Genomic DNA, 144,179 nt, shown 5'->3' with positions numbered 1-144,179 from the left:
AGCAGTATAAGAGGCCTAAAGGAATGGTGCAATCCTGGGAAGAAAAGAACTTTATTGGACAAAGATCAACACTTATCTATGCCAAACCATACTTTTTCAAAATACAGTTAGATAAGAACAGAAAATAAAACTACTATTGGAGTCAGTTAACTTTCAAATGTGTTCTTCACGTCCACTATCAGAAAATCTTCAACAGATACTTTCTACCATCTGGGAAGAGAATTATACCCATAAATCTTGGCCCAGTGAAGCTTTTTATTCTTCCCTTTTCTGAAAAATATGGCTTTCTTCTGCTCACACTACAAACACAATTTTAACTCTTTTATGATATTTATTTTAAAAGTTCAATAGAATGTGGCAACTTAAAAGACAGCAAGATGGTCATAAAGGCAACTATTGATACAAGTATATTAAAATAAAGATTATTTCCAAGGACAAAATTGGATTTCCTCTCAAGGAGACCCAGTCTCTGAAATCTAAGGAGATTGAGAAGTGGTCAGTTGGGTTTCATCCTGCTTTGTGTTTGAGCTCACATTATTGGACATGGACACCTGGGTTCAATTTCAATTTTTGATCTCGTGCCTTTTGGGGTTTCTTTTATTAATTGAGAGAGAGAAACTCGGGGACAGGGTTTCTCTAAAGGAATAAGTGCAGCAAATGGAGGGACAGATGATCTCAGATTGCCAGAGCCTCATAACCTTCCTTCATCCGGACAGTAATCAGTTGCCATCCTTTTTTTTTTTTTACTCATCTCTAGTAGTGGATAGTGTAATTAATGAATTTCATGCAATTTTTAAAAATTACTCTAGCCATTTTATGTGCATATGTAGGTATACAGTTTTTCAGTTAAACAGTTACATATAATTATATCCAAAATCATCACCCTAGTGGATGGCTACCACACTAATTTCAATAACGTAAGTATTACTCAAAAGTGTTTGTTATTCTTTGAGGACAAACTTTATTATCTACTTGAAAATCACACAATTAGCCATATATGTATCTAGTTCAGTCCAATATATTGCTTTCAAACATGATTTTAGGCATGTATAAAATTTAATCCATATGCAAATATCCCCAGTTGTTCCAAATCGTCTATTATGGCTATGTTTCTCCCCCTCCCTTCTTGCCTTTCATGCTATCTATGTTACTGAACCAGGATCCTATCAAGGTTAATACATTCTACTTGTGTTTTAGGTTCTTTAATCACTTTTGATAGATTAAATAACAGTCTCCCCACCCCCCCTTTTTTTGGCTAACACTTACATTTATAAAGAATCCAGATCGTTGGAAGAATAGGTCAGAGGAGATGTTTCCTACCTTTCATGGGATAATAACACGAGCCTTAAAAGATCTTAGAAGGTCAACATGGCCAACCATTATTAATGCCAAATTTGATTACTTGGTTAAAGTAACAACAACCAGCTCTACGTTAAGATAAACTCCCTCCTTTGCAAATAGTAAGTAATTCATTCTTTGGCACAATGTGTAAATACTGGTTCCCAACTAAATTTCACTTAGTGGTTTAAATCTACATATTTGTCACTTGCCTGAACCAGTTACTACACTGGAGTTTCCTCAATAGTGAGAGTCCACTTCTATCATTTCTAGATATGTTAACTAGCATTTATCTAAAAGAAGGCAGCTTTTGCTTCCCCTCCTCCAAGTTTTGAATATCACCTTAGACTCAGGTTTTTACTCAAATGTTACCATTAATTATACTCATTTTTCACTATGAGGCTAAATTGTCACAAATTTGATAAACACATGCTTAAGCAAGTTCTTGTGTCCTGTTGACAGATTTTCATTAGTCTTTGAGTACTTCCTTAATTTTTAGCATAAGCAGAGGTCCCAACTCACATTGTACTTCCCTGATGATCTGTGTGGTAGTTTTACAACATATCCACAAATTCTACCCACCAAAAGGTAAACTTGAGCTTCCTTCCACCTGAATGTGGGCTGGTCTTAATGACACACTTCTAAAGACAGAATGAAACAGAATGATGCTCGCAAGACTCGGTCATAAAAGAAGACTTTTATGGCTTTCTCTTTTTTGAGACATATTCCTTGGGAGCCCTGAGCTAACATGTAAGAATTCTAGTTATCCTGAAGCCACCAAGGTGCAGAGACTACATGGAGATAAAAATAGGAATGAGAATCCTCAGCCATTCTCTCCTCCAGGTATTTGGGTATTCCTAGCATCACTTGCCAGACACGCAAGGGAGCCCTCAAGTGATTCTAGCTTCCAGGCTAGAGCTTCCCCAGCCAACAGAATGCATCAGAGGTAACTGCCCCTGCTGAGTTGTGCCTAAATTGCAGATTCATGAGCAATATTGATGTCGTTGTTTTATAAGCCACTAAGTTTTGGTGTAGTTTACTGCACAGCAGTAGATAACTAGAGCAACCTGAAATCAGTCAAATTTTCAAGGAGCTCTATTTCTCTTTTAGTGGAAAACAGTATTAGAAATAAGATTTGCATGTGGATTCTCTCATTGCTACTAGGTACTTTTGCTTTCAAGCTTTTTCAGTGGACAGAAGAAGGGAAAATATATTTGAAAACTTATGATTTGTATTTATATTTCTAATTAAGTTTACCACTGAAAAGAGTTTTAACTACTTTTATGTCATTATAACACGAAATTTTTCCCCTAAAAATCTTGGTTCATAATAACACTAATATATTTATTTATTTATTTGCTTTGTCCCATAATATAGGCTACTACTCAAAGTTCTATTACCATTAATAAAATATTGCTATTGACATTACTCCTAATAATAAACCTAGTGAATGAATGTAAGATTTCTATGCAATTCTTTTTGTTTCCTTTGTTTTTAGAATATTCCCCATGAGTGATGTACAATCATGGTACTGGGTTCAAAAAAATCAATTAAATTCAGTCTTTTCTGTCAGTGGCCATGTTATCTATTTGATATAAATTTAGGTTCATTAGTTATACTTTGGTTCAATTGTAGGATTTGCTTTCCTTCTTGTTTATTTTTAAATATATAAACATGGGATACCTGCGTGGTTCAGTCAGTTAAGCATCCAATTACATCTCAGGTCATGATCTCATGATTCATGAGTTTGAGCCCCACATTGGATCTGCACTGAATGTGTAGAGCCTGCCTGGGATTTTCTCTCTCCCCTCCTCCATGTTCATCTCACCCCCTCCCCCCGCAAATAAACTTTAATAAATAAATAAACTTTGCAAGGTTTAAAAGCCAAAACTAACTTAAAACGGTAAGCTCAACTTATGACCAACCCTTCTATTTTCCATATACCTTGAAGGTCTCACTTATCTATCCTATAAATACATCCTCCTATTTTTTCTTTCCTATAGAGAAAATAGAATCTCACTATTTTCACTTAGTAAAATAATTTAGAATTAATTTTAAATCACGTCCTGGAACTGTTTATCAATCATCGTATTCAATCATTTTTATTTACAGTCATTTATGCAACCAGTCCTTCTGATGGACATTTATCAATCCCTTGTATTATAAAAATTCTATAATTAGTAACTCTGTGCATGTTTTTGTCGTGTTTGTGATTGTTGCTTTGTCTCCTTTTGTGGAAGTGTATCTACAGGGTCAACTTCAAGAAGCAGGATTTAAGGATCAGCTCAACACATAAAGTATTAACATACCTAAATGGAGAAATAGATGGCAATACAGTAACAGTATGAGATTTTAAAACCTGCACTTTGACCAATGTATAACTACCCAGACAGAAAATAATAAAGAAAAACTTGGCCCTAAGTAACAAGTTAGACCAGATGGAGTTAAAAGAAATATACAGAACATTCCATACAAAAGCAACAGAATATGCATTCATCTGAAGTGCATACAGAACATTTTCCAGGATAAATCATATGTTAGGCCATGAAATAAATCTTAAAAAATTTAAAAATATTGAAATCATAGCAAGCATCTTTTCTGACCACAAATGTTATGAAACTAGAAATCAATTACAAGAAGAAAACTGGAAAATTCAGAAATATGTAGAAATTAGCAACAACCTACTGACCAACTCATGGGTCAAAGAAGAAATTAAAAGAAAAAAAATACCATGAGACAAATGTAAATGAAAATACAAGGTACTGAAACATAAGATACAGCAAAAACAATTCTAAGAAGGATATTCATAGTAATAAATCCCTACTCTCCACCAGCAATCAAAAAAATCTCAAATACCCTGAATTTGCACATCAGGAAATTAGAAATAGAAGAATAAATAAAACCCAAAGTTAATAGAAGAAAAGAAATACGATCAGAATAAAAATAGAGATTTAAGGGGCGCCTGGGTGGCGCAGTCGGTTAAGCGTCCGACTTCAGCCAGGTCACGATCTCGCAGTCCGTGAGTTCGAGCCCCGCGTCAGGCTCTGGGCTGATGGCTCAGAGCCTGGAGCCTGTTTCCGATTCTGTGTCTCCCTCTCTCTCTGCCCCTCCCCCGTTCATGCTCTGTCTCTCTCTGTCCCAAAAATAAATAAACGTTGAAAAAAAAATTAAAAAAAAAATAGAGATTTAAAAACAAGAAAAAAGATTAGTAAAACTAAAATATGGATTTTTGAAACTAAAATGAACAAACTTTTAGGTAGACTCAACAAAAAAACAAAAAAAGAAAAAGAAAGAAAAAGAGAGGTGCCTGGGTGGTTCAATCAGTTAAGTGCCTGACTCTTGATTTTTTCTCAGGTAATGATCTCATGGTTTGTGGGACTGAGCCTGTGTCAGGCTCTGTGCTGACAGTGCAGAGCCTGCTTGGGATTCATTCATTCATTCATTCATTCACTCATTCATTCATTTATTTTCTTTCTTCCTTCCTTCCTTCCTTCCTCTCTCTCTCTCTCTCTCTCTCTCCCCCTCCCTTGCTCTCTCTCTCTCAAAATAAATAAACTTAAAAAAGGAAAAGAAAAGATAAAAAGAGGACTCTAAATCAGAAATGGAAGACGGACATTAAACTTATACCACAGAAATACAAAAGATCATAACAGGCTACTATGAACAATTATATGCCAAACTTGAAATCCTAGGAGAAATCCCAGACACATAATCTACCAAGACTGAGTCTTGAAGAAATAAAAAATATGAACAAATTATTAGTAACAAGATTTAATTAGTAATTTAAAAAATTTCCAACAAACAAAAATCCAGGATCAGAGAGCTTCACTGGCAAATTCTATCAAAAATAGGAATTAATACTAATCCTTCTCAAACAGTCTCATACTGTACTGGAGGAGGAAAAGGAGGAGGTGGAGGAGAAGAAACATTTCCAAACTCATTTTATCAATCATTATTCTGATACCAAAACGAAACAATGCCACAACAACAACAAAATATACAGGCCGATATCCCTGATTAACTCATGTAAAAATTACCAAAAAATTTTAGCAAACCACATTCAACAATACAAAGAATAATGCACCATGATCAGGTGGAATTCATTCCAGTGATGCAATGATGGTTCAATATACCCAAAATCAATGTGATACACCACATCAACAAAATGGATAAAAAGCCCATGATCATTTCAATAGATGAAGCAGAAGTATTTAACAAAATTTAACATTCATTTCTGATTAAAAAAAAAAAAACACAATTCAACCAAGTGAGTATAGAGGTAATGTACTTCAACATAATAAAGGCCTTATATGAGAAACCTGCAGCTAACACCATATTCAATGGTGAAAAGCTGAAAGATTTTCCTCCAATATCAGGAACAAGACAAGGATACCCACCATTGTCACTTTTATTCAACATAGTACTATAAGTCTTAGCCAGAGCAATTAGTCAAGAAAAAAAAAGGCATCTAAATTAAAGAGGAACAAGTACATCTGCTACTATTTTCAGATGATATATTTATTAAAAAACCCTGAAACCTCCACCAAAAATTTATTAAACAAATTTAATAAAATTGCAAAATAAAGGGGCACCTGGATGGCTAAGCTGATTGAGCATCCAACCTCAGTTCAGGTCATGATCTCACAGTTTGTGAGTTTGAGCCCCATGTTGGCGTCTGTGCTGACAGTTCACAGCCTAGAGCCTGCTTCATATTCTGTGTCTCCCCCCCTCTCTCTCTGCCCCTGCTCTGCTTGTGCTGTCTCTCAAAAATAAATAAACATTAAAAAAATTTAATTGCAAAATACAAAATCAATATACAAAAATCAGTTGCTTTTCTACACACTAAGAACAAACTATCATTGAGAAATGAAGAAAACAAGGCCATCTATTGTATCAAAAGAAGAAATAGCTAGGAATAAATTTAGCCAAGTAGGCTAACCATGAAAACAATAAAACCTCAGTAAAAAAAAGTTAAAAAGAATACAAATAAAATGGAAAGATATCTCATGCTAATAAATAAGAATTAATTTTGTTTAAATGTCCACAGTACCCAAAACAATCTACAGATTCAATGTAATCCCTATTAAAATTCCAGTTCATTTTTCACAGACAGAACAACCAACCCTAAAATTTGTATGGAACCACAAAAGAGCCCAATCACCAAAGCAATGATGAGAAAGAACAAAATCTGGAGAGCATGTTTCCTGATTTCAAACTATATTACAAAGCCACGGTAATTGAAACAGTATAGTACTGACATAAAAATACATACATCTATGGAGCAAAATAGCCCAAAAATAAATCTGAACATATGTGATCATAATGCCAGGGGAAGATGGCGGCATGGGAGGACGCTGGACTCTCCGCGTCCTGCTGACCCCTTAGATTCCACCCATATCTGCCTAAATAACCCAGAAAACCACCAGAAGACTAGCAGAACAGACTCTCTGGAACCAAGCATAGACGAGAGGCCCACGGAAGAAGGTAGGAAGGGCGGAGAGGCAGTGCGCGCTACTCGGACTGGTGGGAGGGAGCTGGGGTGGTGGAGGGGCAGCCCGCCCGGCAAGGCAGAATCCCCGAGTCTGACTCGCAAAAGCAGAGGGGCCAGACCGCGTGAGTTCTGACAGCCAGCGGGACTTAACATCTGGAATGTTAAAAGTCAGCAGCTCTGCTCGAAGAGCAGGAGGGTGAGAGGACACTGGGAGGGAGAGTTGTTGAGCCCCGGAAGACAGAGCTCAGATTGGAGGGCAACAAAAGCGCTGGCCAGCATCATCTCCCTCTCCCATCCCCCAGCTGAAATTCCAAAGGGAACCAGTTCCCATCACCTAACTTGCTTGCACCAGGCAAACACCCAACCCTGTGCTTCTGTGGATCCATCCCTCTGATGGGTCTGCCTCCCTCCCGGTGCTGCAGGGCCTCTCCCACAGGGGACCACCTACAGCAAAGAGAGCTAAGCCTGCCCCTCCTGCCCCTGTGCACCTTGCAGATCCACCCTGGCTAATATGCCAGATCCCATCAAAGAAGCACCACAAGTCTGGCAGTGTGCAAATAGCCCAGATAGGGGCCACACCACTCCACAGTGAGTCCTGCCCCTGGGATAGGGGAAGATAAGGTACACACCAGTCTGAATGCGGCCCCAGCGGTGGGCTGGAGACAGACATCAGGTCTGACTGCGGCCCCGCCCACCAACACAAGTTATTCCAGACAGTACAGGGGAAGTGCCCTGCAGTTGGGAGCCACCTCAGGGAATACCCAAAATGATGAAACAGAAGAATTCTCCTCAAAAGAAACTCCAGGAATTAGAGACAGCTAACAAATCAAAAACGATTTAAGCAAGATAACGGAACAAGAATTTAGAATAGTAGTCATAAAATCAATCGCTAGGCTTGGAAAAAGTATACAGGACAGCAGAGAATCTATTGGTACAGAGATCAAGGGACTAAGAAATAGTCATGAGGAGCTAAAAAATGTTATAAATGAGGTGCAAAATAAATTGGAGGTGACCACAGCTCAGATTGAAGAGGCAGAGGAGAGAATAGGTGAATTAGAAGATAAAATTATGGAAAAAGAAGAAGTTGAGAAAAAGAGAGATTAAAAAATCCAGGAGTATGAGGGAAGAATTAGAGAACTAAGTGATGCAAACAAATGGAACAATGTCCGTATAATAGGAATTCCAGAAGAGGAAGAGAGAGAGAAAGGGGCCGAAGGTGTACTTGGACAAATCATAGCTGAGAACTTCCCTGATCTGGGGAAGGAAAAAGGCATTGAAATCCAAGAGGCACAGAGAACTCCCTTCAGATGAAACTTGAATTGATCTTCTGCAAGACATATCATAGTGAAACTGGCAAAATACAGGGATAAAGAGAAAATTCTGAAAGTAGCTAGGGATAAACAGGCTCTAACCTACAAAGGCAGACCCATAAGACTAGTGGCAGACCTATCTTCTGTCGTTTTCACAGACGACATGGTACTCTATATGGAAAACCCAAAAGTTTCCACCAAAAAACTGCTAGAACCAATCCATGAATTCAGCAAAGTTGAAGGATATAAAATCAATGCACAGAAATCAGTTGTATTCTTATACACCAACAATGAAGCAACAGAGAGAGAAATTAAGGAATCAATCCCATTTATAATTGCACCAAAAACTATATAATACCTAGGAATAAATCTAACCAAAGAGGTGAAATATCTATACACTGAAAAGTATAGAAAACTTGTGAAAGAAATTGAAGATGACTCAAAAAAAAGGGAAAATATTCCATGCTCTTGGAAAGGAAGAACAAGTATTGTTAAAATGTCAATACTAGATCACTGGAACAGAATAGAGAACCCATAAATGGACCCACAAATGTACGGCCAGCTAATCTTTGACAAAGCAGGAAAGACAATGGAAGAAAGACAGTCTTTTCAGCAAGTGGTGCTGGGAAAAGTGGACAGCAACATGAAGAATGAACCTGGACCACTTTCTTACACCATACACAAAAATAAACTCAAAATGGATGAAAGACCTCAATGTAAGACAGGAAGCCATCACAATCCTTGAGTAGAAAGCAGGCAAAAACCTCTTTGACCTCGGCCACAGCAACTTCTTACCATGTCTCTGGAGGCAAGGGAAACAAAAACAAAAATGAACTACTGGGACCTCATCAAAATAAAAAACTTCTGCACAGTGAAGGAAACAATCAGCAAAACTAAAAGGCAACTGACTGAATGGGAGGAGATATTTGCAAATGACATATCAGATAAAGGGTTAGTATCCAAAATCTATAAAGAACTTAATCAAACTCAACACCCAAAAAGCAAATAATCCAGTGAAGAAATGGGCACAAGAGACAAATAGACACTTCTCCAAAGAAGACATCCAGATGGCCAACCGATACATGAAAAAATGCTCCACATCACTCATCATCCGGGAAATACAAATCAAAACCACAATGAGATATCATCTCACACCTATCAGAATGGCTAACATTAACAACTCAGGCAACAATAGATGTTGGCGAGGATGCAGAGAAAGAGGATCTTTTTTGCACTTCTGTTGGGAATGCAAGCTGGTGCAGCCACTCTGGAAAACAGAATGGTCGTTCCTCAAAATTAAAAATAGAACTACTCTATGACCCAGCAATTACACTACTAGGTATTTACCCAAGGGATACAGGTATACTATTTTGAAGGGGCATATGCACCCAATGTTTATAGCAGCACTATCGACAATAGCCCAACTATGGAAAGAGCCCAAATGTCCATTGATGGATGAATGGATAAAAAAGATGTGGTATATACATACAATGGAGTATTACTCAGCAATCAAAAGAATGAAATCTTTCCATTTGCAACTATGTGGATGGAACTAGAGGGTATTATACTCAGTGATATTAGTCAGTAAAAGACAACATAATATGAATTCACTCATATGAAGACTTTAAGATACAAAACAGATGAACATACGGGAAGGGAAGCAAAAATAATATAAAAGCAGGGAGGGGGACAAAACATAGGAGACTCTTAAATATGGAGAACAGGGGGTTACTGGAGGGGGTTGTGGAAGGGGGGATGGGCTAAATGGGTAAGGGGCATTAAGGAATCTATTCCTGAAATCATTGTTTTTGCACTATATGCCAACTTGGATGTAAATTATAAACAAACGGAAGGAAGGAAGGAAGGAAGGAAGGAAGGAAGGAAGGAAGGAAGGAAGGAAGGAAGGAAACCAACTCAAAATGGACTGAAGATGAACTAAGATCTGAAACCATAGAACTCCAAGAAGAAAACAGGCAGTAAGCTCCTTGATATCAAACTTGGCAGTGATTTTTTTTTCTTTTTTGACTTACCACCAAAGGAAAGGCAAGAAATATGAAAATAAATGAGACAACATCAAACTTTTAAAAAGCTTCTGCACAAATATCATGAACAAAATGGAAAGTCAACCTACCAAATCAGAGAAAACATTTGCAAATCACATATCTGACAAGGTTTGATACCTAAAATATATAAAGAACTCATACAACTCAAAAGCAAAAACCAATCTGATTAAAAAATAGGCAGAGGATATGAATAAACATTTTTCCAATGAAGATACACAGATGGCCAACAAGCACATGAAAAGTCATTCAATGTCACTAATTATTAGGGAAATGTAAATCAAAATCATTGCAAAAGATCACCCCATACCTGTTAGAAGGGCTTTTATCAAAAGGACACAAAATAACAAGTGTTTATAAGGATATAGAGAAAAGGAAATCCTCTTGTGAGGCTGATGAGAATGTAAACTGATGCAGTCACTATGGAAAATAGTATGGAGATTCCTCAAAAATAAAAATAGAATTACCATGTAATCTAGCAATTTCACTTCTGGGTATTTATCTAAAGGAAACAAAAACACTAACTCAAAAAAAATGTTTGCAACTCCATGTTCATTGAAGCATTGCTTACAATAGCCAAGACATGAAAGCAACATAAGTGTCCACTGATGGATAAGGAAATTGTAACACACACACACACACACACACACACACACACACACACAGAGGATTAGGCCATAAAAAAGGAACTCTTGTCACTTGTGACAACATGAATGGGCCATGAAAACATGATCTCAATTATATATGAAATAAAAACTAAACAAAACTGAGCTAAAAGGGAGAGAACAAATTGTTGGTTGCCAGAGGTGGGAGTGAAGGATGAACAAAATGGGTGAAGGGGATCAACAGGTACAAACTTCTAGGTATAAAATAAGTAAGTTATGGCATGTAATATACAGCATATAATATATAGCACATGGGATGTAATATACAGTGACTATAATTCTGTATTGAGTTTTCGAAGTTGCTAAAAGTAGATCTTGAATAAGGATAGATATTCAAACTGATTAATCATTTTTGAAGCCAAAATACCATTTTCATCAATCATTTGGACAAATATAAAAAGTATAAGAATATACAGTGTTACTGAACTTATGAGGACTCTGGTAGTCTCACAGATTTTGGGGGGAAGTATTAATTGCCATAAACTTCTGTTAAATTCATATCTGACTTATAAACTGTGGGAATTTCTGATTGGATTTCTTATATAGTACCATATGTATTCAAATATAAACATATCAAGTTTTTATTACTGTATTTTTCTAGTTGCAAAAGATTCAATATAACCGCCCATCAGTTAAATGAAGTAGGTTATATGCAGTGAAATACTTGATAGCCATTACTGAATAGGAAGTTCATCCCAATGTACTGATAATGGAAAGACTGTTAAGACTTTAAAATGATAAAGGTGCAGAATTGTGCAGTCTTCTCTCATTTTGTTAAAATAAGGCAAATGCTTGCATATGCATGTGAAGTTTCTGGGAGTTTCTACAAGACAATTTCAACTCTGAAGAAGGGACTAAAGGTCTGAGTTGAGAGAGACATTTACTTTTCACTATGCAGTGGTTTTGTTGTGTTTTTTTTTTTTTTTTTTGGCCATATGAAAATATTACCTTGAGATTTTAAAAGAAAATACGAGAGACAGAGAAAGAAGTGATTGGATTTAAAACAAAAAACAGCTTTTAGGACAGGCATGTGGTCATCCATGGTGGCTGTGCTGAAGGGAGAGCTGTGCTGTTTGCAATGCTGAAGTTATGTGTGTTAAAATTGGATGATATATCCTCAACACCTGAAATTCAGGAACTCTACTGACCTCTGACTCTAGGAATTGTTCCCATGAGAAATGAAAATTTGCTGAGAGGGTGACAAGTAGAGCTTACATTTGGTTTTACTTGATAGAAAAATCGGATATTTTGAGGCAAGCTTCCGAATGGATCATGACACAATTCGAGGTGCAAGAGCACTGTTTATAAACTAGAAGCTGCTTTGAAGCTGAGGGTTTCTTTTGTAGACTGGGAAGCCTGCTTAGGTGGGATTCCACTAGCTATAGGTTCACTTGCAAAAGCTTTCTGCCAAGTGCAAAATCCACACAATAAGCAGTTTTCAAACTACATCCCTGGAGACCAAGCTTGTTAAAATTGTTCTTCCCTAAACAAATGTGTATTTGAAAAATGGGAAAATACTTATTTCACAGTTATCCTTTGGCCCTAGGGACAATTCAAAGAGTCTCCTGTTGAACTAGGACCAACCTGAGGGACATATTAGCTGATGTTGGCAGGGGTCAGTCCTAGGGGTCAGTCCTAGGCCCAGTGCTGCTTAATGATGTCTTGTCCTCCACCAAAGGACAGGCTCATCAAGAGTACAGGTGGCATCGAGCAGTCAGGAAGGAAGCAGCATTCTGGACACAAGAAAAGAATTCAAATTATATTAGTAAATTGGAAGCAAAGAAGAAAAGCAAACAGAAGGAAGGGGAAAAAATGAGACGTACTTAAGATATTGAGAAGGAAATAGCCAAAATGTAGGGAAATAACTGCTTATAACTAAACCTGGGAGTCAGTGTAAGTAACAGGCCCTTGGTCAGTGTTTAGCCAGAAAACCCATGCTGTCAACCACAGACAATGGAAGAAAAGGATTCTTTTATACCAAGAGCTAGTCCGGCATCATTTTGAGATCTCTTTTCATTTCTGGGTTCTAGTATCTGCCTGGAAGGACATTAAACAAATCAGATATGGTGTTATGGCTGACAAATAGGACCTAAATGGAACTACAGAAGCAGCAAATATCATGTATGAAGATTTCTAAGAAGCATTATGTGAGTGACTTCAAGAAGCATGCCTTGACCTCATAGCAGCTGAAAAGTTTACAAAAAAGGTTCATGTCACAGCACCACTATGTTTTAATGGTGATGAAGTAACATTCTCTTTTAATTCAAAAACCCCTGGGAGCCTGTTAAGAAGATAACTGCCTCTGTGCTATAGACTTCCATGGAGCTCTGTACTTGTTATTCGTAATACTTACTGAAATTGTAAATAAATAATTCTTTCTACAAATATTTGCATACCTACCGAGTGCCAAGCACTATTCCAGGCACTAAGTATTTATAATTCCTCTAAATTATATTCTCTAGCCAGTTTTTTGTAGAATTCATCTCTTCCTTAAAGTAATAAATCTTATACAGCTAGTAAAAACCCAGCTGACACTCTCAATTTTGCCTGGAGATCTCTTTGTGCAAGCCCAAAACATCATTAGTTACATTTTCCATCTTCCAAGCTACCCCAGGAGACTGCTTTCCCAAGTATTTCACAATTACATAGAATGGCTCCAATTTTTCCAGTTTCCTCCAGCATTGACGTTTTTTCCCCAGCCTTTGGCCCATTTTCAGAGATGAAGTCAATGATATATTGTAATTTTTAACACCTCACTCTTGGCATCAAGTCCTACAGAATTTATGTTTGTCACCAACAAGTCATAGAACCATCAACTGCAAAACATAGTAGTTTAAAACAGTAAGCAAATGCTCATGAACCTGTAGGTCAGTTGGACCAGTCCTCTGGCCATAACTGAACTCATTCGTGTCTCAGATGCAGGTTGGCTATGCAGCTCTGTTGACCTAGAATGGACTCAGTTTAGGTAACTAGAGTGACTTGACACTCTGCCACATGCCTTTCATTCTCCAGAAATACAACCCAGGTTTGTACTTAAAGCAATCATAGACAAGCAACAGAGCAAGTAGAAATGAACTACCCTTCTCTGCTTACCTCATATTCATTAAAGCAAATCACACAGCTGAACTCACTGTCAAAATGAAGGGACCTCTTCACCACCACTAGGTAAGAACAGCTACAAAGTCACATGTAAAGGGCATGGATACAGGGAGAGATAAATAATTGGAGCTATTAGCTCAATAAATCTACCAAGAGACTATAACCATAATTCATATAAAAAATTAGGTCTTGGTGACAGTGGGAGTGGTAAAAAAAAATCAAAATCCGGTTCTTTATGGAGGTTGAGAGGATAAAATATTCTGGCTGACCAGATGCACATGAGAGAAAAAGCAACAATGATGCTGACAAAAGTTTAGCTTGATGATGTGGGACAACAGACTTGGTATTAATTGAGGTAGAAAGACTGAACAATAAAATAGGTGTGAAAAAGACTATTAGGATCTTCATTTTGGACATTGTCCAAGTTAAAAGTAACGGCAAAACACACCACCTCGAGTAGCTTATTAACAACAACCACATTGATATCGATATTGCTCACAAATCTGTGGTTTGGGAAAGGTTCAAGAGCAATTGCTCATCTCTGCCCCATTCGGCATTAGCTACAAAGGCTTGAAGGCAAGAAACTGGAACCATCTGAAGGCTTGCTCTCTCATGTGTCTGGCAATTGACACTCGGAAGACTCAAACAGCTGGCACCTAGAAAACCTAGGGATCCTCAGGCATCTCTATCTTTGTGACCTCATCATATGGTCTCTATGATATGGTGGCTTCAGGATAGCCAGACTTCCTACATGTCAACTCAGGACTCCCAAGGTAAGAGTTTTAAGAAAGGAAGGCAAGGAAGACACTTATTAATCTTATTAGTTTTTCTAAATGAGTCTCAGATGTCATACAGTGTCAGTTCCACAGTACTATATTCATTACAAGTGAGTCACTCTCAAGGTCAGTTCACTTTTAAAGAAAAGGGTCTTAGATTCTCCCTCATGGGAAGGAATTGTCAAGTATTTGTGGACATCTTTTTCAAGCCCCACAAGCATGATAAGCAATGTGTTCATTAGACTTCCAAGTACAGATGACAAGGAGAAGCCCATATTTACCAACCTGGAATTCGGAGTAGAAATCCAAGCCAGTAATGCAAATTTAAGAGCCAAAGAAAAGATTCATACACCAAGTCATAGGACACTCCAAACTTAAAGGCTGGAGAGATGAGACAGAAGCAGCAAACAAGGTAAGAATGAATGGTTAAAAAGAAAAAAATCTGTGGAGAAAAAAACAGAAGTATGATTTTTCAATAATTATTTTCCACACAAAACGTAAGCTATGTAAGCTATATAATGGCAGCAACTATTATCTTTCTCCTTGTGAATTTCTAGCACAATGCCTGTAGAAACTCAAAAATAAAGTTATTGGATAAATAGATGTTAAACTATAGAAGATTCGAGGTTGGGGCTCAGTGCCTGGGAGGATGGGAAGGAGTTTATGGTGAGATGTCTAATTCTTGGAATATACATAAAGCAGGTGGAAATGCACTTCTGGACTCCTCCTATAGTAAGTCTGAGTCAACTGGTATATCACAGAAATGGAATGTGACATATCAGAAGAGGATTAATCCTCCAAAGAAGGAAGGCAATAGAGAAATCAATGATGTAATCTTGAGGAGCACAATTTCTTACATTACCCCCCCCCCATATGCCAAGCTCTCAACGATGTGGTCCTTGTTTAACTTTCCAGCCTCATCTCATATCTTCCTTCCCTCTTAATTTCTATGCTCTAGCCACAATAAATACTTCTTTTCCAAAATGACATTGTTTATCTGTGGCATCACAGGAATATTTTTCTTCACTATTTCACAAGATTTGCCACATTTCAGGTATGTTTGGCCAATGGTCTCATCTGTCCCTGCTATCTGATCCAGGATCAGGAGCAAAATGACAGTAAAGGAGAATGAAGTTGAGTCTAGCATATCAAGGCCAACTTGTTAAAAGGCCAGATGGGGATAGAAAATAGGAAGAGAACATATACTGAATGAGTGTAGCATGCACTATATATGTTATATTACTTAATCCTCACAATCCTGTAAATGTGGTATCAACTCTATTTTACAGAAACCATAAGGTAAATTTTTTCTAGGTCACATGGCTAGTGGTTGGATCCAATACTCTGAAGCAATGAATGTAATAGGTATGGGAACTCAGGCATGGGAAGCTTAGGAAACTCAGCTATTGGAAAACTGGAGTTCAAAAGCAGAGATTATTTATCAAAATCGTGGGTCCAATCTTTGAGATCTCAGAGGACAAGCTAGAATCACAAGGGGAAGTAGCTGGGAAAGGAAATCTGTTCAGGCACTATAAATTTGAGCAAATGAAATCATAGTTGGCATTTCTAATAGAATTATAGTATCTGCATGAGTCCTTTTAAACAGAATCTAGAGATAGTATTTGCATTTCATATATTTGTAATAATTAGCCATTTTGAAAGGTAGCATTGGTAGAGATATTTACAGAACTGCACATATATTTATAGTTACCTATACAATCATAGGTGAGCAGAACACTTCACTGTTCAATTAATGACTATTTAAATAATAGCCTGAATCACTGGATCAACTCTTGTTGAGATAATGTAGCTTTGCAAAATAACAGCAGGAGCAGAGAAAAATGCTCTTGGAAACCATGCTATAATGTATAATAGCGGGAAATTTTGTCCACAATAATGTGACCTCAGGTTAATACACATAAGCACAGGAGGTCTTCTCTTTTCTTGCAGTAGAGGGCTTCAGTAATCAAAAGTACTTGTTGAGAATTATTATGTATCAGGTACGATGGGGGATACAAAGATGAAAAGAAATAGTCTTTGTCCTCCAAGAGCTTACAACTACAAAACATAACTGGCAGTCCCAGGTAACAAACTCACATGTAAAAGAAGTGTAAAACACATGGTAATTACCTTAACTCACCCTTCCATAAAAGAAAGAAATCACTATGGGTTGGAGGTAGTTTGAGAAGGAGTCCCACAGACTGGGAAGACACAAATGAGCCAAATTCCAGAGGAAAAAGGGCCATCATGGGTTCAGGGTGAGGTAGGTGGCCAAGTGTAACTCAAAGGGAGAATTCATACTGTATATCAAAAGAAGTTGAGAATTGAATGGAAAATTTGGCCTAGCTTTAGAGTCTGAATTCAATCCACTGAAGAAATTTATACAGAGATAGGACACAGTAAAACATTTGATGAAGTGTTTTTTGGTAAAATATGCAAAATGATTTGGTCCTTCTAGTATTTTCTTTTCTCCCTTCCCATATAGAAAAATAATGTAACTTCAGTATATGTTTCAATGAAATGACCTATTGTCATTTTCTGTATAAGATTCTTTCCTTCAGTAACTCTTCAAGATCCAAAAAATATATATTTACTAAGTTAGCCTTTTTGCCACATTATAGAATTCCCATCCTCCATATTCAGTTCTAATTTTATATCAAATTCATTTATGTATAATCAAACTGGTACATCCACTGGTCTTATATTTTATTATCTGAAAAATGATATCAATCCCTTGGAAAAATGGATTTTACCCCCAAAGTCATTTTACAACTTCAGGAACTAGCCATCCATTTATCCTGGGTGAGAACCCACGAATACTGAATTCCTTCTACAGCAGATACATGTTGAACTTGGATGTAAGAGCAGGGAGTAGAGATCAAGTAATCAAAGACTAACAAAAGACTAACAAAGACTAATATGGGGCAATTTGTAGATAATAGCAAATATTACTAATGCCACCATAAGCACAAAACTCAGGATCAACTAGCCAAATGATTCAAACATTTCTTTCCTGTGTTGGGAGAGCCTAGGATGGTACTAGATTACTCATTCATGAAAAGCTCCTGTTCTGAAACAGCCATAAGTACAGGAAAAGGGAGTAGAAATAGCTGGGGCACTTTTCTAACAATTTGGTCAACAACACATTATTTCAGGTTTCAAAAATCTTGTCAAGTATGTGGGTCTGAGTCTGAGAAGAAAGTGGAATAACCAGGAGGACCACAAGGTGAAGGTCAGAGCAGAATGCAGTAAACATCAGTGTCTTTGGACACAGAGGATATTGAGACCTAAAGGCTATTTGATGTCATGCTACGATGTTCTTTGTCTTTCTAATACCAGAAATTAAAAAAAAAAAAAAACCTAGCTGTAGACATCTGAAGGAAATAAAAGAGTTACCAAAAAAACACAAAATACAGGACTTTTTTTTAAGCAGTAGGTAATTTGGTTTTATGGTCCCAAACCATGATGATTTGTTTAAATTCGTTCTGACTAAAAGAGAGCAGAAACCAAAAAACAGTACTCATTAGTTGCCATCTCAGAATTGTTTCAGGCCTCAGATTAATAATTCTTTCAGCCTTCACCCAGGACCCTTTTACCTTAATTCTTTTATAATCACAACCACCAACACATCTTCCATATGCAAGACACTGTGTGAAGCACTTTACATTAGATTGTTTAATATTTATAATATTGTTAATAAACTATTAAGACTTCAAGATAAAAAGCTTCTGCACCATGAAGGAAAAAATCAACACAACTAAAAGGCAGACTATAGAATGGGAGAAGATATTTGCAAATGACATACCTGATGATAAAAGGGTTAGTGTCCAAAATCTATAACGAACTTATCAAACTCAACATCCAAAAAACAAATAATCCAGTTAATTAGGAAAAAAGGAAAGAACCCAAATAAATAAAATCACAAATGCAAGAGGAGAGATCACAATCAACACTTTAGAAATACAAAAAATAGTAAGAATATTATAAGCAATTATATGCCAACAAATTGGGCAATCTGGAAGAAATGGATAAATACCTAGGAACGTATAAACTACTAAAACTGAAACAAGAAGTAGAAAATTTGAACAGATCCACAACCACTAAAGAAATTGAGTCATTAATCAAAAATCTCCAACAAACAAGAGTCCAGGGCCAGATGGCTTCCCAGGGGAATTATACAAAACATTTATTTATTTTTTTTTAAGTTTACTTATTTATTTTGAGAGATATAGAGCACAAGCAAAGGAGGACCAGAAAGAAGAAGAGACAGAATCCCAAGCAGGTTCTGTACCATCAGTGCAGAGCCCAATGTAGGGCTCAAACGCACAAAGCCTGAGATCACAACCTGGACAAAATGGAAAGTCAGACACTTAATTGACTGTACCATCCAGGCACCAATTCTACCAAATATTGAAAGAAGAGTTAATACCTATTCTTTTGAAGCCATTTCAAAAAATCAAAATGGAAAAAAAGCTTCCAAAATCATTCTATCAGGCAAGCATTACCTTGATTCCAAAACCAAAGACCCCACTAAAAGGGAGAATTACAGACCAATTGCCCTAAATAACATGGATTCAAAAATTCTCAGTAAGAGGAGTGCCTGGGTGGCTCAGTCAGTTAAGTGTCCTACTTTGGCTCAGGTCATGATCTCACGGGCTGTGAGATCAAGCCCCACATTAGGATCTGTGCTGAAAACTCAGAGCCTTGAGCCTGTTTCAGATTCCATGCCTCCCTCTCTTTCTACCTCTCCCCCACTCATGCTCTCTCTTAAAATAAATAAACTTTTTTTTAATTCTCAACAAGATATGAGCAAATTAAACCCAAGGATACATTAAAAGAATTATTCAACACAATCAAGTGGGATTTATTCCTGGGATGCAAGTAAATCACAAATCAATCAACATGATACGCCACATTAAAAAAAGAAAGGATAAGAAGCACACAAGCCTCTTAATAGATGAATAACAAGAATTTGACAAAATACAGCATCCATTCTTAATAAAAACCCTCAAGACAGTAGGGATAGAAGGAACATACCTCAACATCATAAAGGCCATATACAAAATACCTCAATATCATCCTCAGCTAATAACATCCTCAATGGGGAAAAACTGAGAGCTATCCCCCTAAGGTCAGGAACATTACAGGGATGTCCACTCTTATCACTGTTATTCAACACAGTACTGGAAGTTCTAGTCTCAGTAATCAGGCAACAAAAAGAAATAAAAGGCATCTAAATCTGCAAGGAAGAAGTCAAACTTCCACTCTTTGTAGACGACATGATACTCTATGTGGAAAACTAGTAAGACTCCACCAAAATCTGCTAGAATTGATACATGAATTCAACAAAATTGCAGAATCAATATACAGAAATCAGTTGCATTTCTATACATCAATCATAAGTCAGCAGAAAGAGAAATCAAGGAATTGATCCCACTTACAATTGCACTAAAATCCATAAAATACCTAGGATAAATCTAACCAAAGAAGTAAAAGATCTATATGCTGAAAACTGTAGAAATCTTATGAAAGAAACTGAAGAAGACACAAAGTGGAAAAACATTCCATGCTCATGGAATTGGCATGATTGGATTATAAGAAAATATTGTTAAAAGGACTATACTGCCTAAAGCAATCTACACATTCAATGCAATTCTTATCAAAATAACACCAGAATTCTTCAGGGAGTTAGAACAAACAAGTGTGAAATTTGTATGGAGCCTGAAAAGACCCTTAAAAGCCAAAGTAATGTTGAAAAAGAAAACCAAAGCTACAGGCATCACTTCCAGACTTGAAGCTGTATTCCAAAGTTGTAATCATCAAGACAGTATGGTATTAGCACAGAAACAAACACAAAGATCAATGGAACAGAATAGAGAACCCAGAAATGCATCCACAAATTTATGGACAACTAATCTTTGACAAAACAGGAAAGAATATCCAATGGAAAAAAAGACAGTCTCTTCACCAAATGGTATAGAGAAAACTGGACAGTGACATGCAGAAGAATGAACCTGGACCACTTTTTTACACCATGCACAAAAATAAATTCAAAATGGGTAAAAGACCTAAATGTAACACAGAAAACCATCAAAATCCTAGAGAAGAAAATGGGCAACAATCTCTGTGATCTTGGCCACAGCAACTTCTTATGAGACATATCTCCAGAGGCAAGGGAAACAAAAGCAAAAATGAGCTATTGGGACCTCATCAAGATAAAAAGCTTCTGCACAGCAAAGGAAATAATCAGCAGAACTAAAAGTCAACTGGAAGAATAAGAGAAGATATTTGCAAATGACACATCAGATAAAGGGTTAGGATCCAAAATCTATAAAGAACTTACCAAACTCAACACCCCCAAAAAAGAAAAATAATAATCCAGTGAAGAAATAGGCAGAAGACATGAATAGACACTTTTCCAAAAAAAAAAAAAAAAACACATCCAGATGGCTAATAGACATAAGAAAAGATGTTCAACATTGCTCATCATCAGGGAAATACAAATCTTAATCACAATGAACTACCACCTCCCACTTGTCAGAATGGCTAACGTTAACAACTCACGAAACAACAGATGTTGGTGAGGATGTGGAGAAAAGAGAACACTCATGCACTATTGATGGGAATGCAACCTGGTGCAGCCACTCTGGAATACAGTGTGGAGGTTCCTCAAAAAATAAAAAGTAGAATTACCCTACGACCTAGCAACAGCATTACTAGGAATTTATCCAAAGGATACAGGTGTGCTGATTCGCAGGGGCATATGGACCCCAATGTTTATGGCCACACTATCAACAGCCACATTACAGCAAGAGCCTAAATGTCCATTGACTGATGAATGGGTAAAGAAGATGTGGTGTGTGTGTATGCACACACACACACACACACACACACACACACACACACACAATGGAATGCTATGTGGCAATGAAAAAGAATGAAATCAACTAGAATTCAGATCAAAAATTGAAAAGAAAAAAGTTATATTTTCACAGTATCACAATTATTGTTATGCTCATTCTATAGATAATGCTTAGAGAGGTAAAGCTAGTTATTCCTAAAGGCATATGTGGTGACATCCCAAGTGTTTATTTCAAAAGTAAGACTGGCTGTTAGAATTATCCAAGGAGTTGATTAAGCTGAAGATTCTTTGGCTTTACACAGATTCTATATGTTAGAGATTATCAACTTTGTCTGAAAAATCTACTTGTTTAAAAAAAATTATTTTCCAGAAAATTAAGATGTAAAGGATTCAGAGACTAAGTTACTTGCACAGTTGGTAAGTCACAAAGTCAGAGGTTGAGTGCAAGTCTCTCTTCCTTGATAGTCTATATTCTGTCTTATATAGTTCTGTTTTTCCTGCTCTATCTAGTACATTCTTCAGCCACTCCCATGGACCACTTGGACTTTAGATATAATACCTTACCTCCACTCTGAGCCTGTCATCCTCACTTTTATAATCAGACCTCAGGAGAGGTTGTTAGTGTTCACTGAAGGCATATTTGTAGTCTACTGATTGAGAGGCCATGATCCTCAAAGTGACTGTGTGACTCTGTGCAGATGATCATAGGTTATGTAAAACTAAGATGTCTCAATTTACTCCTTTAAATAACCACCAACAAAACCATAAGAGAAGAGGAAATTCTATTAGTGAAACATGTTCTTAAGAATAAAGAAAACATCTGAAATGGATATAAGTTTGGGGCTCACGATGCTTCTCTTTCTGCTAACATGTTGGATAAGGATGTACTGATAACCAGGGAGAAACAAGAACCAGGACAAGAGACTGAAAGACACAGGGCAATCTAGCCACATTATGTAGGTGAATCTTCTACACTGGAAAGCCTCTTAAAGATGGTGTCATGAAGCTCTGTTAACTCAACGGGCACAATCGTATTCCTTCATCAGAATATACTGCCTGGCCTATAGCACTTAAGAAGAGAAAAACCATCTGTAACCAAAAGTATCCACAGACTACCAGAGAAGTCAATAAAATATCAGGTGTATCTTTGAGGAATACTATTCTTCTACGGATCCACAGTCTTTATTCTGTCATTCAGAGATTAAGTAAACAGAGTAATTATCTGGGTATCTGCTTTTCTTCACTGAGAAACAGAAGAAGCAGCCTTTTATTCGTATAATGTTCATCAAAGAACTGGGGAAGACATGTTTTCCAAATTTGCCATTGGCAAGGACATTGACTTTGAGCGAGACTTTCCAAAGAATATTAACAAAGGAGGACACAGCGAGGCCCAAAGGAGAACACAGGAGAGATGGTATTAAAAAGCAGTTTGGTTAGAAATATGGATGTGGAAACCAGAGGACTCAAGAGAGAAGATGGTATCATCAGGTCTAGGACAACAGGCAGATAGAGTTGAATTGTGCAAAGGACAAGAAGGCTTGAAAGAGATGTGATTTTCTGAAACCACTGTTATCTTTTTCATCCAACAACCACAAATCCTTCGTCTTTAATTTTCTCCCTCATTCACATGTCTTTTGGTATCCCTTCTTCTATTTCCAAAGAATACTGGATGGCATGTTCTATTGTGAATTTTCGTAAATACATTGTAATGTGAAGTTTTAAAATTGTACAGTGATTAAGAAAAAAGCCCTTGTTAAAAGGACTTTCTTTTCCTTACTCTTCTACCGTCAATTTCAAGTAGAAATAAATTGTCTACATAGCAAGCCTATTTCTCCAAATGCTGTATGAAATTACACAGCTAAAAATACATCCCATCTTTTTTAAGCATGTCAAGTAGTTACAATATGTCAGGTTGTTACTTTGAAAATGATTGTGATATCAAAAATGAAAGATGAGGATTTCAGGTAGGAAAGAGGCAGTGATAGCCAAGGGAGATTTTATCTATAAAAGATATTATCTCCATGTTAATAGCCTCCAGAGAGAAAAAGAAGGGAGCCTATGGGCAAAAACATTAACTTGATATGGAAAAGAATCTGATCTGAACTCAAAGGCTTTACAACATTTTAGATGTCAAATCAACATCTCTTTAACCCTGTAAAGGTAAAGCTGGAGCATAAAGGGTTAATTCAACCACTTCAAGGGGCAAACACCCCTAGAAGAGCCTTTCTAATAGGCAAAGAGAAAAGAGAGTCAATATAAATTGGGAAAACATAATGGTGTATTTCTAGAAGAATATACTCAGAGAAATGAAACTTAAGGTACAGAACATGCCAACAGTTCAAACTAACAAGTTCTGTCAGCTTCTTTCCTCCCAAACGGGAAAAATAAAGGGACCACAGTAAACAGAAAGTAGAAATGCTTACAAGTCAGAATATACTATCTTTCAAGATTTAAAAGAGACATTCTCCTTGGGGGAAGAGAATTGTTCCTCTAAATACAAACTAAAGATTTTCAAGGGAAATAATCCACTAAGTTTATTCTTTTCTTTCCCTGATTCTGGCATGTTCGAGGCAAACTACTTCAGCTGTTGTTGTGGGTTTTTTTAATTCTGAGAAACAAAGAAATAAACAGAGATGTAAAAACTCTAAATGAGGCATTTTAGATTCAAACATGTCAGCCAATAGCTTACATAGGAGTCAAGATGGACTACAAAGGAGAAATTTATTAGTTCAAGAAGGGACAGCTCTGAAATCCACTATAATTTGTTGTTAATTTCTGTTCCAGGGTGGCCTGAAACAATTCACACAACTATATATCCTTATCTCCCAGACTGCAAAAGAGGAATAATTTTCTCAACCCCAACCTTATAACCATATAATAAGACTTAATAAGATAATGATTCTTAAGGGATTTCAATAACCTGAAAGAGAGAAGCAATAAAACATATCTTATTATCATCAACATATGCATTTTAGAATAATTATTTTAATGGCTCAATTTTCTCTCATAATAATGAGGACTACAATCTTGGCTAATTTAACTGAGGAGTGTCTTTCATGCTTGAGTTACTATACATGAGAATCAAATAAAAGCCTGCCTTCCTTCCTTTCCTTTTCTCCTTCCCTCCTTCCATTGTTGCTGCTGCTTTCATTAAGTATTTCATCCATGGGGAAAGGGCATTCTTGCCTCCTGTAACTCTCCACTTGCTAAAATAACTTTATATTAAACTTTCTCACGTCTCAGGGTCTCAGGTTTCAGCCCTTTAGAGATACCTCCATTGATTCTTAGTACTCCAGAAGGATGATGTGATGCTGCCTCTTTTCTCATCTTGTTTCCATGTACTATCTATGCTGATGAACACATATTCAGAAAAGCATCTGTGGAGTGTATTTTTATTTGGCTTGGCTTTGAAGAAAGGAAAGAACACAGTGGAGTAAGTCAGAGGAGCTGGCTGTGCCAGCGAAAGAGCCAGAACTCTGAAGTGCTGAAAATGATAATAATTTTCAGAAAGGGTGAAAAATGATACCAAATGTTTTGTAATATTCAGGTGACAAATGATTACCAACACAGAAAGGAAGTCAATACAAACTTTCGGCATCTATTTATTTCCTTGCAGTAACGTAGACGAAACTGAAATTATAGAAACAACTAGACCTCAAAGAAATGGGATGGTTAGAGTCCAGGTGTTTTGTGGGGAAAATGCTTTCCCCAGGGTTTGAGGAAACTCAAGGATTAGCAGACATTCTGGGTATTCTTGGACTTTTAGTTCAATATTTATTGGACTTCTCTTATGTGCTACAATTTGCAAAGTGCTAGGACTCTAAAGAACAATAGAATACACTCCTTTCCTGTGCCAGTCACTGGATGTGACTCTGTGTGGAATCCTTTTTAAAGATGGCATGTGTATTAAATGAACAAATGATCACTAGGTGATTTTACAAATCAAGGAACTATGTTAAACAGTTTCAAGGTACAAAGAAATATGTGTCACAGACTAGGAGTCTGGAGTTCTCTCTTGTCCAGCAAGAGAGTGGATGCAGAATTGAATATGAGAGAGGCTACTGTCCAGGAGGAGACAAGAGCCCCAAACAGGGGTTTCAGCTCTGTATTTATTGATCTCTCAAGATATTACCCACGTGGTGAACACAAAGAAAACAAGATCTTATACATGTGAACGTGGAGAAAACAATTAGACAGTAATCATTAACTTGCATAAGAAGCAAAGGGTCTGGGGGGGGGGGGGCAGGTGGAGTTTGTGATCAAAGTACAATAGTATATTGGCATCAGATGGAAAGTACTCATGATCCCATTACAATATCTCGATAGCTCCTATTACAATATCTCTGGCATTTTTCACCCCGTGGTGGTGGCTTTCCACCCTAAGCTCTTTTTCTAACCCATTTATGTAAGTAGAACCTGTTTCCCCACAAATATGAACCTTTTTGTTTGAATACAAAGCATGCAGTCAAATAATTACTACATGCTAGAGTAGAAGGTAAGTGCTAGGTCACAGATTAATAATAATACAGCAATAATTATTATTCACAAATAGTCCAGAAAATAAATGGTTTCCAGCTAAGTAGATCCATGAATGCCTCATAAAGAAATAATAGATTGTTGGGTCTCCATGTGATTGTTGGATCATAGGTGCATGGATTACAAAGAGAAATGTTTGACAAAGATATATATGAGAATGTATGCAGAATTCAACAATATCATATGGGCTACTTGGATTGGCATATGGGGTTTATCAAGGTATCAAAGGAAAACTTTGAAAAATGATGACTTTATTTTAGACAAGAAATTTCAACTCAACCTAATAGAAAGAAATGGAACCCCAAGTCATAAGTGGGTACTTCTCACCTCTTGTGTCTCTCCTTAGATGGCACCACCTTTGGTCCTAATTATTCCCTATTATTCTACTCTGTTTTGTCTTTCATACCCCCACTAAATTAAAATTATTAACTTTTTATTTTTTTACTTTGCATTGCCTGCCTCTTTCTTATACTAAAAGCTATGAGAATAGAGACAATGCTGCTTTTGTTTATCATTCCATAACAAGCACATAACATAGTGCCTGAAAGCATATCGGAGACACTTAATATATATTCCCTGAATACATACTGAAGAAAAAAAATCCCTGAACGAGATCTTGCCATTTGAAACATGAATGGACCTAGAATGTCTTATGCCAAGTGAAATACTGTATGATCTCACATGTATGTGCAATCTAAAAAAAAATGAACAGAAAAACAAAAACAGACTCATAAATACAGAGAATAGGTGGTTGACAGAGGGGAGCTAAGTCGAGGGATGGGTGAAATAGGTGAAGGAGGTTAAGAGTTATTTACAGTTATAAAATAAGTAAATAATGGGGATGTAAAGTACAGAAGAGAGAATGTAGTCCATAATATTGTAATAACTTTGTATGGTGACAGATGGTACACTCTGTGAGCACCGCACTGGGAGCACTGCATCATGTACAGAATTGTCAAATCACTGTGTTGCACACCTAAAATTAATACAACATGGAATGTCAACTATAATTCAGTTAAGAAGAATTTCTCCAAAGTGGCATTTTACTAACTTCTTCATGGCTATAAGGTAGACTGGATGAGAGAGAAGAGCCTGAGGTCAGGCAGGCACGAAAGTAGATACACAAAGTATCAAGTGATGAGAGCCATAATCAGGAAAGGAAGTGGGAAAGAATCTGACTGATGGATTTAGGATAGAAAGGGTCAATAAAACTAGATTTGGGCAGCCAAGAAAATGAGAGAATACAAAATATCTCAAGCTTCAGATTTAAGGAGTTAGACAGAGGCTTCACTTGGGGGAAATGAGAAAAGCCAGAAAGGGGAATGATATGGAGGGTAAACGAGTGAGCGTGGCTTAAAACACGCTGAGTTTAAAATGCTAAGTGGATACATACATACAAGTGGATATGCAAGCAGTTGTAAACTCCAGGCTGGGGCTGTGTAATGAGCAAGGCTAGGGATATAGATTTGTGGTCACTTGACCAGAGAGATTTTGTAACCTAATAAATGACATGTCCAAGAGTGACATAAAGAAAATGGAACAGACGGTAATAGCCAGAATCGTAAGGAACGTCCAAGTTGAGAGACTGGAAGGAAGAAAAAAAATGAATTAGAATACATAAGGCCCTGGATCAATCATGTACAGTTTATAACAACCTATAATGAGAAATGCTTCAAATATCCCACCCTCTGGACTGCTGCTTCCTCTTTGTTCCCACTCACATTTTAGCAGTTCTCAACCGCCAAGTTCAAACATGTATACCAAAGTAGTTGACCCAAAAGGCAATTCATGGTGCTTAGCCCCTCCATAATCATCACTGGACTTCCCAAGCCATTCCCTGACAAGCATACAATCTAAATAGAACCTCGTACTTGTTATGCAAATACAACTTCCAAAAAAAAAAAAAAATCCCCTGGGTGCCAACCTTCCCACCCAATGGTGGCTCCTGGCCTACTAAAGGAAAACCATGTAGCTGCCCACTGGAGCACACAGAGGTGCAGACTTATCTAAGCAGGCCCAAGGGGCTGTATGAAGAAGGAACAATCCCTCTCTGGTAATGATCTGTGCATTTTACAGTTGACAGAGGTAAAATGGCCTTATTGACCATTTTCCCTCAGAGACTCCTAGGATCAACTTGCCTAAGTATGTACGTGTCGTTCAATTTAACCCCTGTTAGTTATATATAGTCTCTCTTGGACCAGGGGTTAGGAGACAGGTCATTTGTGGTCCATTCTTACTACATTCCAAGATGAGTCAGTTCTCTTTGCCCCTAACTTCCTCCATTTAGAGAGAAAAAGGAGCTCTTAGGATGGAGGCTTAAAAAGTGGCTTAGACTGGAAGGTGGGACAATTTTCACGGGGGGAACTAATGGTAGTGGTAGATGGAATTCATCAGGCTGTGGTCCTCCCTGAAGGCAAGCAAAGAAACAATGAGATTCCTACAGGTTCCTTCTCATATGATGGCTCCTCATGAAGGATGATAAATCCTTAGAAAGCCCTCTTAGTAATTAGTAAGTTAATAAATCAAATTGAGTATTAATCAATACATAAAGCCATAGCATTGACCTCATATTTGAAACAAGGAGAGCTTAAGCAGCAAATCTTTTACAGTATTCTGAAGCTCTGTTCCAAACTACAATAGTTCACAGTCTTGTCAGGCTACAATCAATTAGTTCATAGATTTAACTGGTATGATTCCCAGGATAACACAATGTCAGTCTGTAATCAGGGAGTTTCAATAGCTAATCAGAGGTTATAATTTAAGAAAATCAGGGTAAGGCCTGCTTTTGACAAGGAATGGTATTTTACTTTTAAATTTTATAGAGGTGATAAAAATAATTTAGAGAACTTTTAAGTACTTCTTTCAAAAGGAGCTCAAAGCACTTAAGCAAAATCAACGCATTATTCCTAAGAATACTTACAGAGGAAGTAGAGGAGAAAGCAATTATTAGGTTGTATAGTTTATAGATTCAACAGAGGAAATGTTATATGCAGAGTTCCTTTTTAACAAAAAAAAAACAGCACATTTTATTCAAGCTCATGCAAGCACTCTGGAAACAATCATTAAGCAACAAAGCCCACACTGGGAATACAACCATCAAGCCAGGGGTCAAGATATTCAGCTGAGACCTAACTGGCAATGGTGCCATGAATAAGTCACCTTATCTTTCTGTACAATGAGGGATTGTTCTGGAAGGAGTTTCTCAGCCTTGTCATTATTCATATTTTGAGCTGGGTAATTCTTTGTAGTGGAGAGCTTCCCAATGCATTAGAGGATGTTCAGTAGCATCACTGGCTTCCATCCACTAGATGCTATTAACAACCCTGCATCCAGTTATAACAACCAAAACTATCTCCAGGTTTCCAGACATTGCCAAATGTCCCATGAGGACAGAAGGGTAAGTAATGGCGCTGGTAAACAACCACTGTTTTAAAAGACCCCAAATTCCCACCTGTTCTACCATCTTATCTTTTTTTTTTTTCTCAGATGGCCAGAGTACACAATAGGAGGGTATGATCCTAGGAGCAATCCTATGACCTTCAGTGGAACTCACTAGACCACCACAAGGCTGTGCTTGGCCAGAACCAACACAAAGATACATGGCACCTTTCACTGTAGTTGTTTTAGATCCTCTTGCTCAAACCTTGTTACAAATATCTGGAGTCAGACACGCTACCTTTGCACCATGAGGTCCCTTAACAGAGACCATGGGGGAGGGAAAGGGAGGAAAAAAAAAGTTACAGAGAGGAAAGGAGGCAAACCATAAGAGACCCTTAAATACTGAAAATAAACTGAGGGTTGATGCGGTGGGGGGTAGGGGGAGAGAGGGGAAAGTAGGTGATGGGCATTGAGGAGGGTACCTGTTGGGAGGAGCACTGGGCCTTGTATGGAAACCAATTTGACAATACGTTATATTTAATATAAAAAAATATCTCTTTCTTTTCTTGGTTTTATTGGTATGGCCCACTGGAACCCAACAACTGACTTGGCTTCCAAAAGTTTGGATCTCAGGTTGGAATGCAGCTTTCATTCATTCTCTGACTCCTCATTCTGAGTCCCTCTGAGCAACTATCTTCCAAAGAGCTTTGGGTCCAAGGAATCGTCTGTCTCATCCCAACAGCAATTTACCGTTTCTGGAAAATTTTAGGTCAGTAAATATGTATATTAAAAATAAAAGAAAGTTTTCAATACTTTGTTTCCATTTTGTTGGTGGTTTCCTCAAGAAAAAGGAAAGAGGGGCGCCTGGGTGGCGCAGTCGGTTAAGCGTCCGACTTCAGCCAGGTCATGATCTCGCGGTCCGGGAGTTCGAGCCCCGCGTCAGGCCCTGGGCTGATGGCTCGGAGCCTGGAGCCTGTTTCCGATTCTGTGTCTCCCTCTCTCTCTGCCCCTCCCCCGTTCATGCTCTGTCTCTCTCTGTCCCAAAAATAAATAAAAAACGTTGAAAAAAAAATTAAAAAAAAAAAAAAGAAAAAGGAAAGAGGAAATGTGGGGAACAATGGGAATTTGGAAAAAAATAGAAACATAGGACTTCAAAAGGTATTATTACTTATTGAATAAATCATTTCTTCATTTAATTTCTGAACTAAGCCTTGTACTAGGCACTAGTTTGGAAAAAAATAGAAACATAGGACTTCAAAAGGTATTATTACTTATTAAATAAATCATTTCTTCATTTAATTTCTGAACTAAGCCTTGTACTAGGCACTAGTTTAATAACAAAAAGCTACCCAAATGAACTAAAATCAGCAATTTGAAAAGTATTTGTACATAAGTGTTTACAGAAGCATTATTCACAATAGCCAAAAAGTGGAAATAACCCAAATGTCTACTGATCAAAGAATCAATGAACAACATGTCATATATCCATACAATGGAGCATTCAGCCTTAAAAAAATGAAATGTTAATGCATGCTATAACTTGGATAAAGCTTAAGGACATTATGCTAAGTGAAATAAAGCCAGGCACAGAAGAACGAATACTGTATGATTCCATAGGAGACCCTAAAATAGGCAAATTCAGAGAGACAGAAGTGGCATAGAAGTTACCAGGAGTTGGGGGGAAGGCAAGAATGAGGAATCATTTTCCAATGGGCATAGAATTTCGATTTGGGATGATAAAGTTCTGGACATGGATGGTGGTGATGGTTGCATAATACTGTAAATATATTTAATGCCACAAAATTTTATGCTTAAAAATGGTGAAAATAATTTTTATGTTATATGGTTTGTTTTATGTTTAAAAAAAGACAAAGACAAAATTTGAAAAAGATACATAAGACAGTTTTTGCCCCAAAACTGTGCATAAACAGAGATTGTCATATATACAATTATACAAGGCTGGGAGAAGTATGATAAACCGTTTGGAGTCAACAAAGGAGGGAGAGAATCTTTTTCATAATACTTTAGGGCTAAGAAGAGATAAAACACAGCAGACTAAATAGCTTCTACACAGCAAAGGAAACCATAATCCAAAGGCAAGCTACTAAATGGGAGAAAATATCTACAAATCACATATCTTACAAGGGGTTAATATCTAAAATTTATGAAGAACACATACAACTCAATAGCAAAAAAAAAAAAAAAATAGGCAAAGACATTTTTTCCAAAGACAACATATAGATGGCCAACAGGGTACACGAAAAGTTGGTCAACATTACTGATAAGGAAATGCAAATTAACACCACAAAGAGACATCATCCCATACCTGTTGGAATGGCTATTCTCAAAAAAGACAAGAAATAACAAGTATGGGTGAGGATGTGGAGAAAAGGGAATCCTTGTGCACTGTCTGCGGGAATGTGAACTGGTACAGACACTCTGGAAAACAATATGGAGTTTCCTCAAAAAATTAAAAATATAACATATGATCCAGCAATTCCACTTCTGGGCACTGATCTGAAGAAAATAAAAAACACTAACTGGAAAGGATATATGCAACCCCACATTCACTGTGGCATTATTTACAAGAGCCAAGCTAAGAAACAACCTAAATTTCCATTGATGGATGAATGGATAAAGATGCGGTATATATACACTGGAATACTATTCAGCCATCAAAAATGAGATTTTTCCCATTTAAGAGAACACAGATGGACCCTGCCTGCATTATGCTAACTGAAACAAGTCAGACAGAATAAATGTCTTATGATCTCATCAATATGTGGAATTTAAAAACAGCAACAAAAAACAAGTTCAGAGATACTGGTGGTTGTCAGAAGCAGGAAGCAAGGGGTGGAGAAATAAATGAAGAGAGTCAAATGATAAAAACTACCAGGTATAAAATAATTAAATCATGGGGATGTATGGTGACTATAGTTAATAATAGTGTTGTACGCTTGAAAGTTGCTAGATTTTTTTTAAATATGAAATTTATTGTCAAATTGGTTTCCATACAACACCCAGCACTCATCCCAAAAGCTGCCCTCCTCAATACCATCACCCACCCTCCCCTCCCTCCCACCCCCCATCAACCCTCAGTTTGTTCTCAGTTTTAAGTATATGAAATTTATTGTCAAATTGGCTTCCATACAACACCCAGTGCTCATCCCAAAAGGTGCCCTCCTCAATACCCATCACCCACCCTCCCCTCCCTCCCACCCCCCATCAACCCTCAGTTTATTCTCAGTTTTTAAGAGTTTCTTATGCTTTGGCTCTCTCCCACTCTAACCTCCTTTTTTTTTTTTCCTTCCCCTCCCCCATGGACTTCTGTTAAGTCTCTCAGGATCCACCTAAGAGTGAAAACATATGGTATCTAGGTATGACTTATTTCACTTAGCATAACACTCTCCAGGTATGACTTATTTCACTTAGCATAACACTCTCCAGTTCCATCCACGTCGCTACAAAAGGCCAGATTTCATTCTTTCTCATTGCCACGTAGTATTCCATTGTGTATATAAACCACAATTTCTTTATCCATTCATCAGTTGATGGACATTTAGGCTCTTTCCATAATTTGGCTATTGTTGAAAGTGCTGCTATAAACATTGGGGTACAAGCTCCCCTATGCATCAGCACTCTTGTATCCCTTGGGTAAATTCCTAGCAGTGCTATTGCTGGGTCATACAGTGTGAAAGTTGCTAGATCTTAAAAGTCTTTATCACAAGAAACAAACGTGCAGCTATGTATGGTGATGGATGTTAACTAGAGTTACTGTGATCACTTCACAACATACACAAGTAGTGAATCATTACGTTCACCTGAAACTAAAATGTTATGCCAATTAACCTCAATTTATAAACGTCTCAGATTTCAGACAGCTCATACTGCATATTATATCATAGCACCAGAAGGAGGGTTTAGGGGAGCATATCACAATCAAACAGAACATGAATATACATGTGAAATAAGAACTACAGATAAATTAAATCAGTTCAATTAAATATGTATATCTATATCTAACTATTTTTATGTTGGATAAAATCATTTCCTAATTGGCACACTGGTTTAGGTGTGACCAAGGCTGACCCTTGGAAGTTAAACAGAGAACCTGAGAGTCCAAAAGGATAGTAGCTGTAATGAATCCCTGAACGAAGTATGAAAAACTCAGGCAGTGCAGGCAAGGTTGTGGAAAAGTGGTACATGAGAACAAATGCGCGTAAGTCCCATACAGGCAAGGCAATGTCACATGGTCATGGTTGGTGCACCACAGGCACACAAGAATGTGCTCAATGAACTCATTCTGCCAAATTCAGCCTTCTCACCTAGAGCTTCTATTAGCCAGTTGTCTAGATACACAGTCACCAAAGACAAAGTGATTCATTCGGTTAAGTGTTCCTAGAAGAGGACCTAGTTAATTTTTTTTTAACATTTATTCATTTTTTGAGAGGCAGAGGGAGACACAGAGTATGAGCAGGCGTGGGGCAGAGTGAAAGGGGAGACACAGAATCCGAAGCAGGCTCCAGGTTCTGAGCTGTCAGCACAGAGCCCGATGCAGGGCTTGAACTCACGAACTGTGAGATCATGACCTGAGCCGAAGTCGGAAGCTTAACCGACCGAGCCACCCAGGCACCCTTAGAAGAGGAACTACTTCAAGGGAAACTGAAGTTTATTAAGTGATAAAAGGCAAAGAGAATGGCATGAGCAAAGTCAGGATGATCTGAAATTCAAAAGGCAAGATCAGGACATCCACTGTGCCTGAGTCTCTACGTATGTGGGTGTGTGTGCAAGTGCACTAGGGTTGGAGGTCAGGAGGAAACTGGGAAGACAGGTTAAGGCCACATTATGAGGAATTGTTACCTTTGCCTTTCACCTCTTGTGATACTTGTTGTGTTCTTCACTAGGTATTGACTATAAGTAAATGTACTCCCATATCAAGTAATAATTATGCAACTGTTATTCAATGTAATTTCAGTGTTTCTAACTTTTGTGTTAAACAAATTTACTACTCTGTAAGGAATCTCCTATTTGTTAGTCTGTGCTGGATGTTATAATATCAGCAAAAATGTGACAACAGGAGAAGCCAAACTGCATTTCTCAGCTCGAAAATGAGACTATTGATGCTATTTCCTGGGACTCTAGTGAGGACTGCTAAAATAAATGCTAAACGCCTTTCACAGTGCCTGGTATGCAGCTAATGCGCCATAGGAGGTAGTTATGAGTAATGCTCTTATAAAACAAAATTATAGTACAGCCTCTTCACCTGTCACAATCAACACTAGTAGTCAATCAAAGTCCATTAAAGCAGGAAATCGTTAAGATGATACACACAGGTATCTAATATTTTAACTAAAACAGGTAAACGTTTACTTATCTGAAAAACTTTTGATATAGAATACTTTTGAGTGTTAGTCTTCTCATCAAAATTTTAGGCCACCTGTATTGCATAAGACATATCCTCAGTATCTCCAGTTCTGTTTCTGTAAAGTGAGGAAGAATTGAAAATCACTGACAAGGGGTACCTGGCTGGCTCAGTTACTGGAGTGTGCAACTCTTGGAGTTGTGACTTCCAGCCCCACGCTGGGTGCAGAGATTACTTTAAAATAAAATCTTTAAAATCACTGACAAAGCATTCTGAGTGCAGAATCTATCTAGATTTTGAAGACACTGGGTGACTTGCCCACACTTAATTGAAACCATTTTCCCCCTAGAATAATTGGCATTTGAGATTTTTCAAAGTTCTTGAGTTCTTTTTCAGAGTAATATAAGGCAAAACTAAAACACCTTTCTTTTCACCATGATATTTTATTGGTTTTCAAAATATTTAATGAAATTACACTAAGTTGCACCTGTTGTAAACAGGTTGGCCTGTGTGGGAACTAACACAGCTGACTCTCAATTAGTAAAAGCTACAAGAAGGGGGCCTGTACTAGCTTCAAGCATCCATAGTGGAGTGGTCAATGGGCAGTATGTCTTTGGGGCCTAGGGATGCACACGGACCCGTTCCCTCTCCGAAGAATGACATCACTGGAGAGCACCTTAGAAGCGCAGGATCTGGGGCCCAAATACTAGCCTACCAAATACTACATGCATTTTAGCCAAATCCCCAGGTAAGTTTCATGCACATTACAGTAGGAGAAACTTCTCAAACTTTCCAGCATGACTTTCCACTACTCTCAACCCTGAATGCACTTTCAAATCCCTTAGGGAGCTCTCAAAATCCCCAGAGGCTGGGTGCCAGACCAATTATTTCAAAACCTTTGGGGAGTGGAAATTCTGCATACTTAAAACAACAAAAACACCTCACCAGGTGATTTCACTGTGCAGCTGAAGTTAATTTCTCAGAGTTGAAGTGCCTCAGAACCACCTAGGAGACTTTAGCTAAACTCAGATGGCTAACCCCCACGAGTCTGGTCTATGGTAGAACCCAACTGATGCTCCTACTGTTGATCTTGAGAACGCCCTTTGGGAACAACTTTCTGGGAGGGCAAGAATTCACTTGCATCTGATGAGTTTGGCTTAACCTCAGTGACTTGATTTAGGGGTAATTTAAGGCAGCTTCAGCTGTTGCATGCTTTTGAAATTAGGGAACACTCCAATCAGACACATTTTTTTTAAGATGCAGTGGGAGAGAAAAGGAAATCAACATGCTAACACGACCAAACTGAAGTTACTGTGTGCGTGAAACAATAGTCATCCAATCCACCTCTTTTTCTGAGCTGGCACTCCTAAAATCTTTCTCTTTTGAAGCTTGTTATCACAAATTTCTAAAAAAGTTAAACTCTGTCCAACGTAAGAAAAGCCCCCTACATTTTTATGTGGTTCGCTTTTTCTTCCAGAAAGGATGCAGAACTATTTCCTCATGCTGCAGACAGGGTAGAACTCTGAAGGAGGCTGAAGGAGGCAAGAAGTGGCTGAAAGGCTCAGTCGCGCCGTTCAGAGGACTTGCAACAAATTGCCTGAGCAACGTGCTATTTCTCAGGCTGCATTTTTGCATCAAGTAAAGAGGTGATTTTTCAAGCACATTTTTTTTTAATTCTACCAAACTTAGCCTATGACAAGCCTTGTGAATGTTTCTCTGGATCTCAATTCTCAGATTTAAAGTAGCATGAATTTCTGGGAAATAAATGCTCTCTCATTTTCAGAATTTCAAAGAAATGTAGGTAGCTCAGTTTAACGACAATTTAACATATGACGGATTCCTGTTTAGTATGAACAAATCCAATTTTACATAGAAAACACTAAGTCACTGCAAGGATTTAATACTGTATTTCACATATACAGGTAACATGATCACTCAGAAATTTTGCTTACAAGGTGAATATGTTTGGAAATGAAATCAGCTCAACTACATTTCCTACACAGCAATAAGATACACCCCAACAAATAGGCCCAAGAGGAGTGTTTTCTAGACTGACGGGTGGAGAGCAGACTGTGGTAGCTGTCTTACACTTCAATCCACACTGTGGTTCTACCCTTGAGTCATGTACTGTGTTTAAATGGCATGCAGCATTGACAAAAGGAATCCGGAAGAAAGAAATGCTTGCCCATTGATAGCAGCTCCTGTGAGCTGACAAGGCCATGAGTGAGAGATGCTGATAACATCAAGAAAGAGCAGGCTCTTTCTGCAACCATTTCTACACCTCACTGCTCTGGGCCAAGCAGGTGAGGAACTGGGAGGTCAGGATGGAAGTAAAAATATGCTTGGTCAGACACACAAAAATTCCCAGCAGCCCACTGGCTTGGCAGAACCAGAATCTCAAAGTATGAAAGTCCTTGTAGGACACAGGAATACAGGTGGGGCAGGAATCCCTAAGGGATAGTCTGCCATACTGTCATGCTTCTTTAGAGCGGTAAAGGATAAAAGCCCTTGACACGTGCAACAGAATCTGCTCTGGAAGATGAGAGGCAATCCTGGGAATCAGAGCATTGTAACTTCAGAGGCCTTGTATCCTGGAAAAAGGTCTCCACAAATCCATTTTCTATGGAGACTTTTCCTAAACTGTGTGTGTGTGTGTGTGTGTGTGTGAGAGAGAGAGAGAGAGAGAGAGAGAGAGAGAGAGAGAGAGAGAGAGAGAGAGAGAGAGAGAGAGAGGGAGGAAATGTGCAAGCACACACGAGAGAAAAGTAGATTTGAAATACCCCTTGGGAACATCACAGTGCAGTAACAATTATGTAATTATCCTCGGTCTAAGTTAATTGTCAGGACCTTGCAACCCCCTCCTTCTTCCCATCAAGGGCCCAATCATCTCCTCTGTTCTCTGGGATCTGAGCTGTTCTGTCCTGTGATTCCATTCTACGTCAGCAAGACACAGCAAGGAGCTTTCTTGGCAGTGAGGATATTTGTTCTTAGAATAAAAATATCCCTGCAGTGGGGTGTTCAAGCCTGCCTTCCAGACTCCTAGCAAACCATGAACTGTTCCAGTGAACAGGGTCTGGCTTGAGTGCCTGCATCTGTGCTTCTGAGCATGGCTGCCAATTGCTCAGTTCACTGTCTCCCTGTCTCCTGACATTACATCTCCCTCCATGCCTGTCCCATCCCTCCCCTGTTGACTGGCTAGTATGTCACCAAGTATTCTTTCTTTCAACCTCCTAGCTTTATAATGTAGCTCCCTGAGAGCAGGGGGACAGCATTCAATATTGCCTGTGCTCTATAGCTTATGTGCTTGTGTTAAAACCCAGTTCTGCCACTTCCCTGTTGGCTACCCTCCATCTACATTTCTTCATCTGTAGAATGAAGCCAATGTTACAACTTACCATACAGTGTTCTGATCAAGGAAGATGGTTAGTGCCTGTAAAGAGTTTACAGTGGCCAAACATAGCAAACACTATGTAAATCATAAATCCATGTGAGATCTTCTTGATTTTGATCTCCAACCCCGCTGCTCTAGACTGAGTATTTGTGCTCCTCCCCGCCCAATTCATAGGTTTAAACCTATTCCCCATTGCGATGGTATTTGGAGGTTAGGGCCTTTGGAAGGTGATTAGGTCTGAGCACAGAGCCCTAAGGAATGGGATTGGTACCTTTATAAATGAGACCCAATAGAACTCTCTGGCCCCTTCTGCCAAGGGGGGGGGGACACAGAGAAAAGATAACTAAAACCCAGAAAGCGAGCCCTGACCAGCCACCAAAACTGCTGGGACCTTGATCTTCAAATTGCCAGTCTCCAGAATGATGAGAAATACATTTCTATTCTTTATACGTCAACCAGTCTACAGTATTTTTGTTGTAGCAGCCCGAACAAACTAAGACACTGGCCTTTCTCTTATCCTTGACTTCCATTCTCATTTTTTCTTCTCATTTCACAATCGTCTACTGCACATGGAAATATAACTCAAGCCCTTTTTCTGAAGTTTTCATTTCAGGGAATTCTTAAATACACTTAGTCAAGCACTTTTCCCCTAGAATTCTAAGACCTTGTTAAGAGAACATTCGTCCATAGCACTCTGAGAATAATGTACAAAGCTCTTCAAAATACTTCTCTGGGAAAGTTTTTCAGAGACAACAACCAGAGATAAGCCATTCAAGTCAGCCACTGAGGATACCAGAAGCCTGCATTTGTCCTCAGGTAGCTGCAGTCACTTCCAATCCCAAAACTGCAGGCTCCAAACTTTTTTTTAACCAGTGCCATCTACCATTTTCAAAGCTTGACCTGATTAGAAATTCTCAAAGAAGCAGCAAACTCTAAGTCATTCAGGAGATGGAGTCAGGTCAGTTGAATGACCCTCCATATCCCATAAATAATATAATTTGTACCTATTAAAAAGAGCCAGGTACTGGATGGCTCAGTGGGTTTGAGTTAGAGACCTTCATTTCAAGGTCATTAGTCTGAAGTCAGCCTACTCGAAGGGGAAGCCTGTAAATCCAGGTTTCCTTGTGAGCCAAAAATGTATTTTTGGTAATTAGTACTTACGTGAGTCCAAAGGATAATGAAAATATAGCTGTTCATTTACTCACTGAACACAAAGCTAATACAAATTACCCTGAGTGTCCATGTTCATCTATGGCACAAGCAGAGTTTCTGTGAGAAGGAAGAAAAAAAGAAAAAAAAAAGAGAAGGCAAAACTATAGAGACAGTAGTTTTTAAAAAGGCCAGGGTTTGGGAGGGAGGGATAAATAGCCAGAGCACAGAGCATTTTTAGGGCAGTAAACATACTTTGTATGGTACCATGAAGGTGGGTACACGCCATTATACACCTGTCCAAACACAGAATGTACAGCACCAACGGTAAATTCTAAAGTAAACTATGAATTTTGGGTGACAATGACATGTTAACATAGGTTCATCAATTATAACAAATGCACCACTCTGGTGAGGGATGTTGATAACGGGTAAGACTGTGCACGTGTGGGGACAGGAACACATGGGAAATGTCTGTACCTTCCCCTCAATTTTGCTGAGAATCTAATAAAACAGCCCTAAAAAATGAAGTCTCATAATAAATTTTAAAAGAACAAAAATAAAAGGCACGGTCTAAAAAGGGAAAGGAGTGTGCTTTGTCTTGTCCTGCTCCCCCCACAACATGTACAGGTGCCTCTCTTCTATAAACCTGAGTGGCACAGTGGTGATGCAGAAAGATGAAGGAGACCCCAGGAGTCAGGACTGGGGGGAGCCACCTGATGTGGTAGACCACACCGCTGGCTCTGGGACACAGGCCAACATCTCCACATCTGTACCAAATAGGACTGCGCCACAAAATCCCTCCCAGTCTTGAGAGACTATGAAGCTCTGCAGTAAGTTAAATGAAAAATGGGAGAGATGTTGCTCGTGTTACAAGTAGATACCTATCAATAAGTAAAATAGAAAGCTGCCAATAGTTATATCAACTTTGCCATATTATGAGAGCTTATCAGTATGCAAAAAGCATGTATTTGGACCCATTATACGTGAAGCGCTTTTAACATTTAAGCTTTGGTTCTATCATATGAGGTACATCCTCACATGTAATCAGGATCCCTTCCCTAAATTCTGACAAGCATTATCTCTATCATAACTTGATACTTAGCGTATATTGCTCTGGGTCTATTTATGTCTTGTTACCTTTTATGTGAAGTTATCTTGTCTTTCTTACTAAACTGCAGGCTGTTGATAGATTTAGTTACGCAGAATAAGCAAACCTTAAATTCTGCCAATGAGCTGTCACTTCTACTTGCCTAGCAAAATCATCAAAGTAAAGGTTTCAAATTCAGAATGACTCATGAATACATCCTAATGGGTTTTTTGTTTTGTCTACTTAGAGAACATCACAACTAACCTTGACTTGTGTATTATGAATATCACCTTTCAAAAATGATTTAGAGTAGTCCCAAAGAACTTTCCAGCTTGGTCGGAGACTTATTATTCCTTCAGGCTTTCAAATGAATAGATTTCTACAGTATTTTTCGTGCAAATGGAGAGATAAGCCATGCAATTAAACATGCAGATAACTTAAGGTACAGTGATAGACAATCAGACGGTCTTTTCCTCTGGCTGCTTGGAAGGCACCCATCAATTCTCTCTGCTCCCAGAAAAGAATTAAGTTAGAGAGAGCCATGGATTGTGGCAGTCAGTAAAAACAAGAATTAAATCAAACAGAACCCGATAGATGGAAACTTGGGTGGGCTGGTGAAAATCCAGTCAAATTGCTAGATATGTATGTCCAGCTGCAAAGGTTAATAGTTAAATACATTTGTTATATTACCACAAGAAATCACGCCTTGACAGTAAAACCTCAAAGGGCCAACACTGAAAAATTCAAACAGCAGCTGTTATTGCCTAAATGACTAAATGCCCTTAATAAAAATATCAGATAATCCAAACCCAATTAATTCAGAGCTCATTTTTCTGGTCCCTTGCATTTCAAATTAACAAAGTTTTTACTCTACCTGACTGGTAAATGTTTCCTATCACATTCTATTTGCATCTAATTATTTCTAGAGGCACCAGATTTAAGTGGTCTATGGTGCATGGGTTATTACACACTTTCTCTACAGGTGAAGATATCAACATTGTCGAACCTCACCTGCATTTGTGGTCCATAGTATCAGTGTCACATGGTTATCACATTTCACTACAAAATACAGATAATCGTCTTCTAATAAGAGATAATAAGCTTCTGCCATGTGGATATACCACCATATATGTGTCGAACACCAACTAATCCCATCTGAACTGGATATTTGCAAGGCTCTGCAGGCTGTTGTGTGAGAAGGTCATTATGATCCCTACCCTCTAGATCTCAGGACGTGTGTATGGGTATACACAAGTCAAGAAAAACACCACCACCACATGCATGCACTACTAGAAACCGCATAGGGAAGATTCTATTGCACAGTTATTGAAGGCAGAGGTTTGCTTATTTTACATTATCTTCCCTGATATCTATATCAATTCCCTAAACACAATTGCAAAACATAAACATTTGTTAAGGAAACAAAATCATGAATGAAATTTTAAAATGCTAATTAAAGGATAAACATTAACAAGTCTATAAGGATTTACAAAACAGATATACTGCTGCAGGTGGGAATATTCATGAAAGGCTATATGAAGGAGGCAAAATTTGAACTGGTTCTTGAGGCATAAACAGATTCTAAGGAATTCAGACATAATTCACATAATTCAGCATTAAGTTTCCACTACCTATTAGATACTGTGTTAAACACTTCTGAAAATGAAAATATGACTTATGCCAGGCTCCTGTCCCCTTGACCTTGTAATTTAGTGAAGGGCATATAACATAAATAATAAAACACATGAGCAAGTGCTGTAATACAGAGAACATACAACATAATGGGAAGTCAGAAGGCAGCTTCTTAAAAGTTTTGTTAGAGAAAGTCATTCAGTTGAATTTTAGTGGAGTAACAGTAACCAAAAATTAAATGAAAAGGAAGATGGGAATAAAACATCATTCCAGTTGAAGAGAGAATTGCTTCTCAGTAAAAGTGAGAAATTCCTAATTTTAAAGTATTGAGTAACAGGTCTACTAGGTGGAATTTTAAATGTGTTTAGCAGCAGAATCTTATTATTCACTTATTCATCCAATGTATATTCACTGAACACTTATTATATGCCAGGTACTGTTGTAGGACTCAGGAATGTAGCAACCAGTGAGACCAGACAAGGCTCCTGAAGAAAGACAGATAATAAAGAAGACAAATTCAAATAGTCAGAAGTCTTTAAAGAGGAAATAGGGTGAGTTATCTTCCACTTCCATCCCTGTACCTTGCCCCTGAAGCCAATGGAAAACTCCTGGAGTAGAGTCTTCATACATAAGGTTTGAAAGGATGTGTCCTGAATAATCCCTAAAGTTCCTAAATGCCACATGAAGCATTTTGCTTGGCTCACAGAGACTCACAAGAAAGACAACTAAAATAAAACTGTACTTTATTATAGTGCTATTCAATCCCTGTCGTCCAGGGATTGGTCCTGACCATGAACTGTGCTATGGACCCACAATGTGACAATGTCCTGACAACCAACCATCCAAGCAATGGACTCATCTCATTAACCAGGTTACAAACCAGTTTGCATATTGTCAAACTCAGGTGTTGAGTTGCATGTTGTGTGAACTTCACATAAGCCATACCCAATAACAGGACCACAGATAAACTCATGATTTATTTTGAATTAAGTAAACAACAACAACAAAACTGGTCTATCACCACAGAAAGTTGGAGTATTGCTTTATAATAATGGCAACTACTAGTGTTTATTATATGTCAAGAATTATTGTCAGTGCTTACATGGATTATCTCTTTCCATACTCCCCACAAACTTGTGAAGTAGTTACTCTTATTATCTCCATATTTTGCAGGCATGAAACAGATTACCCAGCCATGTGCTTAGAAGGTCAGAGCCGGAACTGGAATCTAGTTCCTCTGACTATACTCTTTACCATTTTCCTGAATTGTCCCCATGCCTCTAACTCACTCAAGCCTGAGTCCCATGAAGTGAAGACCCATGTGTCTTTCATCTTTGTTTCATCTTTGTTCATCATCATAGGTAGGAAACATGTGGTACAGAATGGAAGGGAAATGCTAGAGAAGAAAACATACTTTAAAAGTCAGCGGTGCTATCAAGAAACTGGGGATAAATACCAAGTGGTGATGATGGACATGGGGAGGAAAGAGACTTATGAAAAATAGTGCCAACGTAGAATCCACAGGACTTGTTGACAAAATGGACATGAAAATCAAGGAGAAAGGAACCTATGATACCAATGTTAGGCACTGGACAACTAGGAAGAGTGAACTAGGAGAAAAACAGCTGTTAAGAGAGGTCTGTGAGACACGCAAGAAAAGGTGTCCAGATAGCAGATATCCAGGTAGAAATTTAAAAATGCCCAAAGAATAGGGCTTTATTTTATAGGCACAGATTTCAAGTGTGTAAAGACATTGTGTAATGATACTAGACTTTCCTCCAGGGCTTGGCAATATGGAATGAAGGAGAGGACTAAGGAAACAGTCCTGAAGCTGTGCTTCACAAAATGTCCATCAATCAGCCATATCACAGAATGGGGCATGGAAGAAGAGATGGATATTTTAAGGGTGGGCTGAGCCTTCTCAATTCATTGCTTGACTCTACTACCAATGTACCTAAGGGTGGATTACGTTGCAATCCTGACACTCCAGCATCCAGGAGTTTTTGTTTTTAAATGGAGAAAGCTCTTTCCTTTTCAAGGCCCATGGTTTTTCCTCAGAGTTAGTGCTGGCCTGAATATTCTTGGCTCTTTTTAGGTAAGGATGAGTCTGTGTCAGGTTAAGAATGGATGATTTCCCAGTACACAGTGTCTATGTCAAAGACATATTCTTATCTATAAAATGAACAGTCATTTAATTATGTCATGGCTTATAAAAGAACTATGTGGGATTTATCCAGCCTTCTACTCTGTTGTACCTGTAATTAAGATGACTTCTGTATTTTCTAAAATTAATCTATTACCCTACTTCATAGTATTTAACCTGCTGATCTTTTTATTCATTTAAAGTGTCCTTAAATTTAGCAGAATCTCATTTTCTTTCACAGGACAGTTGACGTGGCTCTTTTTCTCTGTACTGTATCATAAATCTTGGCAAGGACGCTCAATGAAAAGGAACAGTCTACGGAAGGAACCCTGGCTCAGAGACCCTAGGGAAGGTGAAACAAGCTGACAGAAGCCTGGCCCATGTCTCCAGGGAAATTTAACCTTAACCCTCCAAGGCTTAGGGAGGTTAAGAAAAATACTGCCTGAGCTAATAGAACCCTTAATTCATAGGGAGAATTTTCTCTGTGAGGATAAGAAAAATTCTGAAAGCTGGAAGGGTCAGAATAAGAAAAACTAGAGTGGCCACTATATATCCAGACTAGCACAGAGATTCTTTGTATCCTGTGAACTGGTGTGCTGGGCAGGGCAAGAGAGCACTGGAGAGGCAATTCCTACAGGTCACATCCTGCCAGGGGCAATTTGTTTTTACTATATGAAATTTATTGTCAAATTGGTTTCCATACAACACCCAGTGCTCATCCCAAAAGATGCCCTCTTCAATACCCATCACCTACCCTCCCCTCCCTCCCACCCCAGGGGCAATATTAAATTGCTGTCAATGCTTGCTATTCCACTGGGAATCAAGGAACCCAAATGCTGTCTCCTCTGCTCACTTCTTTTGTGAGCTTCAGAGGTTCACTTCACCCTTGGTCCCAGTTTAGTCATCTGTAAATCAAGAGATTTTTACTACATTAAACTGCAGGACCCCTTTCATTTGTTTAAAGAATTTTTTTTTTTATTGCTTTTTTTAAATTTATTTTTGAGAGAGAGATAGAGGAGATAGAGACAGAGAGAGAGTGCAAGAACGAGTGAGCAGGGGAGGGGCAGAGAGGGAGACACAGAATCTGAAGCAGGCTCCAGGCTCCGAGCTGTCAGCACAGAGCCTGACACGGGGCTCAAACTCACGAACCATGAGATCATGACCTGAGCCAAAGTCAGACGCTTAACCGACTGAGCCACCCAGGTGCCCCTAAAATTTTTTTAATGTTTATTTTATTTTTGAGAGAGCAAGAGACAGAGCATGAGTAGGGGAGGGGCAGAGAGAGAAGGAGACACAGAATCTGAAGCAGAATCCGGGTTCTGAGCTGTCAGCATAGACCCCAAAGTGGGGCTCAAACTCATGAACTGTGAGATCATGATCTGGGCTGAAGTTGGACACTTAACCAACTGAAGCACCCAGGTGCCCCAGGACCCCTTTCTTTTGTAATCTTCCTTAATCAATCACCCTCAGCTCCTTCCAACTAGATCACAACTGCTGGATAGCTTGGGGTGGGTGTGCTAGGAAGAGTGATGTGGAGGTGGATGGAGATGATGAGCCACAGGAGGAGTCGGGAAGAAAGCTGGTAGGAAGCATGAAGAAAAAGAAAAGGAACAGTCTTCATTCCATGACACCAGTGTCTACTGTTAGCTTCTTTTCTACTACTAACATCTAAGAGATAATCCAAACCATGTCCTGTTTTGAAGACGGTTTTCAGAGGCCAAATAATGGATGACATATTGGGGAAAATAAAAGAGATAGCCTGAGGGTGAGTTTCCTTTAAAATTAAAAATAAAATAATGAGACCATTAAAAAAGGCATAAAAATCCATTTGAAACTCATATGAGAGAATGGTTTCTGGAGGGAACCTAAAAACATGTCATTTTCTTTAAAACCTTACCCAAACACATACATACTCAAGCATTCAACGTGTATTTATTGAGCACCTGTGATGCAACAGGCACCATTCTAGACCTTAGATAATGGTTTCATATATATGTTCATGGATTCCACATAATACAATCAAATATCTGATGGGGCACCTGGGTGGCTCCATCAGTTAAGCATCTGACTCTTGATTTCTGCTCAGGTCATCATCTCATGGTTCAGGAGATCCAGCTCCACACTGGGCTCAGCACTGACAGTGTGGAGTCTGCTTGGGAATCTCTCTCTCCCTCTCTGCCCCTCCCCCACTCGCTCTCAAAAATGTATGCACTTTAAAAAATCTGATTTTCTGTTATTCACTTCCAAAAACATTTTCTTACATTCCATGCACTTTGATATGAATATCCTTCATATGGGACACCTACTTAATTTAGGATAGACATCATATCTGATGGGTTTCTGATATAAAAAGCCCAAGAAAGAATGGAACACTTGCACTCTTCAAACAGATTTTATTGTTACAAATTTCATCAAGAATTTATCCAACCTAGAGAGTCAGTCCAAGTGTCTGCCATAGCCACCTGGGACTGCAAGAGTCAAGTTGCAGAGAAAAGTTACATGAAAGGTACTTCAATTCAGTTCAGCAAATAGTTTTAAACACCTCTTCTTTTTTAGGGGTTTAGGAGAGATTCAAAGATGCAAGAGACAGCAAGAAATTTACAGATTAGTAGGAGAAGGCAAACTCATGAATAATCAACAGCCTGGCAAAATATCCTAAATTCTGTTAACAATACGTACATAAAGCGCTATGAGAGAAAAATCTGATTTGATCAGGGATGAGCAAAACGTCATGAAATTGCATCTGCACTGAGTTTTGAAGGATATTTAGAATTTCAAGGGGACAAAAACAGTGATGCTAAGAAGCAAAAGAGGTGATAATAAGACACTTATTGAGTACTTACCCTAATAACAAACTGTACAAGATTTTCTTTAAATCTTACAACATCCTTATAAAAGATAACATTACACTAGTCAGGAAAACAAACTGCTTCTAGTATTTGTAGCCAAGGCCATGTGATGCAGGAAACTGAGGTAGCACAAATATTGGCTAAAGAAGGCAATGAGGGGGGCGCCTGGGTGGCGCAGTCGGTTAAGCGTCCGACTTCAGCCAGGTCACGATCTCGCGGTCCGGGAGTTCGAGCCCCGCGTCAGGCCCTGGGCTGATGGCTCGGAGCCTGGAGCCTGTTTCCGATTCTGTGTCTCCCTCTCTCTCTGCCCCTCCCCCGTTCATGCTCTGTCTCTCTCTGTCCCAAAAATAAATAAACGTTGGAAAAAAAAAAAAAAAAAAAGGGAAAAGCTGCTGCCGTATTTTCCTCTATCGTCTCCCCTTTAAAAAAAAAAAAAAAGAAAAAAAGAAGGTAATGAGGGACATAAAGGGGAAGGGAAGATGACAGGAGCTTGGGGCCAAGGTCACTCAGAATCACAAAGGAGACCCAGACACTCTAGAGACAGCACCTGAGAGAGGCAGAGTAGCCTCCCTCTTCCTCCTCTCTACTCCATCACCTGCTAGTGCCTCTTAGAGCCAAACCCGGCCAGAACCCAGCTGAGCAGACCTCCTGGGACTCTTCCACCTATGGGGTGAATCCTTCCAATATAGAGCAGAGGAGGAGAAGTTCAGAAATACATCTGTGGGCAAGGACACCAGCCAGGGATGACACAAACTCCCCTTGCTGATGACAAATTCAAGTGCAGACAGGTGGAAGTGACCTGACCCATGTTGCTCAGGATATGGCAGGTGATATTTGGACCCAGTACGGACTCCAGGTCTGATCTTTTCTGAATGTCACAGTTGCCACTTTCACAAATTCCCAGAGCACTCATCTGTGGTGGAGAAAGAGCTGCTTTGGTAAAGGAATCAAAGCCCAATCCAAGGAATCAGAATTCACTTGATGGAGAAGAAAATACTTAGCCTTGAAACCTACTAGTACATGTTAGAGAAGAGAAGAAACTCATTCTTCTCCTTTGCTCCTTACATCTTTCCATGTACTGATCCTTTACTCACTGACAAGAAAAAGGGGAATCTAGATTAAAAGGTTCAAAAAGAGGCAGTCAAGTCCCCTGGCAGGGGTCAGTGGGAAATATCAATGGGACGAATGTAGCATCCATCATGTCTGCATCCAAATACCATTACCGCTAGGCTACTTGATGCTGTTACACAACCTGTGTAAATTTCCCAAGCCTTCTCCCTTGAGCAAATGACAATAGAAGTATTTAATAATCTCACAATACTTTGCTTGTTAACACCTATAGACAACCTGAGCTTGGTGTGTAGATCCTCCAAATATCATCCACACAGGGGCAGGAAGAAGAGAGAGAGAGTCTAATTTGCATAAAGGCCACCAGGCACTGAGAGGTTAAACGACTTGCCCTTGGATCCCACAGAGCCACAGCAAGGAGGAGAGGTAAAGGGAAGGCTCCCAATTTCTCCAGCTCAGGTCTCTATTCTGCCACTTCAGACAATCACATAGCAGGGAAAACAGCACTCCTATGGAGAAGCTGGACTCCGGCAGCCCCTCAGAACAGCCAGGAGATCAATGCTTATTAGCACTTCTCCTCAAGCACCTGCCCAACATGAAGCAGGCCAGCTGGAGAAATGCCCTGTTCCTTATTAACTCTTTCATCACTGGGTTTCATTCCACTTGCCCCCAAAATAATAGTACTTACAGTAAGAAAAACACCTTAAGTATCAAACTACCTGCAGATGTGAAAAACCACAGACCAGCAAGGTAATTGTGGGAAATCACATAGGAAATTAGTGGATTACTGTATGTTCCATGCCAGCAAAAGTCTAACAAATAGCTCTGGGTGCGATGGGGACAGAGATCCTGAATTTTAGTGTTTGCTGATTTCCATGACAAATTCCCACAAAGAATTTCAACCAAGTATTGTTCAACCTGCTTGCAAAATTCCCGAACGTTTAACAATTAATTGGCTCTCACGAGCCAGTAAGAGCCAGCTCCAGCCCACCACGAACTACTACACCCCAAAACCCCAAATCCCATTTGCTGTATGTCCAAACTCAGTTTCTCTCAAGATCCAATCCAAACATCAAGCAGTTTCTGCATATGGTTGCTACCTACCAAGTACCTTTTCAAGAAATCAAATGTGTAGAATGCCAGCTATACATAGGAGCCCTTCCCAATCTCTACTGTTCTCCCTGACAGCTTAAATTAAGTTTTGTCCTTTATGACCTTAAATAGCATTTCTTTTTACATCTCTTTTACGGAATTTTTGGGTTTTTTACCTTTTTCAATCCACACTATTCAACATTTATTCAACAGTTACATATCTGGTACATATTTAATCTCCTGAGCTAGATGTTAAACTCCTTGAGGGTAGGAATAATGTCTTGTTCATCTTCATATTCCTGCAGAATCCTTGCCTGGGCATTACACCAAATCATCACTCAACAAAAATTGAACGAATGAATTCTGATGAATCAAGATTTGCCCTGGGCTGCTTATGGATTGAAAATAACTCAATGCTGCTCTGTGTAAAACAGGAAACTTTGAAATGTTAATGACTTAAGCTATGATGTGCCTACAGGAAAAATGAACACAAGTTGCCAGTCTTGATGAAATTGTACTCCTTTACCAGAGCAAAGTAGCAGAAAAAGCTTTTCTTTAATCAGGAAAAAGAAGCCCAGGAGGTTTCTGTACGATGAGAAGGAACCATGTGTCTGCCCCACTCCCTGCTATGTTGTCTCTTATCAATGTTTCTATCTTTGTCTTCTATGATTGCCCCTCCCTCAGCTACTCCCCATTTCTAAGTCTGCTAAGATAGCATTATAGCAAAACCGGGCAGGGGTTTACAGCAGGTGTTGGCCACAACACTGGTTCCAATCCTCCGGGCTGGGAAAACATAGACCAGGGCTCTAGTTTAAACAGACTGTTGAAAATTCAGTTTCCTAAACTAATAGTAATACAAGAATGCTTTTGTGCTAACATTTTCAGAATTACTGTGTTCGATGTTTAGTACTTTTGTTAGTATTTTGGACATTATTCTTTAGAAAGAGGTAAAGAAGTGTTGAAGGTTACACAAAAGGTTTCAAATACTCCGTGGTTAAAAGTCAAATGTTTGTAGACAGGCAAACAAATACAGCATAATATGACATTGAAAGAGTTCTGCTGGTATTAGTTTATGATATTCAAGTAACTTATTTCAATGTTTACAGTAGAACTTATTGGTTAAAATTATATTCTTCTTTTAATTTAAACTAGATACAATTTTTTTCTTCAGCAAATCTCTTTGGAAATGATAGCACTCTGTACTTTGTTTTTGCTTATTTTTAACATTGTCTGTCTTCATATCCTAAAACACAATATAGGCCTCCATTTAATTTCTGCAGTTAGTCTTATTCCAAATTCTATGGAAGAAGTACCTCACGGTAGTATAAATATTCTGCCACAGAATTCCTTAGGTCTACATACTTTCTCAATTAAGAATATATCAAACAACACTTGCTGTTTGACAGCAGGTGTCCCATTTTTATCTACCACTCTGTATTGCATGGAGATCTATCAACCCTGAACACAAGTCTGATGTGGAACCAGAAGGTGTTTGCACTTTTGAAACCTCTGGTAGGACTGATGTTAGTACTGGCATCAAAGATTGAATACGCAAAACAAAGCAGAGAACACATGCAAGGACTCCGGTGCACCAGACTTTTTCTTTTTAACTTGTCCAGGTGTATGTCTCAAACCCACAGCTTTCGTGAGAGAGCTTGTGAAGAGCAATGATAGCAAAAATACATGGATGTTCCCTGCATTCAGGGGCATCCACACTTGTGAAAAGACTTGAGTTTTATTTCTGGGTAGCTAAATTGGTAAAATGTGTTAAATGAAATGATGCTTATGTTACCCTATTTTCAATGCTGTAAATGTTGCACAGTAGATTATTGTCTTATTTTTGGTACATAAATGAGGTTTGTGAATTGACGCTGTTGGAGGGTTATGACTGAGAATACTGACCGAGTTAATCCTGGCCTTGAAGCAGAGTTCACCAGTGAGCTTAGTAGGAGTCTCAAAGGAAGGAGTCCTAATGACTGCAACACCCACAAGAATGCTGTTTGTGGCAGTTCTGGGTTTCAGGATTAGATTCTTTCTATAGGGTTGTTGACGTTGAAAATTCTTAAATAAAACTTTTTTTTTTTTTAAAGAAGGAAACCAACTAGTCTCACTTTCATTTTAGATTAGCAACCGAGATTCTGAGAGATCAGGTGATTTGTTCAAAGTCCAACAACTTGTAGATAACAGAGAAAGGACTCAAACTGACGTCACTCAGTGACTTCTATATTAACAATCCCTTCAACACTTTCCTCCCCATAACATGTGTTAACATGTTATGCTTTTCTTCTGCTCCATTTGTAGTCTCCATTTTTTTTTTCTCAGCTACCCCTTTGTGGATCATACTGTTGGGTCTATCAGTTAAGTAGTCTTGTTTGAAAGGCCCTGGCCGAGGTTCATGGCCCAGGCACACCCACCACCTTGGACACAGCAACTGTACCTCAAATAAGCATATGATTCCGATCAGTTATTTTTAAGGAACCGATATTAATGATGGAAGAGAGAAAGGTACCTTTTCTTCAGAGTAGGACCTGTAAATTCCACATCACCTGAATCTTCTAGATGCCATTTTTCTACTCTAGAGAGATCTTGCTGAGAATGAAGCCAATACAAAGAGAAGCAAAACAGAAAAGATTCAAGAAGCTGACATCAAAAGGGCCTCTGGATCCACCTACACCTGAACTTAAGTCCTAAACTGTTGTATTATTAAAGCTAAAAGTGTTCCTGTATTTTCCATTTTCTACCAAGCTGTGATTTTTACTTCTCCTCTGCCTTGGATACCTCTTATGCTCCACCTCACATCATCCATGTTTCTGTGGCCCTCAGGTCCACGCAAGTAAAAATTCAAAGCATCTGGAAAGCACCACCTCCCCTACATCACGAATCTCTCACTTTCTGCTCCAGGTTCCTCTCACTCTCTGAGGGGGAGCTGCTGGGAACCACTATGTGCAAACTTGAAAATACAAAGGACTTCCCATCCTTTGGGGGCAAACCCTGAGTATTGGAGGGCTGGAGCTGGTGGGTTGTCACTTCCCCTTTTCATCCCTCAGGCAGTCCATTCAGAGGTATATTCTTCACAACTCCTAAGGTCCAGCCTCATTTGTCCAGTGGGGGTGAGCTAGACAGTTCACCTGATACTGGCTTCCCTCCTTCCTTGGCAGTCCCAAAGTCAACTACCTGACTGGCTAGTTTAGCTTTGTAAAAGAAGCCCAGGCCAATACAACTTCTTGGTGGCATCTAATAGATCCCATTATTCCTTTTTTGGAACTCTTGCCTCCCTTTACTTCTGAGATACTGTATTTTTTCTGGTTTTGTTTTTTTCTCTTCTAACTCCTCCATTAGTATGTCCCATACGAGCTTCTCTTCCTCCATTTTCCCATTAAATGACAGTGCTGCCCAAGATGCTGTGCTCAATCATCTCTCTGCAGTCCTGAGCTCTCCCACACCAATAGCTTCACCAAATACTTACAGCCACTCTCTAATCTCAAACCCAGACCCACATGATAAGCAAGTTCTCAGAGCAAAAAGATCAGTCCATGCCATTTGTGTTCTGTTTTGATTTTTGTGCCAATTTGATGCCTAGAACTGATCTAGAAATAGCAAAATGATGGCCATTTAGATGAATACCTTTCACTCGTTTGCTTGACCCATATACCTTAAGGGACCTCATACTTCATAACTGCACACATTTCCCACAAGATGTTAGAGTCCATTTTCTTGTCTATAAACAGAATTTTAAATAATTTTTAGAAGGCTGGGAATTAAATTTTATACTGCCCCTTAGGAACTGTAAAAAGGCAACTTTATTTAATCATTGTTAGTGTTGTGCATATTTCCTTGATGAGGGAAAATGGGAGGTTGGGGAAGGGAGAGAACAGGTGTTGAATTTGTACCTCTGAACCTCTTGGCCCTAGTCACTTCCACTAACCCCTGCTGACTCCCTGAGTCACAGGAACAGGTATAGCTTTTGGTTATTGATTTATCTGCAAAGCCCCTGGACACTGAAACTCTGGAATTCCTGTAAATTCTATGCATCATAATAGGTTTTAAGTCTGAGACTCGGAACACCTAGAATTACAAGTGACTAGGAGAGCTTAACTGAGCTCACAACCTCGTTCTCTTCTGTGATCTATAAATATAGAACTCTACTCACCAACTATGTTCTCTTTTATGTCGGCATACCCCCAGCCCCTCAGGATCTACGCTCAGAGGAAAAGAGAACTGGAGGCCAACTCAGCAGCCAGCCACTCAGACACTGTGAAGGTATGTGTTTATGCATCTTGCCAATGAGTCTTTTTTTGCCTGCTCCCAAGGTGCTAGTTCCTGAACTCGATCACATTATAACCAATTGCTGTCTGCAGAATGTAAATTCAAACCATGTTCTCTAATTAATCTATTGTGTTCCATCCAATTTGCATTAGAAGTTGTAGGAGCAATGCCTGTAATTGCTTTTTTCCATGGCTAAGCTTATTAGAGACCTGTGCTCTGAGTGAGGAGATGCTGTGACGCACTTCTAGTATTGCAACCTTGTCCTTTGGACAGCCTCTTCTCTGGATGCTCAGAGGTTAATGGTCCTGAGTCTTAAGTTTAAACTCTCTCTAGCCAAATGTCTGTCTTCTCAGTTGTAAGCAAGCAGATGCAGAGCAGAGACAAATTGAGAGGAGCTAATTATAGCAGGAGGCTCCAACTTCCTAAGACCCAGGGTTGAAAGTGAAGAGAGAATTTGACTCAAAGTCCTTTCCTGTGGACAGCAGGACGACAGTGTGTGTGGGGGGGGGGGGGGGGGGGGGAGGCAGGAGTTTCTCACCCATGCTACTCCACACTCAGCCTCCAGCTATTCAACAAAATTGCTATTTAAGTGTACCTGCCAGTAGTGGCTCTAGGGCCTTGGCTCCAGGTAAATGGATCTCAACTCCTTGATTCTCTAGATTCCTCTGTTTCACTAGATTTCAGGATGACACTGTGCCCTGAGATCTCAGCTCTTTCTCTAATGAGTTCAAGAAAAGTCACTGAATTTTCAGAATGTTCAGGTTTTTTCTTGCAGGAATGGGAATGACAAGTTCCAAGCTCTTAACGTGTCACCACTGAAAACAGAAGTCTTTATATACATTTCGATATTTTTTGGTCATCTTCTATGTTAATATCTTAGCCTTGTTTTCCAAGTGAAACAAATGTCATGGTATTTGGCTTAATGTAAATAACACTGCTAATACTGTGCCACTAGACTTATGCTCTAGACCTTTCCTGTGACAGTACATCTAGGTCTCCATTTTGTTTTTAATTTTTTTAATGTTTATTCATTTTTGAAAGAGAGAAAAACAGAGCACAAGTTGGGGAGAGGCAGAGAGAGAGGGAGACACATAATCTGAAGCAGGTTCCAGGCTGTCAGCACACAGCCCAACACAGGGCTCGAATTCACAAACTGTGAGATCATGACCTAAGCTGAAGTCAGACACCCAACTGGCTGAGCCACACAGGTGCCCCTAAGTCTCCATTTTCAAAATGTGGATCATCACACATGAAAATAGCTTTACAATACAGAAAATATCAAAAGTGTTTGGCCACATTGGTTAGTCCAAAGTTTCATCACCTATTGCTGGTGGGAGGTTAAATCGGATTTGCCACTTGTGATAAACTGTTAGGTGGTTTATTCTAAATCTGAACACATGCATAGACCCTATCACAATCCAGTGATTTTAGTTGTAGGTATATAACCGGAAAAAGGGGTAAGATATGTTCCTAGTAACAGTATTTGTTATAGCCATGAACTAGGAACAACGCAAATGTCACTAGAATGGATAAATGGATTGTAGAATAAATATTGGAATATTATACAGCAATGAGAATTAAGGAAAAATCTCACAAACACTGAAAGAAGCCAAACAAAAAACAGTACATAGTATATAACTGCATTTAGTTGTAGTTTAAGAGCAGGCAAAAAAGTAAGCTATGGTATTAGAGATCAGGAATGTGATTTCCTGTTAAGGGTATCAGTTATTAAATGAGCACAAAGGGACACATGATGCTGGCAATGACCTATTCCTTGAGCTGTTTACATGGAGTATTCAATATGTGAAGATCTAACAAGCTGTAGACTTATGATCTGTGCATTTCTTACATGTTTATTATATTTCACTACAAAGTTTATAGAATCATAGATAATGAAGTCTAGCAATCTTGTTTGGTTCATGTTAGGTTCTAGAGCAATGTATGTGAAAATGCTTTGAAAAATCCCAATGTGATAGTGATGCACCGAATTATTATTACAATCATCCTCACCACTGCCGCCATCTATCCCATACTATTTACATGCAGTATAACCCCAAGTACTTGCACCTTTCTAAATCAGAGACAATTCTAGCCTATGTAAATTTATCTTAGAATAAATGAGAAATCTGATCTCAATTTGAACTTTCTCAGTACTCAGATTCCTGGATTTTCTTTTTACTGCAACATTTTATGGAACTGAAGGCTAATCTAAAGCCAATGTAAAAGATGACCATCAGAATTACCAAGCATGTTTCCTCATTAGACAAGGCCTTACTGGGTAAGAAATATAGTCCTTCTCTACTCTGTTGGTAGAGTTGTGCACACGTGGCTTATTATTGTCACTTGTTCCAGAGAGTATTTTTTCTCCATATCCTCTCCACTCTCCCTCTCTGGTTTACAATATTGAGGCTATTTGGACAACTCATAGGGTTCAAGCCAATCTTGACAAAACCTCTGATCCTTTGTGCAGTCTACCTTGGACGCCTAACTTTTATGATCCATGTAACTGTCCTTAAAATGGTTCATTCTGCAGACAGAAACCCAAGCCCTTTAAAAGAAGGGAAAATGTGTTAGATCAAAGCTATAAACAGCAAGGGGCACTTGGGATGGATTAGAAGATGAGCTAATGGGATGCAAAAGTAGATGATTTAGATGGCAACTTTTAGCAGAAAGATAATATCTTAATGGTTGATTAAGATCTTTTTCTCCCACCATACATTCTAAGTGCCAAGAAAGCAGGAACAAGGCTGCATATGGATCATTGACTTCCTGGTGATTAAACCCAGTACCTAACAGGTTCTCAAATGAGTGAATGATAGCTGATGGAAACGTGGACATTTATTTGGTTAAAACTATCCTGAGGACAACTAGTTAGGCCAAACATAGAGGCAAATATCAGTAAGTAGAAAGGGGAATGGGGAGGAAGCCCAATAAAATGTGAAGATTTAAAACATATAGAATGGGGAAATTTGAATATCATCTATCTGATAAGGGATTTGTATCTAGAAAATCTAAAGAATGATTACAACTCATTTATAAAAAGACAATTCATCTAATTTTTAAATGAACAGATTTGCATAGATATTTCTCCAAAAAAGATACACAAATGACTAATGTGTAAAGACACTCAATATCATTAGCCATCAGAGAAATGCAAATCAAAACCACAATGAGATCCACTTTATATTCATTAGGAAGGTTAGAGTCCAAGAGACAGATAATTACAAGTGTTGGTGAGGATGTGAAGAAATTGAAACCCTCATACATTTCTGGGAGGAAGTAAAATGTAGCTGCTTTGGAAAACAGTCTGGTATTTCATTAAACAGTTCAAGAGACCCACCATATGACCTAGTAATTCAACTCCTACATATATACCCAAGAGAAATGAGAACATAGGTCCTCACAAAAACTTGAGCAGAAATGTTTATAGCAGATTTGTAATAGCCAAAAAGTAGGAAAAACTCCAAGTGTCTATCAATGAAGGAATGAATAAAATGTGGTATATCCATATGATGGAATACATTTGGCAATTTTGAGAGCGAGGGGGCACACAAGCAGGGGAGAGGGGTAGAGGAAGATAAAGAGAGAATCTTAAGCAAGCTCCACACTGAGCGCAGAGCCCAACATAGGGATTGATCCCATGACCTGAGCCAAAATGAACAGTTGGGTGCTCACATGACTGAGCCACCCAGGACCCCACATTTGGCAATTTTAAAAAGGAAGTATGATTCATACTACACTATAGATTAACCTTGAAAACATCATGCTAAATAAAAACAGAGAGACCCGAAGGACCTTCTATTGTATGATTCCATTTATATGAAATATCCAGAACAGGATAAAAAAGAAAGATCAGTGATTTCCTAGTAGTAGGAGGCTACTGCAAGTTGGTAAGAGCTAAGGGATATACTTACTTTGGGGGGTGATGGAATGTTCTAAACTGTGGTGACAAATGAATAATTCTATGAATATAGTAAAAGTCACTGAACTGTACACTTTAAATGAGCCAGTTTCATGGTTTGGGAATTATTTCCCAATAAAGCTGTTCAAAATAAAAGTGTGATCATTGAGATAGGAGACTAGGCACTCCTGAGAATGGCAATAGTAATAGAGAAAGGGTAGTTAAAAAAAAAAAATCAACAAAGAAACTTCATGTATGAAGTTATCTATTTTGCCTATAGAGGACCTCAAATTAATCCTTGACTCCAGGGTAAAACTAATTCCTCCTAAAATTGGGGGGCTTATTTTTCCTGCGCATATGCAACTGTAAATGAGGAAGAAAATATGAATAAATCAGGACATGCAAAAGCAAATTATGATAAACCCCTTTAGTACAGATTCTAATTTAATCATGAAAAAGCAGGACCTGTAAGTCAGATAAATTAACTTTTCAGGAAAAACCATGTCCTGGCTGGGTCCATGGCAATCACATCATCTCTTTGCCAGAATGTATTTTCTTTCTCCAGGCAGGTCTCTCGAATAACCCCCAAATATTCCATTAAGAGCATTTCTCTTTATGCATTCCTTTGTAGTTTAGTCATTGTTGCTGATACAATACTAACAGACCTTTTCTTTAAGTCAGACTTCCACTTATTAAAGCCGTGAGACAAAGAACATGTCCAGAAGTCTGACAATTTCTAGTCATTTTTTTTTCCAGACGTGTCTGCCATTGTTAGTTTTCTTTCTTTCACAAATAAGATGTCTGCAGAGTTACAACAAAGCATAACATTTCCTGTCTCTTAGCTTGAAGAATATAAAACTCCTAGCATTTTCTAGACAACTCCAAAAGTTCATCTAATATTTAGTAAAAATTTTAAAAACTTTCAATAGAGATTTATGGAGCTTCTCTGCTTTTATAATAAAAATTCTATGTTCTTACTATGAAAAACTATGAAACTTAGGGACAAAGAATGATAATACAGATTGATGTCCAGTAGGAGAGACTGTTTGGATCTCTCCTATTCTCATTTTGCTCTGCTCTTCTAATCAGGCTAGTACATAAACTACCCTGACTCCTTAAAACCTACCTGGTCTCATGTATAGGTATATGCAAATTCTGTATGATAATGAGAATAAAGTTGGCAAATTGACACGTTTTGCTATTTACTGATATTAAGTATTACCTGAAGGTTAGAAAGGATCTGAAACATCATACAGTCCAACCATATACTGATGACACTTGAATACCTTCCACCAAACTTCCAGTCCAACTCCTCAAACACAAGCAGTCAATTCTATTTCTATAAAGCTCCCACTGACTTAAAGTGCTTTATAATTAAAATTATTCTAGATCTCTCATCTTAGAGCCTACACAAAAGCAGCCTATATATTATCTTAATATTTCATTGACTCCCCACAAAAGTATAATAAATTCAATAACATTATCTCCATTTAATACCTACTCAAAGTGAGACTTGAGTAGCTTACTTTTTTCAGGCCCATGCTGCAAGGGGGTGGGGGAGCCAAAGGACCTCCAATTCTCTTTACTTCAAAGGCTTCTACTCATTCAGGAATAATTCCCCATTCTTTCAAACATTCTGCACCCAAGATTTTTAAAATTCTACTCAATGTACCCTCGTATGGTACTGTTAATGTGTGACATTCGGAATTCAACACTTCTAGAGTGATCTTATCAGGACAAAGTAGAACAAAAGCATCACACCTCTCTCCACAATTATATCCATGGAACATCATCTGCACTTACTGATTTTTTATCAATGGTAGGAGTTTGGGTGGTTTTGTTATTTTACCAGTAATATTTCAACAGATATTTCGGGAGCATTCAGAGCACCTTTCAAAAGCTCATAACATTCACTTCCATTCCCTTTTTTTTTTTTAATGTTTATTTTTGAGACAGTGAGCATAAGCTGGAGAGGGGCTAAGAGGGAATCAGAGGATCTAAAGCAGGCTCCACACTTACACCAGAGATCCAGACCTGGGGCTTGAACTCAAACTGTGGAGATCATGACCTGAGCCTAAGTCCAATGCTTAACCAACTGAGCCATTCACAGACCCCTATTTCCATTCCCTTGATTTGCAAATCAGCCATGTTAGGCAGGTGGGGGCAGTTATGAACTCTAGAAAGAGTTGAGAGAGACAATCCTAAAAACACTGCAGAGGTAGAAGTGTGACTTGACTCTATGCTGATCTCGTCACCCCAATCTCATGTTCTATTCACCACACAACACTGAGAATCAAAACTGAGTGCCCTACCCTTTCAAGCCCTAATTTTATATATGTTATTGTAACTTCTTCTTCTCTGTAAGCAATTGTTTTTAAAAGTTCACTATACATCCCTATGCTTCATACTGTGTAACTTCACCTTTTTAGGTACAATTATCAAGATCTGAGAAGTTGGCTTCTATGTGCTCCATAACAAAACATCCGATAAATGGCAGCAAATGCCAAAGTAGAGTTAAAAGTCTCAGAGCTAGGGTTAATGGGTTTTTTTTTCAGCATTTTAAGTATGCTGCACCATTGACTTCTATTCTCCATTTTTTTTTACAAGTGTGCTGACATTCTTAATGTTGTTCCCCTAAATACATCATTTATTCTTTTCCTAGATTAGGAGTTGGCCGCCTTTTACTGAAAATGGCCAGATAGTAAATAATTTATACTTATGTGGTTCTGCTTCTAGATTATAGACATTTTCCTGCTTGCTTCATAGTTATTTTTTGACACCAAACACTGGCTGTAAAAAAACTAGTATCAGAGACTGAATAAATAATGTTTATTCCCAGAGAAGGTCACACAACTTCCTTTCTCAATTATCTTGGTGAGGCTGACTCTAATCCATTATTGACCTGTGTTTGGGCTCTGTTGTAGCTTTAGAAAAATTCAGTCTACCATGGTCTTCAAATGTTTTTATGGTGGGAATACAGCTCTCCCTTAGTAGAGCTTCAGATCTGAACACCACCAAGACTCCAGAAACTGTCTTATGTTTTACAGTTGGTCACTAGCCCTCTGAGATATAGCAGCTGTAGTTGTGAACCCTCAGCTATATGACTGAATAATCACCTTTTGGGGCTCAGGTCATGATCTCATGGTTCAGGAGTTCAAGCCCCACCTCAGGCTCTCTGCTGTCAGCACAGAGCCCACTTTGGATTCTCTATTCCCCTCTTTCTCTGGCCTTTCCCTGCTTGCATGCTCGCTCTCAAAAATAAACATTAAAAAATAGTAATAACTGTCTTTTAGGTGTCACTTGAAAGTCTCACTTTCTATCCCTGCAACTGGTTTTCTAGGCTTCATGGAATTTCTACGCCTTGTTCTCACCCTTTTCAGTGAAAACCTGGCATATCTCAGGACATTCTCTCTCAATACTTCTGCCATATCACAATCCTAATTAGGTGATTACTATTCCTTTGGTATGGCCCCGTGCATCCTGGGGGAAGGGCTGAGATCTAATCTAGCTCTCTGCCTTGTCCTCATCTTTTGAGGTTCTCATCATAAAAACCCCATGCACTTCAGGATGGAGGTGGGGATCTTGCTCTGTTCTTCTGCCCTGTTTTGTCTAACTGCTGACTTACATTCAGGGAAGTAGCATTTTGCCTGAAGAAAGTGCTCTCTCAACTATGCCTGTTCTTCCCTTCAGGGATGTCCTCTTCTCTGCCCCTAACCTTTGGTATTCTATCCCTGTGCACCATGGGAAATATGCAGAGATTGGATGTGTATCTGCTTTACAACCATGGATCCCTGAGATTTCCATTCATCGTGTCTGTCTACATTTGAGTGTTAAAAATAGAAATCAGGCTGATTACTCCTTAGCCACATCAGAGGGGGCTTAATCCTTTACATCATGTCCCTAGGGATGACAACAGCCATGGCACTCTTCATTCCTAGAAACAGCCTTTTCCTTTCTGAAACTTAGCTGATTTGTATTTTACTTGTTCTAAGTTACTTTTTTTTTTTTTTTTTTTTTTTTTTTTGGGACAGAGAGAGACAGAGCATGAACGGGGGAGGGGCAGACAGAGAGAGAGACACAGAATCCGAAACAGGCTCCAGGCTCTGAGCCATCAGCCCAGAGCCTGACACGGGGCTCGAACTCACGGACCGTGAGATCGTGACCTGGCTGAAGTCGGACGCTTAACTGACTACGCCACCCAGGCGCCCCTCTAAGTTACTTTTTAAAATTTATCCAGTTTGCTCTTGTTGAGATAAAAGTGATGGTCTTTTTCTCTTCCAAATTTTCCTTATTTTAACCTCGGTTAAAATTCTGCCCCACCATTGCTTCATTGTACTAGCTTCCTTCAAATTACATAAACTCAAATACTTCAGTTTTCCCCTCCATAAAATGGGGACGATAATAGTAGGTCATTTTTAATATTTTTAAATATTTGAGAGAGAGGGAGAGAAAGAGAGATCACATGCATGCAAGCAGGGGAGAGGGGCAAAGAGAGAATCCCAAGCAGGCTCCACACTCAGCATGGAGTCCGATGCAGGGTTAGATCTCAAGACCACAAGATCATAACCTGAGCCGCTATCAAGAGTCAGACATTTAACCAAGTGAACCACCCAGGTGCTCCTGTTTCATTTTTTAAATAAAAATGACAAGAAAAAGTACATGTGAAAGTATTTGGTATGGCAAGTAATCATTAAAGAATATATCAGGAATAACACTAAACATTTTAATTTACAGTCTTCTTTAAAATACACACACACATGCTCAGAGATGTGTTACTGCCACCTTATGAGAAAACTGAACCTCAGTGAGGGAAGTAACTTGCTGCCTCACATAGGTGGCAGGTGACTTAATAGGGAATTGAACCCCAATTTGTCTTATTCCTATGCATTTCTTAGTACATCATCTGTCACCAATAAGTGGGACAACTAGGCCATCTAATATGTAAGTCTCCAAAAGGCACAACAAGCTTAAAACTGTGAGCAAAAGTGTCAAAAGTTCAAATTGGGTATCACTCAGTCACAACTAAATCACAGCTTGATCTGAGAATGAACAGGGCAATGGGAGATTTGATCAGAAGTAGTAGGATGAAAATTAAGATGTCCTACCCAACCTCCCCCCATGGCTTATATACCCCAATCTCTTACTAAGATACGAAGATCAGACAACTAATCCTTTTGAGGAAATCACCTCTACCCAGGAAACTTTAAAGCCAAGACATGCATTAATCACCTATTGCCACATTAAGGCTGTCTAACAAGCCCCAAAACTCAGTGCCTTAAGACAACAAGCATTTATTTTTATGCTAACGGGTCTGCAGATTGACCACAATGGCTGCTTCATCTTGGGTTTGCTTCATAGGTCTCAGTCATAGATTTGGGTTGGAGAGGCTGTCAAATGTCTTTCCCATGGATGACGTCAAAAGCCCCCAGAAAGTTGAGCAGAAACATGTAAAGTTTCTTAAAACTTTGGCTCAAAACTCTCAATGTTGCCTATATTCTGTTGGCCAAATCAAGCTACATAGTCAAACCCAACATCAATGGGTTCAGTACAGACCTCCCATACAGGTTGGGTGAAAAAAGTAAATACTTTCTAGTGATAACTTAATTTTCCATAACCAAGGACCAGTACTGGCTGTTAGAATCATGCTTCAGCATATCAGGAATAGTACTATCTCCAATATGCCAATAATTAAAGGAAAAGAGCCTGGCTCATGAAAATGTGGCTAATTTGAGATAATAATCCACACCAGAAGAGAACTCCCTTGTAGCCTTTATAATCACCATTTAGTTCATTTCAAAAGGTATATATTCTAACACTTTTAGAATTTTGGTTAGGAGATATTTGAGGACCAATGCTCTGCTGTGTAGTTTGATGACAGCCTATTTGGTGTTTTTTCCCTGAAAACTTAGTTTAGAAAACACTTCTACATTTTATTATTTAAAGCTATAGATCATAAGAGCATATGTAAGGGATATTTACAGTCATATATCAGAAGTTCATTTCTCTCGAGAATTGCTATAAAGATAGTTTAGCTCATTAGTGACTGCCCAGATATCCCTGGGGCATTGTAGTTGAGTATTATAATACAAATGCTTCCCATAACTTGCAATGAAATATTTTGAATATTTAAAGGCAACTCCTTACTGCAGATGCTTTATAGCATAATGAGACCTGATTAAATGCACTGGTAAATCAACATTATTGAAAAGTACTAGACTGACATGAATCATTTTCCAAATTTCCATAATGGTAAGAATATCTATTTGGCTATAGATAAAAGAAAACAAAAAACAAAAACAGGACAAATGATCGGTCACCAAGATCTACCATGGGACTGCACTGCCTTGGGGACTATTGACAAATGCACAATGTAATGGATAAAATTCACTAAGATGGAACACCATCATGCATAAATGCAGAAAATGGTGAGTGTTTTCATTTATCTTTGACTTTCAGAGATGGAAGAAACAGTGCTGAGAAGCATATGACACCAAAAAATAAAGACCCTGGAACGTGGCTTATGCTACACTATCTTCTATTTTTTTTCTTTTTAAAATTTTTCTTCATGTTTATTTATTTATTTTGAGAGACAGAGCATGAGCACAAGTCAGGTGGGGGCAGAGAAAGAGGAGAGGAAGAGAGAACCCCAACCAAGCTCCTAACTGTCAACACAGAGCCCAAGGTGGAGCTCGATCTCATGAACCCTGAGATCATGACCTGACCTAAAATGAAGTCAGATGCTTAACCGACTGAGCCACCCAGGCACCCCTCTTCTATTTTTTTCTCAATTTCTCTCTGTCTTGAGTTCACAACTAGATTTCAAGCACATTAAGGGCCATGCCATTAGCATCGTAACATTTACATTAGCACCGTAACATTTACATTAGCACTTACCTGACACTGGGAAGCGCCCCACATGCTTTACACAAATCATATCAGCAATTTTCATGATTGTTTCATAAGTAGGTTTCCTTATTTTCCTATGTTACTAGATGAGCAAACTGAGAAACAAGAAGTAAAACTTAGCCAAGATCACACACAGCAAAGTAGCAGAGCTGGAATCTGGAAGCAGACCTTCTAACTCCAGAGTCCATGATCCTAACCACTCCGCTAGGCAGTTTTCTGTTTACCTAGATCCTCTACAGTTGCCAGCTATATGCTGACCCAAGAGGATCTCTTAAATATGTTCCTCTTGAAGGAAATTCTTGCTAAAAATAAATAAACCAAAATTCACGTTTTCTGTCATGTTCTTACAATTCCCTACATGTCTACCTCAAAGTCTTGTATTGGAACCAGATACTCCTACCTCCCTCTACTCACCTTTGTCAGAAATGCCAATAATGTTTCACATATTATGCCTGCAAAGTTCTGTTCAAAAGGATTCTGTGGCCGCATTCTAACTCAGCAAAAAAAAAAAAAAAAAAAAAAAAAAAAAAAAAAAAAAAAAAGCGTTGTAATCAATTAGTAATACCTGCCGTGGTATAACAATATACATACCAACGGTAAAATACCATCTGGCTCTCTTTCAGAACACCCTGACTACAAATGGAACCGTTAGTAATCTTCCTCCTAATCGTAATGTTTGTACTTGCTCTATTTATAATAAGCCACTGTAAGTACTACAGAAAATTGCCATGCAGTTTAGGGGAATGATAACAGACTTTAGAATTGCCAGATGCAGAATTAAATTTTGTCTTTAGGTGTGTGTCCAATACACATGCACACACACACAAATACATAAACTGTGGTTGTGTGCATATATATGAAACCCCTCAGCTTCTCTAAATAACATGTAGTAATTACAATGAGTGAAAGATAAGGCAAAGGACAGCAAGTTTTGTCTATAAAGGGGTAGACAGTATATATATTTAGTCTGTGGGTCATAGTTAGCTGACAACTGAAATAAAGTAATGTGAAAGCATATCTTAACTAAGCAGTAAAAAATGTTAATTTTAATCAATGCTTCAGAGATTATTTTTTTAAGACATGGAAATACATTATTTCATTTAAAATGCAAACATAAAATAAAAAACACAAACAACAGGTGTTGGCAAGGATACGGAGAAAAGGGAACTCTTATGCACCATTGGTGGGAATGCAAACCAGTACTGCCACTGTGGAAGAGTGTGTAGGTGCCTCAAAAAGTTAAAAATAGAACTACTCTATAATCCAGTAACTACTGGGTATCTACCCCAAAAATATAAAAACATTAATTCAAAAGGATACATGTACTCCTATGTTTACTGTAACATTGTTTACAATAGCCAAATTATGGAAACAGTCCAAGTGTCCATCAAAAAATGAATGGATAAAGAGGTAATAAATGCATATGCATACACACACACACACACCCTGGAATATTACTCAACCATAAAAATGAATGTAATCTTGCCATGTGCATCAACATGGATGTAACTAGAAGAGTATAATGCTATGTGAAATAAGCCCATCAAAGAAAGACAAATATCATATGATTTCACTCATATGTGAAATTTAAGAAACAAATTAGCAAAGAAAACTACAAGAGAGACAAACAAAGTTAACTAGAGAACTTATGGTTACCAGAGAGGAGGTGGACTGGGGGGTGGGTAAGATAGGTGATGGGGATTAAAGAGTATACTTATCATGATGAGCGCTAAGTAATATATAGAACTGTTGAATCACCAAATTGTACACCTGAAACTAATTTAAACTATATGCTAACTATACTGGAATTGAAATAAAAAACTTAATAAAAAAATAAATTTAAAATATTAAAAATGCAAGCACAGCTTGGTGATATATAATAAATTGCTGTTACTTAATACCTTAATATGAATATGTCAATTTTGGATTGTGTAGTTCTTCAGCAATGTTTTCTTACATCCAAGTCTGTATAGATATTTATAAATTATATGCATTACTACTCCATCATTATATTTGTAGCTTATAAACATGCACAAAATATAAATTATTTAAGAATAAAGATTGAAAGAAGCTCTAATGTTGCCTTCCCACGTCCCTTGGATGATTGGAGACCACTATTCTACAGAATGGTGAAGAGAATGAACACTTCCTTTTGTTAGTTGGATGGGAGTTTTAGGTATATGGTTCTCTCAACCAGCCTTTATGAAAGGTATTACTAAATTATTACACTCTTTTGCCACTTGTGTTAAGCACTGGGTACTATATTAAGTTATGAATCACTAAATTCTACTCCTGTAAACAATATTAAACTATATGTTAACTAACTAGAATTTAAACATTAAAAAATATTATTACCCTATTTTGCTAGTGAATGAACACCAAAGAGTTAATAACTTCTAAGACTACAGATAGTAAGTGGCAATTTGACTACAGTGCTATGTGAATCCCAAAATCTTGTGCTTCTTTTTTAATTTTTTGAGGGACCTCCATACTATTTTCCAGAGTTGCTTCACCGGTTTGCATTCCTACCATCCAGCAACTAGGAACATCCAAAAGATACAGAAATGCTGATTAAAAGGGACACATGCACCCCAATGTTTATAACGGCACTATCAACAATAGCCAAGTTACAGAAAAAGCCCAAATTCCCATCGACTTATGAATGGATAAAGGAAATATGTACACACACACACAATTTGGCAATGAAAAAGGATGAAATCTTGACATTGGCAACAATGTGGATGGAACTAGAAGGAACTATGCTAAGTGAAATAATTCAGTCAGAGAAAGACATCATATGATTTTACTCATAGGTAGAATTTGAGAAACTCAATAAACATAGGGGAAGGGGAGGAAAAATAAGATAAAAACAGGGAGGCAAACCATAAGAGACTCAAATACAGAGGACAAATCAAGGGTTGTGGGAGGGAGTCGGGGGGGGAGATGGGTTAAATGGGTGATGGACATTAAGGAGGACACTTTTTGGGATGAGCATTGGGTATCATGTGCAAGAAATCAATCACTACATTCTACTCCTGAAACCAAGACTACACTGTATGTTAACTAACTTGAATTTAAATTTAAAAATTTCAAAAACCAGTCTTGTGCTACTTTTACAAGCAAAAATTGAAGCATCTCCCAGAGAGACCACATCTGAAGGGAACATCAAAGGAATGACCTTGCAGGAGCAGGTTCCATACTCAGGGAAAATCTGCGTACTCAAAAGCTCAGGCTGGGAATAACTGGGTAAAGGTGTGTTGATAAATGTTTAACTACAGGCTCTCTAGGAGAAGTGAGAGGGACCCCTGATTTGTAGCATTTTCCAGTTACCGAGATGTGCACAACAGGCCTCCATGAGCCTGCAGGGGCTGGCCCCACTACCATCTGGGTGCAAGGATGAGCACAAGCCAGATCTAGGGAAGCTGTTAAACCAGTAAGACCATCTTTGCTTTGCTCACTCCCAAGTAACAAAGTTGTCAAACACTAGGCTTCTTCCCCTCTTGAGAATGGGGCACAAAATGCACAAGTTAGGAAGAGAAAAACAGGGTGTCAGTCATTCCTTAACTATTTGAGATGAGCAAAGGCCGCTTCAATGTCCATATTTCATGGCCTTAGAAAATCATGGGGCTCACTATGCATTACGGACTTGCTCATGTTGGTTTCTCCTTCCTGATTATTCTACTTATTCATTGAACATGGAAGATATGAAAAAGAGGAAGAAATTAATTCTTATCTTACGAATCACAACGTATATTTTAAATATCATTGCTTCTATACAAAGAAATATACACAAGGTATTCATTCAAATGTATCTTCTTGGAATTATGCATTTACCATAGCACGATACCATTATAGCACAAACTTATAAAAACTGAGGTGCCCAGGTAACCTCAATGTCTAGAAAATATGGGTGGTTACTTCCAGGCAAAGCATGAAATTAGTTAAGGCAACATTTTATTGCAGGATTCTTTTAGGCACTCTAAAATGTTCATTTAATGAATGAAACTGATGAGTGCTATGTTCCAGAACAACGCCAAATGGAGAATATAAATATAGGACACAGGATTTATCTTCACAGAGAGACCGTGGATCCAGATATACTGTACCTGTTCCACGTCTAAGCACATCTCTAATCTCCACCTACCAGTTCCAGACCTTTGAGAGACAAAAACTGTGAGGAATAAGTTTAAGAATTCCCTGAGCTTGCACCAATGGGTTAACCAGGCTTAGGGCAAAAAGCCACCACAGGGTGAAAGTGCCCCCCAGCATAGAACAAAGTGTAGAGTGGCAAGTGGCTTCCACAGGATTAAAACATCTGAGAATAGGTAAACAGGTAAACAGGGTGAAAGACTGCCACAACAGGGCGAAATTGCCTGGAGCTAATTAGAAAAAAAAAAAAAAAGTGCCTTGTTGACCATGAGGTAGCGTGCTCTGTCTTACACTCTAGACTAATTAAGATAAACAGATACACCACTTGGTGCCTGCTATAAACAGCCATCTGCTGAGCGCCAGGATTTTGTTTTGTATTGACCCAAACCCCTAACACCACGTATCTTAGAAACCCCCTCTCTCTCAAACACATGAGTTAATGGTCACTGTTTTATTGTCTATTTCTGCATGTCCATCACATTTGTAAGCCTCCTGATCCTAAACACAGAGCAAGGACCCTTACTTAGGGCTCTTGTCTCCTCCTAGAAATTAGCCTGTCTCATATTCAATTCTGCATCTGGTCTCTTGCTGGACAAGAGAGAACTCCAGACTCAAAGTCTCCAACAAAAAACAACATGCTCCACAGTAATGCAAAGAAAAAGACCTCTCCTGGTTTTCCCAAATCTTTTGCAAGAGACAGATGAGGCAGAAAATCACAAACTTCTATCTGGCACCTGTACATGACTATCGGTATCACACCTCCTTGCTCTCAATAATCCCTTACATTTGTAATGGGATTTGTGCTTTTCCAAGTGTTTTTGAAATGCATCTGTCAAACAGAATCTCACCGTTGGAAGTTGTCTCAAGTCATCCCAGCTAAACAACTGTCAAGCCTTGAGTGCCCTTGACCTTACCTTGTGTGTGTGACTCACAGTAACCCCATAGGGTGGGAAGGACACGTGTTCATGCCCCTATTTCACAGATGAAGAAAAATAAAAAGATCTCATGGAAAGTTAGTGGCATTGCCTGTATGGGAGGTCAGGTCTCTGGAACTCTGAGGTAGTACTGATCCTTCTCTCAAACCTCACATTTCCGTGTAGATACGAGAGGCCTTAACCTGGATTGTCTCTACTCATGAAAATATCCAGTGTCCCTCAGTCCTCTGACATCAGGGTGAGGAATCCCAACACAGTGCAAAAATATTCCTGCCCTTCCTATCCGTTAGCCTTATTCCCCTCTCCCCCATCACATTCCACTGTCTGTACAACACAGGAGACTTTGCGGCCCATCAGTTGCCCTGAGCTTGAATTCCAGCTCCTGACCTTGGGTAAGTTACTTTATCCCTGGTCAGCCCATTCTTTCATCTACGAAATGTGGTAATTCTTCACTGATGACTGTGAGAATCAAGTGAGATAAGGGATTTAAGGACTTACCTATAGGCCTGTGACAGAGGAAGCACTCAGCAAAAGCAAGCCATCTCCTCAGATAAATTTCCAGAGGGGTAGATTCACCACCTCCATTCTCAGAGTCAGAGAAAGTTGTTACAGACAAGCGTGGGCAGGAAACCATGCAGCTTAATTTCCTTTTAAACGATTGGCAAATAAATGTTTTCCAACTCCATTATTAATATCATTATTGAAATAAAATGCGTTGCAATAATGTGTTCCATTGTACAAAGACAAAACTGCTGCCCTCAAGGCGGAAAAAGGAGAAGTCAACAACAGATGATAAAGAGGAACATTGGGATGATGTTTAGTAGCTTTTTCTCCCTTTTGCCAATAAATAAAAGCTATTTTATGTGGTTCCTCAATTCTAATCTTATATTTCTTGCCATTCTCATTGAGTTCCCAGAGGGGAGCCATCCTATTGCTGACATTTAATAATGCCAAACAATAATCAAGGGCTCATTAGGCCAGAGGAGGCCAGAGGAAGTGTTCAGTGTTGGCTGCTACTGGGTAGAGTCCCATTTAAAAGAGGAGGCTCTATGCCATTTTTAAAGCTGTCATGAGAAAGAAACGCCACAGACAGTGCTCAAATTGTGAATAAAAGATGATGAAGACAGTGGTAATTTTGCTTTGTGTATGGGCTAAGAAGGTTGAGGACAGGCAGAACTCAGAACTTGAGCTTGACCTTGCAGGAAGAATAGGATTCACAGCAGCTCAGAGGAGTTTTGGATTCATTCTACATTGATAAAGAGTAAGGGAAAATGTACATCTTGCTCAGGGCAGAAATGGACTACACAAGTTACTCCTTGAGTTTCCTTTTTCCAGGTTAAAATATTTCTTTTGGTACAGAGGACTAAGGCTGAAATAGGATTTTTCCCATTTGCAGAGGTGAAAACATATTACCCAAGGAAGTCCTTTGTCTTCCTTGCATTCGAAGTTTTACCATATGGTACCCACCTGCCCTAATCTACACACTGCATAATTCTCCTCTGTATGCCTCCTGGCTCCAGAAGAGCTTGGCCAATGCCAGCACACAGCTATTAATCTGCACATCCTGCCTCTCTAGCAGTATCAAATCACACTGGGCCAAAACACTTAGGGAAACTGGGAGCCTATGTTGGTATTTAGGAAGGAAGGCTTCAGATAAACTGAATTTTTTGCTCAGAGTTAACAAGCTGAACACTTGGCACTGAAATCTTTCAAGTAATGATTAAGTCCACTCTTCTATTTGAATGGACAGGCTAGTGAAGGGAACTGAACCCTTACCTGATCATCTGAGAAGCACAGATCTTTAGGTTAATCATTTATTTGAGAATCAAGTATCATCATCTCACACTGGACAGACTGAGAGCTGAGTCTATGGCAAATCTCAAGAAAGAAATCAAGAGGAACTGTTACTTTTCCTCTTTCCTTTTAAAAACTAAATTCATGATATCAATTTGTTTTCATGTGACATGTCTCTTTCCCTTGAAAGGCAGTAAAAGAAAAACCAGTTAATTACAATTTTTTGAAGCTGGAGCATGGTTAATCCAGGCTTTACTATATTTTACAAATCTCCTCAAAAGTCACAACCTTAAATTTATTTTCTATGTAGCCACCCTCAACATATGGTGCGCAAAGAAACTGGAAGTGATGCTACTTATTATAGTAATACTTCGTTTATCTGATAGAGTTATTTTTTCAGATAAGCAAAACATTGCTTTTTAAAATTGTGCTTTTTATTCAGGTTGTTTTAAATTCGTCCCTTTATCCCCTGCCTCGCAAAATGACCTTCAATTACTGCTATAAAATAGTGATACCCTTAAGAGCCCTCTTGGCAGGTAGGGTAAGCCAGTTTATCTCCACTGCCATTTAAAATGTACAAACGTATTACAAAATGAAAAAGAGATATTGAAGATCATGCGAATTAAATACAAGAGTAAATAGTGTTCAAGTATCTGAAAAAAAAAATCATATGACCAGGACAACGATATATGTATTTAAGATCCAACATATGTGAAAATGAACCAGGTGTTATCAGTGACTATAACAAAGGTATACACAAGTACTGCTCCAGGATAACAAGGTTATACTATAGACACGGACAGTGCATATATATTTGGGCCATGGAGTTTCTTCTTTGAATTCCAATCTGGTTCCTGACAGTATTCCAGAAACTTTGTTTGTTCATCCATCCACCCATCCATTCTAAGATAAAGGATTATTACCTAAGCCTTTTCTACGTGCAAAGCTTTGTGCTAGGCACTGAAAGTATGTGAAAATGGAAACACACACACACACAGAGAGATCATATAGTTCAAGCTGCCAGATATAAATAAGTGAGGTGTTTCTAAAGCTGGTACTCAACTTATAAAGAGATTCTTGGTTGCTGAACTGGTGTTAGATTTCTGACTTTTTATATTTACTTGAGACTTTGATTCACCCTCCCAAGCAGATCAGTTAACTACAACTTTGGAATTTACCGTGGGCTGGCTACAGCAAGGATCCAAAGGACACAGTATTAGTGGAAGGAAATGTAACAGCAGTGCTAGAGCTTACAGAAAATATTCGGGGGGCACGTAGCGGTCACCAGAATTTTACCTTACATTCTTCGGGGGTTCAAACTATCTTGTCAGGCAACAAACATCAAAGTCTTAGAGACAGAGGTCAGGAAATGGAGCGTTTCAAGCCTCATTAAAGAGTGTGACAATTATAGGAAGAGAGAGATGTGTACTTAAAATAGGCCAGGACACTTAGCCCCAGACACAAATGACTATGTAGTTATCTCAACCTGTTAAAAAATAATTACCATCCAGGGAAAAGACATTGCTATGGACAGACTTAGTGTACATAGTGAATGTAGCCAATTTTTGCAGAGAGGGCAGGATGAGGAAGGAAGCTTGAGAAGGGGTCTCAATTAAGTACCAGTATTCACTCTGCTAAATGCTCCCTGCACAGACCTAGGGGCTGATTATCCTCTCTCCTGAGAGGGAATCTTGCCAGCCCCTCTCTCAGAAGCTCACCTTCTGCTATGCTGCCTCAGGCAGCTCTGAAACTCAATGACAGCCAGACTCCACGAGAGCCACAGGATTAAGAGACAACTGAGGAGACCTCTGATGATACCACGGAAGTGCCTGACTGTGGTCATTTTTAATTGATTCCTTGAAATTTTTGATAGGAAAAGATGCTAAACTACATGGCTTCCAATCCCTCTGGCTACAACCAAGGGAGTTCCCTGTGTTTGTCCCAACATGATAAGGAAATGGTGACATGATGAGGAGACTGGTGGCCACAACAGGTTCTGATTCTTATCCTCCGTGACTCCCTTCTCAACCCCGATTCCGGAGGCGATATAGTTGCTTCTGCCACAATTGCTCATAATTCCAGTGAATTAATGTTTCCCTTTATACACATATGGACTACTGTAGGAAGAAATCTCCTTCCCCTCTATTCAGTTTATATAGGCCTGGAGATTTGAAATCTTTTCTATGAAATGAGTAAAACAAACAAAAAGAATAAAACACCCACAAAAGCAGAGAAATAAGTAAGTTCCACAGACCACCAGTCCCAGTCATACTGCCCATCAGAATAACCAGGAGAACTTAAATACATATTCCACACCCCCACACACCCAACCCATAAATTAAACTTTCAAGGGTTAAGACCTAGGAATTAGTATTTTTATTAAAATACTCAGATGCATTTATTCATCAGTCAGCACTATTTTTGGACCAAACTTGGAAACCACTGCTCTAATTTCCTGATCTTATCCAACCTAATCTAGCCAAATCAACATTGATGCAATTCTGTCTTATGACATCTGGCAGCATCCATACCCTCATCGCAAAGAGATGCACAAAATTGTAAATAAGCTCTTATAAGCAAAGTCCCTTTCTGCGTAAATAATAAAACATATCCTATCTCAAAACACACGTACAGATATTCTGACCGTTACTGACGTAAAAACAATAATAGAGTCTTAACACTGAGAGGATTTTATATGGTGAAGAAATTCGTCAGAGAATTTCTGATTCTTGGACTTCCAGCTTCAGCATGCCTACTTCAACTATTTGTAAGCTTGCAATATCTTGAATAGCTCAAACTGATGAAATAGTTTTCGTTATAGTGAATCCATATCTCTTTTTTTTTCAAACTGGCCTTGTTTCTGCCCTCTACAGTAACCCAGAACAAATTGACCCCTCTATGATGACTTCTGAAATATTTGAAGACCACGGGTATATTGTAATTTATCTTCTTTAACCTACCCCTCCCTCATAACCTTTTATATGAGCTACTACCAAGCCATGCCTCACTCATCCTGAATTACTTTTGGCCTGCATACTGAACTTCATAGGTGTTTTGAGCTTTAGGGATCATCTGTGATATTAACTATTTTATGTTTATTAGTCAGAATAGCCTAGCCTATACAACCTTGAAATCTCAGTGACTTAATAATGTTTATATCCTGCTCACATTTATCCAACATGGCTAGCAAGGGGCTCTACTCTACACAGTCACTCAGGGACCAGGCGGGACCACATAAAATCTCAACCCTCCACAACTGCAGTAGAAGTATAGAAGAGAACTAGCATTTCAAACCACCTCATAAATGTGTTGCTTGCAGTCCATTCATTGGCTGAAAATAGTTGCATGGCTAGTTAGTGGCAAGTAATCTGAGTGGTGTGGAGTAAACATCTCATAATAAGTAAATGAGCTAATCCTCATTTTTGCTATTTAAAGTGTAATAACTATCTACTACATAGGTGTACAAGACACTGATAAAAGCTTAGAGCAGGACAAGTCATGGATAAAATCTGAGAGCACTACTCCAGAGGCTTCTCTAACTCAACTTAGCATCTTTTAGCTGAAGATGTTCTACGTTGATCATATACAAAGCAATCAATTCCAGGCCCAGAGAAAATAATTAAGAATCTCCAGATTCCCCTTTCTTCACCTTATCCTAACTTCAGAGTGCATACAGATCATACTACAAAGAGAAGATAATGCAGCCTCCAATGGGGAAACAACTACACATGGACACCAAAACCAACCAAAATAAATTTACTAACCTGGTTGAGCAGAAAACACTGATACGTGTTTTTGAAATTGGAGGTGTGACGGCCATCTAGCCCCTTATTACCTATGGGCCACTGGGACTGCTCCTCTCACCAGGCAGATTAACCATGAACTATTATATGAACCATTATCATAGTCACTATCAATTCTAAGAGATCCTCAACAGATCTTAGTTAATGTAATATTGTTCCTACACGTGAGAGCTGGAGGAAGTCCAAGAGATGGAACGATTTAACTTCTAATTCTAAACCCTAATGCATATACACATGCATACAGTTCATCCATACATCAAGGCCCAGGGAACAGAAATGACATAATTAGTTAATGGCACAACAGAGCAAGCATCCAAGTCCCTTCATCTTTATCTCTATCTTCCTTGCTCTTCCCAGGTAATGATGGTGATGATACCAGCTAATTGTAGGTCAGAGTAATGTCATACTCTGACTTCAGTCAGGCTGCTTCTGTTGTCTAGAAGGCTTCCCTCTACACCTTTCTCTGTGAGGTGAGAGTCCACTCTTAAAGATTAGCTGCTATCTGACCAGTATCATTTATTCATTTTATTATCCCTATATCCTTCAGTACATAAGATCTTGAAACTGTACAAAAGCAAAAGGAAAAAATTCTGCAAGAGTCTGAGCAGATATGTTAGATTTTTCAACCACAGCTCACAAGCTAATTCTTCAGGGCTATTTTCACTCCCAATTTGATTGGCATTGTGAACCCTAGAGAATATCTCCAATGCTCTCAGGACTGGACATTGCAAGAGCAGTGGTCTCATCAATTCCCCTTCTGCCAACCAGGAGAAACATATCCTAAGTATACCTAAGATCTAATTAATGCATCTCACTAAGAGAAGTTTTGCTCATTACAATGGCTTCTGGAGTGTTATTGCTAGAAAACATTCTAGGAAGTGGACCGTATACCTCTAAATTATTTCTAACATTAAATATTTGGAAGTAACATTTATACTCCCCCTATTCTCAACCAGAAATTCCTAGAGAGTGAAGATTTCTACAACTATCCCTTGGTCGGTTTTCATTTAAAGAACTGAACTATAAGTATCAATAAGGACTACCACTAGTCTGTGTTTATTAATTATGCTCATATTATATATTCTCTGAACCAAATCAGACATATTATTTTATAAGATAGATTTAAAATCTCTTCATAGCACCCTAACAGATACTCTTAAAATTAGTAAGGTATGAATGATAGTTTTACCAAATTGGTCTTCCAACCATCTTATCACTTCCAAAATTAGAAGATTCACACTTAATAAATCAGGTACCCAGATATTCCTATTTTTGAGAGAGAGAGAGGGAGACACAGAATCTGAAGCAGGATCCAGGCTCTGAGCTGTCAGCGCAGAGCCCGACTTGGGGCTGAAACCCACAAAACAAGATCATGACCACAGCCAAAGTGGGACACTTCACCAACTGAGCCACCCAGGCGTCCTTCCTTATGTTACTTTTAAAGGACAGAAAGGCAAACCTTCCAAGTTAAACTTCTCATGACTATTTTAGTAGAAACAGTTTGTGTGTGTCCATTCTTCTTTTTGCCACCTGAGTTTATACCATTTATGGCATGTATAAATACTAATGGTTTTCTGTTTACCTGTTTTCTATTGCACACCTCTATTTAAGACACAGCAGAGAGGGCGTCTGGGTGGCTTAGTCAGTTAAGTGTCCAGCTTTGACTCAGGTCATGATCTCACAGTTTGCAAGTGCAAGCCCCACTTTGGGCTATGCACTGTCAGTGTGGATAAGTAAAGTAGAATGTTCTATTTAGTTTTATTTATCTTCTGGCATCTAGGTTATAGAAAATTACTAAGACCTGTGATGAGTTTTTTTAAAACAGATTTATAGCAGTGGAAATATTTAGAGAATGGGACATCATTCCATTTCTAAATTTTTTACCTTACTTCTATTTTCCAAATAGAGATTTTTTTAATCTTACTTCTACTAACTAGTTACAATTAAAAACTGAGAAATCAAGGAACTGGATGATGGTAATGAAAACTGAACTGTTATTCACATAGTCTCTACACTTTCTGGAGGTTTCCAAAGCCAGGAATTGTTACTAGTCTCCATGCTCTTTTCTTGAGAAAATCTACTAGGGAAAGAAACATACATTCTCCAATTTGTGTAAATGGAGAATTTCTCAGAAAAGAGATGAGGGCGTGAAACTCTCAACGTGTTTTAGGGAGCAGTTAGCACTTCAGTGTGTCTGGATCACAGGGTAAAAACGAGAATACCAGATGAGATGAAGGTGGAGACTCTGACAAGGATTCATCATGGAAGGCCTTGGGCTACCATATAGAAGCACATGGACTTTATCATAGAAATAAGGGGGAAGAGGAGATAATATTGTTGGTTTTAGTTGTAAAAGAGAATTCTTGTCTATAGTATTCTCAATTGCTGAAATATATGTACAGTATACCAAGGTTATAAACAAACCTGCAAGTGTTTATATGTGGTTTATAGGCACAGGAAAATAAAGTCAAAATAAACTCAGTAGTTACCATCATGGAGTGGTTTTGAGGTGATGAGAGGGAATTTTTAAATATATTATTTGAATTTTCACAACAAGCACCTATTTACTTTTTTAAATTAAAGAGAAAGCTCGATCTGGCAGCAGTGTTGATGTGCAAGACCAGAAATGAAGAAACCAATTAAGAAGCTGTTGCAATTTAATTGCCCAAATGATAGACAATGAGAGTCTAAACAGAATCCGTGGCATCAGGTACAGGGAGGAGGAGGTGGATTTGAATTATATTAAGGATTCAGGCTAAGAACATGGTGACATTGGCTCTAGAATGAATGAGCAAGAGCGGCTTAAAAGGACTTCCAGGTTTCTAGCTAAAGTGACTCAGTCACCAGCATAGGATATATAGCCTGAAAAACAAAATGTATGGAAATATATACCTTCAGGTTTGGTAATGTTTGAGACATCGATGGGTTATCTGGGCAATATGGAGGTCATTACAGAATTAGATTTATCTATCTAGATCTACAACAAAAAGGCTTGTTATTGGCAGAGAGAAGTATAGAATCAAGTATGCTAATTATATGAGGTAGTGTCCCAACAGGAATCAGAATGAACCCCACATGGTTCAGGTGAAGGAAATTAATAGCAGGGGTACAGGGAAAGGAACAAACCTCCTGCCTCCATTTTCCTGATGCCTATTCACCAAACCCAATCAAAAGGAAGGCAGAGGTCAAGAGAGTTCTGGATTATGCAAGTTCACAGAACCCGGCCTCCAGGGACACAGAGGTAAGCAAACAGAGAACAAATCTGTAAGTGAACAGTCATTATCACACTGACTCCTATTTGAGCATCTCCTCTAGGGAGTCTACAATAACCTGAGGGAAGGAGAACAAAATGACACATATGAAATAATTATAAAGAAGCTGTCCTGGACTTGTGATCATGGAAACTTGGGTTCCAATCCCTACTCTGCCACTTACTGGCTATGTGACTGGACAATTTACATTTCTCTAAGCCTTCATCTGTAAAACGAAGACAAAGATACTTAGATTACAGAATTATCATAATTAGATTTTTTTATGTAAATGTTTAGCCCAATGCTTGTTGTAAACTAAGACCTTAATAAATGGTAAGAGGAAAAGGGAATGACGACAATGACTATGAATGGCAATTGTTGCTCATTCAGATCCTAAAAAGATTAGAAGGACATAGAATAAACAGAGGTTTTCAAGGTACAGGTTGAATGAGAGGGAAGATTTAAAGAAGTGCATGGGGAATACAAGCACGCTTGGCTGAGGAGTTGTGAACAGCCCAGTTTGTTCCATAAGAGGACCATAAGAGGACTGATGGAGGGCTTACTTACTCTTAAGCCATCTCTGAGAGCCAGCAGCACAGGAAAGAGGTCCCATATTTAAATCATCCTGATCACCTCCTGTCAGTTGACCATCAGCTCTTCTCTAAGAAAATATTTTTTCAATGTCCTCATACGCTATTCTCTTTGGGGGCTGAGTACAATTTTGCAAGTGGTAAGTAATGTTAAAAGAACAAATCTCAGGGGCGCCTGGGTGGCGCAGTCGGTTAAGCGTCCGACTTCAGCCAGGTCACGATCTCGCGGTCCGTGAGTTCGAGCCCCACATCAGACTCTGGGCTGATGGCTCAGAGCCTGGAGCCTGTTTCCGATTCTGTGTCTCCCTCTCCCTCTGCCCCTCCCCCGTTCATGCTCTGTCTCTCTCTGTCTCAAAAATAAATAAACGTTGAAAAAAAATTAAAAAAAAAAAAGAACAAATCTCAGGAATACACATTCTCCTAAGTCAGAGCACACAATGTAGCTCAAGGGGTTGAACCAAGACCTAGTTTTCACAAAGTTTCCTTGACAGAAAGAAGCTTCTGGTATTCTCCAAACACCTTTGATTTCCAATGGCAAAATTCTAATCTACTCCTTATATTCTCATGTCTCTTTATATCTGCCTCATTTTATGTCCAAGTTGTTGCAAGTATATTGATGTTAACATCCCTAACAGTGTAAGGTCATTAAAAGAGATATCTCTCGTACCTATTGTAGCTATGGTTCCCAAGTACAAACTTGTACCAGAATCATCTGGGATACTTGCTAAACCATAGACTCAAAGACAAAGTGCTTTAATTCTGTCAATCTAGGATGAGACCCAGAGGTCTATTTTTTTTTTTTTAATTTTAGTTAACGTAAAGTGCAATATTGGTTTCAGGAGTAGAATTCAGTGATTCATCACTTACATACAACATCCAGTGCTCATCATGACAAGATGTCCTCCTTAATACCCATCATCCACCACCTCCCTCCATCAACCTACAGTTTATCTTCTATCGTTAAGAGACTCTCGTGGCTTGTTTCCCTCTCTTCTCTCCCCCCTTCCCATATTTTCATCTGTTTTGTTTCTTAAATTCCACATATAAGTGAAATCCTGTGGTACTTGTCTTTCTCTGACTTATTTTGCTTAGCATAACACATTATAGTTCCATCCACATCTTTGCAAATGTCAAGATTCCATTCTTTTTGATGGCTGAGTAATATTCCATGGTGTGTGTGTATGTATGTATGTATGTATGTATGTATACATGTACACGCACATGCACACACACACACATCTTCTGGTCTTCTTTATCCATTCATTAGTCAATGGACATTTGGGCACTCTCCATGAGTTGGATACTGTTAATAATGCTACTATAAACATTGGGTGCATGTACCCCTTCAAATCTGTGTTTTTATAATACTTTAGGTAAATACCTCACAGTGCAATTGCTGGATCATAGGGTAGTTCTATTTTTAGGGGTTTTGGGGGGTTTTGTTGTTGTTTTGAGGAACCTCCATACTGTTCTCCAGAGTGGCTGTACCAGTTTGCATTTCCACAAACAGTGTAAAAGTGTTCCCCTTTATCCACATCCTGGCCAATACCTGTTGTTTCTTGTGTTGTTATTTTTAGCCACTCTGACTGGTATTGAGGTGGTATCTCATCATGGTTTTGTTTTCTATAATTTTTTAAAGTTTTCCAAGGAATTCAGATATGCATTCATTTTGAGGAACATCTGATACTCAGCTACTAGGACATTATCCCCAACACCTACAACCAAGGGCTAGTACACAGAGGAGAAAGTAGTGCCCTAATTAGGAAAATTTTTTTTTTTATCCCATGCTAAGACATTTTATTCTGAAGACAGAAATGCAGAAAATATTTAGGAAGGAAAGGGACATAGTAAGGTACATATTTTACACAAAGTATTCTAACCACCATAGGAAGGTACTGCTCTAGAACTAGAGAAAATATCTGAGGCTGAGCAGTAATTATGGCAAACTCTGAGTGTTAGGTGGATTAGAACTGGGAGCACGGGAAGTGGAGAGGGAAGAGATGTGAATGTCTTCAGCAAGAAGAAACAGGAATTAATGATCAAGTAGACGTGGGGAGGAAAGGCAGACAGAAGTGACAACCACTCTGTTTCTGACTTGAGATCTGAGAGAGATTACAGAAAGTGTAACAGATTTGGAGTCAGGGAAATTGTTTCCAGGAAGGATGTTATCAGCCAAATGGTTGAGCTGACATTCATAATCCAATATCATGGCCAGGTGGTTCTATATCATTTGATACATTAATCTCATAAGAGCCACCTGGACCCCAGGTTTAACTATGGGAGTTATTGGTATACAGGTGTTAGGATGAAGCTATGTATGTAGCACAATATTCCAGGGAGTGTGTGTTGATTAGAAATAGACTAAGAAAGCAAAACATCTGTGAAATAGGTTAAAGACAAAAAAAAAAAAAATACCCGCAAAAAAAAAAAGCTGTAAAATAGTAAGTAATGAGCTCTCCGTCATAGGAGTTACTCATGCAGAAGGCACATGTCATAATTGGATAGTTGTTGCATTAGGCATAGGGCTGAGTCCAGTGCAGGGGGCATCATATCAGTACATAGATATCAGAGCACAAAAAAAGAAACGGATTTCTCACCACTAAGTGATCGTGGATGAATTAAATGATCTCTTAAAGCTTCCATTTTTTTTTTTACTTTATTCTATAAAGTATCCACAGAACTGTTGTAAATATGAAAACATCTTTAAATATCCACTTAGGGGCGCCTGGGTGGCGCAGTCAGTTAAGCATCCGACTTCAGCCAGGTCACGATCTCGCGGTCCGTGAGTTCGAGCCCCGCGTCAGGCCCTGGGCTGATGGCTCAGAGCCTGGAGCCTGTTTCTGATTCTGTGTCTCCCTCTCTCTCTGCCCCTCCCCCGTTCATGCTCTGTCTCTCTCTGTCCCAAAAATAAATAAACATTGAAAAAAAAATTTTTTAAATATCCACTTATCCATTCCTTCTCCTACTTTTAATCCATACATAAAAATTTCAAGAAAGAGTGACAAAATGTCATCTTTCATCAGTTACCTGTCCAAGTCTTCTCATTTTACAAGGCCCTCATGACCACATAACTTTAAATTCTGTTGTCATTTTTTTTCTATATGGATAATGAGTATTTTTTTTTTTTTTTGGATTTTGTAGGAGACGTTACTGTGTTGGGAGAGGATTGAACAATACTTCCAAATCTAAAGTTCTTGTTACCACATTCTAGAAAATAGGGGGGAACTGAAATTAAGCTTCTCCCCAGTAGTTTGTGAAAGCCATTCTTTCGATCCTCTTGAATTTTGGGACTGTTGCCCATCTTTTTCTGGCATCTATCCCACTCTCTTGATTTCTGAAAGATTATCAGCACGTTATATACAAACCATCATAATCTTTACAGCAGAAAATATCTTTTCCTCCTAGGTAAAACAACAAGGTTTAATTTTCTCTTACCTAAATGCCAACAAAGGAAAGAAGCCATTTAATTATTTGTCTTTTAAAACATGTTTTTCACTGCATTTGCAAAGGTTTACAAGGAATACATCTAGTGCTTAATTGCTTGTAGCTAGGGAATACAATTATTCTTCTGGAGTCTACCAAATATTTATTATGATTGCCTCTGCCTAGGTTTCAGGCTCATACCACAAAGACTGAAACTAATTGAGCCCAAACCCCAAAGCTATTAAATGATGGCAGATTCATGTTGAAAAACGGGGGTAATGTCAAGCATTTGACATGGGGGGTTGGGGGCAGGAGGAGTGGTGTTAATGCATTTTTCTGTGTGGCTAGAAAAAACCTGATTGACAGAATTCATTCTTTGCCACATAATTATGTACTTCTTTGTTGACCCATCTGGTCCCCTTAACAGTGTGCTAATACCATCATAAAACAATCAGATTAAATTGGTCTTCTGGTGATCAATGGTTAATATGGTTTCATACAAATTATTCTTAGACTGTGAAGCCTTTCCTATTAAAATTATGAACAGAGCACTACATATTGACAGGGCCTTTCCCAATATTTGAGTGTGTGGACTAGAAATCATAAAGTCTTTCAGCATCTTTTTGACAGCATTTTTTAGAGTATGATTCAAACTCAAAGTCTCCTGGACAACCCCTTGCTTATACCTAACATTTCTTACAGATCTGCAACTGTCCATCCTTGACTGTTTAACCCCCCATCTCTACTTAAAACCACACAGCCACATATTGTCACAGTAAAACGCTTACTGAAAGGAATTAAAAATGCTAACAGAAGTCCGTAACAATAAAGAGAAAAGAAGGAAAAGGGAGAGCAAATCCCAGCCACCTCAGAGTTCCAGCACTCAAGAAAAGGGCCCTGAGTTGCATACGAGAAAGCAGGTACTCATAGGAACTTCAGCTATTCTGTCTCCTTAATAACTCTTGATTTCCTGTCAATACCCTAACTCAGAACCTCACCTTTCCCCTTACCCTGCAGCCAGTCCACACTGACTCCTCTTCCTAAAGCCCAGAACTGATCATGTTACTCCCCCATCTCCCCTTCCTTGATGACTTCCCATTACTTACAACAAGGTTCCTATTTCCAAGAAAGGTATTCAAGTTTTCCATATCCTTCTCCCTGCCTATTTGGGACTTATCTATTAGTGTTACTTATCATGCACTCATAACTCTAGCCACCCTAAAACGCTCCCTGGTCATGGAGCATGACAGGCTCTTTCATGTCTCTGCCTCCTCGCTGGGAGATTTCCTGTCTCTAATTCTCTTCCCCACAGTTTTGTTATTGTTCTCAAATCTATTCAATAACCACTTTGGGAAACAGTTTGAAATTACCAAGTAAAGTTAATCATATGCCTGCTCTATGACCCAACCATTTCATTCTCAAATGTATACAAGAAAAATGTATGTACCTATGCATCAAGAAGCACATAAAAGGGGTGCCTGGGTGGCTCAGTGCATTAAGCATCCGATGCTTGATTTCAGCTCAGGTCATGATCTAAAGGTATGTAAGACGGAGCCCTGAGTCAGACTCTGCACTGACAGCATGGCACCTACATGGGATTCTTTGTCTCTGTCTGCCCCTCTCAACTATTTTTTGAATTATACTCCCTCTCTCAACTATTTTTTGAAAAAGCACATGAAAGAAATGTTCTCAGCATCATTATTTGTAAGAAACAAATGCTAGTGAAAACAAACTTACATCAACAGTCAGGTACATAAGTGCAGTATACACATCAAGTAGAACACCTTTAATGAAAAACTACAATATGCAACAACACTTAGAAACAACATGTTAAAACAACCCAACATGGAAGAATACACACTGTGTGATTATACTCATGTCAAGTTCAAGTATGGATGGAACTAGTCTGTGGTGTTAAATGTCGGGACAATGTTTACTTGAGGGAGGAAGGATGGGCAGTAACTGGCAGGAGACATCATGCTCAAAATGTTTTACTTCTACTTCAAAATAACTCCTCTACCTATAGACTTAAGGTTTGGGTATGTTTCTGTATGTATGTTATATAGAATGAAAGGGGTTTTTTTTCCTATTTTTCAATGTCAAGATTAATTACTAGCTTAAAGTCGCAGCTGAGCTCTCTCATTCAGAATTAGTTTTTCTCTGAGTTCCCTATGGGCCCGATTTTTTCTCACTCATGGCATTTAATTAACATGCCTTGAATTTTAGGCATGATGATTACATATGACATGGGTTAGGTAATTAAAAAGACCCTTTTTAACTAAAGTAAAGAAAGAAAACTGGGAAGAAAGATGTGATGACTAAATCTGGGTTTTGGTGGACTCCTCAACCTAACAATGGTAAACAATTATCCTGACCAGGTCCTTCAGCTCAAGTCAAATTCCTCTTTCTCACAGGTGCTCCTTATGCAGCTATGCATGTTGTTTTTTTTTTCTTCCTTGGTGAAAAGGGTACATTATGTGGTATATTTCCAAATATTGGAAAGCAATGAGCAAAGAAGCCTCCTAAAAAATGACCCAATGTTGTGCTTCACAATATTTACAGGGATACGGTTCACAAAAACCAAGTAAGCCATCTCCCAGAGCTCAGCAGCACCATTCAGTCCTCAATTCGAGCTTTCCAGGAGCACAAAGTGAAGCTGTCAGCTTCACCTACACTTACAAACCTAGACCTGCAGAAACTCTATTGCTCATATCCTCACAATCAGACATAATTCTGCAGGAAAATCCATTTTACTGCTTCTTGTAATCCCAGGTGGCCAAGGTATCAGCCTCCTAGGGGCATGTGTAAGTTGCCTTGAAGCCATTTAGTCCTGACCCTCTTTCTCAGAGAAAACAATCCTCCTGAGACTGAGTTTTTCATAAAGTCACAGAGCAGTCCTAGATGGCTGCATCACCTAACTCTCTGTGCTCAAGCCTGTCTTGCCCTCTACCTGTACACTCCCCCCCAACACACATGTATGATGGGGCTTACTAAGGACATTCCCTATAGTATCATTCCCTATAGTACACTTTGCCCATTGTAGATAGTTGTTTCTTTACCAGCTGAATGAAATATGGAACAGTGTGGAAATCATTCCCTTGGCTCAGTTTTTCAAAGTATGTGGAACGGGCCATGATTCATCTGTGCCAGAAAGATGCTTTCAGCTTTTAAATGCCCAATTGCATTTTTTTTCTTTATACAATTCCTATTTTAAATGAAGGAAGGAAGAAAAGGAAAGTAGGGGATTTCTTAAAATGTTTTTTTTTTTGAAAGAGAGCGGGGGAGGGGGCGGGCAAAGAGAGAGGGAGACACAGAATCCAAAGTAGGCTCCAGGCTCTGAGCTGTCAGCACAGAGCCCAACATGGGGCTCGAACTCATGAACCATGAGATCATGATCTGAGCCAAAGTTGGACACTTAACTGACTGAGCCACCCAGGCATGAGGAAGGGGACTTTCAAAGTTGCATTCAGCCACGCTCCCCAAACCCTGGAAGCAGGTGTTGAGCAGTGGAAATACAACCTTCACAATATTTAATCAATACTAGAGAATGCTCATTCAGGCTTCCAACAGTTCTGTCTAGTCTGCCCTTTGCCCCCCACTTCTGTGCCACAAAGTCCTCACTGACAACTAGCACCTACTTCTTTCTAACAAATGTGAGGGCTGCTTGATGTTCCTTCTTTTGATTATTTTCCCTCAGGAATGCTATAGTTTGGATTCCCACTGTTTAGACTCATTTTGTTGTATATGTTTTCTTTTTGTTTTGTTCATTTCAATCTACTCTTTTGATAAACATTTCAAACAAGAGGCTCTAAGTTTCTAAGCCACTAAATATTATTCATTTATTCACTGGAGACTTGGCTATCCCAATCCTCCTTTATTGTTTTTATTCTTGCTGCTGCTGAGGCAAGTCTGTTTTTTTCTCCCCAAAACAGACATGGATCTGGTCTTCCCTCAGGCAATAAAACACCAGGCTTTGCACTTAAGCTAGCTGCTCTAACCAACCAACCAAACCCCAATTTTCAAAGGCTCAATGCTACAAATGTTTATCCTGGGAGACCTCCCCATCCTGTCAACGGAAGGGGAAAGAGAACAGCAAAGGCACCATAACTTCATTCAAAACAAAAGCACTCCCAGAAATTATAGGCACATTACTATCTCCACCCCTTGGCAATGGACCTGACAAATGTAGTCCCAGGAGGGCTAACTCCAAGTTACAAAAGGATGAGCATGAAATTTTGGTGGACAGTTAGCCAATTCACTCTGGTGCCCACAAAGTTCTCCCTTGACTTGTTAAGGGATTTCTAACATCCTCCTCTGCCAACTTTATTGGTCATTTAATGAAACATTTGTTGCAAATTATTATATGTTAGGCACAGTACCAGGCCCTGGGAATATAAAGATCTGGTCCTCTCCCTCAAAATCTCAGGTTTAGTCCTAAATATAGAGATTGGATTGGTAAAACACCCTTGGAAGACAGCTATTAATTATTAAATACATAAGTACAAATGATTGAAGGCACTTAAGAGGAGAAATACTGGGGGGTATGGAAGGAAAACAGAAGGACGTGTCTTAGTGTGGAGGGGAGATTGAGGAACCAGTTCTCCAAAGAAGGGCCAATCCTTTGGTTTTCAACATTTTGTTTACTTTCTCTCAAAAATAATTTTCAATTACTATGTACCCTGTCCCATTTTTTACAGTTGACACCTGAAGTCTTTCATTGTAAATTGGATGAACAAGGCTTAATAGTCAGAAATACTTTTTCTCTTCTTATTGTCATGAATTCACATTTATTTGTCTTCCCCCTTAGAATTTCAGGTATTTTTTGCTTGTAAGCTTTTTAAATTTCTCATTCTATAATACATCTCTGCAAAAACACTTACCTAAAGTCAAATTCAATTTTTAAAGTATTTTCTTTAAGTATAAGGCTTTAATTGTTAATGGTTGTTTTCTGGATGGTTGGTGATACTATCAGCATATAATTGATAAAGGTAGAGAACAGAGAGGTGTTTGCCCTGGGTCTGACTGCAGGGAATGTTTTACTACAAAAGGGAAGAAAGGAGAGAATTTGGGGGGATGAGGAATGCCTGGGTATCTTGATTTGAGGGCATTTACACAATCTTTTGTATTTATCAAACTTCATAAAACTCAGTAATAAAGGGTCAAATTTTTAAAAATAAGTATATACAGATTTAGAAACTGAAGTATCATCATGACTGTTTGACATTTTTTCTTTGCAGCTCTTTTTTTCCCTTCTGAAACTCCAAAGCTTTCATTTTAGCCTATTTTTTCTCTAAAGAGATCTGTCCTCAATATTACCTGTATTTTCCTCAAAACACTGCTACTATCTTATTTAGATTCAGCAAATTTTGAAAAAGAATTAGACTTTTGATGCTACCCAATTGAGAAGTTTACTTTCCTATTTGATAGACTGGTATTTGAAGAGACTAAACAGTACGAGTGGCAATGCATCATGCCATTAAGAGGAAAAAAAAATTCCAAGTATGCATAGGCATTATTTTTACTGAGTATTTTTCAGCAAGTTACTCTTTTAAATCCTAGGCATTAGAGTTAAGACTCCAGATGTTTTCTCCCAAGACATCGATAGAAGTCTATTTGACCTCAATTGTACTTTTCTTTCCTTTTTCTTTTCTATACTTTAAGCCTTAGAAGCTTTGTAAACAAATAAGGACTCTGACTTGCTGTGCAGAGGTGGAAACAAATATTGCAGTTACATAAACTAATATTGTATAACAGCCTGATGGGTCAACTATTTCACCATCAGAGAGGCAATGCCAGCATCCACATCAGTCAGCTGTCACCCCATAACCAAAATACTATCCAGAAGATGGCAGCGTAGGAGTATCCTGAAATCATCTCCTCCCACAGACCCACCAAATCCTTAGCTGCATATGGATAATTTCCCTCTGAAAAAGATCTGAAAACTAAATCAACTGCTTCTCCAAAACAAAAAGACCACATTGAGACTGGTAGGAAAGAGAGAGAGAGTGTCACCAAAACTCCCATTCCCCAGTGTGGCAACACACAATGGGCAAGAATCTCAACAGTCTGGTATTTCTCCTGGAAGAGCAAGGTATTCATGCCCCATACGAAGCACCCCAACCCCTGGGATATGCACAAGAAAGATGAGCCCCCTAAAACATCTAGCTTAGAAAATCAACAGGACTGATGTCCAGAGGTCCCAAAGTGTCAAAGGAAACAGATTCCTGTTTTGAAGGGTTTGCATGCAGTCTCAACTGCCCCCAACCCTAGAGGAAAAAAACAGTAATTTGAAAAAAGGTAGGCTGTATGTAAAAAAAAAAAAAAAAAAAAAAAAAAAAGTAATAAAATGTATTTGCTAACATAAAACCATCTACTGGAGGAATGGGATACAATTGAAATTATCCCCAGAGATGGAGGCACTGGCAGGTAGCAATTTTGCTGCTAGCACAGAGCACTGGTAAGCTATCTTGGACATGGCACTTCCTGCCATGTTGCTAAGACAGGAGGAGCAGGCATTCACAGAACTATCCTGTTGCCTCACTGAAGCCAGAGAGCATGTGTAGTTGCAGCACTCTCTTGCTTTCTGGCTGGGGCAGGTAGGCATGAACTATCATGGCATTTTCTCACTCCCTGCCTAACGTCAACAAGCATGGGAAATTGTAACATCCGCTGCTCCCTGGCTTGGACTGGTGAGTGGAAGCAATCATGGGATTCTTCTACCCTCAGCCTAAAGCTGGCGCATGCACAAAGACAAGGCAGTCTTTCACCGCATTCCTGAAGAGCACAGAAGAACACCATCAAAACATTTTCCCACTGCCTTTCTGAAGCCAGTGAGTGTGCCCTGTGCCTCTACTTCTACCTAAAGCCAGAAGACATGCACAGTCCACACAAGGGATATTCTTGATTGCCTGGCCAAGATGGCTGGCATTCTTAAGCTTCACAGGAAATAATGGGAAAGACTATTCTTGGCAGGCCGCCATACCTAGGGCATTACACAGACAGTGGACTTAAATGCAACCCCAGTCTTCCTGTGAAAAGCTTATCTACTTAGCCTGGAACTTCAGCCTGAGGGACAGGCTTCAGGTTCCCCACACATCCAGAAGCTAAGGGAAGTTCTCCCAGGAAAGATAATCAGAGAGACACAGTTTTTGCATATACCCTTTTGGCCTTGCTACAGTGAGAGATGAGACCTTGCAGAAAGAGTTTTTCTACACTTGACTGGAGCCCAGATTTTTACAACTGTGTTTACAACTGTTACATCTCCAGATCTCCTGATCTGAAAGTCAATAGGGTTTTAAATTGTGGCCCCATTGGATGGTATATGTTTGCAATACTTTAAAAGCTGCTGCTTGAGGGTTTGGCTTCCAATCAGCCTGAAAGTAGGTGCTACATAAGATTCTCCACCCCCAAATGGTCATTTGGTACAGGTCTCAGCACACCTTCAACAATGAGGCTATATCAAAAATAAATCAAAAAGTTTAGACAATCACAAAGATCTGAGAGACAACAAAGAGCAAGGAAAGGGTGAATGAGAAATTTCATCATCTACACGAGGCTATTCCTCAAGACAGAGGTAGCTGCCTCACCTTACACATAGAAACAAACACCAAGAGTCAGACAAAATGAGGAAAGATAAATATATTCCAAATGAAAGAATAAAATAAAACCTCAAAAAGACCTTAATCATACAAAAATAATCAACCTGATAAAGAATTCAAAGTAACAGTTATAAAGATGCTCACTGACCTTGGGAAAAGAACAGATGAACACATTGAGAACTTTAGCAAAGAGAAAATGCAAGAAAGTACCACAGAGACATCACAGAGCTGAAAAATACAATAACTGAACTGAAAATACACTAGAAGGGTTAAAAAGCAGAAAAAAAAAATCAATCAGTGAGCTGTTAGACAAGGCAACTGAACTCACCCAGACAGAGCAATAGAAAGGAAAAAGAATGTTTAAGAAAATGCCCCAGAGGGAGAAGAGAAAGAGACAGAAGATTTGTTTAAAGAAATAATGGCTAAAAACTTTCCTAACCTAGGAAGGAAACAGACTTCAAGATTCAGGAAGCCCAGAGAGTTCCAAAATAGATGAATCCAAAGAGAACCACATCAAGACACATTATAATTAAAAAGTCCAAAGTTAAAGAGACAATTGTAAAAGCATGAGAAAAACAAATTGTTATATACAAGGGAAACCCCTAAGACTATCAGACAATTTCTCACCAAAAACTTTGTAGGCTAGGAGTGACAGGACATATACAAAGTGTTGAAAGGAAAAAAACTTCCAACCAAAAATATTCTACCCAGCAAGTTTATCATTCAGAATTGAAGGAGAAGTACAGCGTTTTCCAAACACACAATATCTAAAGAAGTTTATCACTACTAAACTGGCTTTACAACACACGTTTTAGGGCTTAGGTTGAAAAGAAATGGAATTATTAACAAGAAAACATACAAAAGTAAAAATCTCATTGGAAACGATAAACATAGTAAAGGCAGTAAAGGATAATCAGTTGTAAAGCTAGTTTTAAGATGAACTAAAACCACAACAATCAGTTAAAGGATACATAAAATAAAAAGGTGTAAAATGTGACATCAAAAACATAGAACATGGGGAAAGGGAATAAAATTTTGGTTTTGGAATATGTTCAAGTTTAAATTGCTATAAACTTAAAATAGACTATTATACATAGAATGATATATAAACCTCACAGTAACCACCAAGCAAAAAAATAAAATAAATACACACACATAAAAGTGAGAAAATTAATTACATAACACTAAAAAAGTCATCAAACCGCAAGAGAGGAGAGAAATAAGGAACATAGAGGAGCAATAAAAGCAGCAAGAAAACAACTAACAAAATGGGAATAAGTACTTATCTTTTAATAATCACTTTAAATGTAAATAGATTATATTCTCCAATCAAAGCAAGAGTGGCTGAATGGATAACAAGACACATCTACAAGAGACTTGCTTTAGAAGGACATAGGCAGACTACAAGCAAAGGGATGGAAAAAGATATTCCAAGAAAATGGAAATGAGAAAGCTAAATAAAATAAAACAAAAATAAAACAAAAACGGATTTAAAAATGGATCTGAATAGACATTTTTTTCCAAAGATGACATGCAGATGGCCAGAAGGCATGTGAAATTATGCACAACTTCCCTAATCATCAGGGAAATACAAATCCAAGCCACAATGAGATATCACTTTACACTTGTCAAATGATGATTATCAAATAGGAAAAGACAATAAGAAGTGGATGGCACATCCTCACCACTGATTATCTTTGCCTTTTTTTAAAACAGTATTCAGATTCCTCAAAAAGTTAGAAATAGAAATACCAGAAGATCCAGCAACTCCACTACCGAGTACCTACCTATTTGAAGAAAACAAAACACTAACTTAAAAAGATATATGTACCCTCACGTTCACTGCTAAATTATTTACAATTGCCAAGATATGCAAACAACTTAGATGTCCATTGTTAGATGAATGAAGATGTGATGTATATACACATAATAGAATGGTACTCAGCCATAAAAAATCATGAAATCCTACCATTTGTGACAACATGGTTAGACCTTGAGGGTATCATGCTAAGTGGAACCAAATCATAAGACAAATACCACATAATTTCACATGTATGTGAAGTCTCAAAAACAAAACAAACCAAGAAAAAACCCAGATGTATAAATACACAGAACAGACTGATGTTTGCCAGAGATGGGAGAGAGGTGTTGGGGGGGGGGGGGGGAGGTTGTAAAATGAGGGAAAGGGACCAAGAAGTACAAATTTCCAGGAATAAAATAAGTCGTGGAGGTGCAACGTACAGGATGAGGAATATAGTCAATAATAATATATTAACTTTGGTGACAGATGGTAACTAGACTTATTGTGGTGATCATTTTGCATCACATATGAATGTGAAATCACTATGTTGTACACTTGAAGCTAATATTGTCAGTTATACCGTACAATTGCTTTATGTCAATAAGACGGGCCAATCTTCAAGACAGTGAAAAGTTTATTTAATGAAATCTTTCTGTTTATCTGTAAAAAAAAAACAAAACACAATAAAACACAAAAAAACAAACAAAAAACTACCCAATTTGTAAACACTCACTGCCAAATTCTCTTAGTCCAACACTTTTGACTCACTGCATAATTCAGTGTGGTAGCTCGTGCTCAGGTCTAGTACGCTTTACTGCAAGCCTATACAGAAGAACAAGAGCTGACTGGCCAGGATCCCATCTACTGGAGTCCCAGTTCTCAGCTCTGCTGTTAATTCTCTGGGGGAATTAACTACCAACTATATGATGTGATTTTATAGGATCAGTAGAGCTTCTTCCGACTACTAAAGAAGTCCGATTTACTACTTGATATTTGCAAGTTAAACATTACAGCTTAATTCCTTAATCTTAATTTTAGCCCTCTCTTAAATCTGTGGCACTTATTTGAGTTTTAGGTAATTCTTTGCAGCAGGGTCCTAGCCAGGAAAGGCATTGCCCAAGAGGGTAAAGTGCCCATTTCTCAGGTAGTATGGACATAATTAAAAACCTAAATAGAAAGAAGAGGACTTGGAAATAAACTTGACGTATTCCATAGTTTATTGTTGACTCAGCTTAAGGCACTGCCAAAGCCTGATTAAGAAGAGATTAAATATTCTCTGAGCAGGTGCTGTGACTATTAGTCCACTCTAATGGATTGCTCTATACTAAACCTTCAAGGAATTCTTTCTCTGATCAACAATAAGCTTACAACAGCCAATGATTTTCTCTCTTCTCCCTCTACTCTTCTCAACAAGTTTCTATGTGCCACTAGTTTCTACAAAAAATGACTCAATGAGAAAAGGTCCCTAAGATTTTCTTCTCCTTAGAAATTTGAAAAGCCAAACAGTGATCTTTTTTCTACATTCTTCCTTTCATACCAAGAGTTGCTATGTATCCTTTCCTTCAACTTACCTTTCAACGTTTCATCAATCTTGACTGCATTTCTAATGTGAACTTTACAAGAGTGCAGTATAATACTGGTTTGTCAACTGCTACCTTCCAGATGTATTGCATTGAACTAGAAACATCCCCCTCCCCAAATCTTTATTGCGTAGGTTTATATGCTTTGCTGAACATAATATAAACCCAACAGAAATATTAAATCATGCTGAGGTTAAATCTGGTGTCAGTGAAACTACTTCAGACAAACAAGATTCTTAACATATTAGTATCACATTGTGGGTAGTAGGGCATGCTAAGCCTTGATATACATAGGACAAGAGTGGGAGCAAGGAGCTGGAAATAGAACCAGGGGTAGGGATGAGCACTGGATGGATTTAGACTTGCCTTCCCCCTAGGAATAGCAGATAATTTATATCATAGTCCAAAAGAGTGGTGTTAGTTCCAAGCATCCCTAATGTTAATAAGGATTCCATCTGCTGGACACCAGGAGTCACCAGGCAAAAGCAATGCACAAAGTCAGGTGGGTGGCAGCCTCAGAGTTTGGGTGGTCCATTTAATTTGGAACAAGACCCCCTTTCAATGGCTGGAACTCAGGGAAACAGCATCCAGCTGCCAAATTACAGGGAATGTCAAGTGCTAGGCATGTTGACAAGATCCTAGTCAGTTGGGCTGGAGTTCAAGGCAAGCCTCCAAATCCAGCAGGGGAACTGAATTACTAAGCAGAAATAAAGACACTGTCCCACACAGTTTCACACAGTAGGCTAAGACTAGATGGACAGACAGCTGCTCACTGCAGGGGAGCCATGCTTAGGAGCATAAGACTAATTTCGGATTTAGGTGACTTTCAGGTATCATGTGACTTGATCAAGATTGACAGAGGAATCTGGCAGAAAGGAGCCTAGGGGCTGAAGGCATGAACCATGCAGATGAATGGGGATATGGAAAACAGAAGTAGACGCTTCATCAGTACAGGTTGGATTTTGTCTTAGCTGTAAGATTTAACTCTTCTTTTCCAACACAGTCACTTGGGATTCTGAATTAACCAGTCTTCTGGTCTATTGAATTAATTGTGAAATTGTCAGTTACCCTTACTCTAGCCCCAGTGGACTCCAACCAGATAAAAAGGCTGATACCCAGTTACTCAAATATTCTGTGTTTTCACAAATGTGTAATGAAAATCAGCGGCAAGACCTGGATCAAAAGCCCCTTTACAAGAGGTGAGAATGACGCAAGGGCAATATTTGACATCGGATGTGGTAACATTTGTTACCCCAAGTACATCTTCTCAACTCAGCTGCCAGAATCTGCACTTCCACCAAGAGGAGTTAACACCTTTGGAATTCTTTTCCTGGGATCTTATCCCAAAGGCAATAACTGAAATATGGATTAATTTGCATGTTTTTGAATTATCAGAGCTTCGCCTCCCAATATCAGGAAGCTGGGCAATAAGAGTGAACCAGGAATTTGGGGTTTTAAGGAAGCAGTGTTGAAAGAAAGCAGAAGATGTTGACAAGTAATGAGAAAAGTCCCAGAGTTCACCTGGAAAACTGAAACTGCCCCATTCGTAATAATGAAGAAAAGAAGGGGTGGGGAGGACAAAGAGAGGCACAGAGCCTAAAAGCCAACCTTGGCTGCTCCATAACGTTCCTAGTGACTCTGAAAGCAGGTATCATACCTGAGGGTCTAGCAGAAATTTTAAAAGATGTCTAAAAAGGCTATACTACACCTACATTTTACTTATTTGGGGCTTATGGTACTACTCAAATAACACCCTCAAATTAGAAAAACAAAATGACATTCCAAAGGTGTAGTTTTCACTTGTTCTCCACTCCAAGTATTTTTTTCAAAGCCATTTTTGCTTCTGCACTCTGGCCTAGGGCCAACCCTCATCTTTCAGTGCCTTATCTATAGCCACCACCTTCTGACTGGTCTCTCTTCTTCCCTCCAACTCTGCCTTATTGAACTGAAAAATGCACATTTTGTCATTCCTCTGATCAAAGTCCTTCAATGGTTCTCAATTGTGTACAGAACAAATTCTGAGTGTCTTAAACAGATTGCATGAAGATTCTCTCCCATGGTGCTTCTGACCCATCTGGCTTTTTCTCTCATTTGGGGACTCATACTTTACCCTCTAACACCAGCAAACTCTTTGTAGTTTCCTGTACCCATCATGCCAAGTCTTGTACTCCTGAGCCTTACTGGAGCAACTCAGCTTGTAGAAATCAAGTATCACAAAAGACATGAAGAAGCAGGGGCCAGTCTCTAGGCTCAAATTGCCATATTAATTTCCCTTCAGCTTACAGAAGGTTAGTTTCATTGTAAAGATGAAAAAATGCAGAGACCATAGACACCTTGGCATTATCAAGCATTTATGGAGAACCCACAGAATACCAACTTAAACATGCAAGATGATCACATTCGTTTATGAATTACGTGAATTCAATTATGAATATATAACTGTATTCCACATTTGGCATCTTTAAGTATCCTTAAAGACTAAACAAAATGAAAAACTATAAAAATTATTTCTGGATTAGTAACATGAATCTTTTTCAATACTCAAAAAAAAAAAAAAAAAAAAACTCATTTAGTACAAGGAGCTTGCAGGGAGTGGCCTCCAAAGAATAACCCAAAGTGGAGATGTTAGATTCCTTAACCTGACCTTCATGTTTTCAGAGTGTCTTTTTTTTTTTTTTTTAAAGTGACCAGCATGAATCTATCAGGTTTGGACTTATTTACCAAGCTCCTGAGACTAATCTATAAAATAAGAAGGATATTTTTTTTTCATGAATAAGAAATATAACTGCAAAAGGAACTATCAATTTTAAATGCCACCCAACACATTCTTGCCCAGGATGCAAAGTATAATCAACATACCTATTAATTTGTAATGAGAATCAAAACTGCTGAGATATCAAACAATCAAGCTCTCTGTCTAGTACATATTCTTCCCACAGGCATATAGGGAGCAAATGAGGAGTTTCTTAGGGAGAATGTAATCAAATCCCTAATAGTGGCATGAATAGAATGTTTGATAACATCGACCTAAGATAATGTGTTGATAGGACTAAGTCTATTCTCAAGACCACAACGTTGACTGGTGTGCCTAACATTTAACACTTGAATTCACATTTTTATTCACTTCCATATAAGTGTCATGGAGTTTTTCTAGATAGGGTAATAAATGCAATAATCCAATCAACTGCTAACAGCCAGGTAGCCATTTTCTCCTAAAGCTAAATTTTCATCTTTCTGCTCCACTCTATTATTTGTTACTTCCTAAACTGAATCCTCAGAATAATTTATTTTTGCTATTTCCAAATTCCTAAGAAATGGAAGACAAATCTTAATATTTTAAGAGCTCTTAAAAAATAAAAATATCCTGGGGCGCCTGGGTGGCGCAGTCGGTTAAGCATCCGACTTCAGCCAGGTCACGATCTCGCGGTCCGTGAGTTCAAGCCCCGCGTCAGGCTCTGGGCTGATGGCTCAGAGCCTGGAGCCTGTTTCTGATTCTGTGTCTCCCTCTCTCTCTGCCCCTCCCCTGTTCATGCTCTGTCTCTCTCTGTCCCAAAAATAAATAAACGTTGAAAAAAAATTTAAAAAAAATAATAAAAAAAATAAAAATAAAAATAAAAATAAAAATATCCTGATAAAAAATGATAAAAGAAAATAAAGGCAATTTAAAGATAAAAGTATTCAGAGAATGTATATATTCATTTTCTCTAGGACCAAAAGAAATGCCAATTTCAACTATGTCAAGATACCTTTAGAGTTATCAAGATGTCAACCCATGGATACACAAACACAGGTGTATTTTTTTTTCCAGGATTGGTAAAAAAAAAAAAAAAAAAAAAAAAAAAAAGCTCCCGCTGGTAATTCTGAGGCCACTTGTGTATGGACTACTGGTTTGGAAACCATCCCTTCTTCTACATCATAAGTTTTCCAATTTGTATCCTATTTATGGTTAATAGATTTTTAAAAATCCAAAGCTCTGATAGTGATAATGAAGGATTATATTAATAAACATACTCTTATAATCTTTGAGTTACAACAGGTGACAGGCTGTAACAAACTGAACCAGTATCTTATTTTTTCCTCTTTGGTACTGTTGAACCCTGTGCCAACTGCATCAACACAGTATTTGTAGGCAGGAATAAGCCCATGTTGTTACATTGATACCCTGAGTGACGTTGATCTGCACAGATTGTGTCAAGCCTTCTTAGCATCTTAATTAATCTGCTTCAGTTCTTAGGAAGTATTCTTTATGAGACAGAACAAATTGTAGGGAAATGGACTTCATTTATTAATTCCATTTTGCATCACTGTTAAGTGATGCATGTACACATGTACATTCCCAAAAGATGTGAAGGCCAAAGCTCATGCGTGGGACCTTGCCTGCCCACTCCACTCCGTAGCCCACTCTGACCTACCCCTTCCTTTGTATCAAATATTCTCTGTACTTCTCAACTTGGCCTTTAGGAGTTTCAGTATTCATTCAACTCTGAGAGAAAGAAATTTTGCAATGATATCAAGAAGTTGAAAGTGATTTATATACTTAAGTAGCTTTATTTTTAACTACTTATCATAAGGAGATAATCAGTATTTTTATGAGGGAAGGACAATTATTACTACACTCTTCATATAACCTCTGATTATGGAAAAAGATATATGATGTTTATGTAAAATGATATTTTCTGCAACATTACAATACTCCTGAACTTGGAAATACCTTAAATATTCAACAGTTAGATGTTGAATCTCAACAGTTAGAGGATAGAAAATTGAGAAGACATTAAAATATAGGTTTTTGATTTGTAAGCTAGAAAATGGACATGTTTATAATAAAATTTTATGCATTAAAGTTTCATTGAAACACAATTTCAATTTTGTATATATAAAAAAGTTGTGTGCTTTATAAATAACTTGAGGGAATATTACCAAAACTGAATAGCTTAGGTGGTAGAATTAGAAAATGATAAAATAAAAATTGTCCTAAGAGTTCCTCCCTTAATCAGCATGTCAGTCTTCCCACTTTAATTTTTATCTCAAAGTAGTAATTAAATACAGTAATAAATGCAAAAGTAACTGCCCCTTGAATTAACCCACACTTACCCCAACGCTGCTGCCAAGATGCAACCACTATGCATTCTTTAGGTTTCTTCTTTCTCATGGTTACCTCCATTGCTAAGCCATACTCATATATTAACATTCAATATTCTCTTTGCTGTACTGTAATAGATGTCAATTTAGATATCTTATATGTTTTTTGCTCTCCATCATCATAATAGCTTGGACCATTTTCAGTTAACACTATAAAAGTATTTGATATTATAAGTAATTTTTATTTACTGAGAGCCAAATAATATATAATATATTCCCTTTCTTATTGGTTTTCTTTTACAACTAACTACAAGTCCCTTGTTTTTTCCCCTCCTTCTTCCAACTTCTGCCATATAATAATGTCTTTAGTTCTCTGGTTGACATTCTATCAAGTATTCTACCAGTCCCCACTTTGTCTTAGAGATGTCTCTCCTAGAGTTGCTGTCTTTCTCCAATCTGGGTGGTTTTTCTCCAGGTCTGCTCACCAGTATCATCATTAGATGTTTTCTGTTTTGTTGTTGTTGTTGGCCCCCGCACCCGCACACCCCCCCCCCAATCCTATGCCACTTTCTGGCTTGGATAACTTTTTAATTTTGAGTACATACTACCCCCCAAAATAAGAATTTTTAAGAGAGAAAGTTTCTAAATTCTTGTGGTTTAAGAATTTATTATTTATACCTTCACACTTGAGAGTTCATTTTGGTTTAGACTTTATAGTTTTGAGTTCTTAGGTGGATAAAAATTTAGGGTTTTGTTTTACTGTTGGATTAAGCACTGGATTATGAAACAAATTCTTAAGAAGGACTTTTACTTTGTAGTAATACATAGTCATACTCCACTTTCATTTCATCCTCGTTATTGCCTTTTTGGCTTTATTTCATGTTTGTCATTTAAGCTCCTTAGAGTTTTTTTGTTTTTTTTTTTTTCTTCAATCCAGCCTGATTATATTATTCCACTTCCATGAAATAATCTATTTGCATTTAATGAAATTACTGGTACATTTAAGTTTAACTCTGTTATTGTCTTTTAAATCTGTCTCCTCTCTTCTCTTTTGTTTTGTTTACATTAAATATTTTCATTATAAAGTTCTATTTTATTAAACATTTTAGTAGTTACACTGAAGATTACAAAATACCTAACTTATTGGAGTCTGATAGTGATTTCTAATACAAAGTTATAATAATGGTACATATGCCACATTGTCCCTAAACAGACAATCCAAGACACTAAAACACTAACTCCATTGACCACATTCCAGGCTCGTGTTTTTGTTTTCTTATATTTTAATTCTATACTACAATCCAGAAGAATTATTAGAATTTTACATATATAAATACCCCTACCCTGTGCTCTTCACTCTTGTGTTACAAAGCTTCCATATGGAATCATTTTCTTTTTGTGCTAAAGAACTTTTAGTGTTCCTTTTAATAGGAGTCTGCTGGCCACAATTTTATTTTTTATAGCTGGAAAACTATTATATTTTTACTTTCAACCGATATTTTATGTGGATTTTCCTTTAAAAGTTACTTTAAATGTATCCTTATTTCATCTATTAAGAATTTAGCTGTCTATTTTGTTATTGAAGTTAACATTTGCCTCTAATTTGAAGATTTTATATTTCACTTTGGTTATTATCGATTAAATAACAACAGGTCTATTTTTTTTTTTTAATTTATCCTGCTTGGGGTTCATAGAAATTCTAAAATACGTGGCTATTTTTCTTTACTATAATTTTCTCAAATAGCATTTCTTGACATGTTTTTCCCATTATCTTTCTCCTTTCTTTACTGACCTATCTACTTTCCTATTTACTAAGCTCTTAACTGTGTCCAATCTGCTGTTAAACCCAACTATGGAATCTTCATGTCATTTATACTCTTCTAGAATTTCAGTTTTATTTTTTAGAAATTAAGGCGGGTAAAATCAAGATCTTTCCATCTATTTTATTAAATATATTATTTACAGTTATTTTTTATTTATTTTTAATTGTTCTTAATGTTTGTTTTTGAGAAAGAGAACAAGTGGGGAAGGGGCAGAGAGAGAGGGAGACATAATCTAAAGCAGTCTCCAGGCTCTGAGCTGTCCCTGAGGTGGAACTCAAACTCAAACTACAAGATCACGACCTGAGCCAAAATCTACACCCAAGCAACTGTGCCACCCAGGCACCCCTATTCACGGTTATTTTAAAGATTATGTCTGATAATTTTAATTGCCAGGTCACTTGTAGATCTGTTTCTGTTGTCTGTGTCTTCTCCTGTAGTTGTTTTGCTATTCCTGGTAATTATTGACTGAATCCTGTTTATGTATGAACATTTATAGAGTCTCTAGATAAGTGACTCCTTCCAACTTCTAGTAGTAGTACTTAAATTATCTTAGTCTGATCTGATTGAGCTAACTTTAGGACAATCTGTATGTTCTAAGGTCAGCCTATGTCTGAATTGTCCTTACTCCAAACATATATCCATTAATAATATGAACAGTTTCCTAGAGTTCCTCATTTATGATGGATTCTGAACTCCAATTTTTTATTACCCAAGCACCATGAGAACACTAAAAACAAACTATTTTGGAGCCTTTTGCTCCATGGCTATTTAGTCTCAGGCTCTGCTAAGACAAGTGAGTTTTATCTCCCGCAGAGCAATGGATACGTACTTAAGTGGAATCTTAAAAGCACCAAGAAATTTATATTAACATAATTGGATTAGGGGACGTAGATATTCTAAACAGTGGGGGGCAATAGGAGCTTAAAAGCACAGAGACCAGAATGCAAATGGAGGTTTGGGGGGGGGGGTAATTAAGCAGTGTAATTAGAATGAAGTGTGTGTCCTGAGGAAAACTGGCAACAAAATTTTAGGAAGATGAATTGGCCCCAGTCTATACAAGGTTTTGAAACCCAGAGCTTTCAATAATTTTGGAAAGATTATTTCAATAAACCTGAAAAAAAATGATATGCATTGAGCAGATATTTTTTTCTTAAAGGCAGGGAGAAAAATTATATTTTGGATAGGCAAATAAAAGCCAAATGGATAGTTTAGGAAATGTTACATCAACCAGGCCTATATAACATTTGGAGAGAATAAGGAAGTCACAGAATGCAAACAAAAACAATTTATGCCTTAAGTTGAAGTCAGTAATTATTTCTTAGGGCTTCCCAAGAATAACATCTATCACAAAGTCTTAGGTTAATGTAAGGATCTTCAAAGGTCTAGCTGTGCTTCCTTCATACTCTCTGGTACTATACAAGTACACAGGAATTTATTTATATGCTAGGAAGTAGGTGCTATTGTTGATCCTTACCTATCCCCCTGTTTTTGGGGAAAAAATAGCCAACTGTTGACAAGAGTTAGGTATCTCATAGGAATCAATCTACAGTAAAATGTCACAATGTTACACAATCATTTGAAAATTATCTTTTCTAAACTTACAAAGTCTAGAGTGCTAGGAGTTATATATTCTAACACTACCACTTAGGAGTATCTGTCCAGAATGGGGACGTATGCTAACTACATTTATAGATAGTTCCATGTTTATATGCTATCAGCAGGATGAAAGCAAGCATGATATAAAGCATGCTACAGAATATGGGGACTGGAAAACTATTCCAATCACAACATGGCACTGCTGACAATCATACAGTGAATTGCAGTCAAAATGTCTGATTGAAAATCCTTTGGAGGAGAGATGTTTTATATCAGAATGGCAGCCAACCCTCCTCTCAACCCTCATTCTCCTCTCCTTGCTATCCAGTCCCTCAAAATCCATGAATATTCATGTTTAAATTAATAGGCACAAGGATCGACTCTAGTATGAACTTCAGTTCTATTATTTGCTATATTTAAAGTTCTACGGAGTCTAGCTAGTGATGTCAACTTCTTTCTGTGATCAACAAACGGAATGTGTAGTTTCTGAATCAATTCTTCCCTTTCAGCTAGTTATGCCATTCTCCTCCTACTGCCTGGAATAGTGAAGAGGGTTGCTCCATCTCTCACTATGGGAGCATCAGGCTCATATTTTGTCAGTAGAGTACCCTGGGATGCAAGATGCCTTGTTATGCACATCCAAGCTATTACTACTAATTGTTCAATTAATTTGCTATTGTATATGGATAAAAATAATGGGTTTGCCTTCTTTGTCGAAATGCCCCCTTAAGCACAATTACATTGCAATATCTGTGCAAAGGCGGTCCACATGCATCGTCAGGTAATTGTCACTGGAGAAAGCTCCATATGCTAATGAATTCTCTTTATCACTGAGAGACAAACGTCCCTGCAAGACTTCTCTAAGGTACATTTATATATCAAACCAACGATAGGCCCAGCCTCATCATAAGAAGAACTGGGAAACTGCAAGTGCTACATCATCATCTTCAGCTCATTTGAGGCATTAGCATTTTGCCATTATCATTTGTTTCCCCGTTCCACCTTCTCCAGGGTAATAGATGTGCTGTGCCCTCAGGGTGCCTCCCACCCACAGACTTCAGAGGATGCCTCCAACACTGAGCCACAGACAACATGAATGAAGGTACAGATTACAGCTGTAACTTCATTAAAAAGATCTGGTGGTGTAGAAGCAATAGAGAGATGTGACCAGAAAGCACAGCATGGCTTCATGATGAGGTGTTCTCGTCTCCTGGCTCTGGATCCACAGCAGCAGCTGAGGTGCTAGTAAGAGACACTTGATTCACTACATTATCTGTGGGGAATTACCCACTGCCTGGTCACACAGGATAGAGAATTTTATATTAAACTGGTAACAGTGTATTAGGTTCTCTGTAGATTAGTTTATAGCACAATAAAGCCAAATGAGTGAGGCATTTGTAGTGGCCAGAGAGAACTGGCTAAAAATCAAATTAATATAAATGATAATATCAGTGACAATACCTTCCATGTTTTGATTAAAGCATTCAAACTATGCAAAGCACTTAAAGGAGATGATGTCATCTGGCAATGTCTGATGACTAACTAGGTTGCCTTCATTTACTAATTCTTACGGTTGTATTAAGTTCCCACTCTTATGAGTCAGACACTCTCCTAGGCACTGTGAATATACAAGAATTCCTACCCAAAAGGCTCTAAGCCTAGTAACTTTCCTGAAATGCCATGCTGCAGAAAAGGTTAAAGATCACCAATCAACTATGTTTTGATTGTCATATCTAGGATATGAATTTGTCACCCACTGCTCAATCTGCCTCTGAGATATTGTACCATCACCCACAACAGACCCTCAGTAGTACCCAATATGGCACCAAGAATGCATTGTTTCTGAGTGTTGCTGTTCACTGCATATGTCTGGCAAATATTTCTTTTATCACATTGTGACTGCTAGACAATGATGACTAGTCTACAAGTCTTTTCCACCCTTTCAATGCATAAGTGTTGTGTGCACATATTTTTAAATATTTATTTACTTAGGAAGAGAAAGCATACATGAACAGGGGATGGGCAGAGGGAGAAGGAGAGAGAGAATCTTGAGCAGGCTCCATGCCTAGCATGGAGCCTGATACAGCACTCAATCTCAATCATGAGATCAGGACCAGAGTCAAAATCAAGACTCAGACTGTGTGTACATATTTTGATTAGTATTTTCCTAATATGGCTATGAAACCAAATAACTGGGTGAAATGCTCAAGAAGATTCAAATTTCCAGGACCATTCCATACACTCTGAATCAGACCACAGGATTGAGAGCCTGGAATATCTATTGTTTTTAAATATCATAGGTGCTTGTGGAAGCACTTGGCCATGGCTGGAGAACTATCGATATCTGGGATAAACATTTCCTATCACTTTCCATCATAAAATTCCTGACCTGTGTTCCATTTGCAGCTAATAATTTAAAGCTCTAATATATATAATATATATGATTATATTATAATTAATAATTATATTAATCATAATAATCTTTTACATATGTGTACAGTCTTACATGCATTGGGTTTGTCCTGTCTCCTAGTCCTGGGATCAGATGACAAGGCCTTGGAAAACTGAAGCAATTAACTTTTCAGTCCTTTTGGACTCTGCACCTTTGTACAAACACAGTTTTGCAAGCAGGAACAAACACTATTTAATTAAACAGAAACCTTGTATGGTGTTAATCTGCTTGGAAATTGTGGCAACAATTAGCATCTTAATTAATCTGCTTCATCTCTCTGAATATTCCTCACAAGAAATGTGAAGCAGCAGAAATTACACAGGCAAGGTCTCCTCAATTTGTGGTTTTATTTGGCATTACTAGTCAATGGTACTGAAATCCAACATAGGTTCCTCCCTGAGGTCCAGCCACTGCTTCCCCATGTATTCTGCAAAATAGACTCTCAGAACCATCTGACATAGCCCCAATAATGCATTACGTTTTAGTGTATCTCTGAACCCACAGCAGCATCTGGGAACTTGTTAGAAATAAAAATTCCCCATCCCTACCCAAACCTACAGAGTCAGACACTCTGAGGATGAGCCCAACAATGTGCGTCAACAAAGCCCTCCAGGTAAGTCTGATGCACTCAAAGTTCGAGAACCACTGCTGTAGTTAATAACTTTTATATCCTTTCCTATACTGGGCACTATACTAAGCATTTTGAGGTCAATTCCACTTTTAATTGTCTTATTAGTTGAGGCCAAGTGATAATTTCTATTTCGCCTGATCCTTTATTGTCTAAGTAATCTGGTCATCAGAATCCACAAAACTGAATTGATCATCTAATTCCTGAGAATCGGTCAGACCACCAACCTGCCAGGAGCCAATATGACTGAACACAGAGACTTCATTCATAAATCATTTATATCATGAAACAGGAAACCAAACTGGATGTAAAATTCTTCATTCTCAAATAATGCATAGGATGAATTTTAAACTATAATTCCAACTGGATAATGAACCCACCAAAAAAAAAAAAGTTCAATTCATCAACATTTACAAATACTGTCTCAAGACAACCAGAGTTTGAGCTTTGCAGTGATTCACTCATTCACTCTTAATTCACACCTTTTCATTTATTCTTCTCAGAGATGCAATGGAAGGTGTGACAATAACAGGACTAACCTCTTAAACATTCTAGAAATCACACATCCAAAGGAGTGTTCTCACCTTCACAGTTTTCAACTGCTCTTTGGGAAGTGTGTACCCTCATTCCCAGTGTTTGAATTCCACCTGAGATCTAGTTTAGAAGAGGTCTTTCACTGCCTAAAACACATTTATTTCAATAACCCACCAGGAGACCAATTCATCTGAGGGGCAATTTACTTTCATAAAAATGTCCATTTAATTAAAACAATTCAAGTGTGGTAAATAAGGTTCATCATCAAAGCCAGGTGATCACACTTGGGCATTACAGCTTTTCTTGATCTAAACGTGATGAGTTCAGTCTTATGATATTAAATCTGGATCTGAAGGTCATTTTGACACCGGTGGGGCCACATATAGCTTTTGTTAAAGGTGACTCTTGAGTTTCTAAGTTTTGGTACTCTGGCAAAAATACACATGTATTCATTCTTTTAACAGATTTTTTATTGAGCTTCTATACTGAACCTGATGCTGAGCTGCCAGCAATCAAAATAGACACAGTACCTCTCCAGATAAAGCTATTTTTAGTAACACCTTTGTCATTCCAAGTTTCAGGTAGCTTTTGACTGCTGACATACTTTAGTAATCAATGGTGAAATTACAGTTGTGCAGTTGTAGTCATCCCTCTTTTAATTTAAAGAAAACATTATACCTCAGTCGTATAAGGCCAGTAGTAACATACAGGTAAAGCTAGGCAAGTTGTCATTCTCAGCTTAGAAGTGAAGGTAGTGAACAAAGATAGCAAGGTTCACACATACTCAGGTGTCATGTTAACCACTATCATGCTAAGCTTACTAAGTTGGAACATAATCAAAAGAGATTAATATAAACAATTCCAGTACTATCTAAATGCTTTATTTTTTATTAACTTTGTAATTTTTTTCTTTTTCAAAAATATTTTTTTTTTTTTTTACAAAATTTATTGTCAAATTGGTTTCCATATAACACTTAGTGCTCCATCCCAACAGGTGCCCTCCTCAATGCCCATCACCCACTTTCCGCTCCCTCCCACCCCCCCCATCAACCCTCAGTTTAATCTCAGTTTTTAAGAGTCTCTAATGGTTTGCCTCCTTCCTTCTCTGTAACTTTTTTTTCCCCTTTCCCTCCCCCATGGTCTTCTGTTAAGTTTCTCAGGATCCACATAAGAGTGAAAACATATGGTATCTGTCTTTCTCTGTATGACTTATTTCACTTAGCATCACACTCTCCAGTTCTATCCACATTGCTACAAAAGGCCAGATTTCATTCTTTCTCATTGCCACGTAGTATTCCATTGTGTATATAAACCATAATTTCTCTATCCGTTCATCAGTTGATGGACGTTTAGGCTCTTTCCATAATTTGGCTATTGTTGAAAGTGCTGCTATAAACATTGGGGTACAAGTGCCCCTATGCATCAGCATTCCTGTATCCCTTGGGTAAATTCCTAGCAGTGCTATTGCTGGGTCATAGGGTAGATCTATTTTTAATTTTTTGAGGAACCTCCACACCGTTTTCCAGAACGGCTACACCAGTTTGCATTCCCACCAACAGTGCAAGAGGGTTCCTGTTTCTCCACATTCTCTTCTCTCCAGGATCTATAGTCTCCTGATTTGTTCATTTTAGCCACTGTGACTGGCGTGAGGTGGTATCTCAGTGTGGTTTTGACTTGTATTTCCCTCATGAGGAGTGACACAGACACACAGACCAATGGAATAGGATAGAGACTCCAGAATTGGACCCACAAAAGTATAGTTATTTTAATTAAACATCATTATAACCTTAGGATCATAATAGCACACATCTCCTATTTTACAGATGGGGAAACTGAGGCACAGAGATAGAGTAATTTGCCATGGCCACATAACTAGATGGAGCAAAGCCAGGCTTTTAACCCACACAGTCTGACTCCAGAGACAGTGCTCTTAACTGTGAAGCTACTATTTCCTTAAAGAAATGGCAATATGAACATAAAACATTCATAGCTAAATGTGGTTGTATTGCTGTATCTGCAATTAAGCTAGGCAAAATCTCTCCTCATTCAGGGAACTGGCCCAGTAACTGACAGTCCTTGGGTCAAGGAGAGCGAGATCTGGCTTTGCCTTTGATTTTATTGTCCCCATCCTGATCAGTTCTTTTCAACTGCATTAACCTAGAACCCTCACAACCTTGAATCCTTGTTCTCCCAGTAAATTGGCTGTCATACCTTTGAGCCCACTGTCTGTGTTTCAATCTGTTTTCTGGTTTGGGGGGCTTTAATGCAAGTCTTCTGCTTACTTTACTTTCCACTATGACACTACCCACCTCACTCACTCTCTGGGTCTGTGCCATTTTCTCTCTACTACTTTTTCCATTTGAATTCAATGTGGCAAGAGCTAGCTTTTACCTCTCAACCCCACCTTCTGAAAAAAGCGACTTGCTTCACTGAGAGTGGTATTAATAAATCAGTCAGAAACGAATTCTCCATGTCTATTGTCTCTGGTTTCTGAAGCCAGGACAATGAGTTTCATCACCACAAATTATCTCATATCCCTAATCAAGAGCAAACAGAGATAGCACAATAACCTCAACCTTTTCTAATCCATTAATATTCATGAATTCAATACATTATTTTATCATATATTACATGCACAATTGTACAATATTACCATGGGAACTATCTTCCAGAGATCTTCATGGTTTGCTCTTTTATTTTCATCAGCTTCCTGTTCAAATGTCACTTATTCAGAGACTTCCTTGTATAAAATAAGACATGTCTCTCCAGTCATGTCTAGACCTCTCACCCTCCTTTATTTTCCTCATAGTATATATCATCATTTGAATGTTTTTATTTACGTCTTGAGCTCCTTAGAGACATTGGACTAGAATATTTCATTTAGTTTCCCAATGTCTAGAAAAAGACTAAGAATAGAGTCATTGGTCAAGAAATATTTAAAAATATAACAAAGATATTGTTTTTCAGAATGTTAAAAAAAACTAAATAAAAGTAAGCTTTAAAAATGTGCTTACCGAGTGCTCCTTATGTTACTATCACTCATTTTCTGTGGCTGTAAATGGTAGAAATATGAAAAATTTCTTATTACTTTATGCTAATTTACCAAATTACACCACTTGGGTAACATATAAGCATTATAGGAGTTCAAAAATGGAACTAAAATTGGTCAAGAAAGCTTTACTGAATAAATATTGAATTTTATATTGAAGGATGGATGGATTTGGATAGATTGAGAGGTACACATACTCACACACATTTTTATGTAGCTAGTGAGATGATCTCTTACTCATAACCATTAGATAAAAGAACTATATTTTAAGGTCTATATTCTATGAAATATGATCCCAAACAAGTAGATTGGTTTTTGTGTTAGATTTCCACCCTACAATAAAGATGGCTTTTAGATAGGTGTCTGGGTGGCTCAGTCAGTTAAGCATCCAACTCTTGATTCCAGCTCAGATCATGATCTCACGGTTCGTGAGTTTTAACCCAGCATTGGGCTCTACACTGTCAGTGGGATTCTCTCTTTCTCTCTCTGCCTCTCTCTAAAATTAATAAACATTCTTTTAAAGATGGCTTTAGAGAACATGTACTCTAACCTTTAAGAGGTGCTTGAGCCCGAGGGCTAGGATTCTTTAAGACAACTTAGTAGTGGGTATAGCAACTTGCACATAGGGAGCACTACCAATAAAAGAACACTGCCGTTAAATTTCAGAGACCTCACATCTTATTCCAACTCTCTAGAGGCCCACATGTACCTAATTCACAACTCTTTAATAGCTCTGTAATTCTATCCCTCGCTCCATCAACACACACATGCACAAAATGACTACAATAATTTGAATTACACACTCAGTGGCATGTGACGTATTTAACAATGGTTGAATTAGAACTTGTGCAAGAGACTGAAACAATGAAACTTTGGATTATAATTCTATATGCTGAAAATAATACCACCTCTTCCCTGTTTTGGCCTAACCTCATTCTCTTTCAAGAACAAGTTCAAACTACACAACTCAACACTCTGCTTGTACTTAGAATTCATTACTGAAGAACATAGTTCCTTCTTGAATTGTTTGTTAAATGAGAATAATACCTGTACCACAATTATGCAGCTAACAGATTAATACAGCATCATTGATCTCAGAGTAGATTGTGGACCACAAAAATCACTAGTTCAGCATCCTTATTTTACAGACAGGAAGTTGGGGGGGGGGGGGAGGAAGGTCCAGTAACTTGTTCAAAGATCACTAAGCTAGAAAGTGGCACAAACACGATCATGACCTAAGTCTTCAAACATCTAAGAAAAAGGCTTTTGTATTCAAATGTGCTTAGAAATAATCTCACAAAGTAATTTTACAGAAGTTCACAGCATAATTATGTCTGAGTTACTTGTTATAAACTAGATACGGTAGTGAAGCCATAGAACATGATCTTCTTCTCCATCAATATTGTCCAAAGTGTGTGAAACAGAATACAATCCCCAGGGAATAGATGTCATTCCAAACAGACTTCAGACCAGGATATAGAAAGTCAGGAAGAACATTATTCCCACTATAATAAACTACCATCTAATCTATAAAGATTATAAATTTTCTTGAGCCCAGAGAGCTTGTATTTCAGGGCAAGCAGTTAGTAAAGTCAGACACTAGTCTGGGGCAAAGCATAAGAGGAAGAGGAGGCCAGCATACAAGTGGATAGATAAAGAATTTGATTATTTTTTTAGTGAATTGTTATAGGAATGTGGAGAGCATGAAGGCATGGAAACCCTGGTTTGGGGTAGCTACAAACACTAAGTGGGTTGTCACTCATTCTCGGGCTTTTCTCCACACACCTCTACTGGGGGCTCATTTAAAAAAAATGGAGGCAAGACTGTAAATCAGAAAATCTTAGCAGTGTAATCCTCAGGGAGGAAACCAGCACAGGTTTGAGAAGGTCACAAAAGCCTTGCTTGCACTCTTTTCCCTTCAGAAACAAAAGCTTTAAGCTCCTGGGGTAAGGGTATCATACTGTGGCCCCGGGGTACAGCTGAAGAAGGCTTACAGCTGCAAGTATAGAAGAAAGAACAGAAAGCAGGTAATAAATCATCCTGGGTTCAGACCATTGGTCTTCTACTTCTTGGGGAAAGACAGGATCATGAAAAAGGCCTACTCCTGAGACCCAGACACACTGGGCATGATTGAGGCTAAGGGTGGACCTGGATAACCAAGAAGACCTCTGGCCCTAACCATCAGGCTAACAAGTCTACTACCACAGGAAAATCAGGAGCATAGAGCAAGAGACTGTTTATGAGGAAAGAGAGTACAGGGGAGGCCAAAACTGGAGTGTCAATCAGGAACGCTGAAGAAAAGCCTCCAGCAAACTAGACTCCATCCTACATACAAAGGACTGAGAAATCTGAAGTCAATGGCACACTGAAGGTGAGCATATGAACTAGAAAATCCAAATCCAGCTCAACTACTGACTTAATTTAGTCAACACCCCACAATGGCAGCCTAGGAAATTAAGTGATGTGCCCAGTATAAAGCATACATATTCTTACCTCAGTCACTACCATTACACATAAAATATCTCACAGTCACTCAAAAATAACAAGACGTATGAAAAACAACTACAGGCCATTATCTACAGGAATTTTTTCAAAATAGAATCACAGGGGTACCTGGGTAGCTCAGTTGTTTAAGTGTCCAACTTTGGCTCAGGTCTTGATCTCACAGTTCATGAGTTCAAGCCCCGTGTCAGGCTCTGTGCTGACAACCCAGAGCCTGGAGCCTGCTTTGGATTTTGGGTCTCCCTATCTGCCCCTCCCCGACCCCCACTCATGCTCTCTCTCTCAAAAATAAATAAACAAAAAAAAATTTTAAAGCACAATCACATATGATCCATATGTTGGAACTACCAGAAATAAAATTTAAAAGATTAATTAAATATCATGAATATGTTAGTGGAAAAGGTAAATAACATGCATGAATACATGGAAAAATTTTAACAGAAACTATAATAAAGAGTAAAACAAAAATGGTAGGCATAATAAGCCATGATAACAAATATTAAGAATGTCTTCCACAGACTCATCAGTGGACTCAAAACAGCCAAGAAAATGGTCCGTGAACTTGAAGGTCAATAGATACTAAACTAAAAACCAAAAAACAAAGAGAAAACACAGTGTGGGGGTAAAACAGAATATAGTGAGGGACAATACCAGATGTGTGTTTGGAATTCCAAGAGATGTGAAAGAAAATTTTAAAAAAATATTTGAAGGAATCATAGCTAAACATTTTTTAGAATCACAGAGAACCAAAACCCAGAATATCAAAAAAACTTTAAAAAGTTTCATATTCAAACTACGAAAAGCCAAAAAAAATAAATAAATTTTTAAAGGCAGTCAAAAGTGTTTGAAGCAGAAAAAGAAATACGGCAGACTTTTTGTCAAAATCTATGCAAGCTATAAGACAATACAGCAACTTTCTCAGGGTGCTGAAATAGTACCAAACTAAAGGAAACTATCTTCCAAATACAAATGAACTCCTTTTAGACAAACAAAATTTTAGGGAATTCAATACCAGGAGACCTGTATTACAAAAACAGGGATCTATTAAAAAAATAATTATTCTAAGTATTTCAAAAGCAACTTAATATAAAAGACCCATTTTTCTTATTTTTAATCACTGTAAAAGATAATTAACTCTGGAAAAAAACAGTCACATTGGACTTTGGGTACATAGAATATATAAAAATGATGTATATGACAAGAATAGCAAAAATTAAGTGGGCAATTAGAAGTACAATAATTTAAGGTTATTGTACTACTTGTAAAATGGTGTAATATTTGAAAATAGGTTGTTATTAAAGACATATACTATCCACCTGAGAGAAACCACAAAAAATTTTGAAACAGGCATAGACAGGCTAATATTGAAAATTAAAGAATTATTTTTAAAAATCCAAAAGCCTGCAGAAAAACAACAAAAAAAAAGCAGATGGGATAAACAACTGGCAAGATTATCTATCATCCATGTCGGTAAGTTTAAATGTTTAAACAGAGTTAAAACAGAATTTCACAATGAATAAAAATGTAGCACCCAACCATATGCTATCTGCAAAAAAAAAAAAAAAAAAAAAAAAGTAAACTACATAAGATTTAGACATATAATTTGCAAATAAAAACATGAGAATATATACACATGTATATAAATATGTACATATTAGAGTTGGTATGGTATGTATCCCATACTAACTCTAATTGAAATATATATAGCAAATAAATCCTAATGTTTATAATAATTTCAAAGTAGATTTTGGAAACATATCTATGCTTGGAAGCCCTGAACAAATGTAACTTGTATAAATCTTTGTATAAATCCTTCCCTAAACTCATTGATTAGATTTGACCTCTTTCTCCTCTGTACACCCAATTTGAACCCTTATCACAGTGATGACCTCTGAGGGTAAGGATCTAGGACTAATTCTAGCCAATAAATTGTGAGCTGAAATAATATGCCCCTTCTTGCTCTGAGCACTTAATTGCTAAGTCCAATAAAAAAACCCTTTCCTTTCCTCTAGCACAACCATGTTCAAGCAGATCACAGGTCCATCTACATGGGTTTTAGAAAAATATTTGAGGAAGAAACCATAGTGACTCTGGATGACATGAAAAGTAAGCGAAGCCTGTGACCCATGGGTCAAGTCAGTTGCCTGCTTCTGTAAATAAAATTTTGTTGAACACAGCCAAGACTATTCATTTATATATTGTCTATGGGTGCTTTTGTGCTACAGTGGCAGAGTTGAATAGTTGTGATGAGACTGTATGGCCCACAAAAAAGGAATTATTTAGTAGCTAGTCCTTTAAGGCAGGGTTGGACTGGGGTGAGGCAAATAAAGCACCCAGAATGCAAAATATAAGGAGGCATTTACTCTCAGGGTCACACAAGTACTAACTGCTCTTGCACTTGGTAACTGGAATCACCAATTTTAAAGCAATAGTTAGATTCAGAAATGCTGAATCATACCTACCATGTTTAAATACTGTATGGCTCACAGGGATAAAAACATGGCAAAAATATTAGATTTTTAAAACTCATTGTGACCTGTCACAATTTTCACTATCCCGTAAAGCTGTACCTAAGCCCATGGATTAAAGAATCAGTATCATGCTCCATGCGCATATCTAAGTCTACTTTAGAATAATTTCAAAATATAAATGATTCAATATTGCAAAGTGTTCCTTTTTCATGTGTAACTGCAAAGGATATTGTGTAATCCTGGAGTACATCTAGATCTACAGATTAGAAGAACATGAAGAGAAGAAAATGGACACGTGGCACTCCGGGGAAAGGACGGTTCATTATGCAAGAATTTATTGCATTCATGCTGAGAGGAAAGATTTGACAAATTAATCTGTCTTTCCTCTTACCTAAGCACCACTGCTCAAATCCTTCCTGCATGCCAAAACAGAATCTAGGACACCAACCACATCACGGCCGATAAGCCTTCCAATACTCCTTTGTAGTCACCTTGTTCTGAAGATAGGATATGAGGGGGTGAAGGAACTTTCCCCCTGGGACCTAAACAGTGATCATTAAAGAATAGATGTTTAAAATTACAGGTCATGCAGGATCTTGAATGACAGAGGAAATAAAGGATCTTTAAAACAAAAATGTGTTGGGGCGCCTGGGTGGCGCAGTCGGTTAAGCATCCGACTTCAGCCAGGTCACGATCTCATGGTCCAGGAGTTCGAGCCCCACGTCAGGCTCTGGGCTGATGGCTCAGAGCCTGGAGCCTGTTTCCGATTCTGTGTCTCCCTCTCTCTCTGCCCCTCCCCCGTTCATGCTCTGTCTCTCTCTGTCCCAAAAATAAAAAAAAAAAAAAAAAAATGTGGTTACATGTGGAGCTCTCAAGGGCAGGGCCCTGGGTAGGTGTTCCTTTGGACTGGACTGCAAGAAGGGATCAGTGTGAAAAAGGAACAGTGAGGCTTACAAGTAGAAAAGACTAGGCATCTACTGAGTATCCAAAAAGAGCTGAGCCCCTAGACAATGGCCCAAGGTCACACAAACTGCCTGCTTCACTATTCAACAGATCTTGTCCCAAAAAGGCTCTAAAAAAATGGTCCTCCTGTAGCCAGACAGACAGCACTAACTCACCACCCCATACATCTTTCTCCTGGGTTCATTACCTCTCAAGCTTAGGTGAACTGATGCCCTTCAAGACTCCACATTGAAAAGCCTTCTTTTATATCTGCCTTCTGCCCATCTTCCCAAATCCCACTATACTCACTCCCCCTTTTGCCTTGCTTCTGAAAAGAGGTGATAGACTGCCATTCATTCATTCAATTTACTCATTTGTTTTCATCAACAAGAACTTTTTTACTCTGCACCTTTCATGTGTAAAGCTCAGACAGTTAGTGAAAGGCAAAAAAAAATGGACAAAATGTCATCCCTCTCTCTAGGAGGACAGAGAGGAAATAATGGGGAACAGGCATTTCCTGAGGACCTGTCTTGCTGCTGCCTTGTGCTATTTTAGTTTAATCCTCAGACCAGCCCTATAATTTTATACTTAAGGGAAATGAGAATCAAAGAGGTCAAGGTCACAGAGATAACATACCTAATCTATAACTCGACATGAAATTTCTGACTCCAAAGCTAGATTTTCTTACATATTTATAGTTTATTAAAAATATGCATATACAAATACTATAATAAAAATCTACAGAGTTTGGGGAGTGGAAGTGGTTACTGGAAGCAATTTTTCCTGCTCTTCCAAATATCTGCCAAGAGTGCCAGAAGGAAAGAGAAAGAAAGGTCTGCTTCAGGCCAAATAATGTGAACAATCTGAGACCAAGCACTGTGTCTTAGTTCACCTTCCAAAGTGCTCAGCAAATAAGAGATACTCACCATGTGCTATAGAAATGAATTAAATGCCAAGAGGGCCAAAGGGGAAAGTAAACAGGCAGGAAGAAACATTGGAGACAGAGCTCTGGGAGTTTAAACTCTTGGGGCTCAGCAAGCAAAGAATGGACAATTGTACCAAAGATAAAACTCTGGATGGACCCCAGGGGGCAAATTAGGCAAATTAGTCCCTGCCCCTCTCATTTTGTGGTTTCAGTGATTAAAAACCTGCACAAGGCCCTTATCCCTCCTTGCTTTTGGATGGAAGAAATCTCCCTCAGGGACAGATCAGCTTATAAATAGAACCTCCTGCACTCAAAGGGAGTGGAGCAGAGGATATCCTGTTGAGTTGCTGTTGAGGAAGCCACCTGCCCAGAGAACGACCTAGGGAGCTGTCAGCAGGGTTAATTACAGAATAGCCAACTGCAGGATTCTGCCAATCACTTGGGTAAGTTTGAAGAGCAGTTGTCTGGAGGTGCAGGCAGGCAATTCCACTGCCAACTACACAACCAGGCCAGGCCAAAGGCAGGTTTGATCTAGAATTCTAGACAATAGAAACTGCTTCCCTGCCCCATCTGCACTTTAGGTCAACTGGGTAGGGAAGGCATAATGCAATTGGGTTTCAAATTCAAGTTTGGAACCCTCTACTTGGTATGGTCTCTGTCACTCTTTCCATTTTTTTTTTTTTTTTGCCTTGTATTTTGTTTAAGTGTAACGAGCTCATGAGTCCCACAACCTATTAAATTCTGTGGGGCAGAAGGAACAGCAACTCCAGGTCCTCTCTAGATTTGCCTATGTGAAGCCCAGCACATTGCATGTGGCAGAGACTTAAGGAAAGATAATTCAATGAATGCGTTAATGAAATGCAATGAAGTGGTCCTATTTTTCATAAAACTTGGGGCCTACGGTGCTTTCGAGGGTTATACTTTGGGGATTGTTTGATCTCTCATTATTTCAACATGAAGGAGACAGTGAACAGAAACTGCCACTAATCAAGACTGTGTTCAAATGTCTCCAAAACTCGGTAGCTTCCTCTTCTTTTCCTTCAAGAACTGGCTCCTTTGTCTAGTTCTCTACTACATGGACCTAGTTTGGTTTCCCACTGTTCTCCAATCCTTATCTAAGTCACACTCCTGAGTTCAGCGATACCCAGGTAAAGACACTGCTGAGGTGTTGGACCCCTTGTGAGTGGGTTCAAGGCTCTAGGTATGCATGGCTGGATCAGAATAGAGGGAGACAAAGCTCCAGTGAGAAAAGAAACCGTGACTCTTATCCAAAGGTAACATGCAGTCAGAAAAAAGAGTAGCAGGGTTGGCATCTGAGAGTGTTGAGTACAGACAGGACTAAATGCTAAGAACAAGGCAAATGGAGCAATTATGCAATTGTGCCACGGCCAGCCACCGCTAGCAAGGGTAAGCTAGACCAGCACCTAGTCACAACCACACCAGGCGGATGTGGGCATTCTGATTAGAAATTTAGGTCTGGATGAACAACATCTTTAAACCCACCAGTGGTAGAGGCCCATCTGCACACTAACCATCTCTGCCCTTTCCTGCCCCAGGCTGTGCAAGAATCTCTGAATTGTCCTTTTTCCCTTATGCTTAAAACCTTCTCAGAAGTTGCTAAATTCTGATACTCTCTGGCATGAGAGAGACAGCAATGACCATGGCAGACACAGTCCCTGCTCTCTCAGATTACTTAGGATCCACTGAATTATTTGTGCTCTTCCCCCAGGCTTAAATTTTTGGCTTGGCACTACATTCCTCCATAAAGGCTGCCTGTATCCAGCTTACTCCCTCAGTTTCTGGTCCAATAATGGAGTAGGAATCGGACTTGCAATTCCCCTATTCATGAACTCAGGCTCTTCACTCATTAAGGTTTTACTGCCACACAACCTATAAAATGCTGCAGTTATTCTTGGCCTATTAGTTTCAAACATCCTTCTTAAGGTGATATTTTGGTAGAGTTTTACCTTTATATAAGATTCTTGTTTGGGCTTGCATCATATGCTTTCCATTCCAACAGACAGCTGCTACCAATCTCTGTTTTAAGAGTTCAATTTTAAAAGATCAAATTATGTTCTTATTCAAGAAGGCTAAGTACAAACCCCAGCATCTTCATGTGGCAACCTGTCCTTTCCAACCCTCCCTGTCTATTCCTCCCTCACCTCTCCTCTGGGTATACCAGTTGAGCTCACTTAATCTCCTTTCTTCCTGACTCCACCCAGCTTATGAATAAATGAACAAAATCAAAGAAGGTGACCTCTCCATGATTTATAAGCCAAGTCATTGACAACCTCTGAAATACTCAGTGGCTCTACTATCTTCTACTCCTTTGGTAAATATGTAAGGACCTCCATTTCTCAAAACGCATCTGGTATTCACTTTGCAACTCAACAACTCAACAAGAACTGTTTAGAACACAGCAGCCCTTAGCTCCAGCTGTGGTCTCTGTCCAGAATCCCCTCCTTGCCATCCTCATTCTCTAACATACTGATTAAACTTTGCACTAATATTATTTAAATGCCTGTGTCTCATGTTCTACTGAGGACTGTTTCCAAATCTGTAAGATTGATCAGTGCCCTCCCCCAATTCATATCCACCTGGAACCTCAAAAGGTGTTCTTATTTGGAAATAAAGTCTCTGCAGATACAATTAGTTACAATGAGGCCATGCTGGATTATAGTGGACCCTAAATCTAATGACTGGTATTTCTGCAAGAGGAAGGAGTGGGAAATTCAGACACAGAAACACAGAAGACACACCCACAGAGACAAACACCATGTGAAGACAGAGACTGAAGTGATACATCCACAAGCCAAGGAACACCAAAGATTGCCAGCAACTATGAAAAGCTAGAATGAAGACATGGAACAGATTCTCCCTCAACCTCTAGGAGGAATCAACTCTGCCAACATCCTAATGTCAGAATGCTAGCCTCCAAGAAATGTGAAAAACAAATCATTTGTTGTTTTAAGCCACCTACCTAATAGTAATTTGTTACAGTATCCCAAGAAGACTAATATGGTATCTCACTCTCAAGATCTAACAATGGGATTCACCATTTATGAAAAGTTTGGCTTGGGACAGATCACATTACCTCTAATATTAAAATGGGGATAATAATGATAGCTTTCCCTAGAACTTATGTGAGAACAAATGTAGTAAAGTTTAAAAAAAAAACTTTAACATGGACACCATAAATATTAGCTGTGTGAATTGCACTTCTATTATGATTTCAGTTATATTATGAAGAAGGTAGGGGAAGAGGAGTGAGGGAAATGAAAGAAGAAAGCAAACTAGCTCATGAGTTCTAAGATAAAATGATTTCTGTTAATCCCTCAAATTCTCTATTATTTTAGAAATGTAGGATTGTATTAATCCCAGTTAATTTTAAAGACACTTAGAAAGGGAGCCAACAACACTATATTTGACTCTCTAGTGTCAAGGAGTTAAAAATTAAGAGCTACTATCTGCTGAAAATTTTCTAGCTGCTAGAATCCTAAGCATTCTGTCTGCATCATCTTAATTTGCCCAGCTCTGGAGTCTGTACCATATGCCCACTACACACAAGCAAACAAAGCCTCCAAGAGGCCTCACCACCTGTTCGAAGTCCAATGGTCAACCCAACTCTGAGGTTCAAACCTGTGTACTGAGCCACTACTGACTACTACACTTTGTTCTCACAACTAAAGAAGCTGGAAAACACACCTGCCCCCTGCCAGGGTCACCCCCAGCTGTGGCACTTCCACAACCCATCCTGTGGCCTCCCCATGAAGATTCACGCCTTTCCCCAAACCCCTAAGTTCAGTGGCAGGTGCATCCCTGTCCCCTCACTAATGTATACTTCAAGGCTGTTATTAACCTGCTGGAATCTGAGTTGCTGCCTCCTACTTGGGCAATTTTCCAACCATTTAGTGGCATAATCATCAGAAATAAGGATGTAAACATTTCCTCCCTGCAGCCTGGGAAGAGGGCCAGAGGACTCAACCTTGGTGAATTCCCTGTGGGAAGCTGCTCTTTGGGCAACTCTGTAGAATCAGGCACATCAGATGACAAACTTAGAGAGTGAAACCATTCCTTGCCCCCCTCTCACTTCCCTGTTACATCAATAGAACCTATACTGAAAGTCAAAATAGATTCAGCAATGAAAAGAAAACACAGTGCATGCTACAACATGGGGGACATGGAGAACATGATGCTAAATCAAAGCAGCCAGACACAGAAGGCCACATATTCTATAAATTCATTTATACAAAATGTCCAGAAAAGCAAACTATTGAGACAGAAAGTAGATTAATGGTTTCCCGAGGCTTAGGAAGAGAAGTGCAAACTGTAAACAGGTACAAGGGATGTGCATGAGCTAATCAAAATGTTCTAAAACTGGATTGTGGTGATAGAACTTAATATATTTACTAAAAATCATTGAATTTCACACTTAAAAGACCCAAGTTTTGTGGAATGTAAATTATACCTCAATAAATATGGGGGGGTTTTGTTTGTTTGTTTTGTAAGCCAGCTCTGGCTTTCTAAAATTCCTAACTGGAAATTCAAGAAATAGTAAATATGGACTCCAAAATTCAGAAGAGGAGGTCTGATTTGGGAAGCTATGCTAATACTATAGAATTTTCTTCCAGCTTTGGAAACATAAAGGGAAATATCTTCCATTTTGCACTGTTGCATGATTCACCTGCTCTGTAACAAGAGGACACTGAGTTCATTTCCTTAGTATTTTCAGGGGAATATAGTTAGAGTGCCGTCCCACCTCTGTCACTCATTTGGTAAAAACTCTTGGTAAGTTATTTCATCCCTCTGGGCCCCAGACTTAATCTGAAGAATGAGAAGTTGGATCTACATTATCAACTCCTAATATTCCTTCCAGTTCATTAATTTTATAATATTTGTTGCACACAAGATATACCATGCTAGGCAATATCTACACTCATTTAGTCTTCTCAACAACCTTAAGGAGGTTGAATCATAAACCCCATCACACTGATGAAGAGGCTGAGCCAAGGTGCTGCATTTCGTAATCAAGGTTACACAACTAGTAAACAGTAGCCCCATGATTCAAGCCAGGAACTTTCAACTATAAACCACAATGCTCCCTAAATTCCCTTCCAATCCCAAAACAGACAATGGCACTGTATTGTTAGATTTCCAGAATAGGGGCACACTAGGGCCTGGTTCTCTTTAGAATTCTGTGCACCTGTCATATAGGCACAAAACACCAACAATGCCTTCTAGAAGATACAAACACTGTACTAAATACTGTACCATGATTTGCAGGCAAGTTAGAATACAAATTCAATAGCACCCAAGACCAATGATTCAGAATCTAGGTTTAAGTCTTATGCCTAAATGGGAATATATAAATGAATATAGGTGTATAGACATGTACAAATAAATACATATATGTGCTATAGGTATATAGCTAACATTAGGAAACATAATGCAATAGAGTTTTAGAGTCTCCTATAAGGTACAAAAGTTTGCAAGATACAGACGGCTGACAAAAATGCAAGAATTTCTCAAGCTATTGATTTATTATAGACAGAAGCATTTTTTCCCCACTCTAACTGGCCTGGAAAGAAGTGTGGCCTCCTAACTGTAGCTCCAAACTCCAAAGAGAAGAGGTATTTCTACCTAGTAAATGCTGAATCACTCTAGTGCTATTTTTAAGTAAATTTTCTCTAGAGATTTTATTGGAGCTAAGTTATTCTGCTAGGTAAGATCTCTCACACATACTTTCCAGATGCTACTACTGCCCTTGTCATGACCACCAACATAACTGTGACCATTACCACCATCACCACAACCACCACAGAATACTTAGCCCACAAATTAATCCATCTAGTACAACTATCTACCTCTTACCAGAGCACCTGTGTTTCTTTAACGAGAAATGGTGGTTGCTGACCTCAACCAGTCTCTGGCTTTTTTAGGTCAAATCCCAATGGGTTACTGGGCTGTCAGTCATGTGCAGGCTCAACCCTTAAGCCCTGAGGCAATCAACATAAGCCAAACCAACCCAACAACCCAGTAGGTAAGTTAGACCTAGAAATAATCAATGGGATTGTTAATTATTATGGACTTTTGTGTGTTGGGAAGGTCCATGTACTGGTAAAAACATCATTCTGTGGCCAGCTTATTTAACAAGAAAATCTGTCAATACTGCCTGCCTGACCTTTATTACTGAGCCATGATAAGAGTTTTCTTCATCTTATAGGAAGCTCAGTGGTAAAGGGGACACCATGTTCTCAGCATGGAATCACTCTACTCTTGGCAATTTTTTAAAATTCTACTCAGTTTTCTGCCAATATCCTCAGTATTCTGCCAATGTCCCACAACATTACTAAAGTCGGAATCTTTTGATATGGGGCCAAATTCTCATCTCATGGTATTTCCTCTGCCCTATTCTTCTTCTTGAGATCGGACTCTTCCTCAAATCATGACTTAGGCCTGGAATGAACTGAACTTTTCCCTCTCCTACTTGCATGACCTTGGGCAAGTTAATTGAACCCTATGAGGCTACATTTACTATCAAAAAAGATAATAACTCTCTAGTAGAACTACCCAAAGAGAAGTAAATGTGTCTAACTCCCCCAAAGTGCAAAATGCATACTTAATAAATGTTGCTTAGAAGTATGCTTTTAAGATTATATGCAGTCTGAAGGTAAGCAGTAATTTCCTATGTCTTTCTCGGGTAATTAGTCATGATATTCTAAAGGAGAAATATATAGAAAACAGTTAACACATATTTGTTAAATGAATAAATCTACAGCGCCATGAAATGCAGCAAACAGCCTTCAAGAACAAAAGGTGACAATATTAAGTGTCCAAAACACAAGGTATCCATGTTGAAAGCCTTTATACAATAAGCATCCTTGTCTGTTACTTTGTTTTCACAGTAAAACTGTCACTCACAATATTATATATTTTACATTTTAAGGAGTTACCACTTCCCACTCTGAAAGATGAAAGTGCTAAAAGCTCATTTTCTCTGTTCACCCAGTTAGAGCATAGGTGGGTAAACCAGGCTTTATAAATCAATGTACCCACAAACTGTGACAGGAAACCAGTTGACAAAGCTAAAGATTTGCTTGTCATACTGCCTGCAAGGGTATGGCAACAGCAAGAACCATTTTCCCAAAACTACAGTGATGGTGGCTCTAGCAACACTCAGTTCTATGCCACTGAGTCAAGTGGTTTACCCAGAGCAGCAATACAATTTTCACATCATACCTAATGGTGGCAGTTGAGCCTGTTTCCCTGAACCTTCTAGAGATTCTATGGTTTGCCCAATATATTTTAGTTAATTCCTTTTGGGCTTCAGTTAGCTTATATTGATTTACAGTGGTTACATTTAAAACACCGGATTGAAACAAGCAATGTGGCCTCAGAGAAAAGGGAAAATAGGGCCTTAGGGAGATGATGATTCATAAGTTTGGCAGTCTATGGCATGCAGTGCAAAAATATAAATTATTTCCTACAGTCACTTGGAGTGATATGCCCATTGAAGGCAAGGCTTGAGAGAACCATATGGTTTCTAATATTTTTAATTAAGAACTTGCACTATAGAACTGGGGGTGGGGGGTATGCTTCAAACAGTATTGGACCACCTGAAGAAATAGCATGACAAGATCAAAATATGAAGTTCTTGGCTCTAGGAATGGGCAGTAAAAAAAAAAAAAAAATCAGGAACTCTCTGTGATTGTAATAAAATAATCTCTTACCTCTCAGAGCTACAGGGTTAAGATAGCTGAAAATCAAACTGTTTGATCCTGTAGGTTGCTGAAATATGCCAGATGATCTTGTCAGATCTTTTTAGGTAAGTTAAAATATTAATAAAAGAAAATGAAATCTTAGTAATTGTAATGGGGGAATATGAGAGGAGGCAGATGACCCACACCATACCCTAACACCCAACATCTACCATGACTCCCTTGGCAGGAGAATTTTTCCCTTGCTATTTCAGTGATTTCTTCCTTGCATGAAGACCCTATAATGACCCAGGTTGTGACATGTATCTTAAAAAGGGATGCAGTTTTCGCCATGCTCTACCCAAATGCCCCATAATAGCTCTAAACACTTAATTAAGATGACACAAGTATGAGGCAAAAATCAGACCCTGAAGCAAAGGTTTAGTCACAGAAAGAAAATTAGAGAACATGTATGAGGATGCTTCTGAGGCCACTAGACAAAGGAAAAGAAAGTTGATTTGAAATTGTAGTGAATGCATCGATGCCAGTGCAATTATCAGATGCTGGATTCAATGTGTTGTCATAAGCAACTGGGAGCAGTTCTAAATATTTTCTCAGTTATTTGACCAAAACCTGGATTCAAAAGTGATCTAGAGTAAATGAAGTTGAGATGCCATAAATCCCTTAATATACAATATACAAAAAGAATACAGAACTCAGAGACAGGAATATTGGAGTGACATTATCCTGGTAAGCCATTCACCCTTATGTTCCCTAAGAAAACTGGACAACAGGGGTGCCTGGGTGGTTCAGTCAGTTAAGCATCTGACTTCGGCTCAGGACATGACCTCGCAGTTCACGGGTTCAGGCCCTGCATCAGGCTCTGAGATGTCAGCCTGCTTTGGAAACTGCTTTGGATTCTGGGTCTCTCTCTCTCTCTCTGCCCCTCCCCAGCTCGCTTGCTCTCTCTCTCAAAAAATAAACGTTAACAAAAAGAAAACTGGGCAACATATTTTCCAACAATACTGAAAAAACACTTTATTTTAAAGACCACCAGGATCCTGAAAGTTACATGAAATTATTATTTCCTATATGCTAGAGATGCTGAGAAGTCATTCATGTTGGCTTATTTCAGAAGAAATACTAAAGCAAGCATATCTCTATGATCAAGGACAAGTGCTATCACTTACCTTCCAGAGGCAAGATAGGCTGGATAACATGACAGATGACAGGACCTGAGAAGTAATCATAGGCTATTTCCCATGCAAAAGACAGAGGGTGTTCCCCCATCCCCATCTTGCCAGGTTATGTCTCCTATCTGGTTCTGGGCCATAGTTTAGTTTGCAGGGCCCTGACCATCTTACCATTCCCAAGGACATCATGGTTGGCCAATAAGGTGATAAGTTCATGCTGGGAGATGCTAAATAAACAGGAACTAACAGTCCCCTCAGTGCCTTGATACAGCAGGCAGGAAATGTTGCCATGAAAACATAGGGGCCTGACATTTCAGCAGAGTCTCTGGGGGAATAATCTAGGCAACGCCAAGAGACACACTCTGGAGAGAAGGACAGATAGCTCCTTGCACCCTCTACAATTTTAATACCTCTTTTTAGATGATGGTACCAAAATAACACACCTGAACATGTTTTACAGGCCTATTTATCAGAATACATAAAGCTGACAACTTCAGGGTACTCTAGCCCCTACGATAATCACTTGGAAAGTTTGTTTACACAGATTTCTGGTTTAAACGTTTTTGATGCTCCCTACCCTAGAATTAATTCCTGATTCAGTAGCTCTGGAGAGTAGCTTAATAACTTGTATTTCTAGTTAGTTTTCATGTGATATTGATGCTGGTCCCGGGATCACTGTTTGGGAACCACTGTCCTAAAAGAAGAGAAAGCTCTTCAGGTTGTTCGGATCCTAACCTAAGAATCTTTGCTACTTACTTTTTTTAATGTTTATTTTTGAGTGAGAAATAGAGCATTAGCAGGGGAGGGGCAAAGAAAGGGAGACACAGAATCCGAAGCAGGCTCCAGGCTGTGAGCTGTCAGCACAGAGCCCCATGTGGGGCTCAAACCCACAAACTGTGAGGTCATGACCTGAGCCGAAGTCGGGCACTTAATGGACTGAGCCACCCAGATGCCCTGAATCTTTGCTACTTATGATCTAACAGATCAATGATGTTTAAAAAAAGAAAGTATTTGCAGCAGTTAAAATGCTGTATAGAACCTGTGGGCAAGCCACAATTGTAGAACCAAAAAGATGGTTCCAAGAGCTTAGAGATAAAACCATGCCCTCTTCAGCATTTAATAGTTCTACCATTGTGGGGCGCCTGGGTGGCTCAGTCAATTGAGTGTCCGACTTCAGCTCAGGTCATGATCTCAATAGCTCATGAGTTTGATCCCTGCATCAGGCTCGGTGCTGACAGCTCAGAGACTGGAGCTTGCTTCAGTCTGTGTCTCCCTCTCTCTCTCTGCCCCTAACCCACTCACATTCTGTCTCTGTCTCTCTCAAAAATAAATAAATATTTTAAAAATTTTTAATTAAAAAAATAATAATAATTCTACCATTGCAAGGAAGCTCTTGGGTCCTGGTAATAACTGTACATTTGACCAAAGTCAGACAAGTAACCTCATTTAAGTTTATAAGAAACAGAGCACCAGGACTTGATCCCAAACCCACGCCCTCAGTCAGTACCATCTCCTGCCACCCTAGGGTTTTTCATGCTGGGCTTCACTTACACTCAGGTTTGCAGCAAGAGAACTGGTTTATATGTATATACTTGGCCCTGAAGTCTTTTAGATTTTGAATATTTGCAAAAGGTTTACACCCTTGAGGCCAGATCAAAGTTTCAGCTCTGGTTCATGTTTGGGCTTCACTTTCCTTACCTGTAAAACCACGTTACATTTAGTAATTGTACCTATGTCCTAGTCTAAATTTTTATGAGTCTATTTCTTCAACATTCACATATCCTACACCCCCCAACAAAAGTCTTGGATTCCCCATCAATATTTGCAATGCTTCTAAATGTTATGAAAGCACTTTACATTTAATTCTTGCTGTGCCATATTCAATAATAGTGACAAACTATAAAATGAAAAAAAGGCTATTTCCTGTAGTTTCCAATCGCATTAATTACTTTTCTCTAAAAGCTCCAGTGAGTTTTTATATATTTGATTTTAAGATAATTTATATTTTTCTTTTCCCACAGACTTCATATTTTAGAGCACTAAATCCATTACATTCTCTAGACTGTCACAAAAAACCTTCCCCACAAAATGAGCTAAACAATGCAACAATGACAAGCTTTATTCTGTGGGTTGTAAATAGTTGCTAAGTATTAACCAGAGCCTCAGATGTCTCGACTCAATAAAACTCAAGACAAATTCAGATGGTGACATTTTCCTCTGTAATTCTTTTATTTCTGTACCCATTTAAGTGATTTCCAGAGCCTGTTAAATGTCATCTAAGTTACCTAAAGCTTGAGAAACTATTTTGAAGGGATTTTTTTAATGCAATTATACTTCTATTTGACAACACCATCTGCTACCAGCATCTCACTTCATCAGCTTCCGGTTCAGTTAACTCCTTCGTCACTGCAATTATCTGAATGCTGAGAGCTCTTTTTAACATGGGCCAACGCGATTACCAAGTAGTATGGGTATATATACACTTATGGAGTTAAAATTACCATGGAGCTTTATTATACCAACTAATATTTGTTTCTAAATACAAATATAATAATTTAGAAATCCATTATTTATTAATTATGGCATGATTTTACTTCTGCAGGATCCTAGGTTGATATGTTGGTTTAAGAAGGCCTAAATTGAAATACTATTAATTTTTTCAATAGAACTACTAATAAAAAATTCTCGCACTTGAGTCTTTAATATTGAGAAGTATAGCGAAGTACCATACCATCACCCTCACGATGAAGAAACTAAGTTCTCAGTTCACAAAGGAGAGAAAATACCCAAGTCCTGTTTTCCCAAAAGCATCTCCTCAGGTCAAGAGATTTCTGGATCTTCACACAATCATAAGGGAGGGTGCCTGGGCTTAAAAAATCAGTGTTAAATATCACATATCTGTGATATGAAGGTACTGCCCTGAAGTAGCCCTAGTAAGTTCACGTCCCTTAAGTACAAATGACGAAAAACCATTATTTCTCATAGACAGTTTCAGGAATCAAGATTACATTGTACACAGAGTTTGAGACTATACACTTGGAGATGAGTATTTACCCATGACTTTAAGACTTGGTAGCAGGATTAATTCCAGAAGAAATTAACTTACATGCTTTGGAAAGTTGTAGGTAGGAACGTGGCTTTACCAGGGGAGTTTAAGCTGCTCTAAGATGGATGTCAAATACCAGGCCACTTGTGACTGGTGGTGTATGACCAAGGACTGCCTTGGCACAAATGATGGACAAAGTTTACATCGTTGAGAAGATAACACCTCTCTCATTTAAACAAAATAACTACAACAAGAACATTTGAGGAGATGGTATGACTCAGAGAAATAGCTTAATTATTCATAATTTATAAAGTACTCTATAGGGCTCTCGAATCATGGAGAAATAAACAACTAGGATCCTATGGTTTAAAAATAAAATTCATCACAAAATGATGAAAGCCCCAAATTATCCAGTGTGACACCACTGATGAGAAAAACACAAACAGGTGTCTCCTAGGTAAAAAAAAAAAATAGTGAAGCCCCCTTCTCTAGAATTATAGGACACTAACCCACAGTGGCCATTTAAGGTCAAGAGGAGCCATCCTGGGATAAAGAACTGCAAAGGTCCCAAAGTACCCAAAACAAATGTTTGCATTTTCTTTAGGTCTTAAAAAGACTTAAGCTAACTGGGAATTCTCACCTATGTGTTTTGTTTTGTTTTATTTTAACCCTCTTCCTGTTTTGCTTCAACATGACTAAATTTCTACCCTATACCATCTGAAGCAATGTAGATCACGGCCACCTAATTCTCTCTTGCCCAAAGCATCCCTAAAAGTATAACTCCCTAAGATGTGACATCCAGGTATAGTTAGCCACTCACTCTATTGTAATAACTAGAAATCTTATACAACACTATTAAGTAAACAAGGGCCTTGGCACCAGTCAGCCCTGAATTTAAAAGCAAGCCACAACACATGATTGTGTATGCGACCTCAATTTTTTGAGCCTATTTTCTCAACTATAATATTCAACAAGGGCACACAACCTGTAAGCCTTGATCATATTTTGTTTTGTTTTTCAAAGAAATCTATTAGACATTCTTAGGTGAGACAATTGGGGAAGTCTGAATATGGACTGGATATTAGAGAATGTTAAGATACTGTTAATTTTCTTAAGGTATGATAATAATATAGTTAGTTGGGGTAATGTTTCTATTTTTAGGACATTTACCATGTATATTTTGGGATAAGTATCATATGGTCTGAAATATATTTTTAAATGGTTCAGCAAAAGGATAAAAGGTAGGTGAGTGGAGAAGAGAGGGAAATGGGGGAAGGGGGAGAGAATGATAAAATATTAACTACTGATGTTAACAACTGTTGAATCTATTCTAGTGGGGTACACAAGGTAACAATTATGAAAAACTGGACTGATACTTCCCAAGAAATATCATGACTTCAAAATTTTGTTCAGTCCCATTTAGGCTAGGAAGCTACCACCCACATCCTGCACAGTGCACACTATTGATATTGTACCTCAAAATGTGTATCCTAAAGAAATATATGCATTCACTAAGATTCAAAACCAAGGATGTTCAGATTTAATATGCAAAAGTGTTAAATACTAACTAAACCAGTAATTTTTCTCCATAGAGATTTAAAGATACTTGTTAAAATGCTGTATGACTCCATCCTTCCTAGCAACTTCTGGATATTAGGTCTATTCAACAGCCTAACATCCAACTTATTTTTTTTAATTATTTCAAAAATAGTGATCATTTACACTTAAGTAGATTTCTTGAAAATGTATAATCTGTTTCAGAACAGAAAGACAACTTAAAGGAAGACTGAAACTTGCATACATTATAGTCCCTTTAAGTAAACCACAATGTGTTCAACTTCAATAACACAATATAGGTAATTTCATGAGTGATGCATTCTTTGACCTTTTAGACTACTACATAACTGTGTATCTAGAAGATATTTTAGTGTATCCTGATACACTGAACAAAATATTGTTCATGCTCACTTGGTATTGGCCTGCCCCCCAAGAATGCTGACTGTATGCCAAGCTTAAGAAATGTATATTGGATTTAGCCCATATAGGATACTGAGACACTTCATCTTCCTTCAGGGTGTCTAGATGCTTTCACAAAATGTCAACACCATCTTGAGTTGACATCCTTTTATTTGCCTTTAGGGATATTCAATCCTTCCTAAAATTTTCAGGGTATAACTACTGCTTTATTGTATATTTTTTCCAACTTAATCACAACTGTAAGTGACTTATATATGTAAACTCAAGCACATCATTCATCCAAAGAATATAATGCAGTCTTCACACATTAACAGCCAATCTATGATGACCTCATTTGCAGTTTTCCTGTATATACAGTTATACCTTACCATTTGTATTTGTATTTCATCATTTATACTTATAAAGCTGTGATAGTCATGTCACTCAAGTAAGGTAAAAAAATCTTACCCATCATGGTCCAGTGGTATTCAGGTAAACTAGCACCAAACCAAAACGTATTTTCATTTTCAGTATTTGTCTATTTCTGGGGTGTACATATTTCCCATTTAAAGACATCAACAGTCTAACCACCAAATCATAGGCATGTCTTTCCTAAGCTGAAACAAGACAGCTCCAGTATCCAAGTGGCCTTGACTCTACTTCGCGTATGAATTTACCAGTGCAAAAATCAAACCATAAAATTTAAAAACTATGGTCATTAAATAAACCATATTTTAAACATTTCTACAACACCTGGGAAGACCTAAGCACCTCAATTCATACTAATTCAATCATTTATTCATTCTTTTACACAACAAGTATTTAATGAGTCTTTGCATCCTAGTATTATTAGCATTAGTAACCAATACAAAATCCCTGTGAGTCATGGGAAAATCTGTCCTATATACATGATTTTTTTTTCTTCCCTGTCAAGTTTCATACATCAAAGTTAAACATTTAAGTAGCCTCAACCTCAGTTTTACCTTATGTAAAATAAATTAGGAGCTGTCACAGAAGGATAAAATGGAACGGAAGTGTATATATATTTTCATAATATGGCCACAATATACCTCATTCAATATGCTCCTCTATGATGTGATCTTTCCACTCAAGATCACATCATCAATATGTAAGGTCTTTGACCCCCTCCTTTTGATTCTAGAAGAATTGTGATCTTCTTGAATCAATACAATATGGTGTAAATGACGCTGTACAGTAGCCTCTAACTGGGTTTTTATTACTTCACTTTTCCTCACATTCATCATCATAGCTGTTTGAACATATAAAAGACTTAATGGTTATATTGATACATGGCCAAAAGATATAGAAATCCTTTCAACAATACTTCAAATGAATATCTGTTAAGTACTAAAATGAGTCCACTTTCAAGGCACTGACACCTGACCCTAAAAGATCATGAACCAGTTTCAAAGTGCTAGTTCTTTGAGGTCTAGAGCTTCATGGGACAAGATGGTACACTCCATATTCACCATTATGACCATAGGGTTTAGCATTATGTCTGGAAGTTAGCAGACACTTGGGAAATATTTGGTGAAAAGTGTAAATACATCCAATCCAAGAAGCAGATTCCAATAGAACAGACCTATACTGCTCAAGATACAATAGTGCTTTGTTTCACTATATCTCACTCGCTGAGAGCTCTCCTTGGTGCTGAATCCTACACCTTGCCTGCAGTACTGACATAATTATTATCTTAGGAGTACATGGAAAATATGGGTTTCCCCGCTGCCCGCCACCCAGAGTCCTGAGTGGAAATGTGGAGTTTTTATTGCAAGGAGGTTTTTACACTATTGTAAATACACCAACTTAATGTAACTGTGCCCATGTAAGGGAGGGAGACTGAACAATGTGACTTTTATCCCCTTATTCTGAGACATAAAGTAGTAGTAAGCTGGGTGAAGGCAGTATATATTCAAGCATGAAAGATCAGTGGCAAGAAAACAGAATCTTTCATTTCCGGTGTATACACACCGCTGACCAGAAAAGTTTTGTGTGTGTCTAAATTTGAATTTTGTGGTTACCTTTTCCTTTCTTTGGAGAAAGCTATATACTCAGGGCTTTGAGTGACAGGCAACTAGCATTAAGATATTTCTCTTATGTTCCTTGGTAGTATTTCTTGTCATAAAAGGAGAAAATCCTTGACCCCTCACTAAAGAGTCAGGACTTTAGCCAACTCAATTTCTCTGAGAAAAAGCAATGAGTTTCCTGTTGTTGATTAATACAAAGGCATTCAAACAACAACAAAAAAAAAGAATGTCATATAACTTATAGAGATGTGATTTTTTTTCTATTTATACCATTTAAACCACCTTAAGCTACAATCCTATGCGTGGATTTACACCTCCATTCCAAGCTCATAACTCCATCACCTTTCCCACAAGTCTTCCAAAACCTCAAATCAAGTGCTCACCTTTGTCATATTATGAAAATTTCTTAGACCTTTCTTCAGACAGTAAAGATTATATAGAACATCAAAAACACCAGTAGAGAAGGAGCACAAACACCAAAGAAAATACAACACAGACTCTATAAGACAATGGAATTAAGGACACCAAGAGTAGTAAAAAGATCCATTTAATGAATATATATTACATACCAGGTTCCTTGCTTTTTCTCATGTTATCTCATTTATCCCCACACCAAATTTGTAGACTTATAACTATTTTTAAATAAAGTGAGGTACAGAGAGATTAAATGATGTGTTCTTTTATCATCTATCTAGTGAAAAGGGAGCTAGGGTTCAGAACCAGGCAATCTGATTCTAAATTCTATGTGCTTCATCAGCCTAGCCCTAAATAATCAATACAAAATTCAAATTTTCAATATAGATAAATTTTCTACACTTTTCCTTCTTTGATTCACCCAAGCAGTATTTAATTCCAAAATTAATGAGTTTCCTGTTTTATACATGTGTTATCTTTTTCTCTATAAAGATCGATTGGTTTGAAAACAGATCCAGGATTGTTCTGTACCCATACTAGTATCTAGAATCATATCGAGCCCTCATCAGGGGCCATATAAGTATTCAGTTAAATTCTTAACCAGCTTTGAGTTAAAAAAAAAAATGTTTTTCCATTCTAATTTTTAGAACTAGGACTCACTCATAATTTTAAATTCCACATTTCAGATCAGGAAAAAAATCTGAGAAAATAGCTAGTTATTGAAAGAAGACATGACTTGTTCAAGGTCACACAGCCAGGCAGTGGCAGAGCTAGGAAAAAATCAATGGGGGATCCAACCACTTTTTGGCAGGAGGTGAACAAAAATTTTCCCTCCTGCAGATAAGGAAAGGAGAGTTGAGACAGAGTCAGAATGAAGAAGAAAATAAGCGGTTACAACTGGGAGCACCGAGGAGAGACAAAATGGGGACCTGGAGGAAATGTTTGATAGCTGGCATGTCCCTGTCATGGAAGCAGTAAAGTAGCACAAGAAAATGACAAGCTAATGGGAGCCCTGGTGGGAAGCAGCTGGCACATGTTTTTCCTAAACTGTAGCTTAAATTATCATTGGCATTCTTGTCAGAATGGTCTGGTATATTCAGACAACAGCAGTCACCAGATTTCTAGTGTCCTGGGTGGGAGAAGAGCTATGTCCTAAGCAAAGTTTAACCAATAAAGACAGCTGAGTGAGGAATCTTGGCGGGACAGAATAGAAGATTTCAACATGGGTTCCAGAGATGGGGGGAAACCACTGTATGGATGTCACAGGAAAGCAGATATCAGTTTACCCCAGATAAGAATGTTCTAGCAACTAAAATATTCATCACCAGAAGGGATTGCTTTAAAGGAGAGCTGAATGACTTTCCTAGCCACATGGAACATTCAAGCAGAAAATGAATGTCAGGAATATACTGAAACAAATTTAAATATCAAGTAAGTTGCCATATTGTATTACTTTTAAGTTGTTTTCAAATCCACAGATTCTAATACTTGAAATTAGCTCATACTATAAAGTGTATTCCAAAGCTGTTCAGAGGAATGCCATCAACTCTTGAGTTTAAGGCAAAGTTCTCATCTTGACTTACCTTAGACCACAGACTAGAGGTAGTAACACATCCCACATTTGTCTGTAGTACTTGGTAGGTGATATAGCACTTCACTTTTAGGATCTCATGTGACCCCCTACTCCCAGAACCCTAAGGAAAGCAAGGCAGAGGTACTGCATTTCCTATTAGATACAAGAAAATGGGGGAGGGGGGAAGGTAAGTCATTCAATTAGATCATGAGTTATGGAGTTCCCATTTCAGAGTGGGCACTTTCACAGGCACTAGGGACACAGAGGTGGAAAAACAGGCCTAGACTAAAACAATCCTCATGAAGACCATATTCTCATGGAGAGAGACAGGCAATGAAAAAATACATATTATGTCCTGAGGGGATAAATGCCATAGATAACAATGATTCCAGGTAATGGAGATGACCACTAACAGTATGAGGGGCATGATTTTGTAAAGGGTGGTGAAGGAAAATCTGAGCCCTTTAGGAAATGACATAGCAAGACTTGAGTCTGCCTCCCCATGCACCACCAAAAAAAAAAAAAAAAATCGTAAGTAAAGGAAGGAAGCTAGGAAACACAAAGGCCCCAAGAAGAGGACATTTTTGGCATTTTCAAAGAACAAAAAGATCAGTGTGGCTGGACTAAACAAGGAGTAGAAAAGTAGGAGAGTAGATCAGACTATGTAAGGCATTGGGAACCATGTAAAAGACCTTGGCTTTTGCTCTGGGTGAGGTGAAAAGCCACTGAAGCCTCTGAGCATAGAAACCAATGACCTAATAGTTTAAAGAGAGCACTCAAACGCTATATAGAGATCAGAGGATTAACAGAAATATAAAAGTGAGAAGAACTAGGAGGAATCTACAAAATGCAGGCAAAAAGAATGAGGTTTTGGAACAGGCCAGTGGTAGTGGAGATGATGGGAAGGGATTGGGCTCGGGATTTATTTTGAAGGCAAGACACTAGAATGAATGCTGGATGAATGAACATCATAATACCAGTCTTTCCATCCTAATATTACTTGCATAAAGCAACCCCTGACCTTGGGCAAGTCATTTAACTATGCATCATCTTCATCAATTCTAAATCGAGACAATGGTAACACTAGCAAAAAAAAAAAAAAAAAAAGTGCAGTACTTTTTCAGTTTAACACTTATGTTCTAACTTTGGAGGCTCTTCTCATGGACTATGAGAATGAGGGCATTGGAATTCTATTGCACCATGCCTGCTTCTTAAAGATTTACAAATCTCTGCCTGTTTAGAAAGATAACCCCTCCCATCACCACACACATATGCACTTAGAGGCACACCATTATACACAGAGTTCTCTACACATTCTTGGCATTGAGGTTGCTTGCTTTTGTCTAAATGTGTGTCTTTAATACTCACAGGATCCCTAGGAGGTAAATTGGCTCATGGAGAGACTGAGGCAATGAGACATGAAAGACTGGCCTACGGTCACTGATATCTCGGTGGGAAATAGTTATAGTCTCCTGTTCAGTATTATACTCTCTTAGTCATTCAGCAGTGCTTTTCCTAAAATGCTCCAAAATATATTCATGAGGAGGGCCAGATGGATTCTACAAAATTGACATTTTTGGGTTTCAAAGTAACTGAGAGACAATTTACACATTCCATAAAATGAGGGGGTGTTGGACTTGACGACTGTGAAATACTTTGCTGGTGGCAGTTTGCTTTCTATGCAATTAGAAATTGTTTTTATTGTTGCAAGTGAGATTTACAATCTGTACTTCTGAATACTGTTTCAAAAAATTATGCAGGCCCCAAGTGCAATTTAGAGCTCATGTTAGCAAACTGGTAGGTGGAGATCTTCACTGGGTGGTTAACTGCCTTTTCTGTCCCCTTCTGTGAAAGCTTCTCAAGAGACTACACTCAGCAAAACCTTTATGCACACTACAAATTAAAATTTGTGTTCAATTCCTTCCCTCCCATTTGGCCTTTCCATGTCTTATCTTTACTTCCTGCCTTCTTCCGGGACTTCTGGGTTCCAGTGTCCAGAACAAAAACCCCAAAACAACAAGTCTTTCCTCAGAGAATCTGACTGTTATAAGAGGAGTCTGGACTGAGCAATTCTAAATTCACAGGAATAAACCTTAAGTGGCGAGTGTAGTATCCCATAACCTTATTTGGAAATAGGGTTTTTGCAGATGTAATTAGTTACGGATCATGAGACTAAATCATTGTAGATTTAGGGTGGGCCTTAAATCCAATGACATGGGTCCTCTGAAGAAGAGAGGGCACAGAGAAGGTGGCCATGTGAGCATGGAGGCAGAGGTGGAGTTACGCCTCTAAAAGTCAAAGAACACCAGGGGCCATGAGAAGGTAGAAGAGGCAAGGAAGTCTCTAGAGCCTCTAGAGGAAAGATGGCTCTGTTAATATCTTGACTTTAGACTTCTATTATCCAGAACTAGAAGAGAATAAATGTGTTCTTTTAAGCCACAAAGATTGCGGTTTTTCATTATGGGAACTCTAAGAAACCAATAAAATGGTATTTGAGCCATCATGACACTTGCAAAAAGGAGAACATTATGGGCAGGTGACCTTCAATGAGCCCATCAAATCACACCACTGTGTAGAGAACTACCTATATGCCTACATTCAGGGACTCTCAAATTTCTACTTAATAGTGTAACTTCTGTTGTCCAACTACTTGGAAGGAATACCCTCCCACCACTTCCTGAGTATGGGGCTTTGGGCAAATAACACCTATACTCGCTCACTTCTCCATTTATACAACAAGGTTAATACTTTATGATTCTCAAAAAGCCACTGTGTAGATTAAACGAAAGATTGCATATCAAACTCTTAAAACAGTGATTAGCACATAGTAAGTACTCAATAAAGAGATAAGTTTTACTAGAAGACGCTACTTTCAACTACTACTGTGCCTTCAGGAGTCACCTTATTTGAAGTGAAATATTGTTAAAAAATGAAATCTTTCTTTCTTAGAGAAGTGGAATCCTCCTTTTCAAAGAATGGCTACCAAAGGACAACAAAGGAGAGGCCCCCTGAGAGCACAATCAAGAACCTACAGATAAACTTAAAAAAAAAAAAAAAAAAAAAAAAAAAAAAAAAAAAAAGGCCTCTTGTTTTCCAGCCAGAAGGCAAAGGGCCTCTCTGCTATCCCCTATAAATTACAGGTTAGTTTTCAAGGCAAGCTGTAGTTCAAAATTTAGGTACATGGAATGTTTGGTCTCTTTTTTTAAGATAACTGAAGCAAATATGGGAAGTAATATTTGATGGCACATATGTCTATTCTATGTTCCTGTCAGGAATATTTTTACCTTTATTATTTGAAATAATGATCTAAGCAAAAATTTAGGGAAAATAATGAAACCACAGGAGTCAACATGAATCAGGTTACAAATACTAAGAGTCAAGGCCAACTTTGTGGTCAAAGTTTCAGTTGGGCAGTAAACAAACACAAACTAGTAAAGAAAAACGGACAAAGGCAGAGCCTATGTTAATGCCCAGACTACCTTAGGTTGTCTCGTGAGGAAATTTTCTCAAAATACAGCCTTTTGAGAGTTCCAGCAGGGAAACAATGAAACAGACTCCTGTTTTCAGAGAACATACCCTACCTACACATCATACCAGTACAGTTCTTAGGATATAGTTGGTCCTAAATAAATGTTTCCCAAATTGAAAGGAGTTCCTATGAGACATCAAAGTCAGACATGGAATATGGCACCTAAATATGGTGACTCTAACCAATGCCTTACTGCTTCACTCAAAAAGAACATCTCGGGGCGCCTGGGTGGCGCAGTCGGTTAAGCGTCCAACTTCAGCCAGGTCACGATCTCGCAGTCCGTGAGTTCGAGCCCCGCATCAGGCTCTGGGCTGATGGCTCAGAGCCTGGAGCCTGTTTCCGATTCTGTGTCTCCCTCTCTCTCTGCCCCTCTCCCGTTCATGCTCTGTCTCTCTCTGTCCCAAAAATAAATAAACGTTGAAAAAAAAAAAAAAAAGAACATCTCATTCCCCCTTGCTCTGGAGTGAGGCTAGGCTGGCTGCTATGGGAGTTCTGTAGTACGATGGCAGATAGTCACATTGGTCACTCACTGGTCTGTAAAACAATATTCTGCTTCTAGTCCCATAGAACTAGATGGATCACACAGAGCCACTGTTTGCGTTCCTGCAGTAACTTCTCACAGCAAGAGCTCTGCAAAAATGTGTGTAGTCAGAGGCATGGCCTTAGGGTGTGGTGCCTGACTGCAACCAGGGCTCCGACTGGCAGAAGCCCTTTCTTGCCATATCCTATTAAGCATAACTTATAAGTGATGCTGTTGTAACTGCTCCAGAGGCCAGATGGGATGTCTGTAGCCAGCAAAAACCTCTATCCCCAGGACTCAGCTAACTGGGGGACTGCTCTGGGCCTGGCAACATGGGTAGCTCTTTACTCAGTGAGCTCACCCATGTGAAGCCAATGCATATGCTGACTATCAGCTTCTCTACTTTCTGATGCAGAAAGAGAAGTGTCTCTCCTCTCTTGCCTATCCTTTGACTTTTTTCCTATGTAGAACTTACCCTGATAACCCCTGGGTCTAATTTCACTGTGCAAAGGGACAGGCTAAGAAACACATGGTAAGAGGCCTCTCACCCTACGCCACACAATGCCATCCAAGGCACTTGGAGCAGTCCCCATTTGAGAATCTATAAGAAGTTAGCCATCATCAGGACCTCACACACCTTTAGTGTGGTATGTAACAGGGCCTGGGAAGCTGATTATCCTCCAGAGCCCCAGTGGGCCATGCAGAGCACAGGCATGCTGCTCCCAGAGCTAGAACATAAGAAGTAGTAGTTCCCCTAACATGGTAGAAAGTAACTGATAACCACTGGCACAAAGCCTTCAGTGACCTATCTTAGCTTGCCTGTTTCTGTTCAAAAGCTTGTTACAGCTTGATTTTGTCTCTAGATTGCTGGTGCTTTTAGAATTCAGGGAAACGTATGGGACTAGACCCACCCATGAGTCAGATGACTTGAGCAAACTTTCCCTCAGTGATAGGGGATTCACTGGCACTTTTGCCCAGACCACTACTGAGGCTGGGAGAACTGCAGCCACAGAAGTCATCCTTGTAAGCAGAGTGGTGTATGCTTTGTAATCAGACTTGTAACCAGCTCAGAGCATCATTGGACAGAACTCCTCACAGCCATCTACTTTGTGCGTGACGAGCAAATCTAGTTATACACATTTGCCTACCGCTTTGCTATACCTGGGGCCAACTACCACACTTCTCTCCCTCTTGAAAAGCTCTTTTACTGAGAATAGCCTCCAGCCACCCAAATCCTACCCCTTTAGTTAAAAGGTGCTAAACCTGGGGTACCTGATTGGCTCAGTTGGCTAAGCATCAGACCCTTGATTTCAGCTCAGGTTATGCTCTCATGGTTTGTGAGTTTGAGCCCCGTGTCAGCCTAGGCACAGACAGTGCAGAGCCTGCTTGAGATCCTCTCAAAGATAAACATTTTTTAAGTGCTAAACCCATACTTAGCAGAGTGAGGGTGGCTTGTCAAGACCCCAGGATTTACATTCCTGTGAAATACAGTATACCTAGATAAACGAGTATCCTTCCTAAATCCTCCTTCCAGATGCAAAAACTTAGAGCAGAACTTGAATGTGACACACAATATTTCAAATGTGCTTTCTACCACTGTTCCCTGCCCCCTAATCAGAGGGGAATCTTGCCTGAGATGTTTAGGTATAGATTCACATTTGGGCGTCCACTGGACTACATATGAGCTTCCCCTTATGCTGCACTCTACGTGAGACCACGGACAGTTTACTTGGTTTACTTACGCTGTACCTTGAACATCTGTGGACTCAAATATGTGATGGATAGAGTAACTGCATTAATGAATAAAGCAATAGCCTAATAATTCTAGGTTAAAATATAAAGTTAGGTTTTGGCTATTTTTTTCTTGTCTATTTTGTTTTTAGATTTCTTCTGGTTTCACTAGGTGATCTCAGGGCAAAACTGTATTGTAATGGAAGTTCAAGTTTGGGAGGAAAGAAAGCTACAGAATTGAAGCCCACCTGACTACAGCCAGAGTTTGCCTGCCAGAAGCAGAAGCCATGTGTCCTTCTGCCTGAGAATCCACCTAAAAATAGTTATTCAACAAAGGTCCTACAGAGCCCCAAATGCCCTTGCTTGGATGTTCTTCATCCAAACACCCTGAGTAGCTGTGATTCCTTTACCTAAGGATAGTTTCTTTATCCCTTCTTCAAATGCCAGGGGAGTATATTCTAACTTAAACTTCAATTCTCCACCAATATTTATGTGGTCTAAAGCCAAAGGTGAATAGCACCGTCCCCAAAATAGCTTTTTTAGACTCTGGCATTTTTTGATCACTTTGGTCAGAAGATGCTCTGATAACAGAAACCATGCATGGGTCAAGCATGGTAAAACGAAGTTCAGACACACGGTCACTGTTGCAGCATCCAGGCAAATCAGGCCTGAGACAGCTAGCTCATGGCCCCAGTTCACCTGCTGGGATTAGAGAAGGGCAGTGGACATGAGACAGAGAGAGGAGACATGACCCCTGAGCCCAGGGTGGCACGTTAATCACATTATGCCCCCTGCCCAGTGGCACACAGCTCTGTCCCAGCACATGTGCAAGGAGACAGGTGTACACTCATCTGAGGTTTGCTTAGAAGGCCCTCCGGGCAACGTGAACTAGAAAGGACTGATGGAGAAGGAACACAAGACAGAGGTCAGGACAAGCAAGCAGAAAAGGGGGAGGTAAGGGGATAAGGAGAGAATAAAAGGAATTAAACACTGACCAATCTCCTTGTCTAGTTCCTCCCCAACCCATGCTTTGGACTCTAGAGGCATGCCCCATCTAAAACCTGATATGGGGAAAACTACCACCATGTCACAATAAGGCTTGCTGTATTAACTCTCCTACTCAGTGTCCACAGGTCAACCCATTGGGAGTCTTGCCCTCTTGCCAACATTCATCAGAGTAGATACTCTGGTATCTAGGTTATTCTTCACACTTAGTGCTTTCACACATTATTTTACCATACCCCATTAACAACCTTGCAGGTCACATGGCGGGGGGGGGGGGTCTCTTTTAAAGAGAAGGAAACCCAGAGACAGAAGTTCTCACCCAAGACCACACAGCTGTGGCAGAGCAAGGAATCAAACCCAGGTTTCCTGGCTCCAGCCATCGTGTTCTTTATAGAGAGCCGGGGGAACACACAATCTATGCATGAGTCAAGATGCAGTCCTCTGTCACGGTCATTTGTCTTAATTTTTGGCTTAGACCATGAAGGTAGCTGCTATGTCACTTGTCACTGTGAAAAGGGGTGGACAAGGCAGAGCAGCCACGCCTTCTCTAGCCCTCACCTTTTACACTGGTTATTAGAATGGTTATACTGTTACCCAAGATGGTTCAAAGAGAAACACACTTCTTTACAAAGGTCTTGGATAAAGGCAGTACGGAGGTATATGCAAAGGGCATACACTGGGACTACACCTAAGATAAAAGATCCCAAAGATGGGCAGTCAGGGAAAGACCCTGTTTTGAGGAGGGAAAGAGATGATAAATGCCACAGCAGAACCTCAGTGTTCTGCCTCTAATTTGGGAGCAGCCATGTTGGGGAAAGGACCAGAGCACATACAAGTCCTTCCGCCTCCCCTATTTCCAGGGCCATGAGCATGAGTTCTCTACATACTAAGTTTTTACACTTAACTCAGCACATTCACTACTGCAGATAAATAATATTAAACACAAAAGTCCTTATCATGTTGTTTATATTAGTATACTATGTATACTAATGTAGTGTATTATTATACTACGAGGATATTGCAGGGTCTTTTATGCCAAGGTCTAGATCACATGCATGTGTCCTATGTGGCCTTGGGAGTTAGACAAAGATGAGCTCTCAGTGGAGGTGGAATAATTGGACTCCAATTAGCTGTGTATCCATGGGCCAAGCACAATCTGCCTGTGGACCTCAGCTTCATCATCTCTAAAATTAATTAGACTCAGTTTGCAGGACCTCCTCCAGCAAAAGATTCAATGATTCCATTATACCTTGCCCCTCCACTCCAACCAACGTGCAGAGCACAAGAAATAAGCCCCCTTGCTATGGACAACCCCACTCATAGTGCCTCAGTAGACCAGAAGTTTGATTCTGGGAAATGTAGCCCCTGCCTCCCCATCCTGCTCTGTCTCCCCCTCTAATTTTCCCATCCACACCTGTCTCCTGGCCTCAGCTTCCTGGTCACAGTGGGGAAACTCCCACCTACCAGCTGGGATGGTTTTATTTTTGAGAAAAGAGAACAGCTGGGTGATTTTAAAGATGGAACTTAAGACCCACTTAACTAGTCAACTCCAGTTGTCAGGCCCCGAAGCTGCATTTAAGGACAGGAGTTGTGGATGTGACATGAAAGCAAAGAGGCCCAGATGCTTTGTTCCCCCACCCCTCAGCAGGAGAGACTGCATACTTTATGAGATTTTTCCAAAGAGCTTCTGTTGGATTGCTTTGGTCTTATTCTTTTCTTTATAAAAGGTATTCACTACTGTCTGGTCTTTTGAGCACTTTGGCTTTAGGAAAAAAAGAGGGTCAAGCAAGTTAACAAATTAGTCATGTTCCACCTGGCCAACCCATCAAAAGCTAATTTTACTCAGTCTTGTCCTAACCCATCTGTAGATCCTGATATGTATCTAAATGATGGAAAGCTCTGTTCAAATTCATAAAATATTTTACAGAGGAGTAAAACAGATCTTATAGACCCATTTCTCACTAAAAAGGTCAATGCTGGGAACATCTGATGCTATATAACTGTCTGATTCAATTTAGCAGGTCAAGCCTGACTAATCCTATCTTCTGATTGGGGTGAATTCATTTCCCCTGAAAATAATTTTCCCACAAGCTGCCGGATTATGTACTCTAAACCTATATTTTTACAAGACATTACTAGAATGTTGATCAAATCTAACTCATCCATTAAACAAAATGGAGGTAAAAAAATCTACAAATGAACACTCAGAAGCCATAAGCAATGAATTCTAAACCCCATTAGAAATTGGATAGTGTCCTCATCCAAAGAGCACAATCTGAAAGAACAGTTGGAAGCAAATCTGTTCAAAGTTCACATATTCTGAGTCCACAGCTGTTATAGCTGGAAAATAGGAGAACCTACTTTTTCAAACTGTCCTGAGAATCAATAAATTAACACAAATAATACTACACAACACAAAGACCAGTGAATCAGAATCGGGTTCTATTCCAGTTCTGCCTCTGTGTGACACGGGGCAGGGGGGAATCTTTCCTCTTTCAGCCCTAATTACTTGAGATTTCAAAGTTATCTTTTTTATTGCATCCAATAGTACTCTTTGATTCTCAATTTAAACATTAATTATGTAAACAAACTTCTAATGCTCTCAGGATTTAGGTCTCTATCTCAAGGTCACATGCACACTCCCTTAGTTAACCCTAAAGTCATCTTCGAGGATGCATCATGATCCTTCACTTTAAACTGCTGCTTCCAGAAATGTGTATCTTTATCCTTTTAACTATTATTTATGCGTAACTCAGTGTTCTGAGTGAAATTTTATAATACCCAAAATAGGATATCTAGAGTAGTCCCCAAATATCCCCATTTCTCTTTCTAGGCAGAGAGAGGCTTACATGTCTCTGCCCCCTTGAATTAGGCATGATCTTACAATATGCTTTAGCCAATGAAATATGACAAGTGACAACAGAACTGCCTCAAAATTTCCTACATTATTTCCCCCTCTGCCACAGCTATCAGCAATACGGTAGCCAGTGGCTGCTTCATCACCCTGGGTCCAGGAGCAGACAAAGCAGAGCCCCAAGCAAACAATCAACATGGACCATGAGCATGTAGTGAACATTTGTTTGGTTAAGCCATTAAGATTTAACAGAAAACTCCACTACAAAAAGACCATCACTTGGGTGGGCTCTTAGAGGTAGTAGAGTAGGCAATAGGCAAGAATGCATATTCTAGTTATTTGAACCAGAAATACTGTGTTAAGGAATTATGTTATTGCTTTGCAAGCATTTACCCAAGAGCAAAAAGGATGAAGTCTTTGGATGTTGCAAAATCAAGTACCTGAGACAGATCAGGATGAAGTTCAGAAAGGCCAACAATTAAGGACAGACTAAATAGTAAAACCAAAGCAGCTGAGTCACAAGAGTAGGTTTAAGTACAAAAGAACTGATTCTAAGATGCTCAAGAGGCAAATTACAAAGGGAGGCCCAGACTGAACACAGAGAACAAAGAGATACCACCCTGGGTTTGTTTCACCATTACATTCTGCCTGGTTTGAAGCTTTGCCATGCCTCACTAAAGTGGTCACAATTCTTGGTTCCTTTCTGTCAGCTGTAACCCACTGAGCAGTTTTGGGAAGCAGCCATGCATTTAGCCATGCAGCTAAAAGGAGGCAAGTCAAACTTATCAGAAGATATTTTCTTGATTACTAACCTAAATATTTCTTATCCTTACTTTGTGTTTCATAATAATCCAACAGCATTTCCCCCACCAACGTAAACACCATTAATTGATGTAAGTTAGGCAAAGAAACACCATTAATTCCTAAAGTCAAAACAGAGGAGCAATAAAATGTAAAGGCACTACTTTCCTTACCAAAGTCAGCACCAAGGACAAGACAATGAAGGAGGTGTGAGCTGCTTCTGTCAGCAACTTCCTAGCTGCCATCCTTTAGCATCTGTGGCCAACTTCATATTTACCAACCTATGGATCTGTGAGAACTCTAATCAGGGTTATGATACAGTTTGTGAAAGGAAAAATCTTAGGGCAGATGTATAACTGATATTTCTGCGTCAGACAAATGTAATTAGTACTAAGTTCCAAGGCCTACAAATGAGGTCATATTATCTGAATTGCAGATTTTCCCACCTGCTTCCCATGCAGCCTGGAAGGTGTAACTTTCCATTATTGCCATGGATTTTCAGTTCCTAAACAATTGTTCT

The 144,179-nt window shown here is 38.6% G+C and overlaps 2 long non-coding RNA genes across 3 annotated transcripts; both read left to right on the top strand.

Annotated features, from left to right (window-relative positions):
• Positions 1–14,716: 14,716 nt before the first annotated feature.
• On the top strand, positions 14,717–36,668 carry LOC111557241. Its single transcript, XR_002737094.2, has 3 exons — positions 14,717–15,151; positions 30,137–30,284; positions 36,355–36,668. It is a non-coding gene; the product is annotated as an uncharacterized LOC111557241 (long non-coding RNA).
• A 16,657-nt stretch (positions 36,669–53,325) lies between these two features.
• LOC109493062 lies at positions 53,326–113,130 on the top strand. 2 transcript variants are annotated; one of them, XR_002147086.3, is made up of 4 exons: positions 53,326–53,551; positions 63,732–63,883; positions 102,801–103,034; positions 112,967–113,130. It is a non-coding gene; the product is annotated as an uncharacterized LOC109493062 (long non-coding RNA). The 2 variants fall into 2 exon arrangements; XR_002147087.3 differs by having other exon boundaries at positions 53,327–53,551; positions 102,801–102,891.
• The last annotated feature ends 31,049 nt before the right edge of the window (positions 113,131–144,179 follow it).

This window comes from Felis catus, chromosome D3 (genome assembly GCF_018350175.1).
Source record: "Felis catus isolate Fca126 chromosome D3, F.catus_Fca126_mat1.0, whole genome shotgun sequence".
NCBI classification, from domain to species: Eukaryota; Metazoa; Chordata; class Mammalia; order Carnivora; family Felidae; genus Felis; species Felis catus.
The sequence above is the reverse complement of the archived record's forward strand: the minus strand, read 5'-3'. Positions and strand labels throughout refer to the sequence as shown.